At 37.9% G+C, this 117,948-nt stretch overlaps 2 protein-coding genes and 5 long non-coding RNA genes across 12 annotated transcripts; 2 read left to right on the top strand and 5 right to left on the bottom strand.

Annotated features, from left to right (window-relative positions):
* Positions 1-2,506: 2,506 nt before the first annotated feature.
* Positions 2,507-8,355, bottom strand: LOC139969496 (uncharacterized). Its single transcript, XR_011793731.1, has 4 exons — positions 8,233-8,355; positions 3,885-3,936; positions 3,210-3,326; positions 2,507-2,772 (listed from the first exon to the last, which is right to left on the bottom strand). It is a non-coding gene; the product is annotated as an uncharacterized lncRNA (long non-coding RNA).
* A 6,519-nt stretch (positions 8,356-14,874) lies between these two features.
* On the bottom strand, positions 14,875-28,397 carry LOC139969498 (methylthioribulose-1-phosphate dehydratase-like). 3 transcript variants are annotated; one of them, XM_071974535.1, is made up of 8 exons: positions 28,056-28,397; positions 26,193-26,299; positions 26,037-26,085; positions 19,571-19,688; positions 18,875-19,010; positions 17,685-17,745; positions 16,332-16,438; positions 14,880-15,339 (listed from the first exon to the last, which is right to left on the bottom strand). In XM_071974535.1, the coding sequence occupies exons 1-8, from the start codon at positions 28,056-28,058 to the stop codon at positions 15,249-15,251; spliced, it is 672 nt and encodes a 223-aa protein (XP_071830636.1). In that variant the 5' UTR covers positions 28,059-28,397; the 3' UTR covers positions 14,880-15,248. The 3 variants fall into 3 exon arrangements, with proteins under 3 accessions (XP_071830635.1, XP_071830633.1, XP_071830636.1); XM_071974534.1 differs by lacking the exon at positions 17,685-17,745 and adding an exon at positions 17,974-18,034 and having other exon boundaries at positions 14,875-15,339; positions 26,193-28,397; XM_071974532.1 differs by having other exon boundaries at positions 14,878-15,339; positions 26,193-28,397.
* Positions 20,953-24,262, top strand: LOC139969497 (uncharacterized). The gene is made up of 3 exons (XR_011793732.1): positions 20,953-21,337; positions 22,185-22,480; positions 23,620-24,262. It is a non-coding gene; the product is annotated as an uncharacterized lncRNA (long non-coding RNA).
* An 8,895-nt stretch (positions 28,398-37,292) lies between the features above and the next one.
* LOC139969501 (uncharacterized) lies at positions 37,293-42,948 on the bottom strand. 2 transcript variants are annotated; one of them, XR_011793734.1, is made up of 4 exons: positions 42,843-42,948; positions 38,639-38,690; positions 37,964-38,080; positions 37,293-37,558 (listed from the first exon to the last, which is right to left on the bottom strand). It is a non-coding gene; the product is annotated as an uncharacterized lncRNA (long non-coding RNA). The 2 variants fall into 2 exon arrangements; XR_011793735.1 differs by having other exon boundaries at positions 38,639-38,693; positions 42,843-42,941.
* Positions 42,949-48,851: 5,903 nt separating this feature from the next.
* Positions 48,852-57,661, bottom strand: LOC139970150 (methylthioribulose-1-phosphate dehydratase-like). 3 transcript variants are annotated; one of them, XM_071975794.1, is made up of 8 exons: positions 57,320-57,661; positions 55,457-55,563; positions 55,301-55,349; positions 53,871-53,988; positions 53,177-53,312; positions 52,014-52,074; positions 50,661-50,767; positions 48,857-49,658 (listed from the first exon to the last, which is right to left on the bottom strand). In XM_071975794.1, exons 1-8 carry the CDS (start codon positions 57,320-57,322, stop codon positions 49,568-49,570), a joined length of 672 nt encoding a protein of 223 aa, XP_071831895.1. In that variant the 5' UTR covers positions 57,323-57,661; the 3' UTR covers positions 48,857-49,567. The 3 variants fall into 3 exon arrangements, with proteins under 3 accessions (XP_071831894.1, XP_071831893.1, XP_071831895.1); XM_071975793.1 differs by lacking the exons at positions 52,014-52,074; positions 57,320-57,661 and adding an exon at positions 52,293-52,353 and having other exon boundaries at positions 48,852-49,658; positions 55,457-57,303; XM_071975792.1 differs by lacking the exon at positions 57,320-57,661 and having other exon boundaries at positions 48,855-49,658; positions 55,457-57,303.
* LOC139970151 (uncharacterized) lies at positions 53,887-55,599 on the top strand. The gene is made up of 3 exons (XR_011794052.1): positions 53,887-54,005; positions 55,068-55,200; positions 55,470-55,599. It is a non-coding gene; the product is annotated as an uncharacterized lncRNA (long non-coding RNA).
* Positions 57,662-87,125: 29,464 nt separating the features above from the next.
* On the bottom strand, positions 87,126-93,505 carry LOC139969503 (uncharacterized). The gene is made up of 5 exons (XR_011793738.1): positions 93,491-93,505; positions 91,903-92,311; positions 88,693-88,744; positions 88,018-88,134; positions 87,126-87,391 (listed from the first exon to the last, which is right to left on the bottom strand). It is a non-coding gene; the product is annotated as an uncharacterized lncRNA (long non-coding RNA).
* Positions 93,506-117,948: the final 24,443 nt, after the last annotated feature.

Consider the following 117,948-nt stretch of genomic DNA (forward strand, 5'->3'; position numbering starts at 1 on the left):
CAAGCAAATTAGTTCACTAGTAGTTGGTCTCCCATTTAATGGTATATTCGGTGGTGTATTTTTGTTTTCTTTATATTAACACGAATATCCGAAATGAATAAACGTTCGATATTTCACAGCAAGTGGACAATTGTCTGTTATTTATTACAGAAACAGCTTATCATGTACAGTACCTCATGTACTCTCCGAATTCAATGTCAGTGTTATATTCACACACAAAAAGTATGGCTAAGTATGAAAATAAATAAACATCACTGGCATAGATGTTGTTTTTTTTAATTGCAAGTTTCACTCTTCTTCTGCTTCTTATCTTTTGTTTTGTTTTTCTATATTTACTAAACTATTCTAGTTCATTTCACTTTTGTAGCTTGAACTTTTTTTCTGTTTTGTATATCCCCGATTTCTTTCGGTATCAAGAGAAGTGACTGTCTTTATATCAAACATTTTGTGATTGCCTTAAAATGCTGCCGTGTGAAGTATTTCAACAGAAAAAGAATCTAACTGCAAAATCAACATGGCGAGCCATTGTAACTATAAGAAAGAGTATGTGTCATAATCTGTAACACATACACGTTATGTAATTATACTATCGTTTCAAAATGTGATGATGACGTATTGAAAATATTACGATTCTGTGATATACACATCCGGTGCAGTATGTACTTTCGCTGTTTAACACTCACTGTTTCGATCGTCTACTACAGAGCACATCATCGCCAATATGGTATAGGAACAAAGGAACATAATCGTAAACATGTTCTATCACAGGATTTCACTGTAATTATGATTATTACCTAATAGCAGTTTAGTAGTTTTTATATTTACTCGGTTTGTTGTATCAACCCCTAGCCCACAATCAATATCTCTTCCAACGCTCCTACCTCTCACTTCCCATTCCAACCATTCGCCATCACTCCCCACCCCTCACCACCCCTGATGTTTTTGCTAATAAATACTTTGTGTGAGGTTAACAAGGGGCGGAGATGAGGTGCGGGAAGAGGACGTGAGCTCACTGCTATTCTTCCGCTGCTGAATGTAATAATCTCGTCTCCCATTAAACAATTTTCCACCGATTGACATGGTCTCCGAACCCCATTTGTAGATTCAGAGCACCAATGGCACCCACTCGGTCACCAATTTACTATTCATTCGAATGTTCTGGTACCCATTACGACGATTTAAATACTGTCTATATATACCAGCGTAGATACACGAAATCTCTCAATGAATACAAGATGTCGGCGAATTGTGACTTATCGAAACTCTCTATACATATGTTTCTGTTTATGTCAGCAAAAGGTGGCTTTCTGTCTTTCGGATTGTTTTGGGAAGAATATGAAAGTTGTGAGTTTGACCGAAATTCATAAATCTCATAATTGTCAATTTCGACGAAAAATCAAATATTGCTATACAAATTTAAGGTATACATGAAGATGAGATAATGTAGTCAGTTGGCCCTTGCAGCATATACGTACTCCTATGTTTACCATAGCAACGGTTGACATGGAAATACATGGAGTGGACAATTTACGGGTACCCGCGGCTCAATCATGGCCATTGAAGAAATGATGGTCGGTGTTCCAATTGCCGGGTGAAGTGGCAAAACGTGTCCGTTGATGCTTCTGAGAAAGTATCAGTGTTAGGTGACTTTGGTGTCTTACAACGTTGTCAAATTTCAGCCAAAACCTGACAGCGTAGATAGGTACTATAACACGTTGTTACGAAGTTTTCTTTTTAATTTGATCTGTACACATATTTTCTAACAAGAGGGCAATATTTTGGGGGTTCTTTCTTCTTTTTTTCCTCAGGTGTGAAGTGCCCAATTAACTCGTTGAGGGTGTTCATTCGTTTTTCACTTGTCTTAGCAGGTGCACAGGGTTTTATTTGCAGAGAGATTAACTGCATTAAAACATTAACAGAAAATTAATCTGGATAATTTAAAATGCGTAAAGACGTTCTTAATTTCAATGGCATTCCTCCTGTGCTATGCTTTGCTGTACAGGTGGATGTAACCGTTGCCTTTCGAGATTCAGATACCGGCTTCCTTAACTTAGCGAGGCATACGATTTTACACAAACATTTATCTGGGGCTGCTTTTTTATGGGAGGGGGGGGGGGTCGCTGGTGTGATGGGGATGGGTGTTTTGTTTCGCTGCGAGCTGGTCGTCCTTTGAGTGGTTTTGTGAATGTTAGAGTGGGTGGTTGGGGGTTTGTCACTGCTGGTCGGTGGGCATGTTTGCTTTTTTGGCTCGCTTGACTTGATTTGTATTTGTCAGAGTGGGATGGTTAGATAGTGCCGTTTGGCCGTGACGTTTTGGTTCCCGCAGGGCGGGTCACGTAAAAAGCACAAAATGAGAAGAATACTAAAATGATCTGCGGTATGACATTACAAGTTAAACGTCAGTAGATATTGCGAAGAACGTACAACAAAACAGGTACAACAGTACATCGAATCCCGTGTTTACCAAGTGATTAGATGCGTTATTAAATATTGAAGACCAATCATATTCAGATACTGCTTTCAAAACAGTTATTTGCAAATGTTATTCAGCGATACTACATTGACGTATGTCCATCACCATTTTATCATTTCACTTAATCTATCATCATGCATACTAACTGGTTTAACATACTAAATGGTTTAAGAGCGGTATAACATCAAGGTAAACTACATGCATATTTTGTTTATTCCCCACTAACAGCTGTCGGATTGACTTTTCCAAATCATGAGTCGTCGGTCGATATGATTATTCTCCAACCAATTACGCTTAACCTGTGTAAATAAAAAAAGATGGATATTCAAATTTGCTTGCAGCACTTTCTGTGAATAGAGAAATATGGACACGGAAGGATGTAGTTTGAATATATACAAACTGCCAGTAATGGGGTTACTGTGAAAACTACGTGAGAACAATAGAGAGACAACTCAAGCAAGGCATAAACGAATTATGTCATATAAACCCTCGATAAGTCGAACATATTTCCTTTTGTACTTTTCCACTTTATTCTGATTAAGTGAAAGAGTTACAACCACTTGACAGGAATCCCTGTTTATCATTGGAAAAGTAAAAATTTGACTCTTCTTTCAAGGAGATTATATTGAAGTGTAATATAATTATTGCGGAACATATATAAATACATATATATATATGTGTGTGTGTGTGTGTGTGTGTGTGTGTGTGCGTATGCGAATGTGTGTGTGTTACATACCATAGTTACATCGTGTTTGTACATCGGAACAGCACCACGGCTCCTGATGGTTAAGACAATCATAGCTACAGCTACAAAAACCGTTTGCACCACAAGGGATGTGGATCCCACATTGACCTGAGATAAAACAAAGTTGACTCGAAAAGTAAACAAAAACGTATATGTGACTTCCTTTTGCATGAAAGGGTGACAGGGACTAGTATGAATCAGCGCAAAATAGAACTCATGGTTTCTTTACATCTCTCTAGAGAAGTGGCAGTTTTTCTTTATTTCGTTGCAGATTTGTCTTTCTCAGGATTCTTTAGGACTGCTTTCTTCAAAGCATTCCTCTTTTGTTTCTGCAACATTTCTGTCACTAGAATTACTGGTACATCCTTTTTCTTCTTGTACACTCACAAACCCATTAATTGGTAAACCTATGAAAGGCGCCAACATTTCGTTTAACCAAATGAACAATATTTGCGAGTAGTAGTTACGTCCCAGTCGAATTTATTCATATTTGTTGATATATCGTCCTTATTAATAAAGCTCACAAGTCAAAGGAATACAACTTTTCCATAATGTTTGTAAACCATGCTTAATGTAATAATATTGTAACTTCAAGCAAATTAATATTTCACTGAGTAATTCCAACGGATCATTGATTAAAGAAACAACTGTTAAGCATGCATTTACCTTCCGCAGTTGAGAGCAACATTGCTACGGCCACGAGGATGGCTAGAACAACCTGCTAAGAAATGTAATAACAACAACTTACATGATGAAGATTAAACGTGGAGCTTTAGAATTAGATACATATAAAGACGATGTTATACATTTTATGCAAAGTCAATATTTTGCATCCATGGCGTAACATTTTATCGTAACATGTAGTATACTTGTCTTAAATCTGACTTGTATGTTCTGTAAAATATCATTCTTATATTTTAAATCGTAAGCACGATATTACTTATTCCATATTATCTGATAAGCCGATCAATTACTACATTTTACTTGATTGCTCTTTTCTTTACAAAATTCATTTGAGTAAAAAACATTAACAAGTACATAGATAACGTTCAATTAGTGAGGGAAAAAACAATGTCTATATATGTTTAATCAGTCGATTTTTGTAATGACGTTATTGCCGTATAAAGGTTAAATTTAATGTTGTGATGTCCTGGACCATGCTTTCAGCACATGTCTAACTTCTATGCAACGTTAATGCCGTGAGAAATGACCTTTTCAAAAGTAGATAATCATCAATAAAAGTAGATGGAATCTAGCAGAAACATTGTCACATCGGTTCATCAAATGCAAACAAACAACACTGAATAGGATAACATATATATACATTTAAATTACATGTTTCTATTGCTTTACAGATTAGCAAAGAGTGAATGTTGTTAAATGCCATCCACTGGTTCTCTGCATACCAATAATTCTAGGGCGAGAGAGACAGTGTTGAATATGCAGAACGATCTGAATTTATTTGACGTGTGGCGGGTTTTTCATCCAAATGAAAAGAGGTATACCTGGCGGCAAAAACATCCAATTAAACAGAGCCGCATATATTTTTTCCTTGATTTCATCCGGATTACTTAATACTGTGTCAAAGTCATTAATAATAGCAGGCTATAGGACTGATAATTCATTAATCAGCACAGTGTTTAATTTAAATAAATAAGGTCACAAAATGGAGAGGATTGTGGAAATTTAATAACTCTTTACTGAAAGAAGACTGCTGCTATTTTACGATTGTTAATGACACAATCGCCATTATTGACGAATATGCATGGTTTCCTTATGTTCGAGAAAATATTAAATATCAATATTGGTGATTTAAATCGTAAGCCCCAGTCTATTCGTGAGACTCAAAGGATGTATGGTAAGGGCCCGTGTGGAATGGCCTGAAGAAGCAGAGAAACCAACGTTTTTTCTCCATTTAGAAAAAAGGAACAATGTTGTTAAACACATTTGGCACTTAAAAAAATGTTAATAATCAGGATATTTATGATCACGATCAAATACAGAGAGAAATTTTTAATTGTATCAACTTTTATATAGTTCCCAGGATGCTCATATATAAGTAATGGAGATGTACAAGGGAAGTTTGGTCAAAGCATTATCAAATTAGCAGTAAATGAGTCTATTAGCCTTGAAGGTATTTTGACTTATGAAAAAGTTACTTGTGGTTTGAGAAATTTGAAGAGCAGCAAATCTCCTGACTCTGATGGTTTTACTATTGAGTTTTTAAAGTTTTTCTGGAATGATCTTGGTCATTTTTTGTTACGGTCATTAAATTTCGGCTATGAAAATTCGTTATTGGTTACACAAAGGCAAGATGTTATCATCCTAATTCCAAAGGGTGATAAACCTCGTTTCTGTTTGAAGAATTGGAGACCAATTTCACTGCTTATTGTGTCTTATAAAATTGCATCTTCCTGCATTGCAAATCGTATGAAGGCAGTTCTTCCTAATATTATTTCTTTGAATCAAAGGGGATTCCTCAAAGGTCGGTATATTGGTGATAGCATTCGTACAGTGTATGACATTAATAATAGTCTCGAAGAAGACCAAACACCAGGGATTTTATTTGGGATTGATATTGAAAAGACTTTTGATAGTATTTCGATTAGGTTTATTAGAAATGCACTCCGCCTTTTTAAGTTCGGTCCTTCCATTATCCAGTGGTTTGGTACTTTTTATAGTGATGTGTTTTCCTCTGTTCTTGTAAGTGGCTTTTTATATGAAAAAAATATATATATTGATCGTGGTTGCAGACAAGGATACACTTTGTCTCCATATCTTTTTATTTCAAGTGTAAAATTATTGAGAATTCTTATTAATTATGGTAATTCTATTTCGGTATTGATATTGGAGGAGGCTGTTCTAAAATAGTACAGCATGCTGACGATACAACCTTTTTCATGCACGGGGATGAAATATCTTTTAATAGTATAGTGATACAGCTTGATTATTTTGGTTCTTTGCCTTGGCTAAATTTGAACCCTAGTAAATATTTTCTTGTAGGGTTGGGGAGTTTCAAAGGGTCTTCGTTTCCATTTAATAGAAATAATAATATTTGTTGGAACAAGGGTGATGATTTTACACTATTGGGGATTGTGTTTAAAAAAGTAATTAATATTTTAAAGATGTGGGAGAAATGTTACCTTTCAGTGCTGGGTCGCATTACCATTGTTAAATCTTTATTATTGCGTTGTTTTAGTTACTATATTATGACGCTTCCATTACCCAGTCCGGAAAATATTGAAAGAGTACACTCCATGTTTTTTTTTTTTACGTTTTGTGTGGAAAAATAAACCAGACCGTATTAGTCGAAGACAATTAATACAAGGATACCCTGATGGGGGATTGAAAATGGTAGATTTTTGTAAACAATGTACTGCACTTAAGATCTCTACGTTTTGTCGTTTGTTGAAGGGGATGCTTCTGTATTTTACATAGGTACACTATAAGTATTGACTCTTTCTTTGATAATTGGGACTTTTATGTGAAGTTAGTGAGTTTAAATATCTGTAATCCTTTTTGAAAAAAAAACCTTTTTGAAACTACACATAATTTACTTCATGATGTTTTCTCTACTATTTACGATGATGCTACTATATTAACATTGCCAATTTGGAATAACAGTTTATTTAAAGTTGGAAATAGCCCAGTATATTACAAGCGTTGGTATGACAAGGGTATACGCTTTATTGGCGATTTGATTAGTATTGGTACTTTTTTTACTTTTGATAATTTTACTCAGAAGTTTAATATATCAACCACTTTTTTGGAGAATAATGGTATTATTAGCTCTATTAAGGAACAATGGAAGGATTTATCAAATGATACAATTTTAAGGGTTACTTTTCCTAATAATAGTTATATTAATACTCTGCATACAAGCGGTTCTTTTTGTTCTAAAGCACTTTACAATAGATTGCTGGAGTTTTCAATATAGGTTTCGATATAGACTGTTGCATAGGATTATTCCAAGTAACAAGTATTTGCATTTAATAAAAGTTACTACTTCTGATAATTGTGATTTTTTTTCATGAATATTGAAACCATTGAACATATATTTTATGATTGTGCTAAAATCGGCTAAGATTTGGAATAATTTACAAATAATACTTAATAATGCCAGTGTGAATACGATAATGAAAGATATATCCAAAGTGTTATTTGGTGCAAAGTTTGCTCGTAAATTAAATTAATCAAAAGTTACATTTTGAATTGCAAATTACAAAAGATAATCCCAAGGCAAAATAAATTACTTCTGTATTTAAAAGAATATTTTAATTAGAAATATGAAAGGTGCAGAGTGGGAAAAATACTGGCTTCCTTGGCATAATTTTCTTCAATTACACCTTGTATTATAAATATTTTGTCGTGCCTATTCTAATTTAATTTATCGTCTTTCATTCACAACGTATTTTACGATGACACATATGTTTACTTTTTGTGCATTATGCAAGAGAACAAAAAATATTAAAAAAATAATGAAAAATAAGAACTTTAACTTTGAGCCTGTACGAAGGAGCCGACGAGACCACCACTGTAGCATTGAAGAAGTTCCGAAAGATTTAGCATATTTTAGAACTGAACATCTTGACAATAGGAATAGTTACAGAGATATCTCTAGTAGTGAAATTGGTTACTCCAGTTATAACATACCAAGTCTTAGTTTCCCTCCCGCTTAAAGTTATTAAAGAACGTTTTGCTCATAACGGCGAAATTCAAAGGAAAAAAATCCTCATTATCTCAAAATCTTTGTCATAGCATAATTGTAACACATCCTTCTAACGATTTCAAAGGTTCCAACGATTATGCTAATTCTTAACCTCCTCGGACAAAATACTCAGGCCTAACGAACATTTTTCATGGAAACAGCATGTCAATGGTTCACCTAAATCATTTCTAAGTTCATTTATAGAGTGCACTTCAACTACACACCTACAACTCATGCGAACCGTTCATTTACTGTAAATATCAATTTATCACTTATAACACCAAAAAGAGGAAAATCCTTACTTACCGTGAGAGTTTTGTGTTCCATTTCTTCCGAGATGTTTGGTAACTCGACTTCAAATTCGAATGTTTCTGTGAGCCTTTGGTGATTCGATCGCCCCTTTTAATAACTTCACTGACAGTAAACGCTATATTTATAGCTTTCAAATTGATTGGAATTTTGACGAGGCAAAGGTACGGCGGCGCATGTGTGATAACTCGGCCAATCACGTCAGGGTATTTGGTGATTCGATCGCCCCATTTTATAACCTCACTGGTAGTACACGCTACATTAATGGCTTTCAAACTGATTGGAATTTTGACGAGGCAAATTTACGGCGGCGCATGCGTGAACATTCGGCCAATCACGTCAGGGTATTTCTTCATAGGGAACATTCATCGTATCACGAAGTTACTTTATTAATCTGAAAGGACTCCTGCCAATCATGGCACAGAGATAATTTGAAATTTGGTAACATTTTGTGAATACAATTGAAAACCACCGTTATTAGTCAGAGTTATACATTTTAAATGTCGATAAATATTTTGAAGAAATTATAAAACACAAAGGGTCATCAATGAAATCAACTGGCACGTGCTATCAAACAAAAGTAATAACATATCAGGTCTTTTGTTTAACTAACGGGTTCTGCTACCTACCTTGATGCGAAGAGAAACCTCGTCTAACAGGCGATCATAGCAGTTACTGGTTGCGAGAAATATTGTGATCATATGGAAACGTTGACATTCCGTAAAATATTAAGATCTTTCCATAAATATGTTGCTGACGTCCAACAAACTGATGGATTAATCATGCAGTTAAGTTGGAGCAAATTGCGACAACTTAATGATAATTTCACATTAAATAACTGATTAATTCCTCATTAATCTGCAGAATGATTTTTTTAACAATTTTCATTACAGAACAATTCAAGAACTACTAACATAAGTAATTAAGTAAACAATTCTTAATTTTCAAAGGCACCTTGACGTTTCCGTATAACAGAGCTATAATAGCCAACGTATGTGCTTTTTACGTGACCCGCCCTGCGGGATCCAAAACGTCACGGCCAAACGGCACTACCCAACCATCCCATTCTGACAACCAAACCTAAAGTCAAGCGAGTCAAAAATGTAAATACGCCTACCGACCTGCAGAGACAAACCCCCAACCAACCCACTCAAACATTAAAAAAACACAAAAGGACGACCAGCACGCAGTGGAACGAAACACCCCTCCCCAGTACACCAGCGTCCAAAAAAGGCAGCCCCAGATAAACGGCGAAAATCGCCTTCAACCTGAAGGCGAATGTCATACTTCAACGCCTCCAGGACTGCCTGCTAACTGGCAAATGTTCCCCTCAAAACTAGATCGCATCAATTCCTCCAAATAGCCAACGTATGTATATCATCACTTTGTATAGGTGACATCAAGAAAAATATATTCGATGCCTATGCGCACGTAGCCAGAACTTCCATACGTCGAGTTTAAAAGCCGGGTAAAGACGAATCACTTGGCTGACAATGGAAGATATGTTTACGTCGAAGAGTTTGATTTAACAGTATTGATATCATTGTTTCATCTAAAGACCATCATCTTCCTATAATAATTAAAACATGAAGGTGAAACATTCTGAATTCATGTATTTGTACTCATAAATCCGGACAATTTCCCACAACCAAATCCGCCTTGTTCTTATGAGAGATATCGCATGTACTTTCTTCGATGCTTTATTATGGTGTGGTCTATTAGTCACTAACAGAGTTACTGCTTAGAGGCTTACTGCTGGTTGTACAATTAATCTTTCTATTAATTTAGAACATAAATTAATGAAGCAGCTGCAAGCAGGAATAAACTTTCACAAAAGAGCTTGAGGAGTAAGATAGGGACTTGGCAGCTTCGGTTACTTTGTCGATCACGTGATACCCGGAAAATCGCCGGGATTTTTTTTTTTTTTTGCCGGGTATAAACCAAGCAAGTGGCTAGCCAGGTTGAACTCGTAATGATAAAAAATTAATGTTTTCAATCATTTCCAAGCGGCTTCGAGAAAAATTGAACAAACAAACCAAATAAACTTCGTATTTAACGGCATGCAGGAGTCATTTTAAGCTTTCATCATTTCCTGTTGTCGTGTATACTTAATTACATATAGCTGTGCAATACCTGCATGTATCTATACATCTCATCAGTAGTTCCAAACACACGGGAATCAGTATCATGATAAAGTGTATGACCGGCGTCAGTACTCTTTGGTTCATAATAACAGCTGTGGCAAATGATATTAATAGATACTATAGATCATACTTTGACGATTGTGATACAGTTCAGAGCACTTATACTTGAACATCAGTTGAGAGGAATACACATATGCTGGTCTGTTATTTTGCTATAGAGTTATTGAACATAGACTGTTCCTTCATATGCATATATGTATTATTGAAAAGGATACTATTATCGACAAGCCAAAAACTTAAAACCAAACATATATCACCCACCAGATAGTTTAGTGCTAAATCATAACAAAGAGGCCATTGTTCTTTGGTTAATCTTGTAATAATATCTTTTGTCTTGCCTGAATACGCCGCCTTCCTTTCATTCCGTTCTTGTTCTTGAATCTGTAGTCATTGTTAATGTGCTTTTAAAACAGTAAGTATTACTATAAAGGTCAGAAATACCCATCCCACCCCCTCCCCCCCCCCCCCACCTAAAGAGCTAAAACAAATAATAGAAGTGGTCACCCGTGACTTGAAGTTTGAACCAGTATTTTTTTAATATCCCTTGGCTCCGCGCATATCATAGTAAAACAAAATGTATTGTTGCTCGATTTATACATACGTTACTTGTTTGGTACTAATGCTCTGATTTCTCGATTTGTATCACAAACGTTAATGGCCACTGATAGTGCTACAATCACGTAAGCTTTATTCGTGTAAATGAACCAGGGGCTCACTCAACATGTTTGCACCATGGGGCTAAGATGTAATGTCGCCATGTGAAGGGGTTAATGCCGAGGGTGGTCCATCTCCCATTTATAGTAGTTACTGTGTTCTCTGTGTGTATCGGGTGAACCGGCTGTCAATAAATATACCAGTGTGATAACGATTGATATCATAAACTGAAAGAAAAGGCTGTTCATTTTGAGAAAAGTGTTTAAGTTGAAGGAGGAATATGAAGAAAAAAATTTTGAAGGATAAAGACAAAATAATATTACAGTACGATAAACTATGGTAGACTAAGAGTGTTGTAAAGCAAAATAAGAATATTCCTAGTGAGCCGGTAGCGAAGGCTTATTAGTGAAGGCTTATTAGATGAGAAAAAATAAATAGTACATGGAGCCGCCTTAGAAGCAGTAAAATAATTCAAAAGTTTTTGGAAAAAGACAATAATTTCGGCCGGTATTGGAAGAGCATTACCATCATAAATGACACGTTCGCTAGCAAGGTCACCTTTAGTATTGAAGCACAACAGGAATATTAAGAGAATATATTGTAAGCTGGAGAGAATTACCTTCAAACTATCCATATGTGCACACGCATGGATAATTTTACTACCAGTATTTTAACTGGAACGATGCATGTGTCACTACACCATTACTCTAAATAATGCTGATACCAATGGGAAGACTGCCAGTATGTTCGTCACTATAGCAAATTCGTGCGGAAATCTTTTAGAGAGGCGAGGGCAGTTGTTGCAGTTATTGACTAGAAATTTGAGGAATTAAAAACTTTAAGGGTTGTATTTTGTTTATATATTAATAGTGTACTGTAAGTTATTACGGACTATGACATGCATTGTCTTGAGATCCATGCAAACCGCACGGTTACTACAAGAAGCAGGATTATGATACCAAAAAAAGCTTATCAATTCATCCAATACATATAATTTTTTTGCTGATATCACACATAGCGATGGTGAACTTAACAGTTTAACCATAATCTATTTGAATCTCTCGTCGGCAAAACCACATCACAGTGTGGATAATAGAAGCAAAATATTTCACAATCTCTGCTTTTCAAACTTCTTTCACTTAATCTCCAGATCACAAGATGTAAATGATACATTTGGCAGAAAAATGTTTCCACTGATAAAATGACACATCAATATTCAAGTTTATAAATTACTTCTCCATATATATTAAGATACCCTAGTTCAGTCACATTAATACATGATTCATTCATTTCTCCGCCATACCAATAAAAATAGGGTGTAATAACGCAGACATTATTTTCATGGGATGAGAGCAGTAGCTATTCTAGTTCATGACGTAATAATCACTATTTATAAAGTGCGTAACTTGACTATTGATCTACGGATGCGTCGTTGTATATTTGTCTCCTTAAAATCCATTATGCATGATATCATCTAGTATGTTATATCAAATGGAAATAAAGTCAAAAGGCAGTAGAATTCGCAAGTTTCAAAGCGAGTACACTACAAATACCGAAAATATGGCGACCAAACCTCTTTCGGTAAATCTTCTATATGTGATAAATATAGTTAATATCAATTTATATTCATTGAACGCTTGTTATTGACAGGCCTTACCCTTCGTTCCAAACGACTAGATAAAAATGAAGTTACTACCGAAACGAAACTACATATTAGTAAGTATAAGGCAACTTATGAGGTCCTTGTTCTTTTGCCAGGTTGCTTGTACATACATATATCATTAATCGAACTATACTGCTTTGTTTTTTTTTATTCTTGAATGCCAATTTTTACTCTAATGTACGATGTAATATCCTAACATAAATAATACACTAAAAGATGATTTTCATCTTTGACATAAGAAACATAGAACACCCTTGCTAAATATAGCATGACGTTGTTAAATATCACCATACGTGAAGTTATTTCTTTGTATATATCTTGGTTTACATGTGGAGTATTTACAAGTACTCATATCGTATTGTTATCATAAAGCAATTTAGAACTTCGGAGACATTTGGTCTGTTTTCATGTAAAGTTTACCCTTTCATCGGACATTACTCGTTGTTGTTTCTAAACAGGTAATTCTAGCCATCGTCATGGTTACAACAACGCTGCTGTCAACTGTGGAAGGTAAGTGTGTTGCCACTTTTATCTTTATTCGATACCTTAAGCATCATTACGCATTCAATTTCTGTAACTAAATACAATAGCATGTGCTTTTTACGTGACCCGCCCTTGCGGGATCCAAGAAGTCACGGGCCAGCGCCACTACCCAACCATCCCATTCTGACAAACAAAATTTAAGTCAAGCGAGCCCAAAAGTAAATACGCTCACCGACCTGCAGAGACAAACCCCAAACCACCCACTGAAACTTTCAAAAAACCACAAAAGGACGACCAGCACGCAGCGAAACGAAACACCCCTCCCCAGCACACCAGCGTCCAAAAAAGGCAGCCCCATGGCATGCATGTAACTCTCGTTATGCAATCACTCTGTTTGCCTTTGTATTTTATGGAAGCTCGAAATGTCTCTCTTTGTATCTTTGGTATCTCTTTTATATGTGCCGTTAAAATGCTAAGAATGGAAGGCAGAGCGGAAGATGCGGTGGATAGAAACACACACTGTACGGATTGCAATCAACTTATTTTTCGTGTTTCCTTCTCGTATATCCCCGTACGCGTAGAAAAACGACAAAAAGGTAAAAGTAAATAGGAGCAAATTCCGACCGTCGCGTTTGAAGATATCCTTCCTACCAGTAAATAATTTTCATCATTGTGATTTGTTTTTCTTCAAAATATCAACAGTCATGTATGTATGTGTGTATGCATGTGTGTATGTATGTATGTATTTTAGATCCTCCTGCAAGCAGGAACTCTCGAAGAATCCTCGATCATTGGCTTATCAAAGCCGCAAGCTGACCGAAGTCAGTCTCATACATTCAATTTTTTAAGTCCATGATTATGAATTGTCAATCGTTAACAACTCTGTAACTGGTCGACATACATTAATCTGTGAGTGACTCGAACCGGGGACCTTATTATTGGAAGGCACCAGCAATACACTCTGAGCTTACACTCATTAAGGTGTGTCCTTCATGGGTAGGTATATGTCCTTCACGTGGAGGTATGTGAAGGTATGTCCTTCACGTGTAAAGTAAAAAATAGAATCAAATCTAAATATATAGGAACTATTCCAGCAGGGTGCCATTTTGCGACAGGCAGAAAACATTTCATATTTGCATACCATTTAATTATATAAAAAATATATGATGACAAGGAAAGAGCAAAAACAGAATGATGTTATGATGCATTTAAACAAGAAGTAGACGTTTGCAGTCATTTTATGAATTCTTATTCACATGACACGTACATGACAAACACACAATTTCGACAAGAATAATACTCCATATTGAATATAGTACAAGTCATTTTTATAATGTAATCATGTAAAAGCTAATTGACATGTACAAGTCTTAGCCATAAATTTTAAAGAAATTATTATTGTCAACATTAACATTTTCAAGAAATTTATTCTAAATTAACAAACTATATGTAAGAGATGGAACCATGATATCCTATATAACTTTGACTGTTCAGAAAGAACAATCTTTAGCTGATAAATCTTACATAACAAATCTTGTGAACTTACAATCAGCTACAAAATGTAAATGTCCTTATCGACTGTCCAAACTTCCTTCCCTGAGTAATCATCGATCTGATCTAATATAAATCAAAATTATACCATCGATGATGGTCTATACTTATATCTACCATATTTTGAGGCGGCAAAACCGGAGAAAATTTATGAAAATTAAAAAGATGGAAATTAAGATCAATGATTTGGCATGTGTCGTCCAGTGAAATGAAAACGGAAGTCATTTAGACAAAGACCACCCTGCGCCAAGATCTCTTGAGCTAGTGTTTGACCTCTATCCGAAGCCACGAATCCTGAGTTTCCTGAGAATCCTGAGAGTCCTATACAAATAAACACCATTGCGTCAATGCAAATAATCAACTCCATCTCTCTTCGTTGATAAAATTTTGTTACTAAAATGATGTTATTCCAAGTTGATGTGCTTTGTTAGAGAATTTTCAAAGATCGTCTCCCAAGGCTATACTCCATTCCAGGGTGGGTTTGATGGATCCATTCCACATTGCGTCATCCTGACGGCGAGTTCAAACAGATAATCATAGCACTCACACCTGAATAAACATAAATTCAAATCCTTACTTATTTGCCATAATGAAAGGAAAATATTTTTTATCAATTAACTTATTATACATCCGTACCAAGACAACAAAAAAAATACTACTCTACAACAATCAACCACAATTGCTGATAATGTTTAGTACTTTTGTAACTTCATTGAAAACTGTGTTTTTCGCTTACTGTTGCTGAAGTATGTTGACATGACCAATTATTCTTATAGATAATCCTCTGCATCTTTTGCTACTTTCACCTTAAAGAATAGAAATATATAAACAATCTAAGAAACTACCAATAGTGAATTTGTTTTTGCTTATATGAGTACCAGCAACTTCGTCAATTTCCAGGTCTTGCCTTTTAAGCGTTGCTATCATGTAAGCAATTTTCCTAAATATTTCAAGGGAGTGGAGATATATCGAGTTTAGAAAGAAAAAAGGTCTCTTTGGATGGACCGTTTCACTCCTTAACACTGATTAATGAGGTATTTTTGTTCTATTTTCTATGCAACCTGAAGTATTCTTCCCTTTCTCGCTCACACATAGCTATGAATAACTTGAAATTAGTCCCAACAGTTAATGTCAGGAATCATTATAGTCAGATTCTGAGGTGCAAATTAGTCGTGACAATTAGGTACACCATTGTCAGTAATCAAAGAGTAGGTCAGGCTATTTACTGATGTTATCAAACGTAACAGACGTTTCTAGAGTTTCCACATGTATATAATGTGACATTAACGGAACCAAAGACATGTTGATGACGAGGCCGAAAATTTAGTTTAAGTGCAACAACCTCTATAACGAAACAAGTTAATGCGGCAATGGTAATTTGATTACAGTGTCTAGATTAAATTTGAATAGCAATAGAACGCTGTACGTTCATGAACACTCGGTGCACCCAAAGAGGACACATGATGTGGTAAACCTCCTGGTTCAAATACCATACATGTTGCATATTGAAGAAAGGACGCATGTCTTCTCTGAACACTTACATTGATTTTGCTTGTTCCCAAGTATCTCCCCAAACATAGATTCCGTGCTGCCTGACTAAAACAGCACACGTATCGGGATATGACGTCATTGCAGATATCAGTCCTTCCTGAAATTTATATAATAAAAGAAATAGTACTTCAAACATCGGAAGGTTTTTCAGCCTCGTTTGTGTGATAAAGAAACTATATCGATATTATTCAGAAATGTGTAGGATGCTCAGTTTTGTATTATCCTCGCTTAACCAACGGATTCACTTTCAAAATAGATTACGTGTGTAAATCAAACTGAATGAACAAAGGTAGGTCTAGGTAACTGGTATGCGACATCGTGTGGATTTCTTGACTTTGGCTATTTTGACATTATCTTTTTCCCGTACAATTTCGAGGGTCGAATGGTCATTCACTTATTATCGATGGTGAAAGAAACAGGATATATAATGGAGCACACTTCATCAAGATTGACTACCCGTTGTTAAATACCAGCAGTAAGTTAGGAAACTGTAACATTTACGCAACAGTTTACGATATAGTCAACATAGACAGGATTATTGTATAATTATAATTAGCTAGTTTACTTAATTCTAGTGAAGAGGCTTGATGTACTTTCAAATGATATCCCTGACCAAAATGTCTTTAGGACAAGTTCAGTAATGACTACATTTTAGATTTCGAGTAGGGACTATGGTAAAAGTATCTTTATTCATCTGGGGTTAATTCAAACTTTAGACTACCAAGACTTCAATGTACCTTATCAATTACTCCAATCAAAGATAAACAATTTGTTTTGTATATTCAGACTCTTCATTTATTCTCGCATCATGTACTATAATCGTTCAGTACTTCCAATCATGTGCAATTATAATACCGACATGTTTAAATAAAATAAGTCATTATGAGACGGTTCTCATTGAGGGGAATAATCCAGATCTGACAACCCCTTATAGTGGGTGACCAATTCGACACGGGAGGCTGAAGGATAATACTATGATGGAATGTTTAAACAACTGGTGGTTGGTGGAAATAAATACACCTCGGACTAAACATATTACAAGTAACTAGGAAATTGCTCGAAAGAGTCAATCACTAGTGATCTCCAAGTAAGCTTCGCCTACTAGATTGCTTGACTAGATCTACCATCTGCGTCTAACAATCTCATTGTTCCGACAGGGTTATAAACTATAGTAATTTACAATACAATTTCTTAAATTGTCTTTCTATACTCTAGTGTGGGAAACGACAGTAAGAAATATTCAGGAATGTATTTCACGCCTCCAGAATAGAAATAAGGGAAATCAAGTAGCTTACAAAATATCTTAAATAACTTCCATGATACTTTTACATGATAATATTTACCAACAAATCATTTTCTTTCGTTGTGTTCTCAATTATTGGAACAATCAGCTCCTCGTTATTTCTGCAAGAAATATATATATATATATATATATATATATATATATACATATATATATAAATATATATATATTGTATATATATGTATATATATGTATATATATATATAAATATATATATATATAAATATATATATATATATATATATATATATATATATATAAATATATATATATATATATACATACATAATAATACATACATCATAATACTTTTACATGATAATATTTACCAACAAATAATTTTCTTTCATTGTGGTTTCAATTATTGGAACAACCAGCTCCTCGTTATTTCTGCAACAAATACTAAACATATCTATTTATTTATATAAATATATATAAATACATAATAATACTTTTACATGATAATATTTACCAACAAAATCATTTTCTTTCATTGTGGTTTCAATTATTGCAACAATCAGCTACTCGTTATTTCTGCAAGAAATATTAAATCATGTTTGATATCTAGAGTAAGGCAAATCAGTCACCAAAACAGAACTAGTATTGTTCGATACAGGTGAAAAACGCCTACAGTGGAATTACGACCTTCCTTGCCGGTTTCGAACCTCTGGACATACAATCAGGATCCATAGCCTATAGTAGTTTGGGTGTCCGCATATAAAGCGGGAGGCCCGGGTTCGAATCCCGGTGGAGGCTGGAAGTTTTTTCACTGTTCTGGATTTTCCAGCTCATTACGTTTCAATATGCAGAGATGAGAAATCTTCTAAATCTAAATCTAATTCTAAATCTTCTAAAGGGATGGTTTAAAAAGTTTCCCTCTAGTTGTACCTTTATATGTAACCATGTTCCCTTTCTTTAAAGCCATGCTTCGTGAGGTGTAAATGGTCACTACGGTCATTGCTATTTCGTTAGAAAAGAATCGTACAAAATAAAGAACAAAACCTTAACATATATTTACGAGTAATATCTACCAGATGTGTCTTTTTGTTATTCCTTTCATCATCTAATGGTGACTGATTCGACTGTCATCCTGATATATTTCTAAGGATTTATTATAAAGATCCATTATCTGGTCTCTTTCTGACACCACACCGTTTTCTGTCAACGTTACACGTTATGAAATGATCTCAAAACTTAAGTGAGAGGCAAAACATTGCAAAATAAAGTTACCTGTAATATCCACCAGATGTATCTTTCTTGATTCCTTTAATCATCTCCTGGTGACTGATTCGAAACTCCTTCCCCGCGTACAGCATTGTCACAAGGTTTGCATGCATAGAGTGACTGTGTATTACAGCTCCAGCATCTGTATATCAATCATATGTTTAATAAGAATGGTAACAACATAGGAAATGTGTTGACCAGACAGGCAAACAGTGTTTCAACTGCATGCCGTCTTGATTAAAACCAACATGTATGAGGTCATTCGACAGCTTCAATATTTTAGAGTTGACATTTGCTAATATAAACACTGTAATAAAAGACAACAATGCTCACTTTAAAAAAAAAAAATTAAATGCATTCCAAACATTGTAAATAATACAAACTTAGTATTATAACCTTTTTATAACAAAATAAAAGTTTGTAATAACAAATTTAGACAAATTAATGACTTAATTTGTGTGGTATGTATGGCTTCCGTACAGAACACAGCTTGATAGCCAAAACCGATTGCTTTTGTCTTTGGTGCTGTACGTCTATTACTTCCTTAGGCAGAGCAGTTTTTCTGATATTCTTATTTTTTCAGAAATATTGTTAATCTATGTACTCCTGTCTTGCCAGCAGCTTTGTTGTTGAAATATAATCTTTGAACTATAATATGGAATAAAGTATATTAAACCAGAACCATTACAACATATTTAATACCTCTCATTCTATATGCAGCAAGAAACAATGGAGTGCATTGACTCTTCCTCCATTTCTTTGAAGAAGGTGGTCCTGACAGCTCATCTCCGGCCAGATTGATGACGTATAAATCATCACCCTGCGAAAGATACTAATGTTAAGTATCACAAACGGAAATTTAAATCAACTCAAAGGCAAAAATTAAGAAAGCAGTGGTTTTGAATAGTCGTCGGCTATATGCCCGCCTGTAAAGAAATGAATATAAGCAATCATAAGAAAACTAAACTAACTACACATCCTAGGAACAATATTATCATCACCTGAAACCAATTCCAAAAGGAAACATGCAATGGACATCATTTTTACATCATAACAATTACTTAAACATTACTTAAAGTACAAGTAGTTGCGACCATTACGTCATCGGCACGTCTACCTATAACAACAACTTCAAACTAAATATTGACTATTGACTATACACTTTTAACTACCAAACATATACTGCTTTAAGTTGTGAGGTACTATATGGCTTGGAACCTCTAAAAGCGTAGTACATGACTACAAAATGTATGGTGCAATTACTGCAGATAATTGAAGTTGGTTGAAATGAAGGATATTATTTTCAACTATTAACATACCATTCCTTTGAGATTAAATCAGCAATCATAAAAATAACTTGTGTATATGAAACAAGACTGCCGTTAAAATACATCCTTTTAAGGAAAAAGAGAATATTAACTCAAAGTAGACATGAGTGTGCCTTTAACACAGTGAAGTTTAACAACGGTGGGCCTACACGTCAATTATAAGAAAAGTCCACAGTCTACTATCAATATAGAATCCCTCAATATATACACTGAATTGGGTCTCACTAACGTTCCATGGGAGCCGCCATTTTGAATAAATAAGAGGGCGCTCTCCCATAATGTTATATCCCTTACGTGGATACAAGTTCCACGGTGAAACTACAATTCAAAATTATCTTTAAACCATTTTACCCACTTAAGACAATAGTCCAGGTAAATATATCTTTTTGATATTGTACAGAGGAACATAATCTAAGCATTCTAGTGAAATTTGCATTCAATTCCTTTGTACCGTTTTTGAGATTATGACAGTAAAAGTTATCTGATATTCTACAAAAGTGAACTCGAAGCACATGTGTGATGTCATAGTTGCACACTGACAAATAATGTTTTGTTTCTCTTTAATTTTCAGTCTATTGATTTGACCTTGGATTGGATGGTTACTAGTTTGTCTAAAGGGGATGTGAAGTTTATAAAATACCAAGACCAATCATGTCATCGGCTCCACTTTGCATGGTACGCCGAGGCTCCTTCACACTCTGAAGGTATCGAGTCATATGTAGTGTACCCAACATACCGATTCGTGTTTTATAATCTGTGCATTTAGGCCGTCTTCCATGGCTTGCTTTTCGCTTCCTTTGCTCAACTTTTTAGGGGAATGGTGTTACTGTAGCTTAAAATGCGGAGAATAATCACGAGATTCATAATTTGCTATGCCAACAACAGGATTGTTGCACATTACTCTAAAAATGCAGTAAAACTGTAGTATTTTAATTGATTATGGGACATGCCTGATTTTAGGCAACTGACCAATCATAGGGCTGCTTCTCGTGACCTTTTGACCCGGCCCGAACTTATTTTGTTTACATCTACTGTGGCGAGACTAAATCACGCACTGTCTGCATATAGAGCCTGTAGCCCATCCATTGCTCCAATCTATCGGAGATGGCAGTCCAAATGATCAGAAAACGTTTTGACAAAGGTAAGAATAGAATAACTGTAGACGCCAAAAAAAATCGTAAAATATATGTGTACACTTGTATGATATTGTAGGCAAATGAGGTCGAAATTTCTGTTGATTAAGTACGTAGGCCGACGCTGCAAAGTTGTAACGCATAACGCCGGTTGGGATTGCGATATTGCATTAGCCTACATTATATATCTGCCTGACCAAAGTCTTCGTTGACGTTAGACTTAGCAAACAATATAGGCTATGCATATGCTTGGCCTAGTTTATGATGTCTTTATAGTACGGACGATTGAACGTTGGTACATCCAATGTTGTTTATTCCTAGATTTCTAATCGAGGAATTGCTGCAGTGAACATGGTTGACTTTCGTATCAATTTGTATTGGCGTAGGCCTACGCCTAATGTTAGTTGTTGCTCCTATTAAGTTTTAGCATAAAAAATAATCAGAACCATCCTTGGCATGGGCCTACTTAACTGATGGTGACGTTAGATCGTAGATGGTATACTTGCTCAGACTAACCCTAATGATTAGCCTACTGGCATAGATGCTAGACTTATCCTTTTGCCAAATTTGCTTGATTTATAATTGTAATTACTGTAACTGTACATTAGATGCAATAGGGCTAGGCGCTGCACAAGTCAATAAGAGACAAAGAAGTTTTGATAAAACAACCAAGGCTTTGCAAAGTACCATAACAGTAGGATCTGTTCAAGTGGATTGCACTTGGCCTACCCTCTATCCCATGGACCAGGAAAGCAGCCACTGTGCCTCACACTCCACATCGACTAGCTATGGTTATGAATGCTTGAACTAGTAATGTTCCAGCTTTTTGTTTTATTTTGCTATTTTCTCTAACAGTTCGATGATGACTTCTCACAAATGTGCATTCCATTGTGCTGGGAAGATTGGGCCATTAATGAGGTTCACCCCAATCAGTTGGTCTAAAGTTATTGCCAGTGCTGAGGAATGGTGCAAATTATCTGACCCACAGTGTGATGTTGCTCACAAAGTTCTATCCACCTGCAAAGAACAGCCTGACAGCTTTGAGGACATCTTCTAACATCGTGATTGCTATGCGGCTTTTACCAACAAAACAGATATTATCAGAGCCAAGAAATGACAGATGAAATAACCTCAACATAAAGCAGTTGAAGGTAAGAAGTTTGTCAAAATGCATTTTGTTATGAGTTAAAGGTATGCTGTATTGATCCCAAATATGCCTCATTTTCAAATATGGTAACTTTTGGTCAAAATTCTTTAACTTTTTTATTACCACCCTGGAGGAATTTACCTCACCAGGACATTCAGTCATCTTGTATGCTCATGTAGTATGTCTAAGAACAAATTGGGAAGTAAAGACCCACAGGGAATGATTTTTTGAAAACTTGTTGTTCTAAATTATAGCATGCTATAATTTGGGGCTAATACAGACTACCTTTAAACAGTAATGAAATACAGAAACATGTCAATGAACACAAACAAATTGATTTAATGATGTGATGTAACACTTCTTGGATCAATTCACTTGTTGGAACTTTAAAAGCTCATTTCCCTTGCATACAATGTAATTGAACTGCTTGAATTTACATTGGTATGTGAATATGTGGTCAATAAGTACTGCAGATTTCTAGAAGATTTAATGTGAGCAAAAAGGGCCTTTTATTGTTTTATTCCCAAATGTTCTTTTTATGCCTGATCCTGGTATTTAGATATCCTGTCTTGAAGGTAGTTGCCTCTAAGGCATGATTTTGTTAAATGAGTTTATCTGATTACACATGAAATTGGGAATTGAAGAATTGTTAGAAAACCTGCAGTGCAATATGAATTTTGAAAACAATAGGTGAAATGAAGGAAGATAAGACCATTAGACATCTTGTTATCATTTATGAATTTTAAAATGAGGCTAGTTTGTTATGACTATCAACAAAAAAGGATGTTCAATCATCATTTTAGCTTTAAACTGTTAGCAGAAAGGAATAATTTGAAATTGATAAAGATCAGTTGTATGTTTTCTAAATTGAGTGAGGCTTCACTGTGCTATGTGTCATGCTGCCATTTCTAAGACAAAAATAATTTTCTGTGCAACGAATAGTCAGTGTCTGTTGGGCCCACATAAAATGTGAGAAAAGCTGTCACTCACAGACATCTCTGAAAAGGAATTGTTCCAACTCAACATAGGAATGTCATACACAAAAAACATATCAACCCAACAAAGCAACTGTAAGTCACTTTCAGATATAGGAGGTATCCTGAGGGATTTTAATTGCTTTACATTTTCTTAATTTGATTTCAGATCTAGATACCTCTATGGAAGAAGATCAACAAACAGAAACTGATGAACCTCTGGAAAAACAACTCCTATCATCAAAGTTGGCTTCTTCCTCATCAAGGTCACAGAATGTGCTATCAGAGGAGTGTATAATCTATAATATGAAGGAAGGCCTTTAGCAAATCTAACTAACTAGCAATTATAATTTATTTCCAGAGTCATCATCAAATTGCTTAAAAAAGTATCATCTATTTGCAAGTACCCTATGTTTTTGTTGCTTTCAAATGTGAAATATAACTACATAAGTGAAACAAGTGTGAAAAATTAGTGGGGATATACATTGGTGTACATACAGAAATGCACATTGATGAAAAATATTAATTCTAATAAAAAACCAACTTCCCACTTCGTTTGACCTAAAGTCTGTCGCCCTCTATTTATCTAGACTACATGTTACTGTTTTCAGCCACATGTGCATTCGATGCAAACAGTGACATAAGTATTACAGGTCATGTGACGTTTGTTCATCCACTCAGCTGGATCAGATTGTGACACTTGTGAATCAGTCTTCCCTCCCGTTCTGAATCGTTTGGTCCGGTAGTAGCCCTGGCTCCGATCATTGTGGTCGTACTTGTATCTGTTTTGTATTCGTCTTTTATACACTATTGTATGTATGGCGATTGGGTGATGGACTGTGCCCTAGGACCGGCTGTGACAGCTTAGAGAGTACTGCTCATGTTTTTTGGCATTGTTACTTCGTAGTAAACTTATGGGAGTGGTTCCAGACCTGGACCGACCGTGTTACGGGAGACCGTTCATGGTCGGTAGGGCAGGGCTTTATTTTATATGGGGTAGACCCTCCAGTTTGTTCGGTAGCTGTGTTGCACCGCATCATTTTTGTTTGCTCTATTGTAAAAAAACATGTTTGGCGGAATAGGTGTAATTTGGTTTTTAGGGGGAAATTTGCCAGTTGGCAGGCAGTCCTAGAGGCGGTGAAGTCCGACATTCGCCTTCAGATTGAAGGCGATTTTCGCCGTTTATCTGGGGCTGCCTTTTTTGGACGCTGGTGTGCTGGGGAGGGGTTTTTCGTTTCGCTGCGTGCGGGTCGTCCTTCTGTACGTTTTTGAATGTTTCAGTGGGGGGGGGGGTTGGGCGTTTTGTCTCTGCAGGTCGGCGGGCGCATGTTTTTTTGGCTCGCTAGACCTTAGTTTCGTTTGTCAGAATGGGATGGTTCGGTAGTGCCGTTTGGCCGTGACGTTTTGTATCCCGCATGGCGGGTCACGTAAAAAGCACTATTGTATGTATAGTTATAGGACACTACTTCCGTATTGAGACCTCGTTTGTGACCATTTTTGTTTAAGTGCATGTTTTCTACCTATTATTGAGGCTTCGTCCCGATGTATTGTTTGTACCGTGGCTGATTATAGTAATAGATTGCAAAATCTCAGCGCTCCTTCTTTACTCTTTAATCTATGTGTTATATTCTTTGCATGCAATAGCGAGGTTCAAGACTCGTCCTTATTAACACACTGCCATCGAAGCCACATTTGTTTCCATACCACCACCAGTCCTCAGTAGGGAATATTCAGGCTCCAACCCCACCCCCCCCCCAAATACCCCGAATCTTAGAGTGAGTTAACGTTACAATATGCCCTATATTTTATACAGAAAGCTGAAGCAAGTGTATCATGAATTTCTGACCACCAGAAATCTATTTATACCACAGAAACCAAAGAAAAGTTGTTATGAAACTGGTCTCAATCAAGAATAATACATTCCTATCAAGATTCGAGGTTAAAGCTCAAGTAGATATAGAGATATCACAGCTAAAGTTCCTTCTGGTCAATCCTAAAAAACGACAAAATGTTTGGTAACCTTGGCAACAGCAATACTTTCTGAAGTCATCATAATAGCATTGAATATTCTATGATACAAGATTTCACATGTGTATGTAACTTTCAGTCATAAATTATTACATACAACCTCTGCATTGTTTCTTAAACAGGTCGGTAGATTTTCTTACAAAGTCTAATCAACGAGTAAAGGGCGCCCTCTATTTGGTTTTCTGTTAATAGTTCCCCCAGTCAGTATCGGACAAATTTCAAATTTGGTGGGCTTTTTGTTCTCCAGAAGACCCTTCATAGAGATTGTTTTATATTACTCTACTCTTCCACCCTGGCTATTAAAAAAACTTCCAAATTCATCATAGCCATATATGGGCAGCTAGCCGCCATTTTGGTTCTTGGCACAGCCGTGTGCACATTTGGTGGCTGCCAACAAACAGAAAACCAAACCTTATATCAAATTGTACTCATTTTCACTCAAATCAAGTATTCCCTAAAAAATTGAGCAAAATCCAAAAACTAAGCACTTTTTTGGCACATGGAAGACGGCCTAATTTAGCAGCTGATTTCATGAGGCAATGTTTGACTCTAAATTACCTCTAATCTTTCCTTCTGTACTCCGGAAGGAGTTACGTAAATTTCATCCCTGTTGAACAGAAGAAAAGGCTCTGTTAGTAAAAAAAAATAGCACGATTTTTAAGAAATTTTCTAAATGTAGAGTTGTTTTTGTAATATAAGCATTAATTATCCTACCTTTGTTTTATAGATATACTTCCACCAGTACCGGTCACCCATCCATGATGATAGAATACCCTACATAACTCTGGAATGATATTGCGAGGATGATCTTTTAGCAGCGTCTGAAGAAAAAAAGTCTCGTTGGTCAATGACATAAGTCTTCTCGTAATAAGAAAAAATGTTGTTTGATAAGCAGCCTCCCATCGAATCCACCTTGGATGTGGGGTCATTCCACTTTGGATGTGGGGTGATTCCACTTTGATTGCGGGGTGTAACATTTCATTTTCTGGCTGAATGCAGTTAAGTTGTTCATTTTCAGTCATTTTCAGCAATAACTATTGAATCAAATCAAATGAATCATAGTTGCTATGCTACTTCAAAGCGTTTTTTAGAAAGACTATGGTTTGGATACAGTGACACATAACTATAGAGTACAGTACACAAGCTCAGGGCACAATTTAAAGGAACTGTTCAATGAAGAATTAGCGTTGATGCCCAATCTGATGACAGCATAATTTTTAACCAATATCTGTTGGTAGCAATAATCAATTGAGTGTTAATTCCCTGGACGAAACGGCAGTCGTTCCAATACAGCTGAGCTAATGTATGTATTTTAGATCCTCCTGCAAGTAGGAACCCGCGAAGAAGACATCATTGGCTTATCAAAGTCGCAGGCTGACCGAGGTCAGTCTCTTAGATTCATATTTAACGTCTATGATTATGAGTTGTCAACAACTCTGTAACTGGACGACATACATTAATCTTGGAGTGACTCGAACTTGGGACCTTATGATTGAAAGGCACCGACGTTAACCACTGAGCTAACACTCCTATAATGTATGTATTTTAGATCCTCCTGCAAGCAGGAACTCGCGAAGAAGCCATCATTGGCTTATCAAGGCCGCAAGCTGACCGAAGTCAATCTCTTGATTCATATTTAGCGTCCATGATTATGAATTGCAAATTGTCAACAACTATGTAACTGGACGACATACATTAATCTTGGAGCAAGTCGAACTCGGGACCTTATGATCGAAATGCACCGGCGTTAACCACTGAGCTAACACTCCTAATAATAACACAGGAAACCTTTGTAAATTTGTGTTTGTATTGTCTCTGGCCTACGTTACTACGTAACGGTATGTCTTACAGTAACCTTAGCTCAATTTTACAAGACTGCCTTTATAGGCATACAATAGTTGTTCTTGTGAACTTGGGAAACCTATACATGACATTCCGTATTCAATCAAATTTCTCCACTCCTGACCTAATTTTCAACGACTTCTAAAAATGTCATGTTATGGCCGAATAATGATAGCCTAGCTAACATGGAACAGATTGTATGCCAACCCGCAATTTTTGGTAGACCATGACGTTGAACAGCCAATAGCCAATTCCTGTAAGTAATCATTCAACCCGTATGGAAACGTTTGGCGACATTTGTCGCATTAAACATTGCGCATTACATATACCGGCCATTTTCCGATACTATGATACAAGCTCATTCATTTGGGCACGTTCCACTTACGTGATGAGTGGTTAGGACACACAGACACAATATTAGATGTATGTATACATTGTGATCATCACTGTACTATCTAACACTGCCATGCACCAGTATCTATGCCTTATTATTTCTATTTCGTGTTTTACTTCATTTACAGCAAACAAATCATTTCAGCAGGTGTTATTGCACGGATATGTTGACCGCCATCCAAGTAGGCCTACTATACTAGGCTACTACTAGGCTTAACGTTAAGGAAATAGCGAAGTATGTTACGCTAATATGTCTAAGATTATGGATAGTTAATTTCAATAGTACCTTGAGTAATTGCTACCTTCCTATACCATATTAATTAATACACTAGGTGCACTAACCATGCCTCACAGTGATATTTTTGTATATCTTCAGTGACTGAAATTTCCGTTTAATCTTAAAGCAACCGCATTCGTTCGGCAAACGTGATGTTGTGTTAGACTGCTATTACAAGTCTGTCGATACACATTGCACGTACATACATCACAGAAGTTCAACACACAGAAGCTACTTTGCACCTAATGGCCATGACACTGACTGACCAGTGTAATACCTAATACAATAACTCGAATAAAGGTTGCCAGTGTGAAAGCCAAATCCGGTCAACCAGAAACTGGAATATCAATAACAAGTAAAAAGACAAACCACGTGTCCTTTGAAGCAGAACTAATTGACGTTCAAATATATAGGCTACATATTTATATATATGTATATATATATATATATATATATATATATATATTATAGTTATATATATATATATATTATAGTTATATAGTTATATATCTATATATCTTTATATATATCTATTGTATCTATATATATATTTATATATATATATATATATCTATATATATATATATTTATATATCTAAATATCTTTAAATAAATATCTATATATCTCTATATCTTTCTATATATATATATATATATATATATATATATATATATATATATATATATGCCTATATATATATATGTCTATATTATATATATATATATATATATATATATATATATTTCTTTAAATATATATCTTTATATATCTATATATATCTTTAAATATATATATCTATATATATATATATATATATATATATATATATATATATATATATATATATATATGTTAAAAGATATATATATAATTCAAGGTTACAATGACATTTATCTGGAATTTTTAGCAAAACATTGTCATCTTCGAGCTATTACATTGCATACCTAAAAATCGCAATACTCAATTGTGCATTCCTTCAAATCTGCACAATATTTATAAAATTTCAGCAGGGGATGAATTCATTTCCTCACTTCCAGGGTAAATGCGAAGGCATAATCTCGTGCTTTTTGGATTTATATTTAGTTTGCGTCTTGTAAGACAGAAACATTGCATTATGTTTATCTTATAGTAATTGCTGATTGCTTATTCGAACGTAGCAAATGGTGTTTAAAGATTATTTCACCCTTGATGAAATCGGTATGACATTCCAAGATTTAAATAAGGTTACTCTACTGACCAAAAAGCATTAATTCTTAATACTCAAATATAAAGTGAATACTAAAGTATACACTGGCCCACACTCCCATTAGTCGGCGAAACTGGGGAGGAATTAGTCATCTGCACCGGAACCAAGATTTTTTAGCCATTCGGGGGAATTTATAGTTTGGCCCCCTTACCTTTGATAGCCCGTACACGTCACTATAGGCGTGATAGTCAAGTATATACAGTGAAGACGGAAGCATTACTGTATTACATGATCTATAGAGAAGAACTGCCAAATACACTGTAGTATTTATTGTACACTGAGTCAGCAAGCCGACTTTTGAATAATGAAGATCCGTTTAATACATATGCAACAATTCTGAGAAAATGAGGTGTATGTAAACTGAATACTGAACATTTACTAATCTAAAATAATACATGTTATCATCTTTCTAATACCTTCGGATTTACATAGTTACGTCTATTGGACTTTAGTAGGATTAAATGTTAGATTTTCGGTAAGAAATATAATGTTCATAGTGGAATGTCTTAGGCTATGGGTAATTAAAATCAGTATTAAGTTACTGCTTGTTCTTACGATTCATTCGGGTTCTTGCTTGTTATTAAAGTTATGTCATTTCCAGTTTCTTCTTTCAAGTTCGAAAAGACTTTACGTAAATGTACAAATGATAAGCGAAAGATGATTTTAATACAGATGGCGAAGAAGGATCAAATGGAATAAGTGACATTATTTTACCTCCTTATTTTTGTTGCGCCCTGAATCTACTGAACGCTTTGGTAAGATGATGAATTTACGGGAAATGAAGACCCAGACAAGGCCAGTACTTGTGATACAGTTGCTTCCTTAAGTAGTGCAATTTTAAGAAACGCTTAATTTTGATATTTTGATCCGACCACGATACACCGAATGGTAAGTCTCTGTATCTCCAGCTACCAAGGCGAAGGCCCTTTGTCTTTTCCGGATTCAACTTCGCCCCGGTAGCTCTCTCAAAGATAGATAAATCCTGCGAGAGGGCACGAAAGGACCCCAGACTCGAAACAACACACGTGATGTCATCGGCATATTGAACGCATTTCACTTTGGCACCCCCTGGCACAACGAATGGAACAAGTCTGGAGTCCCTTCCAAAAGACGGGAGAGAGACTCGCTAAACAAAACATAAAGTAATGGAGACAGAGGGCACCCCTGGTGCACCCCCTCTCTAAGTTAAAAAACCTCTGAATGAAACCCATTACGATTACAGAACTTAAACTTTCCTGAAACAAAACAGAAATCCATATACGAAAATTTGGGTGCAACTGAAACACCTCCCATACATTCCTAAAACAACCAAGATCCACCATGCCAAAGGCCTTCTGATGATCAAGATACCAATGCACATGATAAATCATGCTCAATAACAAAGTCAGTCAAGTCGCGCATCAACCAAAAGTTATCCTGAAGGCATCTTTCCTGTTAGGCCTCACCCACGTGTACCCCGTACTACACGGTGCATATGCCTTCAGAAATCGGCTAAAAGGTGTGCCGAAGTGAATTTGTCCAGTTCTGTGATCCCAGCGTCAGGACTAGCAGACACGGAAGCCCCGAGTCTGTCAAGACCCAAGACTGGGACATAGTTAAAGTCTCCGACCATGACACATGGTGCACTACCAGGAACAAAGGATCTCAGCGGGTCAAAAAATTCTCGTCTAGCAGAAGACTGATTGGGAGCATACACATTTCAAAGGCATATATTACCCTGTTGATGCTTGAAAAGAATGCAAACCTATCGGCCCTTGTGGCACAACCCGCCTGACGAGATGCCAGTGCCACAAGATGAGTACGAACGAACGAAGCATACAGCCCACCACCCCACTCATAAGCCCATAGAGGAACATCTTCTTCCAAAATGTGTGTTTTTTGTAGGCAAACGCTGTCGACCTCCATTGACTTACAATACTGGAATATGCGACTGCGCTTGAGATGATCCCTCATGCCATTCACGTTCAAAGTGGCAACTGAAAGTGAATCGGCCATGAGAGGGCAATGAGGCAAAACTACGCCTACGACGATTCCGTAAGCTTCAAGCGCGCTGGAAAAATCATCGTCTGAGGGATTCCCCCATCTTTTTGTACCAGCTCGTCCCATTGGCACGTTTCGGCTCGAAGATCATCGAGACTCCGGAGTTGCTGTCAGACAGAGCCTCGATCTCCGGATCTGGTGGTACCGAAGCCAGACTGAGGACGGAACTGGACGAGTTGATGGGGGAAGCAGGTGGAGATACCGTGTTCGCCTCGCGATGTGGTGGATGCGGTGTAGACAAGGGGTTGGGTTCCGCAATGACGGGGAGGGTAAACCAGGTGCGGAGGACGGTGAATTCTCACTTGGTTACCCCTCCTCGCGTGAAGCTTCCTCCGAGGCAGTAGGTGCGTCGGAACTTGACGCCTTTCCTTTACCCCCACTTTTTCTTCATAGAGACATAAGAGGGACAAACGGTAAAGACATGTCAGAGTGAGAGTGAGCACACAACCTTCTTGGGCAAGCGGTGCTATCATACCCAAGAAGAAGGCAGCGCCGTCATTTTTGTCTGGGCAGCTCTTGGCTTCGTTCCTGGTCTCCCCACACCTGAAGCAGTAACGGGGCTGACCGGGATACCGCACGTGAGGTTTATGCCCTGCCATAAACAGGAAGGAGGGAATGTCCCGTTACAGGTCGAGCCGAATCTGTCTGTGCCCGTTTACTAATCTGGGGGCTGTGCGTAGGAGCACATTTTGGCAGCATTTACAGCCCCAAACCGACATAAAACAGTTGCGAGAAGTTCTTGCCGAACCCCTAGTTCTACGTGGATGAGAGTTCCCTAACGGATTCCTCGTATGGAGCTTCTTTCATCTCTTCGACGTTACTCAGCAACGTGACACCCTTCTGCTGGGCTACGTCACTGGTAAAACGTAAGTCATACGTGTAACGACACTGGAGGGCCTGCAAAGCATCAACCTCTCCAGGAACTGCAACACGCTTGCTTTTTAAAATACTAAATACTTGCACCGGTGGAACCGCTTTTCACCGGTCAAAGTCAACTTAACGATACGGCTTTTGAAAGTAAGAACGATATATGTTGTATAAAAAAGAAAGCCAACTAACAACTCGAATATATATTGCACCCTGCCCTGGTTAAAGCTCGGTGAAAAATATATCCGATTACTATGCGATTGCTAAACGATTACATAAAACGTGACCAACAACGTGTAATTTACATTCAGTAAAGGTATAGTCTGCTTGTTACACAGATCCAAGGTATCTTCATACTTAGGCAAAATAGTGATCGTACTCCGCCTTTGGCTGTCGGTGAGCGTTTAGCATTCAGAGAAGATCTGAGAGGTTTGGTATTTCCCATCCTTCATAGCGCCCTCTATTTACGGCTGTAGTTAACGCCCAATTGGTCATTGACATTCGAGGGAACATATCAAGTTATGTTTTTAAATATTTTATCTTGGGCAGTACGGTCGACATTTACCCATGAAAATAATATTGCAATTAGAAACCGTAAAAATTGCAGAGACGTAAATTCGGTCCATTTGTAGAGGCATCAGAGCCATTTGGTCTTACCAAAGTGAATTGATGTAACACAGGGTTAAGACACCTCCAAACATCTATCAAAATATGAGACGATATACAAAAAAGAATACACACATGGAAAGAACCGTTATGGGAACTTGAAAATTGTGAAATGTAAGTATCCGCGACACAGTTAATACCACGACACATGAAGCACTGCCAGGCACTCAGATGACAGAATCTTGAAAAAAAGCCCTTCCTTGCAGGAGATTGATAAGGTGCATAAACGTGACATAAAGGCACCATTTCCCTATGGGTATATTAACAGTACAAACAGCAAGAGACCTTCATGACCAGCCTCAACCCTGATGACACATTCGCTTAGACGTGGAGAAATCAGCACGACCGTACCACAGGATTAAACTGTACCAAAGGAAGGCCACCTACCCATTTTTAGGTCCACAAATCGGCATCTTTTTTCAGTTCTGTGGGTTGTTTTCTGAATTTAAAAGTCGTCAACAGCAATAAACGTTCATATTCAGTCTGACTACTGGCAAACACCATGAACGGAATGAAAGATTCTCACATTTGACTATGACGAATGAATCCAATCGCTTTATGCAGGTTCTATTCACTTTTCAAAGTAGGTTCATCGACCGCATTGAACCAATTCTTTCCGGTAGGTCTCCTAGTAGCTCCGGAGACAGATTTAGCGTACGAAGGCAGGAGCGATAAACCTGACCCCCCCCCCCCAGAGCTTTCCATAAAAAATAGCAGAGTATCTCGTTTGGGTAACTGGCACTGTCGTGTCCAAGATGAATGCAACAACCTCATTTTTTCATTGGCGCAGTTCTTGGCATCATGACCGGTCTCCCCACATCTGAAACAGGTTCGACGCTGACCATACTTGACTTCTTTTCATGATACGAAATAGGCTTAAGCGTAGTGGCCAACAACTGTTTTTGGAAGTGGTGTGAGGGGGGGGGGGTGCTAAGATGTTTTGTCGTCCAGTTGAGTGGTTTAATGGGATGGGTGTCCCCTCACTTTGGAGACATTTGGTTAAACTAGGGCTTGGATGAAAATTGTGATATAATTGCAACTTGTGAAACAAGGTTGAAAATGTTGTCGACTGCATAGAATGTAACTCATATAGATGGTATATGCTTATTACTGTTCTTTGGGATTTCTAAAATATTTTGCCTGCTAAGGGAGAAGAGATTGCTGAAAAACCATGTTTTTCTGAGACGGGGTGGGGGTGTTAAATTACCGAGAAATGAACATGGTTCCGCCCCTATGTAAACTCTGTATAAATCGCAAATTTAGTGGGCAAGTTCACAAAAGTTGGCATATATCCGCTCTGAGGAGTTCTCTAAGGGGACATGTGTCCCTTCCATTTTGTGAATTTTTGTTCCTATAAGGGGCTATCTCAGGTTCACTCATGTGTGTAGTATGAAAGTAAATCTTGCCAATGTATGCAACTTTCCGTGTATGTAATATTTTGCAGTCCCCGTTTCGTCCCCGAAATTTGTGAGGGGGAATCTTGCTACTGCCTCAAATTCTTTGCATAATTTCCGATAGTTATTAACGGTATTAAAGATAACCACCTGTAGTAGAGACCGGGGTCGATGATAATTCGAAAAACATACCGTAAGAGTACATCCTTATATCAAATATACAGGCAAATTGAGACAATTTCTTCCTTTTTTTTCGTTTAATGTATAAAGAAGTCAGCGTTGACATCTAAGCTCTCTACGTGTATATTCTCAGAAAATTGAATTTTTTACTAAAATAATCATGTGTAAACGGTGGAGGTGATATACCTTACGTTATAAATACAGAGGAACGAAGCACTTAATTTTTATTAGCAGCCCACTAGAACAATAAACAATCATTGCGTAATCATCTAGTACATTTTATCATTCGTGTGACATTTTAATCACGTTGGCGTTCAGTTTCCTTTAGTCTAAAGTTTTATTTTTATTTATCACGTTATTTTCCCATTCCTAATGGTGTTCGTCTCTTTTGTGTTAAATATCCACAAGCAAATTAGTTCACTAGTAGTTGGTCTCCCATTTAATGGTATATTCGGTGGTGTATTTTTTGTTTTCTTTATATTAACACGAATATCCGAAATGAATAAACGTTCGATATTTCACAGCAAGTGGACAATTGTCTGTTATTTATTACAGAAACAGCTTACCATGTACAGTACCTAATGTACTCTCCGAATTCAATGTCAGTGTTATATTCACACACAAAAAGTATGGCTAAGTATGAAAATAAATAAACATCACTGGCATAGATGTTGTTTTTTTTAATTGCAAGTTTCACTCTTCTTCTGCTTCTTATCTTTTGTTTTGTTTTTCTTTATTTACTAAACTATTCTAGTTCATTTCACTTTTGTAGCTTGAACTTTTTTTCTGTTTTGTATATCCCCGATTTCTTTCGGTATCAAGAGAAGTGACTGTCTTTATATCAAACATTTTGTGATTGCCTTAAAATGCTGCCGTGAGAAGTATTTCAACAGAAAAAGAATCTAACTGCAAAATCAACATGGCGAGCCATTGTAACTATAAGAAAGAGTATGTGTCATAATCTGTAACACATACACGTTATGTAATTATACTATCGTTTCAAAATGTGATGATGACGTATTGAAAATATTACGATTCTGTGATATACACATCCGGTGCAGTATGTACTTTCGCTGTTTAACACTCACTGTTTCGATCGTCTACTACAGAGCACATCATCGCCAATATGGTATAGGAACAAAGGAACATAATCGTAAACATGTTCTGTCACAGGATTTCACTGTAATTATGATTATTACCTAATAGCAGTTTAGTAGTTTTTATATTTACTCGGTTTGTTGTATCAACCCCTAGCCCACAATCAATATCTCTTCCAACGCTCCTACCTCTCACTTCCCATTCCAACCATTCGCCATCACTCCCCACCCCTCACCACCCCTGATGTTTTTGCTAATAAATACTTTGTGTGAGGTTAACAAGGGGCGGAGATGAGGTGCGGGAAGAGGACGTGAGCTCACTGCTATTCTTCCGCTGCTGAATGTAATAATCTCGTCTCCCATTAAACAATTTTCCACCGATTGACATGGTCTCCGAACCCCATTTGTAGATTCAGGGCACCAATGGCACCCACTCGGTCACCAATTTACTACTCATTCGAATGTTCTGGTACCCATTACGACGATTTAAATACTGTCTATATATACCAGCGTAGATACACGAAATCTCTCAATGAATACAAGATGTCGGCGAATTGTGACTTATCGAAACTCTCTATATATATGTTTCTGTTTATGTCAGCAAAAGGTGGCTTTCTGTCTTTCGGATTGGTTTGGGAAGAATATGAAAGTTGTGAGTTTGACCGAAATTCATAAATCTCATAATTGTCAATTTCGACGAAAAATCAAATATTGCTATACAAATTTAAGGTATACATGAAGATGATATAATGTAGTCAGTTGGCCCTTGCAGCATATACGTACTCCTATGTTTACCGTAGCAACGGTTGACATGGAAATACATGGAGTGGACAATTTACGGGTACCCGCGGCTCAATCATGGCCATTGAAGAAATGATGGTCGGTGTTCCAATTGCCGGGTGAAGTGGCAAAACGTGTCCGTTGATGCTTCTGAGAAAGTATCAGTGTTAGGTAACTTTGGTGTCTTACAACGTTGTCAAATTTCAGCCAAAACCTGACAGCGTAGATAGGTACTATAACACGTTGTTACGAAGTTTTCTTTTTAATTTGATCTGTACACATATTTTCTAACAAGAGGGCAATATTTTGGGGGTTCTTTCTTCTTTTCTCTCAGGTGTGAAGTGCCCAATTAACTCGTTGAGGGTGTTCATTCGTTTTTCACTTGTCTAAGCAGGTGCACAGGTTTTTATTTGCAGAGAGATTAACTGCATTAAAACATTAACAGAAAATTAATCTGGATAATTTAAAATGCGTAAAGACGTTCTTAATTTCAATGGCATTCCTCCTGTGCTATGCTTTGCTGTACAGGTGGATGTAACCGTTGCCTTTCGAGATTCAGATACCGGCTTCCTTAACTTAGCGAGGCATACGATTTTACACAAACATTTATCTGGGGCTGCTTTTTTATGGGGGGGGGGGGGGTCGCTGGTGTGATGGGGATGGGTGTTTTGTTTCGCTGCGAGCTGGTCGTCCTTTGAGTGGTTTTGTGAATGTTAGAGTGGGTGGTTGGGGGTTTGTCACTGCTGGTCGGTGGGCATGTTTGCTTTTTTGGCTCGCTTGACTTGATTTGTATTTGTCAGAGTGGGATGGTTAGATAGTGCCGTTTGGCCGTGACGTTTTGGTTCCCGCAGGGCGGGTCACGTAAAAAGCACAAAATGAGAAGAATACTAAAATGATCTGCGGTATGACATTACAAGTTAAACGTCAGTAGATATTGCGAAGAACGTACAACAAAACAGGTACAACAGTACATCGAATCCCGTGTTTACCAAGTGATTAGATGCGTTATTAAATATTGAAGACCAATCATATTCAGATACTGCTTTCAAAACAGTTATTTGCAAATTTTATTCAGCGATACTACATTGACGTATGTCCATCACCATTTTATCATTTCACTTAATCTATCATCATGCATACTAACTGGTTTAACATACTAAATGGTTTAAGAGCGGTATAACATCAAGGTAAACTACATGCATATTTTGTTTATTCCCCACTAACAGCTGTCGGATTGACTTTTCCAAATCATGAGTCGTCGGTCGATATGATTATTCTCCAACCAATTACGCTTAACCTGTGTAAATAAAAAAAAGATGGATATTCAAATTTGCTTGCAGCACTTTCTGTGAATAGAGAAATATGGACACGGAAGGATGTAGTTTGAATATATACAAACTGCCAGTAATGGGGTTACTGTGAAAACTACGTGAGAACAATAGAGAGACAACTCAAGCATTCGATAAGTCGAACATATTTCCTTTTGTACTTTTCCACTTTATTCTGATTAAGTGAAAGAGTTACAACCACTTGACAGGAATCCCTGTTTATCATTGGAAAAGTAAAAATTTGACTCTTCTTTCAAGGAGATTATATTGAAGTGTAATATAATTATTGCGGAACATATATAAATACATATATATATATATATATATATGTGTGTGTGTGTGCGTGCGTATGCGAATGTGTGTGTGTTACATACCATAGTTACATCGTGTTTGTACATCGGAACAGCACCACGGCTCCTGATGGTTAAGACAATCATAGCTACAGCTACAAAAACCGTTTGCACCACAAGGGATGTGGATCCCACATTGACCTGAGATAAAACAAAGTTGACTCGAAAAGTAAACAAAAACGTATATGTGACTTCCTTTTGCATGAAAGGGTGACAGGGACTAGTATGAATCAGCGCAAAATAGAACTCATGGTTTCTTTACATCTCTCTAGAGAAGTGGCAGTTTTTCTTTATTTCGTTGCAGATTTGTCTTTCTCAGGATTCTTTAGGACTGCTTTCTTCAAAGCATTCCTCTTTTGTTTCTGCAACATTTCTGTCACTAGAATTACTGGTACATCCTTTTTCTTCTTGTACACTCACAAACCCATTAATTGGTAAACCTATGAAAGGCGCCAACATTTCGTTTAACCAAATGAACAATATTTGCGAGTAGTAGTTACGTCCCAGTCGAATTTATTCATATTTGTTGATATATCGTCCTTATTAATAAAGCTCACAAGTCAAAGGAATACAACTTTTCCATAATGTTTGTAAACCATGCGTATTGTAATAAGATTGTAACTTCAAGCAAATTAATATTTCACTGAGTAATTCCAACGGATCATTGATTAAAGAAACAACTGTTAAGCATGCATTTACCTTCCGCAGTTGAGAGCAACATTGCTACGGCCACGAGGATGGCTAGAACAACCTGCTAAGAAATGTAATAACAACAACTTACATGATGAAGATTAAACGTGGAGCTTTAGAATTAGATACATATAAAGACGATGTTATACATTTTATGCAAAGTCAATATTTTGCATCCATGGCGTAACATTTTATCGTAACATGTAGTATACCTGTCTTAAATCTGACTTGTATGTTCTGTACAATATCATTCTTATATTTTAAATCGTAAGCACGATATTACTTATTCCATATTATCTGATAAGCCGATCAATTACTACATTTTACTTGATTGCTCTTTTCTTTACAAAATTCATTTGAGTAAAAAGCATTAACAAGTACATAGATAACGTTCAATTAGTGAGGGAAAAAACAATGTCTATATATGTTCAATCAGTCGATTTTTTGTAATGACGTTATTGCCGTATAAAGGTTAAATTTAATGTTGTGATGTCCTGGACCATGCTTTCAGCACATGTCTAACTTCTATGCAACGTTAATGCCGTGAGAAATGACCTTTTCAAAAGTAGATAATCATCAATAAAAGTAGATGGAATCTAGCAGAAACATTGTCACATCGGTTCATCAAATGCAAACAAACAACACTGAATAGGATAACATATATATACATTTAAATTACATGTTTCTATTGCTTTACAGATTAGCAAAGAGTGAATGTTGTTAAATGCCATCCACTGGTTCTCTGCATACCAATAATTCTAGGGCGAGAGAGACAGTGTTGAATATGCAGAACGATCTGAATTTATTTGACGTGTGGCGGGTTTTTCATCCAAATGAAAAGAGGTATACCTGGCGGCAAAAACATCCAATTAAACAGAGCCGCATATATTTTTTCCTTGATTTCATCCGGATTACTTAATACTGTGTCAAAGTCATTAATAATAGCAGGCTATAGGACTGATAATTCATTAATCAGCACAGTGTTTAATTTAAATAAATAAGGTCACAAAATGGAGAGGATTGTGGAAATTTAATAACTCTTTACTGAAAGAAGACTGCTGCTATTTTACGATTGTTAATGACACAATCGCCATTATTGACGAATATGCATGGTTTCCTTATGTTCGAGAAAATATTAAATATCAATATTGGTGATTTAAATCGTAAGCCCCAGTCTATTCGTGAGACTCAAAGGATGTATGGTAAGGGCCCGTGTGGAATGGCCTGAAGAAGCAGAGAAACCAACGTTTTTTCTCCATTTAGAAAAAAGGAACAATGTTGTTAAACACATTTGGCACTTAAAAAAATGTTAATAATCAGGATATTTATGATCACGATCAAATACAGAGAGAAATTTTTAATTGTATCAACTTTTATATAGTTCCCAGGATGCTCATATATAAGTAATGGAGATGTACAAGGGAAGTTTGGTCAAAGCATTATCAAATTAGCAGTAAATGAGTCTATTAGCCTTGAAGGTATTTTGACTTATGAAAATGTTACTTGTGGTTTGAGAAATTTGAAGAGCAGCAAATCTCCTGACTCTGATGGTTTTACTATTGAGTTTTTAAAGTTTTTCTGGAATGAACTTGGTCATTTTTTGTTACGGTCATTAAATTTCGGCTATGAAAATTCGTTATTGGTTACACAAAGGCAAGATGTTATCATCCTAATTCCAAAGGGTGATAAACCTCGTTTCTGTTTGAAGAATTGGAGACCAATTTCACTGCTTATTGTGTCTTATAAAATTGCATCTTCCTGCATTGCAAATCGTATGAAGGCAGTTCTTCCTAATATTATTTCTTCGAATCAAAGGGGATTCCTCAAAGGTCGGTATATTGGTGATAGCATTCGTACAGTGTATGACATTAATAATAGTCTCGAAGAAGACCAAACACCAGGGATTTTATTTGGGATTGATATTGAAAAGACTTTTGATAGTATTTCGATTAGGTTTATTAGAAATGCACTCCGCCTTTTTAAGTTCGGTCCTTCCATTATCCAGTGGTTTGGTACTTTTTATAGTGATGTGTTTTCCTCTGTTCTTGTAAGTGGCTTTTTATATGAAAAAAGTATATATATTGATCGTGGTTGCAGACAAGGATACACTTTGTCTCCATATCTTTTTCTTTCAAGTGTAAAATTATTGAGAATTCTTATTAATTATGGTAATTCTATTTCGGTATTGATATTGGAGGAGGCTGTTCTAAAATAGTACAGCATGCTGACGATACAACCTTTTTCATGCACGGGGATGAAATATCTTTTAATATTATAGTGATACAGCTTGATTATTTTGGTTCATTGCCTTGGCTAAATTTGAACCCTAGTAAATATTTTCTTGTAGGGTTGGGGAGTTTCAAAGGGTCTTCGTTTCCATTTAATAGAAAATAATAATATTTGTTGGAACAAGGGTGATGATTTTACACTATTGGGGATTGTGTTTAAAAAAGTAATTAATATTTTAAAGATGTGGGAGAAATGTAACCTTTCAGTGCTGGGTCGCATTACCATTGTTAAATCTTTATTATTGCGTTGTTTTAGTTACTATATTATGACGCTTCCATTACCCAGTCCGGAAAATATTGAAAGAGTACACTCCATGTTTTTTTTTTACGTTTTGTGTGGAAAAATAAACCAGACCGTATTAGTCGAAGACAATTAATACAAGGATACCCTGATGGGGGATTGAAAATGGTAGATTTTTGTAAACAATGTACTGCACTTAAGATCTCTACGTTTTGTCGTTTGTTGAAGGGGATGCTTCTGTATTTTACATAGGTACACTATAAGTATTGACTCTTTCTTTCATAATTGGGACTTTTATGTGAAGTTAGTGAGTTTAAATATCTGTAATCCTTTTTGAAAAAAAAACCTTTTTGAAACTACACATAATTTACTTCATGATGTTTTCTCTACTATTTACGATGATACTACTATATTAACATTACCAATTTGGAATAACAGTTTATTTAAAGTTGGAAATAGCCCAGTATATTACAAACGTTGGTATGATAAGGGTATACGCTTTATTGACGATTTGATTAGTATTGGTACTTTTTTTACTTTTGATAATTTTACTGAGAAGTTTAATATATCAACCACTTTTTTGGAGAATAATGGTATTATTAGCTCTATTAAGGAACAATGGAAGGATTTATCAAATGATACAATTTTAAGGGTTACTTTTCCTAATAATAGTTATATTAATACTCTGCATACAAGCGGTTCTTTTTGTTCTAAAGCACTTTACAATAGATTGCTGGAGTTTTCAACATAGTTTCGATATAGACTGTTGCATAGGATTATTCCAACTAACAAGTATTTGCATTTAATAAAAGTTACTACTTCTGATAATTGTGATTTTTTTTCATGAATATTGAAACCATTGAACATATTTTTTTATGATTGTGCTAAAATCGGCTAAGATTTGGAAAAATTTACAAATAATACTTAATAATGCCAGTGTGAATACGATAATGAAAGATATATCCAAAGTGTTATTTGGTGCAAAGTTTGCTCGTAAATTAAATTAATCAAACGTTACATTTTGAATTGCAAATTACAAAAGATAATCCCAAGGCAAAATAAATTACTTCTGTATTTAAAAGAATATTTTAATAAGAAATATGAAAGGTGCAGAGTGGGAAAAATACTGGCTTCCTTGGCATAATTTTCTTCAATTACACCTTGTATTATAAATATTTTGTCGTGCCTATTCTAATTTAATTTATCGTCTCTCATTCATAACGTATTTTACGATGACACATATGTTTACTTTTTGTGCATTATGCAAGAGAACAAAAAAGATTAAAAAAATAATGAAAAATAAGAACTTTAACTATGAGCCTGTACGGAGGAGCCGACGAGACCACCACTGTAGCATTGAAGAAGTTTTCGAAAGATTTAGCATATTTTAGAACTGAACATCTTGACAACAGGAATAGTTACAGAGATATCTCTAGTAGTGAAATTGGTTACTCCAGTTATAACATACCGATTATGCTAATTCTTAACCTCCTCGGACAAAATACTCAGGCCTAACGAACATTTTTCATGGAAACAGCATGTCAATGGTTCACCTAAATCATTTCTAAGTTAATTTATAGAGTGCACTTCAACTACACACCTACAACTCATGCGAACCGTTCATTTACTGTAAATATCAATTTATCACTTATAACACCAAAAAAAAAGGAAAATCCTTACTTACCGTGAGAGTTTTGTGTTCCATTTCTTCCGAGATGTTTGGTAACTCGACTTCAGATTCGAATGTTTCTGTGAGCCTTTGGTGATTCGATCGCCCCTTTTAATAACCTCACTGACAGTACACGCTATATTTATAGCTTTCAAATTGATTGGAATTTTGACGAGGCAAAGGTACGGCGGCGCATGCGTGATAACTCGGCCAATCACGTCAGGGTATTTGGTGATTCGATCGCCCCATTTTATAACCTCACTGGTAGTACACGCTACATTAATGGCTTTCAAACTGATTGGAATTTTGACGAGGCAAAGGTACGGCGGCGCATGCGTGAACATTCGGCCAATCACGTCAGGGTATTTCTTCATAGGGAACATTCATCGTATCACGAAGTTACTTTATTAATCTGAAAGAACTCCTGCCAATCATGGCACAGAGATAATTTGAAATTTGGTAACATTTTGTGAATACAATTGAAAACCACCGTTATTGGTCAGAGTTATACATTTTACATGTAGATAAATATTTTGAAGAAATTATGAAACACAAAGGGTCATCAATGAAATCAACTGGCACGTGCTATCAAACAAAAGTAATAACATATCAGGTCTTTTGTTTAACTAAAGGGTTCTGCTACCTACCTTGTTGCGAAGAGAAACCTTGTCTAACAGGCGATCATAGCAGTTACTGGTTGCGAGAAATATGGTGATAGTATGGAAACGTTGACATGCCGTAAAATATTAAGATCTTTCTATAAATATGTTGCTCACGTCCAACAAACTGATGGATTAATCATGCAGTTAAGTTGGAGCAAATTGCGACAACTTAATGATAATTTCACATTAAATAACTGATTAATTCCTCATTAATCTGCAGAATGATTTTTTTAACAATTTTCATTACAGAACAATTCAAGAACTACTAACATAAGTAATTAAGTAAACAATTCTTAATTTTCAACGGCACCTTGACGTTTCCGTATAACAGAGCTATGATAGCCAACGTATGTGCTTTTTACGTGACCCGCACTGCGGGATCCAAAACGTCACGGCCAAACGGCACTACCCAACCATCCCATTCTGACAACCAAACCTAAAGTCAAGCGAGTCAAAAATGTAAATACGCCTACCGACCTGCAGAGACAAACCCCTAACCAACCCACTCAAACATTCAAAAAACACAAAAGGACGACCAGCACGCAGCAAAACGAAACACCCCTCCCCAGTACACCAGCGTCCAAAAAAGGCAGCCCCAGATAAACGGCGAAAATCGCCTTCAACCTGAAGGCGAATGTCACACTTCAACGCCTTCAGGACTGCCTGCCAACTAGCAAATTTTCCCATAAAAACTATATCGCATCAATTCCTCCAAATAGCCAACGTATGTATATCATCACTTTGTATAGGTGACATGACGAAAAATATATTCGATGCCTATGCGCACGTAGCCAGAACTTCCTTGCGTCTAGTTAAAAAGCCGGGTTAAGACGAATCACTTGGCTGACAATTGAAGATATGTTTACGTCGAAGAGTTTGATTTAACAGTATTGATATCATTGTTTCATCTAAAGACCATCATCTTCTTAGAGGTACAGGGCAGAGCTGCGTCTAGTTAAAAAGCCGGGTTAAGACGAATCACTTGGCTGACAATTGAAGATATGTTTACGTCGAAGAGTTTGATTTAACAGTATTGATATCATTGTTTCATCTAAAGACCATCATCTTCTTAGAAGTACAGTGCAGAGCTGGAACGTGTTCGGAAGTTAGCTGAACGCTGTATTGGTTCAAGTCTTCCGTCACTCTCAACTATATACGAAGAGAGTCTGTTAAAGAAACCAAAAAATATAAAAGAAGATCACACACACCCTGTTCATAGTCATATCATTTTCAACAGATCCGGGATACGATTACAGGTGCCCAATACAAAAACGTCCAGGTTCCGTAATTCTTTCTTACCTGAGGCAACACACTTATTTAACTCACGTGTAAAGCGATCTGGCCACAGTGTGTGATCTATCACTTGCAGCCCTCTGTGCTGCCCCTGTTACTGTTCTGATTCCGCTTATTTAGTTTTATTCTCGTAGCTGTTCACTTATAGTTTACTTATTGTATGTTTATGTTTGTATTCACTATTGTTTTATGTTTACTGTCGACTGGAAATAATTTCCGTTTTCTGTTTTTCTGAAATGGACAATAAATAAATTTTCAATCTTTCTAACTATAATAATTAAAACATGAAGGTGAAACATTCTGAATTCAGGTATTTGTACTCATAAATCCGGACAATAGTATTACTATAAAGGTCAGAAATACCCATCCCACCCCCCCCCCCTCCCCCACCTAAAGAGCTAAAACAAATATTAGAAGTGGTTAGTTATTATTAGTTATTATTATTAGTTATTATCCCTTGGCTCCGCGCATATCATAGTAAAGCAAAATGTATTGTTGATCTATTTATACATACGTTACTTGTGTGGTACTAATGCTCTGATTTCTCGATTTGTATCACAAACGTTAATGGCCACTGATAGTGCTACAATCACGTAAGCTTTATTCGTGTAAATGAACCAGGGCCTCACTCAACATGTTTGCACCATGGGGCTAAGATGTAATGTCGCCATGTGAAGGGCTTAATGGCGAGGGTGGTCCATCTCCCATTTATAGTAGTTACTGTGTTCTCTATGTGTATCGGGTGAAACGGCTGTCAATAAATATGTCAGTGTGATAACGATTGATATTATAAACTGAAAGAAAAGGCTGTTCATTTTGACAAAAGTGTTTAACTTGAATGACGACTTTAATAAAAAAAATAAAAAAACATTTTTTGAAGGATAAAGACAAAATAATATTACAGTACGATAAACTATGGTAGACTAAGAGTGTTGTAAAGCAAAATAAGAATATTCCTAGTGAGCCGGTAGCGAAGGCTTATTAGCGAAGGCTGATTAAATGAGCAAAAATAAATAGTACATGGAGCCGCCTTAGAAGCAGTAAAATAATTCAAAAGTTTTCGGAAAAAGACAATAATTTCGGCCGGTATTGGAAGAGCATTACCATCATAAATGACACGTTCGCTAGCAAGGTCACCTTTAGTATTGAAGCAAAACAGGAATATTAAGAGAATATATTGTAAGCTGAGGAGAATTACCTTCAAACTATCCATATGTGCACAGGCATGGATAATTTTACTACCAGTATTTTAACTGGAACGATGCACGTGTCACTACACCATTACTCTAAATAATGCTGATACCTATGGGAAGACTGCCAGTATGTTCGTCACCATAGCAAACTCGTGCGGAAATCACAGAGTTCAGTTACCTTCCACAATAGCCACAGTTGTTCTCACTCAAAGATAGGCGAGGGCTATTGTTGCAGTTATTGAATAGAAATTTGAGAAATTCTGTGAAAAATTTAAGAATTATATTTTGTTTATATATTGATAGTGTACTGTAAGTTATTACGGACTATGACATGCATTGTCTTGAGATCCATGCACACCGCACGGTTACCACAGGAAGCAGGATTATGATACAAAAAAAAAAGCTTATCAATTCATCCAATACATATAATTTTGTGCTGATATCAAACATAGCTATGATGAACTTAACAGTTTAACCAAAATCTATTTGAATCTCTCGTCGGCAAAACCACATCACAATGTGGATAATAGAAGCAAAGTACTTCACAATCTCTGCTTTTCAAACTTCTTTCACTTAATCTCCGGATCACAAAATGTAAATGATACATTTGGCAGAAAAATGTTTCCACTGATAAAATGACACGTCAATATTCAAGTTTAATAAATTACTTCTCCATATATATTAAGATACCCTAATTCAGTCACATTAATACATGATTCATTCATTCCTCCGCCATACCAATAAAAATAGGTTGTAATAACGCAGACATAATTTTCATGGGATGAGAGCAGTAGCTTTTCTAGTTCATGACGTAATAATCACTATTTATTAAGTGCGTAACTTGACTATTGATCTACGGATGCGTCGTTGTATATTTGTCTCCTTAAAATCCATTATGCATGATATCATTGAGTATATGTTATATAAAATGGAAATAAAGTCAAAAGGCAGTAGAATTCGCAAGTTTCAAAGCGAGTACACTACAAAATACCGAAAATATGGCGACCAAACCTCTTTCGGTAAATCTTCTATAGGTGATAAATATAGTTAATATCAATTTATATTCATTGAACGCTTGTTATTGACAGGCCTTACCCTTCGTTCCAAACGACTAGATAAAAATGAAGTTACTGCCGAAACGAGACTACATATTAGTAAGTATAAGGCAACTTATGAGGTCCTTGTTCTTTTGCCAGGTTGCTTGTACATACATATATCATTAATCGAACTGTACTGCTTTGTTTTTTGTTATTCTTGAATGCCAATTTTTACTCTAATGTACGATGTAATATCCTAACATAAATAATACACTAAAAGATGATTTTCATCTTTGACATAAGAAACATAGAACACCCTGGCTAAATATAGCATGTCGTTGTTAAATATCACCATGCGTGAAGTTATTTCTTTGTATATATCTTGGTTTACATGTGGAGTATTTACAAGTACTCATATCGTATTGTTATCATAAAGCAATTTAGAACTTCGGAGACATTTGGTCTGTTTTCATGTAAAGTTTACCCTTTCATCGGACATTACTCGTTGTTGTTTCTAAACAGGTAATTCTAGCCATCGTCATGGTTACAACAACGCTGCTGTCAACTGTGGAAGGTAAGTGTGTTGCCACTTTTATCTTTATTCGATACCTTAAGCATCATTACGTATTCAATTTCTGTAACTAAATACAATAGCATGTGCTTTTTACGTGACCCGCACTGCGGGATCCAAAACGTCACGGGCCAGCGCCACTACCCAACCATCCCATTCTGACAAACAAAATTTAAGTCAAGCGAGCCCAAAAAGTAAATACGCTCACCGACCTGCAGAGACAAACCCCAAACCACCCACTGAAACTTTCAAAAAACCACAAAAGGACGACCAGCACGCAGCGAAACGAAACACCCCTCCCCAGCACACCAGCGTCCAAAAAAGGCAGCCCATGGCATGCATGTAACTCTCGTTATGCAATCACTCTGTTTGCCTTTGTATTTTATGGAAGCTCGAAATGTCTCTCTTTGTATCTTTGGTATCTCTTTTATATGTGCCGTTAAAATGCTAAGAATGGAAGGCAGAGCGGAACATGCGGTGGATAGAAACACACACTGTACGGATTGCAATCAACTTATTTTTCGTGTTTCCTTCTCGTATATCCCCGTACGCGTAGAAAAACGACAAAAAGGTAAAAGTAAATAGGAGCAAATTCCGACCGTCGCGTTTGAAGATATCCTTCCTACCAGTAAATAATTTTCATCATTGTGATTTGTTTTTCTTCAAAATATCAACAGTCATGTATGTATGTGTGTATGCATGTGTGTATGTATGTATGTATTTTAGATCCTCCTGCAAGCAGGAACTCTCGAAGAATCCTCGATCATTGGCTTATCAAAGCCGCAAGCTGACCGAAGTCAGTCTCATACATTCAATTTTTTAAGTCCATGATTATGAATTGTCAATCGTTAACAACTCTGTAACTGGTCGACATACATTAATCTGGGAGTGACTCGAACCGGGGACCTTATTATTGGAAGGCACCAGCAATACACTCTGAGCTTACACTCATTAAGGTGTGTCCTTCATGGGTGGGTATATGTCCTTCACGTGGAGGTATGTGAAGGTATGTCCTTCACGTGTAAAGTAAAAAATAGAATCAAATCTAAATATATAGGAACTATTCCAGCAGGGTGCCATTTTGCGACAGGCAGAAAACATTTCATATTTGCATACCATTTAATTATATAAAAAATATATGATGACAAGGAAAGAGCAAAAACAGAATGATGTTATGATGCATTTAAACAAGAAGTAGACGTTTGCAGTCATTTTATGAATTCTTATTCACATGACACATACATGACAAACACACAATTTCGACAAGAATAATACTCCATATTGAATATAGTACAAGTAATTTTTATAATGTAATCATGTAAAAGCTAATTGACATGTACAAGTCTTAGCCATAAATTTTAAAGAAATTATTATTGTCAACATTAACATTTTCAAGAAATTTATTCTAAATTAACAAACTATATGTAAGAGATGGAACCATGATATCCTATATAACTTTGACTGTTCAGAAAGAACAATCTTTAGCTGATAAATCTTACATAACAAATCTTGTGAACTTACAATGAGCTACAAAATGTAAATGTCCTTATCGACTGTCCAAACTTCCTTCCCTGAGTAATCATCGATCTGATCTAATATAAATCAAAATTATACCATCGATGATGGTCTATACTTATATCTACCATATTTTGAGGCGGCAAAACCGGAGAAAATTTATGAAAATTAAAAAGATGAAAATTAAGATCAATGATTTGGCATGTGTCGTCTAGTGAAATGAAAACGGAAGTCATTTAGACAAAGACCACCCTGCGCCAAGATCTCTTGAGCTAGTGTTTGACCTCTATCCGAAGCCACGAATCCTGAGTTTCCTGAGAATCCTGAGAGTCCTATACAAATAAACACCATTGCGTCAATGCAAATAATCAACTCCATCTCTCTTCGTTGATAAAATTTTGTTACTAAAATGATGTTATTCCAAGTTGATGTGCTTTGTTAGAGAATTTTCAAAGATCGTCTCCCAAGGCTATACTCCATTCCAGGGTGGGTTTGATGGATCCATTCCACATTGCGTCATCCTGACGGCGAGTTCAAACAGATAATCATAGCACTCACACCTGAATAAACATAAATTCAAATCCTTACTTATTTGCCATAATGAAAGGAAAATATTTTTTATCAATTAACTTATTATACATCCGTACCAAGACAACAAAAAAAATACTACTCTACAACAATCAACCACAATTGCTGATAATGTTTAGTACTTTTGTAACTTCATTGAAAACTGTGTTTTTCGCTTACTGTTGCTGAAGTATGTTGACATGACCAATTATTCTTATAGATAATCCTCTGCATCTTTTGCTACTTTCACCTTAAAGAATAGAAATATATAAACAATCTAAGAAACTACCAATAGTGAATTTGTTTTTGCTTATATGAGTACCAGCAACTTCGTCAATTTCCAGGTCTTGCCTTTTAAGCGTTGCTATCATGTAAGCAATTTTCCTAAATATTTCAAGGGAGTGGAGATATATCGAGTTTAGAAAGAAAAAAGGTCTCTTTGGATGGACCGTTTCACTCCTTAACACTGATTAATGAGGTATTTTTGTTCTATTTTCTATGCAACCTGAAGTATTCTTCCCTTTCTCGCTCACACATAGCTATGAATAACTTGAAATTAGTCCCAACAGTTAATGTCAGGAATCATTATAGTCAGATTCTGAGGTGCAAATTAGTCGTGACAATTAGGTACACCATTGTCAGTAATCAAAGAGTAGGTCAGGCTATTTACTGATGTTATCAAACGTAACAGACGTTTCTAGAGTTTCCACATGTATATAATGTGACATTAACGGAACCAAAAACACTTCAGTTCATGTTGATGACGAGGCCGAAAATTTAGTTTAAGTGCAACAACCTCTATAACGAAACAAGTTAATGCGGCAATGGTAATTTGATTACAGTGTCTAGATTAAATTTGAATATCAATAGAACGCTGTACGTTCATGAACACTCGGTGCACCCAAAGAGGACACATGATGTGGTAAACCTCCTGGTTCAAATACCATACATGTTGCATATTGAAGAAAGGACGCATGTCTTCTCTGAACACTTACATTGATTTTGCTTGTTCCCAAGTATCTCCCCAAACATAGATTCCGTGCTGCCTGACTAAAACAGCACACGTATCGGGATATGACGTCATTGCAGATATCAGTCCTTCCTGAAATTTATATAATAAAAAAAATAGTACTTCAAACATCGGAAGGTTTTTCAGCCTCGTTTGTGTGATAAAGAAACTATATCGATATTATTCAGAAATGTGTAGGATGCTCAGTTTTGTATTATCCTCGCTTAACCAACGGATTCACTTTCAAAATAGATTACGTGTGTAAATCAAACTGAAAGAACAAAGGTAGGTCTAGGTAACTGGTATGCGACATCGTGTGGATTTCTTGACTTTGGCTATTTTGACATTATCTTTTTCCCGTACAATTTCGAGGGTCGAATGGTCATTCACTTATTATCGATGGTGAAAGAAACAGGATATATAATGGAGCACACTTCATCAAGATTGACTACCCGTTGTTAAATACCAGCAGTAAGTTAGGAAACTGTAACATTTACGCAACAGTTTACGATATAGTCAACATAGACAGGATTATTGTATAATTATAATTAGCTAGTTTACTTAATTCTAGTGAAGAGGCTTGATGTACTTTCAAATGATATCCCTGACCAAAATGTCTTTAGGACAAGTTCAGTAATGACTACATTTTAGATTTCGAGTAGGGACTATGGTAAAAGTATCTTTATTCATCTGGGGTTAATTCAAACTTTAGACTACCAAGACTTCAATGTACCTTATCAATTACTCCAATCAAAGATAAACAATTTGTTTTGTATATTCAGACTCTTCATTTATTCTCGCATCATGTACTATAATCGTTCAGTACTTCCAATCATGTGCAATTATAATACCGACATGTTTAAATAAAATAAGTCATTATGAGACGGTTCTCATTGAGGGGAATAATCCAGATCTGACAACCCCTTATAGTGGGTGACCAATTCGACACGGGAGGCTGAAGGATAATACTATGATGGAATGTTTAAACAACTGGTGGTTGGTGGAAATAAATACACCTCGGACTAAACATATTACAAGTAACTAGGAAATTGCTCGAAAGAGTCAATCACTAGTGATCTCCAAGTAAGCTTCGCCTACTAGATTGCTTGACTAGATCTACCATCTGCGTCTAACAATCTCATTGTTCCGACAGGGTTATAAACTATAGTAATTTACAATACAATTTCTTAAATTGTCTTTCTATACTCTAGTGTGGGAAACGACAGTAAGAAATATTCAGGAATGTATTTCACGCCTCCAGAATAGAAATAAGGGAAATCAAGTAGCTTACAAAATATCTTAAATAACTTCCATGATACTTTTACATGATAATATTTACCAACAAATCATTTTCTTTCGTTGTGTTCTCAATTATTGGAACAATCAGCTCCTCGTTATTTCTGCAAGAAATATATATATATATATATATATATATATATACATATATATATAAATATATATATATTGTATATATATGTATATATATGTATATATATATATAAATATATATATATATAAATATATATATATATATATATATATATATATAAATATATATATATATATATACATACATAATAATACATACATCATAATACTTTTACATGATAATATTTACCAACAAATAATTTTCTTTCATTGTGGTTTCAATTATTGGAACAACCAGCTCCTCGTTATTTCTGCAACAAATACTAAACATATCTATTTATTTATATAAATATATATAAATACATAATAATACTTTTACATGATAATATTTACCAACAAAATCATTTTCTTTCATTGTGGTTTCAATTATTGCAACAATCAGCTACTCGTTATTTCTGCAAGAAATATTAAATCATGTTTGATATCTAGAGTAAGGCAAATCAGTCACCAAAACAGAACTAGTATTGTTCGATACAGGTGAAAAACGCCTACAGTGGAATTACGACCTTCCTTGCCGGTTTCGAACCTCTGGACATACAATCAGGATCCATAGCCTATAGTAGTTTGGGTGTCCGCATATAAAGCGGGAGGCCCGGGTTCGAATCCCGGTGGAGGCTGGAAGTTTTTTCACTGTTCTGGATTTTCCAGCTCATTACGTTTCAATATGCAGAGATGAGAAATCTTCTAAATCTAAATCTAATTCTAAATCTTCTAAAGGGATGGTTTAAAAAGTTTCCCTCTAGTTGTACCTTTATATGTAACCATGTTCCCTTTCTTTAAAGCCATGCTTCGTGAGGTGTAAATGGTCACTACGGTCATTGCTATTTCGTTAGAAAAGAATCGTACAAAATAAAGAACAAAACCTTAACATATATTTACGAGTAATATCTACCAGATGTGTCATCATCTAATGGTGACTGATTCGACTGTCATCCTGATATATTTCTAAGGATTTATTATAAAGATCCATTATCTGGTCTCTTTCTGACACCACACCGTTTTCTGTCAACGTTACACGTTATGAAATGATCTCAAAACTTAAGTGAGAGGCAAAACATTGCAAAATAAAGTTACCTGTAATATCCACCAGATGTATCTTTCTTGATTCCTTTAATCATCTCCTGGTGACTGATTCGAAACTCCTTCCCCGCGTACAGCATTGTCACAAGGTTTGCATGCATAGAGTGACTGTGTATTACAGCTCCAGCATCTGTATATCAATCATATGTTTAATAAGAATGGTAACAACATAGGAAATGTGTTGACCAGACAGGCAAACAGTGTTTCAACTGCATGCCGTCTTGATTAAAACCAACATGTATGAGGTCATTCGACAGCTTCAATATTTTAGAGTTGACATTTGCTAATATAAACACTGTAATAAAAGACAACAATGCTCACTTTAAAAAAAAAATTAAATGCATTCCAAACATTGTAAATAATACAAACTTAGTATTATAACCTTTTTATAACAAAATAAAAGTTTGTAATAACAAATTTAGACAAATTAATGACTTAATTTGTGTGGTATGTATGGCTTCCGTACAGAACACAGCTTGATAGCCAAAACCGATTGTTTTTGTCTTTGGTGCTGTACGTCTATTACTTCCTTAGGCAGAGCAGTTTTTCTGATATTCTTATTTTTTCAGAAATATTGTTAATCTATGTACTCCTGTCTTGCCAGCAGCTTTGTTGTTGAAATATAATCTTTGAACTATAATATGGAATAAAGTATATTAAACCAGAACCATTACAACATATTTAATACCTCTCATTCTATATGCAGCAAGAAACAATGGAGTGCATTGACTCTTCCTCCATTTCTTTGAAGAAGGTGGTCCTGACAGCTCATCTCCGGCCAGATTGATGACGTATAAATCATCACCCTGCGAAAGATACTAATGTTAAGTATCACAAACGGAAATTTAAATCAACTCAAAGGCAAAAATTAAGAAAGCAGTGGTTTTGAATAGTCGTCGGCTATATGCCCGCCTGTAAAGAAATGAATATAAGCAATCATAAGAAAACTAAACTAACTACACATCCTAGGAACAATATTATCATCACCTGAAACCAATTCCAAAAGGAAACATGCAATGGACATCATTTTTACATCATAACAATTACTTAAACATTACTTAAAGTACAAGTAGTTGCGACCATTACGTCATCGGCACGTCTACCTATAACAACAACTTCAAACTAAATATTGACTATTGACTATACACTTTTAACTACCAAACATATACTGCTTTAAGTTGTGAGGTACTATATGGCTTGGAACCTCTAAAAGCGTAGTACATGACTACAAAATGTATGGTGCAATTACTGCAGATAATTGAAGTTGGTTGAAATGAAGGATATTATTTTCAACTATTAACATACCATTCCTTTGAGATTAAATCAGCAATCATAAAAATAACTTGTGTATATGAAACAAGACTGCCGTTAAAATACATCCTTTTAAGAAAAAAGAGAATATTAACTCAAAGTAGACATGAGTGTGCCTTTAACACAGTGAAGTTTAACAACGGTGGGCCTACACGTCAATTATAAGAAAAGTCCACAGTCTACTATCAATATAGAATCCCTCAATATATACACTGAATTGGGTCTCACTAACGTTCCATGGGAGCCGCCATTTTGAATAAATAAGAGGGCGCTCTCCCATAATGTTATATCCCTTACGTGGATACAAGTTCCACGGTGAAACTACAATTCAAAATTATCTTTAAACCATTTTACCCACTTAAGACAATAGTCCAGGTAAATATATCTTTTTGATATTGTACAGAGGAACATAATCTAAGCATTCTAGTGAAATTTGCATTCAATTCCTTTGTACCGTTTTTGAGATTATGACAGTAAAAGTTATCTGATATTCTACAAAAGTGAACTCGAAGCACATGTGTGATGTCATAGTTGCACACTGACAAATAATGTTTTGTTTCTCTTTAATTTTCAGTCTATTGATTTGACCTTGGATTGGATGGTTACTAGTTTGTCTAAAGGGGATGTGAAGTTTATAAAATACCAAGACCAATCATGTCATCGGCTCCACTTTGCATGGTACGCCGAGGCTCCTTCACACTCTGAAGGTATCGAGTCATATGTAGTGTACCCAACATACCGATTCGTGTTTTATAATCTGTGCATTTAGCAGCTGATTTCATGAGGCAATGTTTGACTCTAAATTACCTCTAATCTTTCCTTCTGTACTCCGGAAGGAGTTACGTAAATTTCATCCCTGTTGAACAGAAGAAAAGGCTCTGTTAGTAAAAAAAAATAGCACGATTTTTAAGAAATTTTCTAAATGTAGAGTTGTTTTTGTAATATAAGCATTAATTATCCTACCTTTGTTTTATAGATATACTTCCACCAGTACCGGTCACCCATCCATGATGATAGAATACCCTACATAACTCTGGAATGATATTGCGAGGATGATCTTTTAGCAGCGTCTGAAGAAAAAAAGTCTCGTTGGTCAATGACATAAGTCTTCTCGTAATAAGAAAAAATGTTGTTTGATAAGCAGCCTCCCATCGAATCCACCTTGGATGTGGGGTCATTCCACTTTGGATGTGGGGTGATTCCACTTTGATTGCGGGGTGTAACATTTCATTTTCTGGCTGAATGCAGTTAAGTTGTTCATTTTCAGTCATTTTCAGCAATAACTATTGAATCAAATCAAATGAATCATAGTTGCTATGCTACTTCAAAGCGTTTTTTAGAAAGACTATGGTTTGGATACAGTGACACATAACTATAGAGTACAGTACACAAGCTCAGGGCACAATTTAAAGGAACTGTTCAATGAAGAATTAGCGTTGATGCCCAATCTGATGACAGCATAATTTTTAACCAATATCTGTTGGTAGCAATAATCAATTGAGTGTTAATTCCCTGGACGAAACGGCAGTCGTTCCAATACAGCTGAGCTAATGTATGTATTTTAGATCCTCCTGCAAGTAGGAACCCGCGAAGAAGACATCATTGGCTTATCAAAGTCGCAGGCTGACCGAGGTCAGTCTCTTAGATTCATATTTAACGTCTATGATTATGAGTTGTCAACAACTCTGTAACTGGACGACATACATTAATCTTGGAGTGACTCGAACTTGGGACCTTATGATTGAAAGGCACCGACGTTAACCACTGAGCTAACACTCCTATAATGTATGTATTTTAGATCCTCCTGCAAGCAGGAACTCGCGAAGAAGCCATCATTGGCTTATCAAGGCCGCAAGCTGACCGAAGTCAATCTCTTGATTCATATTTAGCGTCCATGATTATGAATTGCAAATTGTCAACAACTATGTAACTGGACGACATACATTAATCTTGGAGCAAGTCGAACTCGGGACCTTATGATCGAAATGCACCGGCGTTAACCACTGAGCTAACACTCCTAATAATAACACAGGAAACCTTTGTAAATTTGTGTTTGTATTGTCTCTGGCCTACGTTACTACGTAACGGTATGTCTTACAGTAACCTTAGCTCAATTTTACAAGACTGCCTTTATAGGCATACAATAGTTGTTCTTGTGAACTTGGGAAACCTATACATGACATTCCGTATTCAATCAAATTTCTCCACTCCTGACCTAATTTTCAACGACTTCTAAAAATGTCATGTTATGGCCGAATAATGATAGCCTAGCTAACATGGAACAGATTGTATGCCAACCCGCAATTTTTGGTAGACCATGACGTTGAACAGCCAATAGCCAATTCCTGTAAGTAATCATTCAACCCGTATGGAAACGTTTGGCGACATTTGTCGCATTAAACATTGCGCATTACATATACCGGCCATTTTCCGATACTATGATACAAGCTCATTCATTTGGGCACGTTCCACTTACGTGATGAGTGGTTAGGACACACAGACACAATATTAGATGTATGTATACATTGTGATCATCACTGTACTATCTAACACTGCCATGCACCAGTATCTATGCCTTATTATTTCTATTTCGTGTTTTACTTCATTTACAGCAAACAAATCATTTCAGCAGGTGTTATTGCACGGATATGTTGACCGCCATCCAAGTAGGCCTACTATACTAGGCTACTACTAGGCTTAACGTTAAGGAAATAGCGAAGTATGTTACGCTAATATGTCTAAGATTATGGATAGTTAATTTCAATAGTACCTTGAGTAATTGCTACCTTCCTATACCATATTAATTAATACACTAGGTGCACTAACCATGCCTCACAGTGATATTTTTGTATATCTTCAGTGACTGAAATTTCCGTTTAATCTTAAAGCAACCGCATTCGTTCGGCAAACGTGATGTTGTGTTAGACTGCTATTACAAGTCTGTCGATACACATTGCACGTACATACATCACAGAAGTTCAACACACAGAAGCTACTTTGCACCTAATGGCCATGACACTGACTGACCAGTGTAATACCTAATACAATAACTCGAATAAAGGTTGCCAGTGTGAAAGCCAAATCCGGTCAACCAGAAACTGGAATATCAATAACAAGTAAAAAGACAAACCACGTGTCCTTTGAAGCAGAACTAATTGACGTTCAAATATATAGGCTACATATTTATATATATGTATATATATATATATATATATATATATATATATATATATATATATATTATATATATATATATTATAGTTATATAGTTATATATCTATATATCTTTATATATATCTATTGTATCTATATATATATTTATATATATTTATATATATCTATATATATATATATTTATATATCTAAATATCTTTAAATAAATATCTATATATCTCTATATCTTTCTATATATATATATATATATATATATATATATATATATATATATATATGCCTATATATATATATGTCTATATTATATATATATATATATATATTTCTTTAAATATATATCTTTATATATCTATATATATCTTTAAATATATATATCTATATATATATATATATATATATATATATATATATATTAAAAGATATATATATAATTCAAGGTTACAATGACATTTATCTGGAATTTTTAGCAAAACATTGTCATCTTCGAGCTATTACATTGCATACCTAAAAATCGCAATACTCAATTGTGCATTCCTTCAAATCTGCACAATATTTATAAAATTTCAGCAGGGGATGAATTCATTTCCTCACTTCCAGGGTAAATGCGAAGGCATAATCTCGTGCTTTTTGGATTTATATTTAGTTTGCGTCTTGTAAGACAGAAACATTGCATTATGTTTATCTTATAGTAATTGCTGATTGCTTATTCGAACGTAGCAAATGGTGTTTAAAGATTATTTCACCCTTGATGAAATCGGTATGACATTCCAAGATTTAAATAAGGTTACTCTACTGACCAAAAAGCATTAATTCTTAATACTCAAATATAAAGTGAATACTAAAGTATACACTGGCCCACACTCCCATTAGTCGGCGAAACTGGGGAGGAATTAGTCATCTGCACCGGAACCAAGATTTTTTAGCCATTCGGGGGAATTTATAGTTTGGCCCCCTTACCTTTGATAGCCCGTACACGTCACTATAGGCGTGATAGTCAAGTATATACAGTGAAGACGGAAGCATTACTGGATTACATGATCTATAGAGAAGAACTGCCAAATACACTGTAGTATTTATTGTACACTGAGTCAGCAAGCCGACTTTTGAATAATGAAGATCCGTTTAATACATATGCAACAATTCTGAGAAAATGAGGTGTATGTAAACTGAATACTGAACATTTACTAATCTAAAATAATACATGTTATCATCTTTCTAATACCTTCGGATTTACATAGTTACGTCTATTGGACTTTAGTAGGATTAAATGTTAGATTTTCGGTAAGAAATATAATGTTCATAGTGGAATGTCTTATGCTATGGGTAATTAAAATCAGTATTAAGTTACTGCTTGTTCTTACGATTCATTCGGGTTCTTGCTTGTTATTAAAGTTATGTCATTTCCAGTTTCTTCTTTCAAGTTCGAAAAGACTTTACGTAAATGTACAAATGATAAGCGAAAGATGATTTTAATACAGATGGCGAAGAAGGATCAAATGGAATAAGTGACATTACTTTACCTCCTTATTTTTGTTGCGCCCTGAATCTACTGAACGCTTTGGTAAGATGATGAATTTACGGGAAATGAAGACCCAGACAAGGCCAGTACTTGTGATACAGTTGCTTCCTTAAGTAGTGCAATTTTAAGAAACGCTTAATTTTGATATTTTGATCCGACCACGATACACCGAATGGTAAGTCTCTGTATCTCCAGCTACCAAGGCGAAGGCCCTTTGTCTTTTCCGGATTCAACTTCGCCCCGGTAGCTCTCTCAAAGATAGATAAATCCTGCGAGAGGGCACGAAAGGACCCCAGACTCGAAACAACACATGTGATGTCATCGGCATATTGAACGCATTTCACTTTGGCACCCCCTGGCACAACGAATGGAACAAGTCTGGAGTCCCTTCCAAAAGACGGGAGAGAGACTCGCTAAACAAAACATAAAGTAATGGAGACAGAGGGCACCCCTGGTGCACCCCCTCTCTAAGTTAAAAAAACCTCTGAATGAAACCCATTACGATTACAGAACTTAAACTTTCCTGAAACAAAACAGAAATCCATATACGAAAATTTGGGTGCAACTGAAACACCTCCCATACATTCCTAAAACAACCAAGATCCACCATGCCAAAGGCCTTCTGATGATCAAGATACCAATGCACATGATAAATCATGCTCAATAACAAAGTCAGTCAAGTCGCGCATCAACCAAAAGTTATCCTGAAGGCATCTTTCCTGTTAGGCCTCACCCACGTGTACCCCGTACTACACGGTGCATATGCCTTCAGAAATCGGCTAAAAGGTGTGCCGAAGTGAATTTGTCCAGTTCTGTGATCCCAGCGTCAGGACTAGCAGACACGGAAGCCCCGAGTCTGTCAAGACCCAAGACTGGGACATAGTTAAAGTCTCCGACCATGACACATGGTGCACTACCAGGAACAAAGGATCTCAGCGGGTCAAAAAATTCTCGTCTAGCAGAAGACTGATTGGGAGCATACACATTTCAAAGGCATATATTACCCTGTTGATGCTTGAAAAGAATGCAAACCTATCGGCCCTTGTGGCACAACCCGCCTGACGAGATGCCAGTGCCACAAGATGAGTACGAACCAACGAAGCATACAGCCCACCACCCCACTCATAAGCCCATAGAGGAACATCTTCTTCCAAAATGTGTGTTTTTTGTAGGCAAACGCTGTCGACCTCCATTGACTTACAATACTGGAATATGCGACTGCGCTTGAGATGATCCCTCATGCCATTCACGTTCAAAGTGGCAACTGAAAGTGAATCGGCCATGAGAGGGCAATGAGGCAAAACTACGCCTACGACGATTCCGTAAGCTTCAAGCGCGCTGGAAAAATCATCGTCTGAGGGATTCCCCCATCTTTTCGTACCAGCTCGTCCCATTGGCACGTTTCGGCTCGAAGATCATCGAGACTCCGGAGTTGCTGTCAGACAGAGCCTCGATCTCCGGATCTGGTGGTACCGAAGCCAGACTGAGGACGGAACTGGACGAGTTGATGGGGGAAGCAGGTGGAGATACCGTGTTCGCCTCGCGATGTGGTGGATGCGGTGTAGACAAGGGGTTGGGTTCCGCAATGACGGGGAGGGTAAACCAGGTGCGGAGGACGGTGAATTCTCACTTGGTTACCCCTCCTCGCGTGAAGCTTCCTCCGAGGCAGTAGGTGCGTCGGAACTTGACGCCTTTCCTTTACCCCCACTTTTTCTTCATAGAGACATAAGAGGGACAAACGGTAAAGACATGTCAGAGTGAGAGTGGGCACACAACCTTCTTGGGCAAGCGGTGCTATCATACCCAAGAAGAAGGCAGCGCCGTCATTTTTGTCTGGGCAGCTCTTGGCTTCGTTCCTGGTCTCCCCACACCTGAAGCAGTAACGGGACTGACCGGGATACCGCACGTGAGGTTTATGCCCTGCCATAAACAGGTAGGAGGGAATGTCCCGTTACAGGTCGAGCCGAATCTGTCTGTGCCCGTTTACTAATCTGGGGGCTGTGCGTAGGAGCACATTTTGGCAGCATTTACAGCCCCAAACCGACATAAAACAGTTGCGAGAAGTTCTTGCCGAACCCCTAGTTCTACGTGGATGAGAGTTCCCTAACGGATTCCTCGTATGGAGCTTCTTTCATCTCTTCGACGTTACTCGTTACCAGTGACACCCTTCTGCTGGGCTACGTCACTGGTAAAACGTAAGTCATACGTGTAACGACACTGGAGGGCCTGCAAAGCATCAACCTCTCCAGGAACTGCAACACGCTTGCTTTTTAAAATACTAAATACTTGCACCGGTGGAACCGCTTTTCACCGGTCAAAGTCAACTTAACGATACGGCTTTTCAAAGTAAGAACGATATATGTTGTATAAAAAAGAAAGCCAACTAACAACTCGAATATATATTGCACCCTGCCCTGGTTAAAGCTCGGTGAAAAATATATCCTATTACTATGCGATTGCTAAACGATTACATAAAACGTGACCAACAACGTGTAATTTACATTCAGTAAAGGTATAGTCTGCTTGTTACACAGATCCAAGGTATCTTCATACTTAGGCAAAATAGTGATCGTACTCCGCCTTTGGCTGTCGGTGAGCGTTTAGCATTCAGAGAAGATCTGAGAGGTTTGGTATTTCCCATCTTTCATAGCGCCCTCTATTTACGGCTGTAGTTAACGCCCAATTGGTCATTGACATTCGAGGGAACATATCAAGTTATGTTTTTAAATATTTTATCTTGGGCAGTACGGTCGACATTTACCCATGAAAATAATATTGCAATTAGAAACCGTAAAAATTGCAGAGACGTAAATTCGGTCCATTTGTAGAGGCATCAGAGCCATTTGGTCTTACCAAAGTGAATTGATGTAACACAGGGTTAAGACACCTCCAAACATCTATCAAAATATGAGACGATATACAAAAAAGAATACACACATGGAAAGAACCGTTATGGGAACTTGACAATTGTGAAATGTTAGTATCTGCGACACAGTTAATACCACGACACATGAAGCACTGTCAGGCACTCAGGATGGCAGAATCTTGAAAAAAAGCCCTTCCTTGCAGGAGATTGATAAGGTGCATAAACGTGACATAAGGTACCATTTCCCTATGGGTATATTAACAGTACAAACAGCAAGAGACCTTCATGACCAGCCTCAACCCTGATGACACATTCGCTTAGACGTGGAGAAATCAGCACGACCGTACCACAGGATTAAACTGTACCAAAGGAAGCATGAAGGCCACCTACCCATTCGTAGGTCCACAAATCGGCATCTTTTTTCAGTTATGTGGGTTGTTTTCTGAATGCAAAAGTCGTCAACAGCAATAGACGTTCATATTCAGGCTGACTATTGGCAAACACCATGAACGGAAAGAAAGATCCTCACATTTGACTATGACGAATGAATCCAATCGCTTTATGCAGGTTCTATTCACTTTTCAAAGTATGTTCATCGACAGCATTGAACCAATTCTTTCCGGTAGGTCTCCTTTTAGCTCCGGAGACAGATTTAACGTGCGAGGGCAGGAGCGATAAACCTGACCCCCCCCCTCGACCTTTCCATAAAAATAGCAGAGTATCTCGTTTGGGTAACTGGCACTGTCCTGTCCAAGACGAATGCAACGCCCTCATTTTCTTATTGGCGCAGTTCTTGGCATCATGACCGGTCTCCCTACATCTGAAACAGGTTCGAGGCTGACCATACTTGACTTTTTTTTCATTACACGAAATAGGCTTAAGCATAGTGGCCAACAACTGTTTTTGGAAGTGGTGTGAGAGGGGGCGCTAAGATGTTTTGTCGTCCAGATGAGGGGTTTAATGGGATGGGTGTCCCCTCACTTTGGAGACATTTGGTTAAACTAGGGCTTGGATGAAAATTGTGATATAATTGCAACTTGTGAAACAAGGTTGAAAATGTTGTCGACTGTATAGAATGTAACTCATATAGATGGTATATGCTTATTACTGTTCTTTTGGGATTTCTAAAATATTTTGCCTGCTAAGGGAGAAGAGATTGCCGAAAAACCATGTTTTTCTGAGACGGGGGTGGGGGTGTTAAATTACCGAGAAATGAACATGGTTCCGCCCCTATGTAAACTCTGTATAAATCGCAATTTTTAGTGGGCAAGTTCACAAAAGTTGGCATATATCCGCTCTGAGGAGTTCTCTAAGGGGACATGTGTCCCTTCCATTTTGTGAATTTTTGTTCCTATAAGGGGCTATCTCAGGTTCACTCATGTGTGTAGTATGAAAGTAAATCTTGCCAATGTATGCAACTTTCCGTGTATGTAATATTTTGCAGTCCCCGTTTCGTCCCCGAAATTTGTGAGGGGGAATCTTGCTACTGCCTCAAATTCTTTGCATAATTTCCGATAGTTATTAACGGTATTAAAGATAACCACCTGTAGTAGAGACCGGGGTCGATGATAATTCGAAAAACATACCGTAAGAGTACATCCTTATATCAAATATACAGGCAAATTGAGACAATTTCTTCCTTTTTTTTCGTTTAATGTATAAAGAAGTCAGCGTTGACATCTAAGCTCTCTACGTGTATATTCTCAGAAAATTGAATTTTTTACTAAAATAATCATGTGTAAACGGTGGAGGTGATATACCTTACGTTATAAATACAGAGGAACGAAGCACTTAATTTTTATTAGCAGCCCACTAGAACAATAAACAATCATTGCGTAATCATCTAGTATATTTTATCATTCGTGTGACATTTTAATCACGTTGGCGTTCAGTTTCCTTTAGTCTAAAGTTTTATTTTTATTTATCACGTTATTTTCCCATTCCTAATGGTGTTCGTCTCTTTTGTGTTAAATATCCACAAGCAAATTAGTTCACTAGTAGTTGGTCTCCCATTTAATGGTATATTCGGTGGTGTATTTTTGTTTTCTTTATATTAACACGAATATCCGAAATGAATAAACGTTCGATATTTCACAGCAAGTGGACAATTGTCTGTTATTTATTACAGAAACAGCTTACCATGTACAGTACCTAATGTACTCTCCGAATTTAATGTCAGTGTTATATTCACACACAAAAAGTATGGCTAAGTATGAAAATAAATAAACATCACTGGCATAGATGTTGTTTTTTTTAATTGCAAGTTTCACTCTTCTTCTGCTTCTTATCTTTTGTTTTGTTTTTCAATATTTACTAAACTATTCTAGTTCATTTCACTTTTGTAGCTTAAACTTTTTTTCTGTTTTGTATATCCCCGATTTCTTTCGGTATCAAGAGAAGTGACTGTCTTTATATCAAACATTTTGTGATTGCCTTAAAATGCTGCCGTGTGAAGTATTTCAACAGAAAAAGAATCTAACTGCAAAATCAACATGGCGAGCCATTGTAACTATAAGAAAGAGTATGTGTCATAATCTGTAACACATACACGTGATGTAATTATACTATCGTTTCAAAATGTGATGATGACGTATTGAAAATATTACGATTCTGTGATATACACATCCGGTGCAGTATGTACTTTCGCTGTTTAACACTCACTGTTTCGATCGTCTACTACAGAGCACATCATCGCCAATATGGTATAGGAACAAAGGAACATAATCGTAAACATGTTCTATCACAGGATTTCACTGTAATTATGATTATTACCTAATAGCAGTTTAGTAGTTTTTATATTTACTCGGTTTGTTGTATCAACCCCTAGCCCACAATCAATATCTCTTCCAACGCTCCTACCTCTCACTTCCCATTCCAACCATTCGCCATCACTCCCCACCCCTCACCACCCCTGATGTTTTTTGCTAATAAATACTTTGTGTGAGGTTAACAAGGGGCGGAGATGAGGTGCGGGAAGAGGACGTGAGCTCACTGCTATTCTTCCGCTGCTGAATGTAATAATCTCGTCTCCCATTAAACAATTTTCCACCGATTGACATGGTCTCCGAACCCCATTTGTAGATTCAGGGCACCAATGGCACCCACTCGGTCACCAATTTACTATTCATTCGAATGTTCTGGTACCCATTACGACGATTTAAATACTGTCTATATATACCAGCGTAGATACACGAAATCTCTCAATGAATACAAGATGTCGGCGAATTGTGACTTATCGAAACTCTCTATATATATGTTTCTGTTTATGTCAGCAAAAGGTGGCTTTCTGTCTTTCGGATTGGTTTGGGAAGAATATGAAAGTTGTGAGTTTGACCGAAATTCATAAATCTCATAATTGTCAATTTCGACGAAAAATCAAATATTGCTATACAAATTTAAGGTATACATGAAGATGAGATAATGTAGTCAGTTGGCCCTTGCAGCATATACGTACTCCTATGTTTACCATAGCAACGGTTGACATGGAAATACATGGAGTGGACAATTTACGGGTACCCGCGGCTCAATCATGGCCATTGAAGAAATGATGGTCGGTGTTCCAATTGCCGGGTGAAGTGGCAAAACGTGTCCGTTGATGCTTCTGAGAAAGTATCAGTGTTAGGTGACTTTGGTGTCTTACAACGTTGTCAAATTTCAGCCAAAACCTGACAGCGTAGATAGGTACTATAACACGTTGTTACGAAGTTTTCTTTTTAATTTGATCTGTACACATATTTTCTAACAAGAGGGCAATATTTTGGGGGTTCTTTCTTCTTTTTTTCCTCGGGTGTGAAGTGCCCAATTAACTCGTTGATGGTGTTCATTCGTTTTTCACTTGTCTTAGCAGGTGCACAGGTTTTTATTTGCAGAGAGATTAACTGCATTAAAACATTAACAGAAAATTAATCTGGATAATTTAAAATGCGTAAAGACGTTCTTAATTTCAATGGCATTCCTCCTGTGCTATGCTTTGCTGTACAGGTGGATGTAACCGTTGCCTTTCGAGATTCAGATACCGGCTTCCTTAACTTAGCGAGGCATACGATTTTACACAAACAGTTATCTTGGGCTGCTTTTTTATGGGGGGGGGGGGTCGCTGGTGTGATGGGGATGGGTGTTTTGTTTCGCTGCGAGCTGGTCGTCCTTTGAGTGGTTTTTGTGAATGTTAGAGTGGGTGGTTGGGGGTTTGTCACTGCTGGTCGGTGGGCATGTTTGCTTTTTTGGCTCGCTTGACTTGATTTGTATTTGTCAGAGTGGGATGGTTAGATAGTGCCGTTTGGCCGTGACGTTTTGGTTCCCGCAGGGCGGGTCACGTAAAAAGCACAAAATGAGAAGAATACTAAAATGATCTGCGGTATGACATTACAAGTTAAACGTCAGTAGATATTGCGAAGAACGTACAACAAAACAGGTACAACAGTACATCGAATCCCGTGTTTTCCAAGTGATTAGATGCGTTATTAAATATTGAAGACCAATCATATTCAGATACTGCTTTCAAAACAGTTATTTGCAAATGTTATTCAGCGATACTACATTGACGTATGTCCATCACCATTTTATCATTTCACTTAATCTATCATCATGCATACTAACTGGTTTAACATACTAAATGGTTTAAGAGCGGTATAACATCAAGGTAAACTACATGCATATTTTGTTTATTCCCCACTAACAGCTGTCGGATTGACTTTTCCAAATCATGAGTCGTCGGTCGATATGATTATTCTCCAACCAATTACGCTTAACCTGTGTAAATAAAAAAAGATGGATATTCAAATTTGCTTGCAGCACTTTCTGTGAATAGAGAAATATGGACACGGAAGGATGTAGTTTGAATATATACAAACTGCCAGTAATGGGGTTACTGTGAAAACTACGTGAGAACAATAGAGAGACAACTCAAGCAAGGCATAAACGAATTATGTCATATAAACCCTCGATAAGTCGAACATATTTCCTTTTGTACTTTTCCACTTTATTCTGATTAAGTGAAAGAGTTACAACCACTTGACAGGAATCCCTGTTTATCATTGGAAAAGTAAAAATTTGACTCTTCTTTCAAGGAGATTATATTGAAGTGTAATATAATTATTGCGGAACATATATAAATACATATATATATATATGTGTGTGTGTGTGTGTGTGCGTGTGCGTGTGTTGAGACTAGTGGAACACTAGTAGTTGTAACTCAGAGTTTCACGCGTTGAGCGATCATCAGAGTTGTTCTGCTCTGTCCACCAGACATAGAGCACTTTGCGCCAAGATAGACGCCAACCAACCAACTCTACAATTATATATATATATATATATATATATATATATATATATATATATATATATATATATATATATATAGATATATATAGATATATATATATATAAATCTATATAGATACATTGATATATATATATATAGATACAGATATATATATATATATATGTATATATATATATATATATATATATATATCTGTATATATATATATATATATTGTCACAGTCTGTTGATTGCTTGTTGTTTTGTGGTTCTTCCACCCGTGTTACAGGGGGCGCTCTCCCCGGCCGACTGCGCATGTCCGTGGGAGACAACGTGTATTTGCATGGCCGAATTCCTGCACCTCGGGTGCCTTTTGTGTTTGTTCATGCCTGGAGAGTGTCCCCTTGTTGTTAGGCTAATTCGGTGTACGACCCTTACTATAGAGGGACATTCTTTACTTTGTTGGATTTTGGCGTGAGATTGAGTTGGGAGTGGAGAAGGGAGTTAAGAGGAAAAACGGAAAGAGAGAGGAGGAATAAACCTGGTCACCAATTATTACTTAATACTTGTTACTGTTATTACTTTATTACGGTACCGGACCCCGTCACAATATATCAATGTATCTATATATATATATATATCAAGATATATATATATATATATATATATTTATATATATATTTCAAGATATATATATAATTCAAGGTTACTATGACATTTATCTGGAATTTTTAGCAAAACGTTGTCACTTACATAGTGTAAGTTGTCTGATGATGGCTCACGCGTGAAACTGAGTGACAACTACTTAGTGTTCATTATAAAGGTTATTTCCCAGTACTATAGTTGTGTATTTGAAATATATTTATACTATCTGCATACAAGTGTTGCCAGATTTATTAAGCGACATGAAATATAAAGAATTGATTTAGAATAAGAATCTTCACAATGAGGTGATCTCTTTTATAGTCAGTGTAATGACATTATGACTTATTATAAAAGTATTGCAGAGCTGACAGTATTGCTACGGCACAACCAACCAAATTATACCGTTCGATTTGGATAATTGAAAGGTTTAGGGAATAGTGGGAGAGGGGTCCGAAATCCAGCCTATATTCGAGCTATTACATTGCATACCTAAAAATCGCAATACTCAATTGTGCATTCCTTCAAATCTGCACAATATTTATAAAATTTCAGCAGGGGATGAATTCATTTCCTCACTTCCAGGGTAAATGCGAAGGCATAATCTCGTGCTTTTTGGATTTATATTTAGTTTACGTCTTGTAAGACAGAAACATTGCATTATGTTTATCTTATAGTAATTGCTGATTGCTTATTCGAACGTAGCAAATGACGTTTAAAGATTATTTCACCCTTGATGAAATCGGTATGACATTCCAAGATTTAAATAAGGTTACTCTACTGACCAAAAAGCATTAATTCTTAATACTCAAATATAAAGTGAATACTAAAGTATACACTGGCCCACACTCCCATTAGTCGGCGAAACTGGGGAGGAATTAGTCATCTGCACCGGAACCAAGATTTTTTAGCCATTCGGGGGAATTTATAGTTTGGCCCCCTTACCTTTGATAGCCCGTACACGTCACTATAGGCGTGATAGTCAAGTATATACAGTGAAGACGGAAGCATTACTTCAGAATACTGGATTACATGATGTATAGAGAAGAACTGCCAAATACATTGTAGTATTCATTGTACACTGAGTCAGCAAGCCGACTTTTGAATAATGAAGATCCGTTTAATACATATGCAACAATTCTGAGAAAATGAGGTGTATGTAAACTGAATACTGAACATTTACTAATCTAAAATAATACATGTTATCATCTTTCTAATACCTTCGGATTTGGATAGTTACGTCTATTGGACTTTAGTAGTATTAAATGTTAGATTTTCGGTAAGAAATATAATGTTCATAGTGGAATGTCTTATGCTATGGGTAATTAAAATCAGTATTAAGTTACTGCTTGTTCTTACGATTCATTCGGGTTCTTGCTTGTTATTAAAGTTATTTCATTTTCCAGTTTCTTCTTGCAAGTTTGAAAATACTTTACGTAAATGTACAAATAATACGCGAAAGATGATTTTAATACAGATGGGGAAGAAGGATCAAATGGAATAAGTGACTTTATTTTACCTCCTTATTTTTGTTGGGTCATGAATCTACTGAACGCTTTGGTAAGATGATGAATTTACGGGAAATGAAGACCCAGACAAGGCCAGTACTTTTGATACAGTTGCTTCCTTAAGTAGTGCAATTTTCGACATTTCGATGCGGCTCTCTACAAAAATGACAAGAAACATGAACTGAAGTCATAAAAATTGGAAATAAATTTTACCCCCATAAAAAATAGGTGATGGTGAAAGACCTTTGTAATGTACATATCTTGTCATGTTGTATGTAAAACGGACGACAGTTTGACACTGCCAAGCTCAGATGCACATCCAATACTGTCGTGAGAGAATAAAAGTTTTCATTTTAATTACCCTGAACTTGACAAACCGTCATATTGAATAGCATCAGTATTATTAGATAAGAAAAATAGCGACCAAAATGAAGCCGCTTCGGAAGCAGTAAGTTTAGTTAAAATGTTCATGACAAATATCATATTTTCTGCCGGTATTGAAAGAGCATTACCATCATAAATACGCGTTTACATGCATGGGTGTCACGCCTGCATTGTATTTTAGCATTCCTTGTGGGTGGAAATTTCCACAGGGTAGCCTAGGCCGGTGCGTCCCACGAAATGTTTCTTTGGGTATGCTTCGTTGGATTTTTTGGGTCATTTGGTTGGAGAGGGAGTTCTCAAACCCCAACCGGATAAAGTTGAAAAGGTCATGAATACGTCCACCCCGCGAACAAAGAAAGATGTTCGTTCTTTCATGGGACTGGTCGGATATTACCGTCGTTTTATTTCAAATTTTGCTGCCATTTCTGCCCCTCTCACAGATTTAACTAAGGGGTCTAAGTCAAATAAGGTAGAGTGGGGTGAAGCGCAAGAAATCGCCTTCAAAACTTTGAAAAGCAGGTTAGCATCTGCCCCTATTCTCAAGTTACCAGACTTAAGTAAGTGTTTCATTTTGTGCACAGATGCATCAGATATAGGCATAGGTGCTATTTTAATGCAAGAAGAAAGTGGGGAAAGATTTCCTATTTGTTATGCTAGTAGAAAGTTACAGCCAAGGGAAGTAAAGTATTCTACAATTGAAAAAGAGTGTTTGGCTCTTGTGTGGGCCGTGGAAAAGTTTCACGTGTATTTGTATGGGGTAGAGTTTTTGTTGGAAACTGATCACCAGCCTCTTACGTACATGACGTGTACTAAGATTAAGAACAACAGAGTCCTACGATGGGCTTTGTCTTTGCAGCCCTACAGCTTTGTGATCAAGGCTGTCAAAGGCTCGGAAAATCATGGTGCTGATTTTCTAAGTCGATGTCCAGAATAGTATTCTTAAAAGTTAGTACATGATAGTAAACTATCATGTTTTAGGAGGGGGTGGTGTCACGCCTGCATTGTATTTTAGCATTCCTTGTGGGTGGAAATTTCCACCGGGTAGCCTAGGCCTTTGCAAATTGTTCATTTCTTCTTTCGAGTAATGTATGCAAATTCTAGGAGGTGAACAATGGGGAGACGGGTTCTTCTCGGGTAATGTATGTAGATCCGAGCAAGTGCATATTGGGAAACGGGTCCATCGGAATTCGTAGATTGTGCTTTGGCGGGTAAGGGCAGGGGTCAACTTAAGGTCGCTATATAAGGATTGGAGTGTGGTTGGATGAGGCATTCTGTGTGAGTCTCACCACCGTCCGGTCTTCGCCGTCTTATTCCTCGGCTTCTGTGTGTTAGCCGTTATCCAGGCTTCTTTGTATGAGCCTAGGCTTCTTTGTATGAGCCTAAAGACTGGGAACGTTGATATTTTGTGGCGTTGCGTTTTAGCCTAAGCCATATCAGCGTATCCTGAGGATTACTGTGTGTATCCGTTCTTGTCTTATTCGACGAAATCATTTTGGACACATTTCTGTGTATATGTACACCGCAAAGGGCCGTTTTACTGTGTGTTACGTCCCTGGCCGTTTGACCAAGTTAATCCGGGATTTACTAATAGGACGATCCCGTAAGTTGATTTTTTGTCCGTATTACGCATTTAAGTGGTATCTGTATTTTTGATCGCACAGTAGGGTTTGTGGAGAAATTAATGTAGTGTATTACAAAGAGTCCTCGATCTATGGCTCGCAATTCAGTCAGTTTGTTAAAATGTTTATCCATGCTTAGGCATACGAATTTGTAATTGTTTAGGGTCAAATGCGTTTAAAACATTTAAGGTATTTTTAGGTCGTATAAGTGTGTGCGAATTATAAGTTCGCCTTAGTGCCTTTGGTTGGGTTGATTGATTTTGTATATTATCATATGTAGTGGAACGGGTAGTTATCGCCAATTTGAGGGCGTTCTAACCATGCTCTGTTTCCAAACATCGGGCTGCCGCCATTTTGTTATTGTGATATGTAGTATCGAGTAGCTATTATGTGTTTCATGGTAAGGGTTGACCCGGAGGTTCTTGGTATTATTTGGTAAATAGTGATACCATATTGGTTGTGTGTTGCTTGTTGACTTTACGTCAGATAGGGGCTTTTGACGTCATAGTTTGACAATATTCGTTGGTATAGATATAAGTATAGCCATGTGTTTGCCATTTGGCGCATGCCTGAGAGTAGTTTTGTTGTGTTTTTGTCATATAGGGTTGCAGTGTTGGGGCCCGATGGCTACGCTGGTGTGAGGGGCTCGCCATACCGTCTGGAGCTTCCTGCAGGGTACCAGCCGGAAGAAATCTAAGCGATAGAGAAGAAATCTAAGCGATAGAGAAGAAATCTAAGCGGTAGAGAAGAAATCTAAGCGATAGGGAAAAATTAAGCGATAGGGCAAATCCTTAGTAGAGTTGTTTGGAAGGGTTGGTCGGGTTAGCGAATGCTAACCGACGTGTGTATTTTTGTGTTGGGTATTTATGTTTCTTTTGTCGAGACCAAAAAGTCATTGGTCGTGTTGTAAATAAATTATATGTATCATTTCGCAAAATTCTTGGTGGTCTGTCATTTATTTATGTCATTCGTCTCGGGTGTCGAACGCTAAGCAGATTGAGACAAAATGGCGGCAGCCCGATGTTTGGAAACAGAACATGGTTAGAACGCCCTCAAATTGGCGATAACTACCCGTTCCACTACATATGATAATTTCCACAATCAATCAACCCAACCAAAGGCACTAAGGCGAACTTATAATTCGCACACACTTATACGACCTAAAAATACCTTAAATGCTTTAAACGCATTTGACCCTAAACAATTACAAATTCGTATGCCTAAGCATGGATAAACATTTTAACAAACTGACTGAATTGCGAGCCATAGATCGAGGACTCCTTTAAATACAATACATTTTTCCACAAACCCTACTGTGCGATCAAAAATACAGATACCAATTAAATGCGTAATACGGACAAAAAATCAACTTACGGGATCGTCCTATTAGTAAATCCCGGATTAACTTGGTCAAACGGCCAGGGACGTAACACACAGTAAAACGGCCCTTTGCGGTGTACATATACAAAGAAATGTGTCCAAAAATGATTTCGTCGAATAAGACAAGAACGGATACACACAGTAATCCTCAGGATACGCTGATATGGCTTAGGCTAAAACGCAACGCCACAAAATATCAACGTTCCCAGTCTTTAGGCTCATACAAAGAAGCCTAGGCTCATACAAAGAAGCCTGGATAACGGCTAACACACAGAAGCCGAGGAATAAGACGGCGAAGACCGGACGGTGGTGAGACTCACACAGAATGCCTCATCCAACCACACCCCAATCCTTATATAGCGACCTTAAGTTGACCCCTGCCCTTACCCGCCAAAGCACAATCTACGAATTCCGATGGACCCGTTTCCCATTATGCACTTGCTCGGATCTACATACATTACCCGAGAAGAACCCGTCTCCCCATTGTTCACCTCCTGGAATTTGCATACATTACTCGAAAGCAGAAATGAACAATTTGCAAAGGCCTAGGCTACCCGGTGGAAATTTCCACCCACAAGGAATGCTAAAATACAATGCAGGCGTGACACCACCCCCTCCTAAGACATGATAGTTTACTATCATGTACTAACTTTTAAGAATACTATTCTGGGCACCGACTTAGGAAATCAGCACCATGATTTTCCGCGCCTTTGACAGCCTTGATCACAAAGCTGTAGGGCTGCAAAGACAAAGCCCATCGTAGGACTCTGTTGTTCTTAATCTTAGTACACGTCATGTACGTAAGAGGCTGGTGATCAGTTTCCAACAAAAACTCTACCCCATACAAATACACGTGAAACTTTTCCACGGCCCACACAAGAGCCAAACACTCTTTTTCAATTGTAGAATACTTTACTTCCCTTGGCTGTAACTTTCTACTAGCATAACAAATAGGAAATCTTTCCCCACTTTCTTCTTGCATTAAAATAGCACCTATGCCTATATCTGATGCATCTGTGCACAAAATGAAACACTTACTTAAGTCTGGTAACTTGAGAATAGGGGCAGATGCTAACCTGCTTTTCAAAGTTTTGAAGGCGATTTCTTGCGCTTCACCCCACTCTACCTTATTTGACTTAGACCCCTTAGTTAAATCTGTGAGAGGGGCAGAAATGGCAGCAAAGTTTGAAATAAAACGACGGTAATATCCGACCAGTCCCATGAAAGAACGAACATCTTTCTTTGTACGCGGGGTGGACGTATTCATGATCTTTTCAACTTTATCCGGTTGGGGTTTGAGAACTCCCTCTCCAACCAAATGACCCAAAAAATCCAACGAAGCATACCCAAAGAAACATTTCGTGGGACGCACCGTCAGCCCTGCTCGTCTGATACGATCAAGCACCCCTTCAACTGCACTTAGGTGATCTCCCCAATTTTCTGTATAGATCAGAACGTCGTCAATGTAATTGACTACGTTGGGTATCCCCTCAAGCAACCTGCGCATCATGCGTGTAAACACCGCAGAAGCGTTGATGATGCCGAATGGCATCACCTTAAATTGATAGAGGCCGTCATGGGTAACAAACGCCGTTTTAGGTCTGTCGGTTTTAGCCACTGGGATTTGCCAGTATCCCAACTTTAGTATTTGCACTCAAGGAATATAAAGAGACTTCTGTGGCATATAGAATACATTATATGCGGCACAAGATGACCTTCGAAGACGCCATACATCAACACGCATGGTTAATTTTACTACCAGTATCTGAAAAGAGTCTATGAGGCTGATGTCAAAGAGCAGACTGCCAGTCTTTTCTTCACCATAACATAATACTGTTCTCGGGCGGAAAAAAAATTAAAAGAGTACAGTTACCTTCTATAAATGACAGAATATAAATAGAAGTTCACAATAAAATCATCCAGCCAATAGCCAAAGTTGCTCTCACTCAAGAGGGCGATGTCAGTTGTGAACGTTATTGGCTAGATATTAGAGAAATTCTGGGGGGGGGGGGGGGGAAAGGTGAATGGTTATATTTTGTTTATTTGTTGATAGCATCCTATAGGTTATTTACGGTCTATGTCGAGTATTGTCGTTAGATCTAGGCACACTACAGAGTTATTCAAGAAGCAGGATAATGATTAAACAAAATGTTTATCATGTCATGCAATACATCCAAATATCACACCAAGCTATATTTAACTTAACAGTTCTACCTTATCTAATGGAATCTCTCGGCGCTAAAAATCAATGAGACAACTATGTTGATAATGGACTGTACTTCAAAATCTCTGTTTTTGAAAATGCTTTCACTTCATCTCCGGAAAAAAAGACGGGCGCATCCGTCGCTGCATCCGTCTCCTATAGTTTACGGCATATGTCCAGGGGTATATTCGTCCGGGGGTATTTATCCGGGGGGTAATTGTCTAGGGGGTATTCGTCCGAGGGGATAGTTGTCCGGTATCCGGTATCTGTCCGGGTGGTAATCGTCCGGGGGGTTATTGTCTGGGGGGTAATCGTCCGGGGGTATTTGTCTGGGGGGTATTTGTCCGGTCACGCAAAATTGTGCTTCTGAAGGTGTTAAAACCTACATAATATGCTGTCCAGAGCTGAACAAGCACTTGAAATTCAATCCTAAATTTTTATATAAATTTGTATCAGTTACAGAACTATGCAACAAGCCTGATCCAATACAAGTAAACGTACTATCCATGACAGGTGATATGTTTATTAAGAAGATTGACTCATTTTAAATAAAACGACCTCCTAAACATGTTTCATCTAACAATGACACAACCAAGATAACAAAAATCAACATATTTATTGATGAAATGCCGCTAAGCCTTTTTCAGAAAACCAAATCACAGTTTGTGGAGAAATGCAATAACCGGGACAACTGTATTGACAAGGTATGGGTATCCTTAGCGACAGAAACATGTTACAAGGAGACTGTGATAGATAATGAGGAATTCCATACAGTCTACCTTACAAAGAATTTGAGAAATCCTCCGGTAATTTCGAAACTGATGAAAGCGATTTGCGAATACACCGGACATTTTTGCATGAAACCACAAATAGGCAATACAAATTACAAAGATAGATCCTATGATCAGCAGAACAATGGCATAGATCGCCAAAACAGCAATGACAATTTAAATCAAACAGAAAATGAGATGAGAAATCAACAACAACACCAAAATGACTGTCAAACAGGTATTCACAATGCCAACACACAGACAGAATCAAAAGCACTCTTGTATAGAATTGAAAACTGTAAATGTTCTAGTAGTGAAAAAACTGCGCGTACATCAGATTTATGTTTCTGTCTCTCGCAGAGAATTACGGACGTGATAACCAGAATATTTTACGACCGAGTCTTCGACATAGATGAAAGTTCACGTATATTATTTAAGGTGTCACATATTTTTAACAGAACATTTGAAAGCCGCAAATTCTCAGAGATCAAACTTTGCATGGAGCAGGCATTAAAAAACAAGAAATTGATGGTTACAAATGGTTAACAGTGTCAAATGCAGCATTTGCAAATGATCAAAAAGACAAGGTCAAGGGAAAGGGAAGGGACAGGGATCAACAGGAAAACAAGAAAGGAAAAGAAAAGGGGGAAAAAAGAAAAAAGTTGAAAAGCCCAAATCTTTTGATCGTTGATGAGAATACAATTAAGGGATATGAGAACGATAAACTTGTATACATAGATCTGTTATCTATGTGGCAATGGTTACCAAATACACCATCAGGAAGCACTAGTGTCATGTTCCTGTCGCGATGCACCTGTAAAATCGTCCATGTTATATTACCACCAAACGAGACAAAGAGGTTTCTGGAGGCTCATCAGACAATGTTTCAAGATGAAATCAAGAAGCTCTAGTCAGATGGCGTGCGTGTGAATGGATTTAAAAGAGAAATAGACAAGCTTGATAACTTTATTCAAAACGAAGGACGTATTTTGCCTGTCTTATTGAAATCAAAATTACTTAAAGAAAAATAGAAATAATAGTTAGTACAGTTTGGATGCAGGAGAGAAAAACAACACCAGCGAGAATTTAACTGGTTGTAATCAATTGATATGATATTTATGGCGTTCTACTGAAACATAAATAATAATTAAAAACTGTATTTCACTGAGACTTTCTGAGTATTCTGATGTGTAATACATTTGCAAGATTTGTGACACTAATTTCTTGCTTTGATATGACATTATATATTTAAGTTATATGTTCATTCATATTTAAGTTAAATTAAAGGTAGACGTTTTGCAAGATTGCAGCAAATTAGCGTACATGTCATGTAAACTAGCCTCCGTCGACGGACTCGATTAACTGAGCTTATTGTATTACTTGCTTGTCGTCAATATAATAACGGCAACACAGGCCATACTCATATACGATGCTCACATGCCGACATACTCATGCTCACACGCTCATGCTCACATGCTCACATACATGCTCACATAGGACAAGTGTACAGTCTGAATTTACTAATTAGGCACTAACATGATTACGCGGTTGCCTACATATGTTAATAACACTACATGTCGGGATGTTCTTTGGATTGGGTTTTTGTTTTTCTTCCAAAACAGGATCTAAAAAGTAGCTGGGAGCAATTTAAGGTTAATAATAACTTTTTGTCATCTAGTGTTTCGATGACGATTGATCATACTACCTACAGAAAGTAAAATTGTCAATACAACATGTCCTGTGGAAGGCCAACATGTCTTCATGTACTAATTTACTTGGCTTGTACGTTGTATATTCACGATTCCGTTGACATGTGTTTCTTGTTTTCGATACTGTTTTCCCATCTATAGTAAGAAAATGGTTACGTTGTACTGTGACGTTTGACGAACTTCATGACACGTATCTCAGAAACTGACGTGTTATAAATAGTTAGACCATGTATATGTGTAACAGATAACATTTGTAGATTTTATATGTTAGTCCACTACACGCGATTAGACAATATAATTATATATTCAAATCAACTTGTATTATTTCTATGGGCGGAACCGTCCGCGCTACTAATGTTTTTGCTTGGCTTCACTTAAGCTAAATGAAAACAGCCAATTTTATTTTGAGCTATTGTTTATTAATACGTACTTACTATTGAAACTAATCATATGAAACTTCTAGAATTGTAGCGGGACTACTAAACCAAAACCATTAGTAACGGTGTCTTTGTTGTAGGTTGGATGTCATCTGACAAAATGACGAATTTGTATAGAATCACCCTATCCGTCCAGTCGATAAATCTTGCGACTAGTTGTTTATTGTTGGTTTGTTTTATGGTGTTTTTTGTTTGTTATTGATGCGTTGGTCAAAACAAGTCATTCAAGATGCTGATAACCTATGATGGTTAATTTGAACAAACGCCTAGTGATTTTTGTTAGTTAATTTAGGTTATCAAATTATCGAATATTTGGATTGATGTGATTGAAAAAGTTAAGAAAAAAATTACTAATAATATTGGTATTAAATCTGAGAACTTTTTTTTTCAAATTGTTGTTGCGCTATTAATTTGAAATACATGTAAAAAAAATGATTAAACTTTATTCGAGAATAACACCGTGTTACTGATTTGCTACTGATTGCCCGTTTATTACTTAACTCTGTCCCACAATTAAGAAAGAGATTTGACAAAGCATAGAAAATATCACAGACTGTTGCTTGTCAAAAATAGTGCAGTACAGCAAGTTGCCCTGTCAGTCGGACTTAAGCACCAAGGAAACGATTGAGCTTCCGGGGCTTCTCCACATCCCCCCCCCCCCTACAGGACCACCATCAAAACTACTTGGACCCAATAAGGGTCAAATAATTTCTCTTTCTAATATGTATTTTTTCAGACGTTCCATATAACCACAATGTAGCTTTCAGGGGACATAAACTCCCGGTCAATAACACATTAATATTTCACACACTTTTTATACCTAAACATGTTTGTATAAACATTTATAAATACTTAATATGATCAAAAATAAGAATGTGACTTTAAACAAACTTGCTAATAAGGAACAAACACGCTTGTTATGTCAAAGACCTTTTAGTAAAATGAAGGGGTATCCACTTTCACGGGATGTATGACATTGGTTAGTCAAACGTTCCAACCTAAATTCAACATTAATGTTACATTGTTGTCTCCTCGCATCCAATTCATTAGTTGTACCACTGAACGTTGACTCTCTCGTATTATTTAATTATATCAGACAGTAAGCAATAATGATCGATTTGATTTGCTTGGGTGTTTAATGTTTGTTGGTGTGATTGTTGTTCTATATGAATCGATCATTCTGGTATTGCCGAGAAATTTGAACAAATGTTTGATACAGTTATCAGAATGTTTCATTATATGTGTTCTCCTGTAAATTTGTAATTACTTCATCGTGCGATGTACCGGCCTTTTGACAAGCTCTGTACCACCCGACCAAATTTAACAAAAACATCGCCCTGTCCAACCGCACTAGGACGCGACGCGGAATTGGATACACCGCGCCCGGGTACCACAAGATGGGCGAAACAAAACGATTAATTACGGTGACTTTCCCTAGGATCGAGTCAGCGGGTGCCTAATGTTTCGAGCCTGCTCTCTCGTTCAAGGTTATATCACAAGGTGCATCGCAGCCGAACCATATACCATTAATTTTGATATTTTGATCCGACCACGATGCACCGAATGGTAAGTCTCTGTATCTCCAGCTACCAAGGCGAAGGCCCTTTGTCTTTTCCGGATTCAACTTCGCCCCGGTAGCTCTTTCAAAGATAGATCAATCCTGCGAGGGCACGAAAGGAGCCCAGACTCGAAACAACACACGTGACGTCATCGGCATATTGAACGCATTTCACTTTGGCACCCCCTGGCACAACGAATGGAACAAGTCTGGAGTCCCTTCCAAAAGACGAGAGAGGGATTCGCTAAACAAAACATAAAGCAATGGAGACAGAGGACACCCCTGGCGCACCCCCCTCTCCACGTTAAAAACCTCCGAACAAAACCCATTTACGATAACAGAACTGAAACTTTCCTGATACAAAACAGAAATCCATTTACGAAAATTTGGGTGCAACTTAAACGTCTCCAATACCTTCATTAAAAAACCGCGATCCACCATGTCAAAGACCTTCTGCTGGTCAAGAGAGACCAATGCACATGGCAGATCACGCTCAATAACAAAGTCGGTCAAGTCGCGCATCAACCACAAGTTCAACTGGATGCAATAACCCTTCACTGCACAAGTCTGGAGATCACCCACAAGATGCGGCATAGCCAGTGCAAGGCGGTTGCACAAAGCATTAGCCAGCAACTTGTAGTCCACATTAAACAAGGTGATCGGACGCTTGTTATGAGGATCCAAGAGATGCCCAGACTTGGGCAGCAAAGTAATCATGCCCAGACGTTGATTTTGGTTTAACAGTCCGTTTTGGAAGGCGTTTTCGAAGACGGCTCTGATGTCGGGTCCGACTATTGCCCACAAGGTTCGGTAGAACTCCTTCGGAAGCCCGTCCGAATCCGGGGACTTGCCATTCCTCATCTTCAAATGCGCCTTCCAAAGCTCAACAGTGATTATTCCGCCCCCAAAATAACACTGACCTCGTGGGGAACAGTTTTAGAGATTCCCCTCAATAAATCGACCTGTGCCGACAAGTCGACATTGCCACACCTAAAAAAACTCTAAGAGAAATCTTTATTCACGCGGCAATGCCGTAAGGGTCACTAACCACGGTCCCATCAGCATCGCGCACAGTTGTGACGCGTCTGTCACCCACCGATGAGCAGACACAGAGCCCCGAGTCTGTCAAGACCCGAGACTGGGACATAGTTAAAGTCTCCGACCATGACAAATGGTGAACTACCAGGAACAAAGGAAGGCAGCGGGTCAAAAAATTCTTGTCTAGCAGAAGACTGATTGGGAGCATACACATTTCAAAGGCAGATATTACCCTGATGATGCTTGAAGAATGCAAACCTATCACCCCTTGTGGCAGAACCCGCCTGACGAGAGGACAGTGCCACAAGATATGTACGAACCAAACGAAGCATACAGCTGCGCCCCACTCATAAGCCCATAGAGGGACATCTTCTTCCAAAATGTGTGTTTTTTGTAGGCAAACGCTGTCGGCCTTCATTGACTTACAATACTGGAAAATGCGACTGCACTTGAGATGATCCATCATGCCATTCACGTTCAAAGTGGCAACTGAAAGTGTATGGGCCATGAGAAGGCAATGAGGCAAAACTACGCCTACGACGATTCCGTAAGCTGCAAGCGCCCTGGAAAAATCATCGTCTGAGGGATTCTCTCATCTTTTCGTACCAGCTCGTCCCATTGGCACGTTTCGGCTCGAAGATCATCGAGTCTCCGGAGTTGCTGTCAGACAAGAGCCTCGATCTCCGGATCTGGTGGTACCGAAGCCAGACTGAGGACGGAACTGGACGAGTTGATGGGGGAAGCAGGTGGAGATACCGTGTTCGCCTCGCGATGTGGTGGAAGCGGTGTAGACACGGGGTTGGGTTCCGCAATGACGGGGAGGGTAAACCAGGTGCGGAGGACGGTGAATTCTCACCTGGTTACCCCTCCTCGCGTGAAGCTTCCTCCGAGGCAGTAGGTGCGTCGGAACTTGACGCCTTTCCTTTACCCCCACTTTTTTTTCATAGAGACATAAGAGGGACAAACGGTAAAGACATGTCAGAGTGAGAGTGAGCACACAACCTTCTTGGGCAAGCGGTGCTATCATACCCAAGAAGAAGGCAGCGCCGTCATTTTTGTCTGAGCAGCTCTTGGCTTCGTTCCTGGTCTCCCCAATCCTGAAGCAGTAACGGGGCTGACCGGGATACCGCACGTGAGGTTTATGCCCTGCCATAAACAGGAAGGAGGGAATGTCCCGTTACAGGTCGAGTCGAATCTGTCTGTGCCCGTTTACTAATCTGGGGGCTGTGCGTAGGAGCACATTTGTGCAGCATTTACAGCCCGAAACCGACATAAAACAGTTGCGAGAAGTTCCTGCCGAACCCCTAGTTCTACGTGGATGAGAGTTCCCTAACGGATTCCTCGTATGGAGCTTCTTTCATCTCTTCGACGTTAATCAGCAACGTGACACCCTTCTGCTGGGCTACGTCACTGGTAAAACGTAAGTCATACGTGTAACGACACTGGAGGGCCTGCAAAGCATCAACCTCTCCAGGAACTGCAACACGCTTGCTTTTTAAAATACTAAATACTTGCACCGGTGGAACCGCTTTTTCACCGGTCAAAGTCAACTTAACGATACGGCTTTTGAAAGTAAGAACGATATATGTTGTATAAAAAAGAAAGCCAACTAACAACTCGAATATATATTGCACCCTGCCCTGGTTAAAGCTCGGTGAAAAATATATCCGATTACTATGCGATTGCTAAACGATTACATAAAACGTGACCAACAACGTGTAATCAACATTCAGTAAAGGTATAGTCTGCTTGTTACACAGATCCAAGGTATCTTCATACTTAGGCAAAATAGTGATCGTACTCCGCTTTTGGCTGTCGGTGAGCGTTTAGCATTCAGAGGAGATCTGAAAGGTTTGGTATTTCCCATTTTTCATAGCGTTCTCTATTTACGGCTGTAGTTAACGCCCAATTGGTCATTGACATTCGAGGGAACATATCAAGTTATGTTATTGAATATTTTATCTTGGGCAGTACGGTCGACATTTACCCATGAAAATAATATTGCAATTAGAAACCGAAAAATTGCAGAGACGTAAATTCGGTCCATTTGTAGAGGCATCAGAGCCATTTGGTCTTACCAAAGTGAATTGATGTAACACAGGGTTAAGACACCTCCAAACATCTATCAAAATATGACACGATATACAAAAAAAAATACACACATGGAAAGAACCGTTATGGGAATTGAAAATTGTGAAATGTTAGTATCCGCGACAGAGTTAAAACCACGACACATGAAGCACTGCCAGGCACTCAGGATGGCAGAATCTTGAAAAAAAAACCTTCCTTGCAGAAGATTGAAAAGGTGCATAAACGTGACATAAAGGTACCATTTCCCTATGGGTATATTAACAGAACAAACAGCAAGAGACCTTCATGACCAGCCTCAACCCTGATGACACATTCGCTTAGACGTGGAGAAATCAGCACGACCGTACCACAGGATTAAACTGTACCAAAGGAAGGCCACCTACCCATTCGTAGGTCCACAAATCGGCATCTTTTTGCAGTTCTGTGGGTTGTTTTCTGAATGCAAAGGTCGCCAACAGCAATAAACGTTCATATTCATGCTGACTACTGGCAAACACCATGAACGGAATGAAAGATCCTCATATTTGACTATGACGAATGAATCCAATCGCTTTATGCAGGTTCTATTCACATTTCAAAGTAGGTTCATCGGCCGCATTGAACCAGTTCTTAACGGTAGGTCTCCTAGTAGCTCCGGAGACAGATTTAGCGTACGAGGGCAGGAGCGATAAACCTGACCGCCCCCCCCCCCTAGAGCTTTCCATAAAAATAGCAGAGTATCTCGTTTGGGTAACTGGCACAGTCGTGTCCAAGACGAATGCAACGCCCTCATTTTTTCATTGGCGCAGTTCTTGGCATCATGACCGGTCTCCCCACATCTGAAACAGGTTCGAGGCTGACCATACTTGACTTCTTTTCATGATACGAAATAGGCTTAAGCGTAGTGGCCAACAACTGTTTTTGGAAGTGGTGTGAGGGGGGGGGGGGGGTGCTAAGATGTTTTGTCGTCCAGTTGAGTGGTTTAATGGGATGGGTGTCCCCTCACTTTGGAGACATTTGGTTAAACTAGGGCTTGGATGAAAATTGTGATATAATTGCAACTTATGAAACAAGGTTGAAAATGTTGTCGACTGTATAGAATGTAACTCATATAGATGGTATATGCTTATTACTGTTCTTTGGGATTTCTAAAATATTTTGCCTGCTAAGGGAGAAGAGATTGCTGAAAAACCATGTTTTTCTGAGACGGGGGTGGGGGTGTTAAATTACCGAGAAATGAACATGGTTCCGCCCCTATGTAAACTCTGTATAAATCGCAAATTTTAGTGGGCAATTTCACAAAAGTTGGCATATATCCGCTCTGGGGATTTCTCTAAGGGGACAGGTGTCCCTTCCATTTTGTGAATATTTGTTCCTATAAGGGGCTATCTCAGGTTCACTCATGTTTGTAGTATGAAAGTAAATCTCTCCAATGTATGCAACTTTCCGTGTATGTAATATTTTGCAGTCCCCGAAATTTGTGAGGGGGAATCTCGCTACTGCCTCAAATTCTTTGCATAATTTCCGATAGTTATTAACGGTTTTAAAGATAACCACCTGTAGTGGAGACTGGGGTCGATGATAATTCGAAAAACATACCGTAAGAGTACATCCGTATATCAAATATACAGGCAATTGAGACAATTTCTTCCTTTTTTTCGTTTAATGTATAAAGAAGTCAGTGTTGACATCTAAGCTGTCCACGTGTATATTCTCAGAAAATTGATTTTTTTAATAAAATAATCATGTGTAAACGGTGGAGGTGATATACCTTACGTTATAAATACAGAGGAACGGAGCACTTAATTTTTATTTGCAGCCCACTAGAACAATAAACAATCATTGCGTAATCATCTAGTATATTTTATCATTCGTGTGACATTTTAATCACGTTGGCGTTCAGTTTTTCTTCCTTTAGTCTAAAGTTTTATTTTTATTTATCACGTTAGTTTCCCATTCCTAATGGTGTTCGTCTTTTTTTTGTTAAATGTCCACTGGCAAATTAGTTCACTAGTAGTTGGACTCCCATTTAATGGTATATTCGGTGGTGTATTTTTGTTTTCTTTATATTAACACGAATATCCGAAATGAATGAACGTTCGATATTTCACAGCAAGTGGACAATTGTCTGTTATTTATTACAGAAACAGCTTACCATGCACAGTACCTAATGTACTCTCCGAATTCAATGTCAGTGGTATATTCACACATACAAAGTATGGTTAAGTATGAAAATAAATAAACATCACTGGCATAGATGTTGTTTTTTTTTAATTGCAAGTTTCCCTCTTCTTCTGCTTCTTATCTTTAAGTTTTGTTTTCTATATTTACTAAACTATTCTAGTTCATTTCACTTTTGTAGCTTAAACTTTTTTTCTGTTTTGTATATCCCCGATTTCGTTCGGTCTCAAGAGAAGTGAACGTCTTTATATCAAACATTCTGTGATTGCCTTAAAATGCTGCCGTGTGAAGTATTTTAACAGAAAAAGAATCTAACTGCAAAATCAACATGGCGAGCCATTGTAACTATAAGAAAGAGTATGTGTCATAATCTGTAACACATACACGTTATGTAATTATACTATCGTTTCAAAATGTGATGATGACGTATTGAAAATATTACGATTCTGTGATATACACATCCGGTGCAGTATGTACTTTCGCTGTTTAACACTCACTGTTTCGATCGTCTACTACAGAGCACATCATCGCCAATATGGCATGAGGAACAAAGGAACATAATCGTAAACATGTTCTATCACAGGATTTCACTGTAATTATGATTATTACCTAATAGCAGTTTAGTAGTTTTTATTTTTACTCGGTTTGTTGTATCAACCCCTGGCCCGCAATCAATATCTCTTCCAAAGCTCCTACCTCTCACTTCCCATTCCAACCATTCGCCATCACTCCCCACCCCTCACCACCCCTGATGTTTTTGCTAATAAATACTTTGTGTGAGGTTAACAAGGTGCGGAGATGAGGTGCGGGAAGAGGACGTGAGCTCACTGCTATTCTTCCGCTGCTGAATGTAATAATCTCGTCTCCCATTAACAAATTTTCCACCGATTGACATGGTCTCCGAACCCCATTTGTAGATTCAGAGCACCAATGGCACCCACTCGGTCACCAATTTACTATTCATTCGAATGTTCTGGTACCAATTACGACGATTCAAATACTGTCTATACATACCAGCGTAGATACACGAAATCTCTCAATGAATACAAGATGTCGGTGAATTGTGACTTATCGAAACTTTCTATATATATGTTTCTGTTTATGTCAGCAAAAGGTGACTTTCTGTCTTTCGAATTGGTTTGGGAAGAATATGAAAGTTGTGAGTTTGGCCGAAATATAAAAATCTCATAATTGTCAATTTCGATGAAAAATCAAATATGGCTATACAAATTTAAGGTATACATGAAGATGAGATAATGTAGTCAGTTGGCCCTTGCAGCATATACGTACTCCTATGTTTACCATAGCAACGGTTGACATGGAAATACATTGAGTGGACAATTTACGGGTACCAGCGGCTCAATCATGGCCATTGAAGAAATGATGGTCGGTGTTCCAATTGCCGGGTGAAGTGGAAAAACGTGTCCGTTGATGCTTCTGAGAATGTATCAGTGTTAGGTGACTTTGGTGTCTTACAACGTCGTCAAATTTCAGCCAAAACCTGACAGGGTAGATAGGTACTATAACACGTTGTTACGAAGTTTTCTTTTTAATTTGATCAGTACACATATTTTCTAACGAGAGGTCAATATTTCGGGGGTTCTTTCTTCTTCTATTTTCCTCGGGTGTGAAGTGCCCAATTAACTCTCCACTCCAAACCCGTTGCGGGTGTTCATTCGTTTTTCACTTGTCTTAGCAAGTGCACAGGTTTTTATTTGCAGAAAGATTAACTGTATTAAAACATTAACAGAAAATTAATCTGGATAATTTAAAATGCGTAAAGAAGTTTTTAATTTCAATGGCATTCCTCTTGTGCTATGCTATGCTGTACAGTTGGATGTAACCGTTGCCTTTCGAGATTCAGATACCGGCTTCCTTAACTTAGCGAGGCATACGATTTTACACAAACAGTTATCTTGGGCTGCTTTTTTATGGGGGGGGGGTCGCTGGTGTGATGGGGATGGGTGTTTTGTTTCGCTGCGAGCTGGTCGTCCTTTGAGTGGTTTTGTGAATGTTAGAGTGGGTGGTTGGGGGTTTGTCACTGCTGGTCGGTGGGCGTGTTTGCTTTTTTGGCTCGCTTGACTTGATTTGTATTTGTCAGAGTGTGATGGTTGGATAGTGCCGTTTGGCCGTGACGTTTTGGTTCCCGCAGCACAAAATGAGAAGAATACTAAAATGATCTGCGGTATGACAGTACAAGTTAAACGTCAGTAGATATTGCGAAGAACGTAAAACAAAACAGGTACAACAGTACGTCGAATCCCGTATTTACCAAGTGATTAGATGCATTACTAAATATTGAAGACCAATCATATTCAGATACTGCTTTCAAAACAGTTATTTGCAAATTTTATTCAGCGATACTTCATTGACGTATGTCCATCACCATTATATCATTTCACTTAATCTATCATCATGCATACTAACTGGTTGAACATACTAAATGGTTTAAGAGCGGTATAACATCAAGGTAAACTACATGCATAGTTTGTTTATTCCCCACTAACAGCTGTCGGATTGACTTTTCCAAATCATGAGTCGTCGGTCGATATGATTATTCTCCAACCAATTACGCTTAACCTGTGTAAATAAAAAATGATGGATATTCAAATTTGCTTGCAGCACTTTCTGTGAATAGAGAAATATGGACACGGAAGGATGTAGATTGAATATATACAAACTGCCAGTAATGGGGTTTTCTGTGAAAACTACGTGAGAAAAATAGAGAGACAACTCAAACAGGCATAAACGAATTATGTCATATAAACCCTCGATAAATCGAACGTATTTCCTTTTGTAGTTTTACACTTTATTCTGATAAAGTGAAAGAGTTACAACCACTTGACAGGAATCCCTGTTTATCATTGGAAAAGTAAAGATTTGACTCTTCTTTCAAGGAGATTATATTGAAGTGTAATATAATTATTGCGGAACATATATAAATACATATATACATACATATATATATATATATATATATATATATATATATATATATACATATATATACATATATTTAGATATATACATATATTTAGATATATACATATATATATATATACACATATATATATATATATATCTATATACATATATATATAAACATCTATATATATATATATATCTAATATATATATATATCTATATACATATCTATATATGTGTGTGTGTGTGCATGCGTATGCGAATGTGTGTGTGTTACATACCATAGTTACATCGTGATTGTACATCGGGACAGCACCACGGCGCCTGAGAGTGAATACACTCATAGCTACAGCTACAGAAACCGTCCTCACCACAAGGGATTTGGATCCCACATTGACCTGAGATAAAACAAAGTTGACTCGAAAAGTAAACAAAAACGTATATGTGACTTCCTTTTGCATGAAAGGGTGACAGGGACTAGTATGAATCAGCGCAAAATAGAACTCATGGTTTCTTTACATCTTTCTAGAGAAGTGGCAGTTTTTCTTTATTTCGTTGCATATTTGTCTTTCTCAGGATTCTTTAGGATTGCTTTCTTCAAAGCATTCCTCTTTTGTTTCTGCAACATTTCTGTCACTAGAATTACTGGTACATCCTTTATCTTCTTGTACACTCACAAACCCATTAATTGGTAAACCTATGAAAGGCGCCAACATTTCGTTTAACCAAATGAACAATTTTTGCGAGTAGTGGTTACGTCCCAGTCGAATTCATTCATATTTGTTGATATATCGTCCTTATTAATAAAGCTCACAAGTCAAAGGAATTCAACTTGTCCATAATGTTTGTAAACCATCCTTATTGTAATAAGATTGTAACTTCAAGCAAATTGATATTTCACTGAGTAATGCCAACGGATCATTGATTGAAGAAACAAATGTTGAGGATGCATTTACCTTCCGCAGTTGAGAGCAACATTGCTACGGCCACGAGGATGGCTAGAACAACCTGTTAGGAAAGATGATGATGAAGATTAAACGTAGAGCTTTAGAATTAGATACATATAAAGACGATGTTATACATTTTATGCAAAGTCAATATTTTGCATCCATGGCGTAACATTTTATCGTAACATGTAGTATACTTGTCTTAAATCTGATTTGTATGTTCTGTACCATATCATTCTTATATTTTAAATCGTAAGCACGATATTACTTAAGGATATTCCATAATATCTGATATGCCGATCAATTACTACATTTTACTTGATCGCTCTTTTCTCTACAAAATTCATTTGAGTAAAAAACATTAACAAATACATAGATAACGTTCAATTAGTGAGGGAAAAAACAATGTCTATATAGGTTTAATCAGTCGATTTTTGTAATGACGTTATTACCGTATAAAGGTTAAATTTAATGTTGTGATGTCCTAGCCCATGCTTTCAGTACAGGTCTTACTTCTATGCAGTGTTAATGCCGTGAGAAATGACCTTTGCAAAAGTAGATAATCATCAATAAAAGTAGATGGAATCTAGCAGAAACATTGTCACATCGGTTCATCAAATGCAAACACACAACACTGAATAGGATAACATATATATACATTTAAATTACATGTTTCAATTGCTTTACAGATTAGCAAAGAGTGAATGTTGTTAAATGCCATCCACTGGTTCTCTGCATACCAATAAATTCTAGGGCGAGAGAGACAGTGTTGAATATGCAGAACGATCTGAATGTATTTGACGTGTGGCGGGTTTTACATCCAAATGAAAAGAGGTATACCTGGCGGCAAAAACATCCAATTAAGAGCCGCATATATTTTTTTCTTGATTTCATCCGGATTACTTAATACTGTGTCAAAGTCATTAATAATAGCAGGCTCTAGGACTGATAATTCATTAATCAGCAGTGTTTAATTTAAATAAGGTCACAAAATGAAGAGGATTGTGGAAATTTAATAACTCTTTACTGAAAGATGATTGCTGCTATTTTACGATTGTTAAAGACACAATCGCCAAAACTATTGATGAATATGCATACTTTCCTTATGTTCTAGAAAATATTAAATATCAATATTGGTGAGTTAAATCGTAAGCCCCAGTCTTATTAATAATGGTAATTCTATTTCGGTATTGATATTGGAGGAGGCTGTTCTAAAATATAAAGTACAGCATGCTGACGATACAACCTTTTTCATGCACGGGGATGAATTATCTTTTAATAGTATAGTGATACAGCTTGATTACTTTGGTTCATTGCCTTGGCTAAATTTGAACCCTAGTAAATAGTTTCTTGTAGGGTTGGGGAGTTTCAAAGGGTCTTCGTTTCCATTTAATAAAAAATAATAATATCTGTTGGAACAAGGGTGATGATTTTACACTATTGGGGATTGTGTTTAAAAAAGTAATTAACTTTTTAAAGATGTGGGAGAAATGTAACCTTTCAGTGCTGGGTCGCATTACCATTGTTAAATCTTTATTATTACGTTGTTTTAGTTACTATATTATGACGCTTCCATTACCCAGTCCGGAAAATATTGAAAGAGTACACTCCATGTTTTTTTACGTTTTGTGTGGAAAAATAAACCAGACCGTATTAGTCGAAGACAATTAATACAAGGATACCCTGATGGGGGATTGAAAATGGTAGATTTTTGTAAACAATGTACTGCACTTAAGATCTCTACGTTTTGTCGTTTGTTGAAGGGGATGCTTCTGTATTTTACATAGGTACACTTTAAGTATTGACTCTTTCTTTCATAATTGGGACTTTTATGTGAAGTTAGTGAGTTTAAATATCTGTAATCCTTTTTGAAAAAAAAAAACCTTTTTGAAACTACACATAATTTACTTCATGATGTTTTCTCTACTATTTACGATGATACTACTATATTAACATTACCAATTTGGAATAACAGTTTATTTAAAGTTGGAAATAGCCCAGTATATTACAAGCGTTGGTATGACAAGGGTATACGCTTTATTGGCGATTTGATTAGCATTGGTACTTTTTTTACTTTTGATAATTTTACTTAGAAGTTTAATATATCAACCACTTTTTTTGGAGAATAATGGTATTATTAGCTCTATTAAGGAACAATGGAAGGATTTATCAAATGATACAATTTTAAGGGTTACTTTTCCTAATAATAGTTATATTAATACTCTGCATACAAGCGGTTCTTTTTGTTCTAGAGCACTTTACAATAGATTGCTGGAGTTTTCAACATAGTTTCGATATAGACTGTTGCATAGGATTATTCCAACTAACAAGTATTTGCATTTAATAAAAGTTACTACTTCTGATAATTGTGATTTTTTTTCATGAATATTGAAACCATTGAACATATTTTTTATGATTGTGCTAAAATCGGCTAAGATTTGGAATAATTTACAAATAATACTTAATAATGCCAGTGTGAATACGATAATGAAAGATATATCCAAAGTGTTATTTGGTGAAAAGTTTGCTCGTAAATTAAATTAATCAAAAGATACATTTTGAATTGCAAATTACAAAAGATAATCCCAAGGCAAAATAAATTACTTCTGTATTTAAAAGAATATTTTAATTAGAAATATGAAAGGTGCAGAGTGGGAAAAATACTGGCTTCCTTGGCATAATTTTCTTCAATTACACCTTGTATTATAAATATTTTGTCGTGCCTATTCTAATTTAATTTATCGTCTTTCATTCATAACGTATTTTACGATGACACATATGTTTACTTTTTGTGTATTATGCAAGAGAACAAAAAAGATTAAAAAAATAATGAAAAATAAGAACTTTAACTATGAGCCTGTACGGAGGAGCCGACGAGACCACCACTGTAGCATTGAAGAAGTTTTCGAAAGATTTAGCATATTTTAGAACTGAACATCTTGAAAACAGGAATAGTTACAGAGATATCTCTAGTAGTGAAATTGGTTACTCCAGTTATAAAATACCGATTATGCTAATTCTTAACCTCCTCGGACAAAATACTCAGGCCTAACGAACATTTTTCATGGAAACAGCATGTCAATGGTTCACCTAAATCATTTCTAAGTTAATTTATAGAGTGCACTTCAACTACACACCTACAACTCATGCGAACCGTTCATTTACTGTCAATATCAATTTATCACTTATAACACCAAAAAAAGGAAAATCCTTACTTACCGTGAGAGTTTTGTGTTCCATTTCTTCCGAGATGTTTGGTAACTCAACTTCAAATTCGAATGTTTCTGTGAGCCTTTGGTGATTCGATCGCCCCTTTTAATAACCTCACTGTCAGTACACGCTATATTTATAGCTTTCAAATTGATTGGAATTTTGACGAGGCAAAGGTACGGCGGCGCATGCGTGATAACTCGGCCAATCACGTCAGGGTATTTGGTGATTCGATCGCCCCATTTTATAACCTCACTGGTAGTACACGCTACATTAATGGCTTTCAAACTGATTGGAATTTTGACGAGGCAAAGGTACGGCGGCGCATGCGTGAACATTCGGCCAATCACGTCAGGGTATTTCTTCATAGGGAACATTCATCGTATCACGAAGTTACTTTATTAATCTGAAAGAACTCCTGCCAATCATGGCACAGAGATAATTTGAAATTTGGTAACATTTTGTGAATACAATTGAAAACCACCGTTATTGGTCAGAGTTATACATTTTACATGTAGATAAATATTTTGAAGAAATTATGAAACACAAAGGGTCATCAATGAAATCAACTGGCACGTGCTATCAAACAAAAGTAATAACATATCAGGTTTTTGTTTAACTAAAGGGTTCTGCTACCTACATTGTTGCGAAGAGAAACCTGGTCTAACAGGCGATCATAGCAGTTACTGGTTGCGAGAAATATGGTGATAGTATGGAAACGTTGACATGCCGTAAAATATTAAGATCTTTCTATAAATATGTTGCTCACGTCCAACAAACTGATGGATTAATCATGCAGTGATAATTTCACATTAAATAACTGATTAATTCCTCATTAATCTGCAGAATGATTTTTTTTAACAATTTTCATTACAGAACAATTCAAGAACTACTAACATAAGTAATTAAGTAAACAATTCTTAATTTTCAACGGCACCTTGACGTTTCCGTATAACAGAGCTATGATAGCCAACGTATGTGCTTTTTACGTGACCCGCCCTGCGGGATCCAAAACGTCACGGCCAAACGGCACTACCCAACCATCCCATTCTGACAACCAAACCTAAAGTCAAGCGAGTCAAAAATGCCTACCGACCTGCAGAGACAAACCCCTAACCAACCCACTCAAACATTAAAAAAACACAAAAGGACGACCAGCACGCAGCAAAACGAAACACCCCTCTCCAGTACACCAGCGTCCAAAAAAGGCAGCCCGAGATAAACGGCGAAAATCGCCTTCAACCTGAAGGCGAATGTCACACTTCAACGCCTTCAGGACTGCCTGCCAACTAGCAAATTTTCCCATAAAAACTATATCGCATCAATTCCTCCAAATAGCCAACGTATGTATATCATCACTTTGTATAGGTGACATGACGAAAGATATATTCGATGCCTATGCGCACGTATCTAGAACTTCCTTGCGTCGAGTTAAAAAGCCGGGTAAAAACGAATCACTTGGCTGACAATTGAAGATATGTTTACGTCGAAGAGTTTGATTTAACAGTATTGATATCATTGTTTCATCTAAAGACCATCATCTTCCTATAATAATTAAAACATGAAGGTGAAACATTCTGAATTCAGGTATTTGTACTTATAAATCCGGACAATGTCCCACAACCAAATCCGCCTTGTTCTTATGAGAGATATCGCATGTACTTTCTTCGATGCTTTATTATGGTGTGGTCTATTAGTCACTAACAGAGTAACTGTTTAGAGGCTTACTGTTGGTTGTACAATTAATCTTTTTATTAACTTGGAACATAAATTAATGAAGCAGCTGCAAGCAGGAATAAACTTTCACAAAAGAGCTTGAGGAGTAAGATAAGTACTTGGCAGCTTCGGTTACTTTGTCGATCACGTGATACCCGGAAAATCGCCGGGCTTTTTTTTTTGCCGGGTATAAACCAAGCAAGTGGCTAACCAGGTTGAACTCGTAATGATAAAAATTTAATGTTTTCAATCATTTCCAAGCGGCTTCGAGAAAAATTGAACAAACAAACCAAATAAACTTCGTATTTAACGGCATGCAGGAGTCATTTTAAGCTTTAATCATTTCCTGTTGTCGTGTATACTTAAATTACATATAGCTGTGCAATACCTGCATGTATCTATACATCTCATCAGTAGTTCCAAACACACGGGAATCAGTATCATGATAAAGTGTATGACCGGCGTCAGTACTCTTTGGTTCATAATAACAGCTGTGGCAAATGATATTAATAGATACTATAGATCATACTTTGACGATTGTGATACAGTTCAGAGCACTTATACATGAACATCAGTTGAGAGGAATACACATATGCTGGTCTGTTATTTTGCTATAGAGTTATTGAACACAGACTGTTCCTTCATATGCATATATGTATTATTGAGTAGGATAATATTATCGACAAGCCAAAAACTTAAAACCAAACATATATCACCCACCAGATAGCTTAGTGCTAAATCATAACAAAGAGGCCATGGTTCTTTGGTTAATCTTGTAAGTAATATTTTTTGTCTTGCCTGAATACGCCGCCTTCCTTTCATTCCGTTCTTGTTCTTGAATCTGTAGTCATTGTTAATGTGCTTTTAAAACAGTCAGTATTACTATAAAGGTCAGAAATACCCATCCCACCCCCTCCCCCCCCCCCACACCTAAAGAGCTAAAACAAATAATAGAAGTGGTCACCCGTGACTTGAAGTTTGAACCAGTATTATTTTATTATCCCTTGGCTCCGCGCATATCATAGTAAAACAAAATGTATTGTTGCTCGATTTATACATACGTTACTTGTTTGGTACTAATGCTCTGATTTCTCGATTTGTATCACAAACGTTAATGGCCACTGATAGTGCTACAATCACGTAAGCTTTATTCGTGTAAATGAACCAGGGGCTCACTCAACATGTTTGCATCATGGGGCTAAGATGTAATGTCGCCATGTGAAGGGCTTAATGCCGAGGGTGGTCCATCTCCCATTTATAGTAGTTACTGTGTTCTCTGTGTGTATCGGGTGAACCGGCTGTCAATAAATATACCAGTGTGATAACGATTGATATCATAAACTGAAAGAAAAGGCTGTTCATTTTGACAATAGTGTTTAAGTTGAATGACGAATATAAAAAAAAAAACATTTTTTTGAAGGATAAAGACAAAATAATATTACAGTACGATAAACTATGGTAGACTAAGAATGTTGTAAAGCAAAATAAGAATATTCCTAGTGAGCCGGTAGCGAAGGCTTATTAGCGAAGGCTTATTAGATGAGAAAAATAGATAGTACATGGAGCCGTCTTAGAAGCAGTAAAATGATTCAAAAGTTTTTGGAAAAGACAATAATTTCGGCCGGCATTGGAAGAGCATTACCATCATAAATGACACGTTCGCTAGCAAGGTCACCTTTAGTATTGAAGCACAATAGGAACATTAAGAGAATATATTGTAAGCTGAAGAGAATTATCTTCAAACTATCCATATGTGCACACGCATGGATAATTTTTGCTACCAGTGTTTTAACTTGAATGATGCACGTGTCACTACACCATCACTCTAAATAATGCTGATACATATGGGAAGACTGCCAGTATGTTCGTCACCATAGCAAACTCGTGCGGAAATCTTTAAACAGAGTGCAGTTACCTTCCATAAATAGCCACAGTTGTTCTCACGCAAAGAGAGGCGAGGGCTATTGTTGCAGTTATTGACTAGAAATTTGAGAAATTCTGTAAAAACTTTAAGAGTTATATTTTGTTTATATATTGATAGTGTACTGTAAGTTATTACGGACTATGACATGCATTATCTTGAGATCCATGCACACCGCCAGTTGCTACAAGAAGCAGGATTATGATACAAAAAAAGCTTAAACTCAGAAAACGTTTTACACAGGTTAAGTAAAATTTTACTTAATTTTCATGTCAAATAAGAACACTAAAACATTTAAGTAAAAATTACTTAACTGCTGTTTTGTAAAGTTCTACATGATCAGCATGTAACGAAAGTACAATCTTGTTAAGTAAAATTTTTCCAGAGAATTTTACATAACACCCATTCAGTAAATATTTTACATAGTTTTTAGGTAAATTATTACCTAGTTATTAGGTAAAAAATATCTGGATGCATGGTTGAATCGCTCACAGCAGCAAGGTACATTTAAGAGAGAGCAAAAATCAATAACAACACAAATAATTCAGAATGTGCGATGAATTGAACCTTTTATTTCAACATATTTCAACACAGAACATAAAAACTTTATACAATACCAAAAACATAAACAAAAGGTAATATCTTTAAAAAAAATGCATGCCTATGAAAATTTAAGTGATTTACTTTTGTATTTTCTGAGAAAGTGCATGTACAAAAAGCATGTGGTTGAGTTTGGGGCTTTTCACCGCACTCCCTCAACATGTAAAGGTAGAAGATATATGTAAAAGTTCCAACGTAATTAACTGGATTAATCTTCTTAGCAGAATATGGAAGATATATCATGATGAACTTTCAGACTTAAACATGTCTATGACGACTGCTACACTGCAGTTACTTTGTCTTTTTTGTTGGCACGGTAAGCACGAAAATCCCGAATCTGGTTGCACTTCACACCACCAGGCAACTCGTAAACAACTTTTTGGAAAAATTCCCAGGCACCAAGACATGCATTTTGGCATTCCAGATTAAACACATAGAATGATTTGAAGCACACATCATCAATGGCCTTCATAAATGTCCTCTGGGGTAGGGCATGTCTCTCAATGATCACAAATGACTGCTGAGGATGTATTTTGCTTCCTCCAAGAAGTAACACATATGGCTGAGGTCTTTCTGAAATCTTTTGTAAATAGAACTCCAAGGTGATGTTTTCCTAAGTAACAACAAAGAAAGGAAAAAATAAATTCCCATCATAATAAAAAACATCCATGGAACATAAGCAGTTATTTACATACCACTCATAAAAGCCAAAAAATGTAATTGAAAACTTAGTGATGGTCAACCAATGTCTTCACACCAAATATTAAATACATTTCATGTACAGGTACTGAGAAATTGCATTTTTTAAGTTTCCATATTTAGCCTCCCCCCATTCCTACGCATGATATCTGCACTAAAAACAATAGGGAGCATACTTTGATCTTAAGGCTACCAATTTGCCATGTATCAACTGAAATTGGTCTACGATTCTTGAGATATCATGGTACAAGCAGGCATCACACACATTATTGCATAGATTCTCTGAGCCTTTGGCCAAAAAAAGAGGAAGCCAAAGCATTGGATGGAAAACATAGTTCTTGAACCATATCATTTCTCCTGTGGATTATGAACATTCTTATGAAAAATCAGTAGCTTAATGTAAGAAATTTACTCTCTGACAGGATGGGAATAGTTGATAAATATTCCTCATTCCATTAAGTAAACTATATCTTTATGAATCTTTTGCATAGTATCCAAAACACAAACCAACATAATAACAAATGTTGTGGGCACGGGGCCATGCAAACTTACACAATGGAAGTCTACAAAAGCTGCACATGATTCCTTTACAGATATTCTGCCTCCTTTGCGTCTCCCAGGAAACAAATGTGGTAACAAATGGATTGCAGCATTGTTTCTCTCATCTGAAAAAGCAAGTTTAATTAAATTATTGCCCAGTTTTCACATATGGTTATCGTTGAATGTATGGAACATAAGTTTCCTTGATAGCCACAGACAGTCTCGTGTACAACTGAAGGAATTACTTAAGCAATCAAAAGAAAAACAGAGACAAATATTGTGCCGACACTCAAAGTGGTTACTTGCCCACAAATCCAGCACCAAATCAGCGTAACACATTTTTACATTGTTTAATTATATATGACAGTAAAATGGAGGTAAAAATCTGTATAATAATCAGGTACTTGAAGTAAATCAGAATGAAAACATTTAAGACCAAATTCCTGCACACAAACTCTTAATTATTACCAAAGTAATGCTTAGTATTACCGTTACCCCTCACATGAATAATACCGTTATTCAATGATAAAACATATTCATATTATGGATGGGTTAATTGATCGTAAGTGAAAATATCTTCGAAAAATCAACGTTCAAAGTTGTAATTTTTTCAACACTTATTCACCATCTGAATTTAGAGTTAATTAGATAAGCTTTTTATGTACCGTATGTCATTATGGAACAAGAAGTTTGAGAAAGTCATAGACAATAACACAGATCTCTTATAGTGTACCACACCTGCAGAAAGTTCATCAAGATTTTTGTCATGTAAGACGTCCTCTTTCACAAGTGTTGACTTGGCATAATTGATTAAGTCGTGGCTCAGCTGAGGCCAGGTTCCATAGAACCTTTCTGCTGCTTCATGATACCTGAGACCAAAGTCCTTCTCAATCTGAAATCAGAAAAAAAAATATCTGAAAGCAATACCGAGTAGTGTTTGACTAGTTATACATGAAATGAAAATATACAAACCACATTTCAGCACAATATATTTCAGATTTTCAAAGTGATTTGGAAAAATGGTTACCCAAATTTATTTCTGTCATGCACACTAATGATGTATTTGCCTCAGCTTACAAAATGTGCAAACATTGTCAAAGACAAAATGCTGATGACACAGTAAACAATATAAATAAAAACACATTCAAATGTATCTGTTAGTGTCTAGTTCAAATTGTTACATAATATCTGGTCAACTAATTTGGAATATTTCTACCATCTCTATGAATTCTCTCAATATTTAGCATTAAATATTTATCTATTTTTACCATTCCTGGATCAAGGAGATGTGGAAATTCTGAAAGTATTTCCCCCATTGTAGAGTTGATATTCCTCTGCAACCAGTTATGTCTGTATTGAGCTGTTTGAGTCATACATTCTTCCACTTGTTTTGGATCGTCTTGCCAACTGTGTGCCGTAAGCCATTCCAATTGTTTGCAAGGTTTTTCTGTCTCGATTGAAACAAAAGAGGAAACAACTCTTCAAAAAGCTTCATTGAAAGTCAGTCTACAGCAATGTTAAAGATGAAATGGTGTACAGCTCAATAATTTTCAATGAGCAAGCAATAATTTCTTACCACTCTCTCGTATTGTGATCCAGCATTAACAAGGTATTGACAGTCTCTTTACCCAACTTGGTGCAACCAGAGGAAAATGTTCTAAATAGTCCACATGAAAAAAGAATATATAATTTTCCTGAACATTCCAATCCTCAAATAAGCTGGTATGTTCCCTATTATAAATTTGTTAAACCTTTGTAAGCCAATCTGGATATTGAAATATGGCATATAATATGAGAGCTAGTATATTGACATCCCTGTGTGCGACAATATTGTGATATATGTACTCAATCCTTTCTTTTTATATGGGGTGGGGGTAGCATGTATAAATAGATATTTTAATTTAAACACAAAAATAACTTAAACTTTATTAGCTGAACTAAAAAATAATAGGGTTGTTCTTTCTCAATGTGGTTCATCTACATACCAAATATGAGATTTGTCCAAGCTTACTTTCTTTCAGATATCGTGCATAAAAGCTGGGCATCACATAAAACCCAATCTTGTTTTTTTACTTCCACTTTAGAATTAACTGATGACATCTTCTTTTATTATAACCTTCACCTTGCTATTGTCTGGACAATGGTCATAGAAAGATTTGACTTGCCTAGTTGTTTTGCAGGAAGTTCCTTATCTACTTCTGGGGCACTTCGTTTTTGACATATTGTAAACCCTGAGGAATTGTGCGCGTTATGAATACGTCGAAGATAATTGATTCTGTCCTCCAGCGGCCCAGATGCTGGTCCTGATTTTCTTGAACCCTTGCAGTAGAAAGTTTCCTGAAGAAGTATTTAAAAGCAAAGATAATGGAGTAATAACACACAGTCCATCAGCAAGATATATATATATATATATATATATATATATATATATATATATATATATATATATATACATATATATATATATATATATATATATATATAAATAAATAAATAAATATATATATATATATATATATATATATATATATATATATATATACATATATATATACATATATATATATATATATATATATATATATATATATATATATATATATATATATATATATATATATATATATATATATATATATATATATATATATATATATATATATAGGAATAACGGAAAAACTGTTAAACAACTATGCTGCATTTAGAGAAAGGCTGGATCTCGAGTGAGATACAATAATTGAATTAGGTAAGTGATTGGAAGTAAAACAGCCAATGTTTGGTTTTTGCAGAGCTTTCGAGCAAAACTAGCTCTTCTTCAGTGCATGATCACCGAAAGTGACAAGGAGTAGCAGGAATTGAAACTGTTTTATAGAGAAGATGTCGGCTTGGTTGTAAAGGCAAAGCGACTTACTGATTTCTGCTGAATAGAGCAGAAGTATTAGAAATTCGGATTATTTTAATCCGCGTCGGATTATTTTAATCCGATTCCGTCGTAATTGTAAAGGAATTGTTTTGGTTTATCTGGGACGGCAAATCGTTTCTGATGTTTAAACCGAATGGTGCCGTGGTCTTTAGGTTTAGTTCCCAGAAATTTTCTTTCGCTTTCCTAGATTTATCTGTCCAAGAATCGTTCTGGTCAATGGCAACAACACGCAAATTCTCAATTGAATGATTTTGGAGATTGAAGTGATTTGCAACAGGTTGGTAGATCTTTTTTGTTTTGATCGCCGATCTATGTTGTGTCATTCTCATTCTAAGAGTGTTTTTTGACTCTCCAATGTATTGTAAGTTACAAATATTGCAGTAGATGAGGTAAATGACATTTTTGGATAGGCAGTTAATTTTGTGCCGAATTTGGAACGTGCGTTTGGTTTGGTTGCTCTGAAAGGCCCCGGTCGAATCGACAAGTAAGCACGTTTTGCAATTTTGTGTACAGGGCGATGATCCTGTAGTTTCTGTTTTGATTTCCCCTAATGGGGTGTCATCCCGAAAGGATGCCCGAACTAAGATATCCCGTAGGTTGCTGGGTCTTTTAAAAGCGATGACAGGTAATTCTGGGAATACTGATTTCAGGCGTTCGGTGCCTTGAAGTAGGTGAAAATTCTTCTGAATGATATTAGCCAGTGGTGGGAGACCAGGGTGGAATTCAGTAACCAATGGTACCCTTTTGGAACTGGTTTGACGAGTTTTGTACGTCAATGTTTCGGTACGGGGTTTGCTTTTAGCCTTTTTGATGGCATTTTCAATAGTACCCCGAAAATACTGTCTGTTTAGGAGGTGTTGTGACAGTTCTTTAGTGCGTGAATCAAAATCGACTTCAGAGGAGCAAATGCGTCGGATGCGCAACGCTTGACTGTACGGAATATTTCTGGTACAGTGACGTGGATGGCAACTGCTTGGTAAGAGGTAGTTGTGCTTGTTCGTGGGTTTATTGAACAAGTCTGTTTTGAGTGAACCATTTTGTAGGGTCACGGTGGTGTCCAGAAAGTGAACGCCATGTACAGAAAAATCAGCAGTGAATTTGATAGTGTGATGAAACGAGTTTATGTCATCAATGTAGAGTTGTAGATTTGCCTCACCATGGGTCCATATCATAAAGATATCGTCAATGTAACGTAACCACGTGTGTGGTTTCAAGTTTTGTCGAGATAAAAATTCTTTCTCGAGGTTTCCCATAAAGATGTTGGCAAAAGACGGTGCCATTTTGGTACCCATTGCGGTGCCATGAATTTGGAGGTAGTGTTTGTTGCCAAATACCAGATTATTGTTGGTCAAGATAAGTTGCATTAATTCGGCCAATTCTTTCTTCGTGGGGGTTTTGCCACGTATCGGTTTGAATGCTTTTGTGCAGGCCGAAATGCCCTCTTCGTTATGGATATTTGTGTATAACGAAGACACATCCAAGGTTACTAACAGAGAAGATAAGGGAAGATTTTTTATTTCCCCAATTTTCCGGATGAAATCCGTAGTGTCTTGCACATAGGACGGTAGGGCCGAAAGGAGAGGTTGGATGAGGAGATCCACGAATTTGGAAATTTTTTCAGTCGCTGTGCCATTACCCGATATTATGGGCCTCCCGGGATTGCCTTCTTTGTGAATTTTAGGCAGAAAATAAAAGCGACCAGGTTTTGGGTCGTTTTCTAGGAGGTTTTGGCCTAACTTGCGGTCAATGGAACCGTTAGAGACTATCTTTTGGATGACTCTTTTCACGTTTTGTGTGATTTCTTGAGTGGGATCAGAATCTAGGAGTTTGTAGTGTTGAGGGTTGCCGAGTAGTCTGTTGGCTTCCTCTCTGTAGAATTGTTTGCCCATAGCGACAATTGCAGAACCCTTGTCGGCTGGCTTGATGACAATGTCATCGCGCTTCCGGAGTTCATGAATGGCCTGTCTCTCAGTTTTGTTGAGATTGTCGCGGAAGTCTGGGCGGAGGTGTGTGTTTTAACATCCTCTTCAATGGCCGAAATAAATGATTCAAGAGGCGCACAATGGGCCTTGGGTGGATTCCACGAGCTTTTTGGCTTAAAATTGGAATGCAAGTCGTTGGTTTGTTGCGTGGTATTATTGCCATTTTCGTCGGCAAAAAATTCACGGAGACGTAAGCGTCGATAGAACAGATTTAGGTCAAGAGAAAGTTTCTGAGCGTTTACTTGCCGTGGTTTAGGGCAAAAATTTAGACCCTTGGAGAGTAGGTTTGTTTCTCCTGCCGAGATGTTTAAAAAATAAATGAAAATTACCATAACGTTTGTGATGGCGGATCATCCGCATAGCGGCAAACAATGGTCTATGCAGCGAGCGGCTAATCCTACTATTACTACAGTAACAAAGGGAATACCTAAGCCAAGGGATTAACCCGGAGAGCCGCTCCGCAGGGCTCCGCCACTGCTCCCCATACGCTCCGCACGACCTTGGCCAGAGGTCGGCCAGAGCGTTACACTCTCCTCTACTTGGCTTACACCATGTGACCCCACATGCTAAATACTCTTAATAGTGCCGTAACAAATAGCAAGGACCTAGACCATTGTTAGCCGCTTTTTACAAACTTTTTAAATGGGTTACCTCGTGAGCACGAGAATGTAGATGTGAATTCGATGAATGCATTTTAAAAACAGAAAGGAATCACGTTACTAAGATACTGAAATACTCTCTTCACACCTACTAAGCATGTTCCTAACAAAACAGATAAAAACAATAAAGGCTTCGAAGTTTCTCACCGCTAAAATATCCAAAGGAAAACTTTACATAAAATGAATCCAACAAAAAAAAATGCGGTTCCTTGGCTGAGTGCGTACACAAATTTACAATAAATGGTCCAATTTAAAAACTCTTTGAGATCGTCTTTTGCACTTAAATTAAAATTACAAACACAAAACATTTTCTTTCAGTTTGAAACGCAAATACTCGGCTTCACAATTTTAAAACATAATAGTTGGTAACCTTCCACCATAAACTCTTCCGTCGGATTTTCTAGGGGAAACACAGGAAGTGGGACCAGCTTCCGTGTGGTGCTGGCCCCGGACTGCCGACCACATCCGATTGGTGTGATCTTACCTGGGCACATTCCGAATTGTCATGCCCATGCGCAGCCCCTTGTCTCCAAAGTAGAAACACATTTAATCCATAACAAAAATAACACGTAGTTTCCGACATCTTTACAAAACATGAAACACATGTAACAAATTTTTCACAAATTTGGTTGGCTTGAAATCATAGTCCTTCAGCGTGTCGCTCGGTTCGCTGCTCGAAAAAGTTTTCCCAACCAGCCGCGTTGTTCATTGGGTATCGTGGTGGTGGCCGTGCTCCTGGAGGCACAATTCCGCCGAACGCCGGCTGGTGGGCGTATACGGGCGGTACGTAAATTGGTTGTATGCCCCCCCCCCCCGTATGTTTGCAGCACTCTGGTCGGGCAGCTGAAGGTATGAGTGACCTCCGTACGGGCGAGAGAGTTTCCCTCCGTGTCGAATCCGACGGACGTGCTGCGTAAGGACCACCGTTCATGGAAATCTAGCCCGCTCGTTTCAGTCGTCTGGGAAGCTCTGGACTCTACATGGGCCTCATCGGCCTCTATCGGAATACAGGAGTCCCTCGCCATTCGGTAACGCCGCCCTCTTACAACAATTATTTCCCCACGTCTGACCAGAATACTTGGGCCGTGTCCTCGGAAGGGGAGATCCGCCTGTATCCCTTGCTCCCTCCTACCGGATACTTCGATGGCAAGGGCGTCATTAGGGTCGGTGTGAACTTCTAAAACGTCTGAGTCCACAGCAGGGCCAGCTTCCGTGTGGTGCTGACTCGTGCTACTAGCCGCTTCCGGTTGGTGCGGTTCTACGTGAGCACGGTCCGATTGGTCGCGCTCACGTCCAAACTCTCTACATCTCCGCTCGTGTCGTTGGCACACGTCCCTACGGTAGAATGTAGCTCCACAGTACCTGCATTCCTCGTCCCTGCGGTTTCCGTGGGCAGGGCAGCTTGTCCTTTGGTGTCGTCTTAGGTTACTTCGACGCCCAAATGTCATTTGACAGGCTTTACACTCGGCCATCCTTTGGCATAGAAAATACTCTGTTTTATTACAGCTTCTTATATATATTTTTTTCTTTTGAGAAAACCGTATGTTTACTTTGCAACTCTATGTGAACTAGTAAAGACCTGTGATTGAATGTCTCGGGCTTAGCTCCCTCTTACTGTGCAACATACAGGTATTTGGAAGGATAGAGCTCTCTCGGTATGTACTAAGCTTGTGTTCTTACATTGTCTATTCCGGTACCGTTGCATTCATTGCATTTTATGTAGCTAGGTTACTCCGGGGTTTGACTTTTATCATCTCTTGCTTCTTTGTCTCCTTCTTGAATTTCTTTCTTTTAAAGCAACAGCGAATCGCCTGCTATTCAAAGACCCTTTTTTTCCTTCCGGAACACTGTTATCTTGGAGCTGTGTATTCCGAAAATGCGAATACAAAATCAAAGGCTTTTACTGCAACTAAGTTCTAACGAAACCGGGGGCGCAAGTTGTAACGGCGTCCGGGTGGTTTCTCCTTCGGGCCGGGGTCAGAAGGGGGCGTCTTACTTGGTGTTTTCGGAGTAGGTACTTCCAAGGTGTTCCTTGGTGTGACAGGTTCCTCCTCTCTGGTGTCTTCTTCGGGGACTTGCCCCTTCCACCATCCCTTATCGTGGGTGCCTAGGTAGGGTTTAAGCCGATCGGAGTGAACAACCTTTGGCTTGCACCTAGGGTTTTTCCGGATGGGATATGTCACATCTGTTAATCGTTTCGTGACGACGTAAGGGCCATCCCATGTGGGGCGTAGTTTCGGGCTCAGCCCGATCTTCCTCGTCGGGTTATAAAGCCACACCGAATCACCGGTTTGGTACCGTGTCGTTCCTTTACTGCCCCTGTCGTAGTGGTGCTTTTGTCGGGTCATCTGTTTCCCTAAATTCGTGCGTACTACCTCGAAACTTGTTTCCAATCTGTAGCGTAGGCGTTCCGCATAACCAATATGCGGGGCTTGGTTCTCCCTGTAGCTTCCACTGAAGTCCTCCTGCAGGGGTAGGCCCACCACAATGTCCAGCGGCATCTCCACTTCTCTTCCCAGCATCAACATATTTGGAGTAAACTTGGTGGAGTCATGTTCAGTGGAGCGGTAGGCCATGGTAATAAATGGCAGACTAACGTCCCAGTCTCTCTGATTTCCTGACACATAGTTGGTCAGCATACATTTCATAGTCCGGTTAAACCGCTCCACCATGCCGTCAGACTGGGGATGGAAAGGGGACGTACGGGTTTTCTCAATGCCAAGTTCTTTACACATACAGTAGAATAACCGGGATTCAAATTCTCTGCCCTGGTCCGTGAAAACTTCTCTGGGTGTGCCAAACCTGCATACGAACTGCTCCACGAACGTATTGGCAACTGTTTCTGCTGTATGGTTGGGCATGGCGTAAGCTTCGGTCCATTTCGTGAAGTAGTCGCTTACTACAAGTATGAAACGATTGCCACGACAAGTCTCAGGGAAGGGTCCAGCCACGTCCATTGCGACTCTTTCCATTGGTATCCCAATTCGATACTCCTGCATGGGGCTCGGTTCTTTTTCGTGGGACTTTTCCTTGATCCACACTCATGACATTGGACACAGTGTTCGTAGATGTCCCTCCGCATATTTCTCCAGTAGACCGGTGAACGTTTCGCTCTACTCCACGTCTTGTTGAAACCTAGATACCCGGCAGTCCTGACGTCATGCAGCTGACCCATCACTTCTTTTCGCATGGCCTTGGGTACTAAGAGCTTATAGTTTACAGTCTCCCCGGTTGCGTCTTCCCACCTCAAGTACAGCACATTTTCTTGGATGCGTAATTGCTCCATACGTGACCAGAGAAACTTCACAGCGGCATCCTCGCTGGAAATCTCTTCCCAGGAAGGTCGGGTTCTACCACTTTCTAGAATTTCTATTAACATTTTAAGTTCTCTGTCTTTGAGCTGCTCCTTTCTGTGGTGTTCTTTCGACCAAGTATGAATTGTCATGGAGTCTGTGGCACTATTTGGTACATGGTCAACGTCAGATATTCTGGGTAGCTTCTCAGTGTCACCATCGTTCTCTGGGTGGGGCGTTACTGCCTCCACATCTGCTTTCACGCTCAGTTCGTTTTTTCCAGGATCTGTGGAGCTGCTGAGTCCACACTGTGCACATGGTTTCCTCGATAGTGCGTCTGCATTGAGGTGCTTGGTTCCCGGCCTGTGTTCGATCTTGAATTCATAAGGGGCCAAACTATCTATCCAGCGAGCAACCTGCCCCTCGGGTTCCTTGAATGAAAACAACCACCGCAAGCTCCCATGATCGGTACGTAGTAGAAACGGCTTGCCCAGCAAGTAATGTCTGAAATACCGTACAAAGTAAACAACGGCCAGCAACTCTTTTCTCGTTGTACAATAGTTGCGTTCCCTTTTCGTGAGAAGTCGACTTCCATAGGAAATAACAAGTTCCTGACCAGACTGTTTCTGTGAGAGCACTGCACCTATTCCAAACTGGCTGGCATCTGTGTCGAGTACAAAAGGGTCCTTATCGTAGGGGTATGCCAAAATCGGAGATGAGGTTAGTTTGTTCTTCAGAGTAGCAAATGCTTCTGCACAGTCATCGCTCCACTTGAACTGCTTTCCTTTCTCAGTCAGTGCATGCAGTGGACGGGCTATGCTGGCGAACCCTTCAATGAACCTCCGATAGTAGGTTGCAAGGCCTAGAAAGCTCCTCAGGTCTGTCAAGGTTGAGGGTGTGACCCATTCCGCTACATCCTTTACTTTCCGGGGGTAGGGACTTATACCTTCACCTGATACTACGTGGCCCAAGAACTCAACTTTGCTTTGGAATAGGCAGCACTTCAGTGGTTTTCAGTGTCAGATTGGCCTCTCGCAAACGCTGGAGGACAGAGCTTAAGCGTTCTATGTGTTCCTCAAATGTGCGCCCATGCACTATGATGTCATCGATGTATAAGACGGCAACGTCCCACTGAAGGCCAGCAAGAACCCTTTCCATCAAACGTTGGAAAGTGGCCGGGGCGTTGCAGAGACCGAACGGCATAACTGTGAATTCATACAGTCCTTTTCGAGTAACAAAGGCAGTCTTAGCTCGATCCTCCTCTTTAACTTCAACTTGCCAGTATCCAGAGGCTAAGTCCAAAGTGGAAAACCACCTCGACCCGCCTAGGGAATCCAAGCTATCTTCGATCCTTGGAAGAGGATACGCGTCTTTGATAGTGGCATCGTTGAGCTTTCTGTAGTCGACACAGAAGCGGGTGGAGCCGTCTTTCTTTGTAACAAGCACAATTGGAGATGCCCAGGGACTCTTGGAAGGTAAAACAACCCCTCTTTGTAACATTTTCTCCACCTCCTTGTCCGCAACTGCTTGTTTGTGAATTGGGATTCTTCTTGGGCACTGTTTGATCGGAGGGTTGTCTCCGGTGTTGATCCTGTGCTTCACGATATTTGTTCTCCCAAGCTGACTATTGCCTGAGCTGAAAAGTTCAGAAAACTTCATGAGGAAGCATTCTGCCTGATTCCGTTGGGTATCAGACAGATCGCATCCGGCTCCATCCAACAGTTTCTGAATGTGATCTGGAAGAGAGCTCTGACCTTGGTCTGCAGTGGTGCTCTCAGTGTCAGCTGCGTCATCCGTGTGGATAACACCGACAGATTTAGGCGTCCGTTTCCCTGGTTCGCAGGAGCCGTCTTCAGAGGGTGAGGACATTCGTACTTGAAATGGCCAAGTTCACCGCAGTTATAACATTCCCTCGAGGCATTCCTTCTGTTCCTTCGTCCACCTTCTCCACCTTCCCCTCTTTTCACCGACTGTTGCCAGTCCTTAAGCTCAGTTAAAGTGCTCTTCATCTCCTTGAGCATCTGTACGATCTGGGCCATACCGAGTGATTCTGACTTATCCTCTGGAGCATCTCCCACGACCTGCCTCACGTTACCCCGTTGCTTCAAGTGGTTTGTCTGTTGTGTACGCTGGAATGACTCTGTTTCCGCTGCAATTGCCACTGCTTCCGCTAGTGATGTTGGTTTTGACATGAACACAGCTCTTTGAAGTTCCATGTCGTTGAGGGCATTTCTGAAATGTTCGAGTGCAATATCGTCTCTAGCTTTACTGTTAAGTGCAGGGTATGCATAACTTACAAGCTTCCTGATAGCTTGTGCCAGCTGTTGGACAGATTCTCCTCTCTCCCTTGTCCTCATAGTCAGCTGAGCTCGGAATAAAGGACCTTTATGTGCATGCCCAAACCTTGTCTCTAGGGCGGTGCTGAGGGTTTCGAAATCCATCTTGGTACTGGAGAGGTCTGCCAGCGTCTCCAGAGCATCTCCCTTCAAACTTGCTTTCAAGTACTTTGCCTTTTCACATAGGTTCCACCCATTAATGTCCGAAACACTCTCGAAGTGTGATATGTAACTGTCCCAGGGCTGCAAGCCGTCGAATTTCTCGGGGAGCATATTTGGTCGGGTTTTGGAAGAACGCTCCAGTTCTCTGGGACGCTGGGAGTGTAAATGCTCATCCCTCGTAAGCTCGGCTGGGTGCTCTCGATCCCTTGGTGCATATCTCCCAGGATCTTGCAAGTTAACATCTTCAGGAGGGGTATCGTGTTGAAGTGCTCGGGAGTCGGCTGTTCCTCCGCTCCCCAATCGTTGAGCTCCTGAACCGATTTCTGTCCTCCTCCTCCTGTCTGCAGCTGTGTCATGGGCCCCGGAGGAATCCGGTTGGTTCCGAACCCGGTACGGGGGAATACGACTACGATGGAAGTCTACATCCTCCGCAAAGGTGCAAGGTTCCGACTGGTACCTATTACCTTGGCCCCTTTTGCCTGTCACAGGTGCAAAGTCCGTGTGGACCTGTCTTTGCCTTTCAATTCCACTCCTTTTCTGATGAGTCCCGGTTGATTCCGGCTGGTCTCGGTACCGGTGCTGGAAAACAGAGTCCGAATGGTCTCGTTTTTCCGCAAGGACAGTGGGCTCCGAATGGTGCCTTCTACCCTGAATCGGCAAGAATCCTTCATTTATCACATGGGGTTTGGTGCCTGGTAGTTTCATGTACTTATCACTGGAGGGAGAAGAAATGTCTTCATCTGCATTCTCAACTTCATCGCCTGAATGACTGTCTTTCACGAGCGGAATCATCCTCTCACATTCTTCCTTAAGGAACTCTATTTCCTCTAAAATAACCTTTCTACGGTCAGAAAAATGTACGTCAGAAGGTTTTGTACTTGCCATTTTTTTACGAGCTGGTCCAGCTATTCCGTCTTGATGATCCCACCGCTGCCACCAGTGTAACGATTTTGGGGGTGGGGGTTGAGATTGGGTAGCGTTAGGCCGGCAGGTTAGGATCCTTGGCCGATGGTGTTGTATTTTGATTGGCCACAAAGTCGGCGAAATAGCGTGGAGTCAAACACAAGTAGAAATTATCCAAACAATCCGGGTAAGTATAAAACGGTTTATTTCTGCAACTGACTATTAAAATAAACGTAAATGGACTTCTTCGTCCTAAACAAGGATAAATAAATCAGAAAAACGATGAAATACAGCTTCAGAGGCCTGCTCTAAATGGTATTGGCTTCAGGGCGTAAACCTGCCAAGATACCAAACAACGCTATAGACCTTGCTGTTGAAGAACTCGATTAAGGTGTTCCCTATTTCCTTCGAAAACATCCTTATATACGGGATCTAATTTACATAAACTTACAATGGGTCTCTTTGACTAAGAATGGTTGATAAAAGAGTGCAGCTTTCCTAAGGTCTGATAATCCCCCCAAAAACGAAATACATTTTAAACCCTTAATAGAACATTAGCTAAAAACATCTGCACCCATCCCACATGAATGAATTTTACGATCGTACGACATACTGCTACGTAATGAAAATTACCATAACGTTTGTGATGGCGGATCATCCGCATAGCGGCAAACAATGGTCTATGCAGCGCGCGGCTAAACCTACTATTACTACAGTAACAAAGGGAATACCTAAGCCAAGGGATTAACCCGGAGAGCCGCTACGCAGGGATCCGCCACTGCTCCCCATACGCTCCGCACGACCTTGGCCAGAGGTCGGCCCGAGCGTTACAATATATATATATATATATATATATATATATATCAAGATATATATATATATATATTGATATATATATATATATATATATATATATATATATATATTTATATATATTTATATATTTATATATATATATATATTTATATATATATATATATTTATATATATATATTTTTATATATATATATTTATATATATATATATTTTTATATATATATATATATATATATTTATATATATATATATTTATATATTTATATATATTTATATATTTATATATATATATATATTTATATATATATATATTTTTATATATATATATTTATATATATATATATATATTTTTATATATATATATATATATATATATATATATGTGTGTGTGTGTGTGTGTTGAAACTAGTGGAACACTAGTAGTTGTAACTCAGAGTTTCACACGTTGAGTGATCATCAGAGATGTTTCGCTCTGTCCACCAGACATAGAGCACTTTGCGCCAAGATAGACGCCAACCAACCAACTCTACAATTATATAAATATATATAGATATATAAATATATATATATATATATCTATGTATATATATATTTGAATATATATATTTGAATTTATATATATTTGTATATATATATATATATATTTGTATATATATATATATATATATATATATATATATATATATATATATATCAATATATATATATATATATATACACTGTAGTATTTATTGTACACTGAGTCAGCAAGCCGAGTTTTGAATAATGAAGATCCGCTTAATACATATGCAACAATTCTGAGAAAATGAGGTGTATGTTAACTGAATACTGAACATTTACTAATCTAAAATAATCCATGTTGTCATCTTTCTAATACCTTCGGATTTGGATAGTTACGTCTATTGGACTTTAGTAGGATTAAATTTTAGATTTTCGGTAAGAAATATAATGTTCATAGTGGAATGTCTTATGCCATGGGTAATTAAAATCAGTATTAAGTTACTGCTTGTTCTTACGATTCATTCGGGTTCTTGCTTGTTATTAAAGTTATATCATTTTCCAGTTTCTTCTTTCAAGTTTGAAAATACTTTACGTAAATGTACAAATGATACGCGAAAGATGATTTTAATACAGATGGGGAAGAAGGATCAAATGGAATAAGAGACTTTATTTTACCTCCTTATTTTTGTTGGGTCCTGAATCTACTGAACGCTTTGGTAAGATGATGAATTTACGGGAAACGAAGACCCAGACAAGGACAGTACTTTTGATACAGTTGCTTCCTTAAGTAGTGCAATTTTCGACATTTCGATGCGGCTCTCTACAAAAATGACAAGAAACATGAACTGGAGTCATAAAAATTGGAAATAAATTTTACCCCCATAACAAATAGGTGATGGTGAAAGACCTTTGTAATGTACATATCTTGTCATGTTGTATGTAAAACGGACGACAGTTTGACACTGCCAAGCTCAGATGCACATCCAATACTGTCGTGAGAGAATAAAAGTTTTCATTTTAATTACCCTGAACTTGACAAACCGTCATATTGAATAGCATCAGTATTATTAGATAAGAAAAATAGCGACCAAAATGAAGCCGCTTCGGAAGCAGTAAGTTTAGTTAAAATGTTCGTGACAAATATCATATTTTCTGCCGGTATTGAAAGAGCATTACCATCATAACTACGCGTTTACATGCATGATCAACTTTAGTACTTGCACTCAAGGAATATAAAGAGACTTCTGTGGCATATAGAATACATTATATGCGGCACATGATTACCTTCGAAGACGCCATACATCAACACGCATGGTTAATTTTACTACCAGTATCTGAAACGAGTCTAACAATGAGGCTGATGCCAAAGAGCAGACTGCCAGTCTGTTCTTCACCATAACATAATACTGTTCTCAGGCGGAAAAAATTAAAAGAGTACAGTTACCTTCTATAAATGACAGAATATAAATAGAAGTTCACAATAAAATCATCCAGCCAATAGCCAAAGTTGCTCTCACTCAAGAGGGCGATGTCAGTTGTGAACGTTATTGGCTAGATATTAGAGAAATTCTGGAGAAAAAAAAGGTGAATGGTTATATTTTGTTTATTTGTTGATAGCATCCTATAGGTTATTACGGTCTATGTCGTGCATTGTCGTTAGATCCAGGCACACCACAGAGTTATTCAAGAAGCAGAATTATGATAAAAAAAAATGTTTATCATTTCATGCAATACATCCAAATATCACACCAAGCTATATTTAACTTAACAATTCTACCTTAATCTAATGGAATCTCTCGGCGCTAAAAACCAATTAGACAACTATGTGGATAATGGACTGTACTTCAAAATCTGTGTTTTTCAAAATGCTTTCACTTCATCTCCGGATCATAAGATGTAAATGTTACATTTGCCAGAAATATGCTTCGACTGTTGGCATGACACGTCAATATTCAAACACGCAGATATTAATTTGCATGGGATGAGAGCAGTACCTCCTCGAGGTCATGTCGTACTAATTAGTAGTTCTAATGTGCGTTACTTGACTATTGATCTACGCATGCGTCGCTGTATATTTTTTCACCCATAAATCAAATCAACTGAAATGTGTATTATGCATGATGTCATCTAGGAAGTTATGAAAAAGGGAGGTAAAGTCACAGGCAGTAGAATTCTCAAGTTCAAAGCGAGTAAACCACAAAGCACTTAATATATGGCGAACAAAACTCTCTGTGATACATATAGTTAATATCAATTTATATTATTTGAAACTAATCATTAAGAATGAACTTATTGCCGAAACGAGGCTTCATTCATGTAGGTATAAGGCAACTCATGAGGTACCTGTTCTTTGTCAGGTTTGCTTGTACATATATATATATATTATTAATCTAACTGTAGTGCTTTGGTTTTGTATTCTGGTATGCCAATTGTTTTACTCGAATGGATGATGTAATATCCTAACATCAATAATACACGAACATATGATTTTCATCGTTGACATATGAAATATAGAACACACTGGCTAAAAGTGTCATGTCGTTGTTAAATATTACCATACGTGAAGTTATTACTTTGTATATGTCTTGGTTTGCATATGGACTATTTACACGAACATGTACTGTATTCTTATCATGACGCATTTAGAACTTCGGAGACATTGGGTCTGCATGTTTTCATGTAAAGTTTATCCTTTCATTGGATAATTACTCGTACTTTTTACGTGACCCGCCCTGCGGGAATCTAAACGACACGGCCAAACGACACTACCAAACCAGCCCACTCTGACAAACAAAACTCAAGTCAAGCGAGCCAAGAAAAAAGTAAGTACGCCCACCGACCAGCAGAGACAAACCCCCAACCACCCACTGGAACATTGAAAAAAAAAACACAAAAGGACGACCGGCACGCAGCAAAACAAACCACCCTCCCTAGCACACCAGCGTCAATAAAACATCTCCAGATAAACGGCGAAAGTCGCCTTCAACCTGAAGGTGAATGTTAAACTTCACCGCCTCCAGGACTGCCTGCCAACTGGAAAATTTTCCCCTAAAAAATTCAGTCAAATCTATTCCTCCAAATAATTTTCTTCAAAATAGCACGAACACAAATAATACGGTGCAACACAGCAACAGAAAAAAACTGGAGGATCTACCCCATATAAAAAGCCCTGTCCTATCGACCATGAACGGTCTCCCGTTAAACGGTCGGCCACGGTATGAAACCACTCCCACAAACTTAAAACAAGGGAACAATGCCAAAAAACATGAGCAGTACTCTCTAAGCTGTCACAGCCGGTCCTTGGGCACATTCCATCACCCAATCGCCAATGATACCTCTTCAGATTGGTCACCAAGGCAACGTGTTCAATTCTCCAGGCAAGATCGCGGAGCCTGCAACTATTCAGCCTTGAATGCACCGAACGCCATACTTCGGCGGAATGACGTCTCTGTTCAAACATTACATTCATGGCCCTATCCCGCAAAGAACTGTGAACGAGGGCCGGCCGTGACAGGTCAACAGGGGGCAACTCAATAAGAGCGGAGCAAATGACACGCACCACTCTGCTTGCAGTACCACTATGCGGTTCTATGTTGCTAAACAGCCGCGGGATCCATCGACGCAAGTGCAACCCGCCCCAGAACGTACAAAATATGAACAAGGCAACCCTGGGTCAATTCCCGCTACAAACAATTGCTTAAATAACCAAAAGTCACTTTCACCCGCCGATGGGCTAACGGACTGTTAAAACCTCAGTGAAGGGCCCTCCTCAGCCTCCACCGCTTCGACACGGGCCCTGACGCGGGTACCGTGTTGCTTGTCATCAAGATAAGTCTGCAATGCGATGACATCCGAGGGGTCGCCAAACTTCACCTCCGCGCACAGCTTCGAGAAAAAGTGGCAACTGAAAGTGTATGAGCCATGAGAGGGCAATGAGGCAATTAGGGCAATTACGCCGACGACGATTCCGTTAGTTCAAGCGCGCCCTAGACGACATATCATCGTCTGAGTCGTCACTTGAAGTCGACCTCTTTAGGGAGGGTCCTCCATCTTGTCGTACCAGCTCGTCCCAGTGGCACGTTTCGGCTCGATGGTCATCGAGTCTCCGGAGTCGCTGTCAGGAAAAGTCTCGGCCTCCAGATCTAGTGGTACCGGAGCCGGACTAGGGACGGAACTAGACGAGTTGATGGGGGAAGCTGGTGGAGACCCCGTGTCCGCCTCGCAATGTGGTGGAGGCGATGTGGACACGAGGTTGGAATCTGCAACGACGGGGGAGGGTAACCAGGTGCTTTGGAGGCTGAATTCTCACCTGGTTCCCCTTCCTGACGTGAAGCTCCCTCCGAGGCAGTAGGTGCATCGGAACTTGACGACTTTGCTTTACCCCCACTCTTAGTCATAGAGACATACGAGGAGGAACAAGCGCGAAAGACATGTCCCTCCTTCCCACAGAGTGAGCACACAACCTCGTTCGGGCAAGCGGTGCTATCATGCCCAAGACGAAGGCTGCAGCGCCCTTTTTTTGTTTGTACAGCCCCTGGCTTCTTGCCCGGTCACCACACCTGAAGCAGGTACAGGGCTGACCGTGGTAACGCACGTGAGCTTTATGCCCAGCAATAAACAGAAAAGAGGGAATGCCCTGTTTCAGGACGATCCGAATCTGTCGGTACCCGTTCAAAACCCCAGAGGCCTGTGCGCATGGCAGCCTTGACAGCCCCAAACCGACCTAAAACAGTTGCGACAAGATCCTGCCGCACCTCTAGTCCTACGTGGATGAGAGTTACCCATACGGATCGCTCGTATGGAGTAACTGTCAATCCGACGACATTACTCAGCAACGTGACACCCTTCTGAGGGGCCACGTCACTTGTAAAACGTAGATCGTATTACGACCCTGGAGAGCTTGCAAAGCATCAACCTCTCCAGGCACAACAACACCCTTACTTTTTAAAATACTAAACACTTGCACCGGTGGAACCGCTTGTTCACCGGTGAAGGACAACTTAAAAATTCGCGAGTCACGGCGCGACGCCATGATACTGGAAGGTGGCTAGGCCTCGGAGGAGCAACAGAAATACAAACTAAGGACAGGCTGGTTAAACTACAAACTACAAACGATTAGTAATATATTAACTGACGCACACGCGAACACAATCTACCACACCCGCCTGGCGGGAAGTAAAGCACATTACAGTGATAATAATAGCATTAGTAAAGCTGCAGTAGGTGGAGAGCGAGACAGAAAACACGTCTGCACTCCACGATAACCAACTACAGTCTCGGAAGCTAAGGAAAGGCTGGTTAGACTTCAAAGGATATTTGTTGTATATAAAATGACGACGCCTGCAGCACGCACCAACACAAGCTACCACACCCGCCCTTGCGGGAAGTAAAGTACAGTACAGTAATAATAGCTGTAGCAATAATAGCTGTAGTAAATCATGGAGAGCGAGAAAGAAATTACGTGCTTTTTACGTGACCAGCCCTGCGGGAATCCAAAACATTCTAGCAAACAAAACTTAAGTCAAGCGAGCCAAAACAGTAAATACGCCCACCGACCTGCAGATACAAACCCCCAACCACCCACTGGAACATTAAAAAAAACACACTAAAGGACGACCAGCACGCAGCGAAATGAAACAGTCCTCCCCAGTACACCAGCGTCCAAAAAAGGCAGCCCCAGATAAAAGGCAAAAATCACCTTCAATCTGAAGGTGAATGTCACACTTCACCGCCTCCAGGACTGCCTGCCAACTGGCAAATGTTCCCCTCAAAACTATATCACATCTATTCCTCCAAATTAGCTTTTTTTTTCTTCAAAATAGCACAAACACAAATAATACGATGCAATGCAGCAACAGAACAACGGAAAGAAAGTACGTATACTGTAATACACCAGTAAAGCACACGCTTTCGAAAACTGTAGCTAAGTGGAGAGTGAGAGAGAAACACGTCCGCACACCACGCAAGCCAGCTACTATGGAATGTAGCTCTTGTCATTCAATCAGTCTGCTTGCCTTTGTATTTTATGAAAGCTCTACATGTCTCTTTTTGTAGCTTTGTTATGTATTTTGTGTGTGCCGTTTAAGTGCTAAGAAAGGAGGGCAGAGCGGGAAAAACGGTGGATATGGAACGCACACAATACGGATTGCAATCAACTTTATCTTTCGTGTATACTTTTCGCATATCCCCGTACAATACACGTTAAAATAAGCTAAAATAATGATAATAATAATAATAAATGCAATGATTGCAATTCAGCTTTTTTTTTATCCCATGCCATCATCTGATATTGAAAGATTGGCTGTGAACAGTAAATTATAGCAACAAATAAAAGTTCTTCTGCCTATTTAACGTAGCATTTTTATCTAATATATTGTTATGACGATTGACATTAGGATGTTTAACAAACCAGCTAGACTCCATCCCTCCCTCCCTCCCCCCCCCCCCCCCCCCCCTTCCTATGCTCACGCCCTCTAGCGTCACAAACCAGTTACCGCCTCTCACACGAGAAATCCCAGGGGAAATCTGGTACTATAATTCATCAGTATCGACTAGGAGCATCATAGCACGAATAAAATTTCTCGAATTGTTGACTACGCTCGGCTAATGCACTGCATAAAATGTCTCCGACACATATCAACATTAATGTTGTGCCTAGAGTAATTCTTTACGTCAGTGGCGGAGCGTCCATACGGTCAGGGGGGCGAATGTCCCCCTTGACGGACTCAAATGGACTGCTGGCGCCCTTTTCAGCTCTTTACCACTTTTTACTTGTTGGCGATTATTGACTTTTTTATAGCGCTCTCATCAACATATTGACATTTGTCACATTTTGTTGGTGTAATTTGGCGATGACACCTATTTATTCTTCGTTTATCTGCTAATTAGCAAGGCCCGGAAAGGGTTATTTCCGGCGATCTAGGGAGTATCTTTACTCAAAAAAATTCCTGTCCGCTACACGCCAACCAGTGGTGGCACTCCGCTTAGATAGTGTCGAAAGCGCA

Source organism: Apostichopus japonicus, chromosome 7 (assembly GCF_037975245.1).
Source record: "Apostichopus japonicus isolate 1M-3 chromosome 7, ASM3797524v1, whole genome shotgun sequence".
Taxonomy (NCBI): domain Eukaryota; kingdom Metazoa; phylum Echinodermata; class Holothuroidea; order Aspidochirotida; family Stichopodidae; genus Apostichopus; species Apostichopus japonicus.

Coding starts and splice junctions, on each gene's coding strand:
- LOC139969498 (XM_071974534.1), bottom strand. CDS start 26,500: ATGACTGAAAATGAACAACTTAACTGCATTCAGCCAGAAAATGAAATG. Junction 19,011..19,570: donor TGCTGCATATAGAATGAGAG/GTATTAAATATG, acceptor ATTGATATACAG/ATGCTGGAGCTGTAATACAC. Junction 16,439..17,973: donor TGAAAGAAAATTATTTGTTG/GTAAATATTATC, acceptor TATAAATTTCAG/GAAGGACTGATATCTGCAAT.
- LOC139970150 (XM_071975793.1), bottom strand. CDS start 55,764: ATGACTGAAAATGAACAACTTAACTGCATTCAGCCAGAAAATGAAATG. Junction 53,313..53,870: donor TGCTGCATATAGAATGAGAG/GTATTAAATATG, acceptor ATTGATATACAG/ATGCTGGAGCTGTAATACAC. Junction 50,768..52,292: donor TGAAAGAAAATTATTTGTTG/GTAAATATTATC, acceptor TATAAATTTCAG/GAAGGACTGATATCTGCAAT.